Raw genomic sequence first — 140,446 nt, 5'->3', positions numbered from 1 at the left:
TTTCACCTAGAAGGCTTCCCGATGCTTCCTGCTTACCTGCGCTTCCGGTCCCCGCCCCTCCGCCACCCCTGCCCCTTGCCACCACTGGCCCATCCCCTCCCGGGCTCTCAGGGCTGCCTGTGCTGATCACCGCTGTTCAGACGTCTCGCTTGTCCATTTTCCCCACGAGCCCTTGGAGACGGAATTACATCCTGTTCATTGGTGTGTCCGTGGTGCGCCTGGAAGGTTTTCAAATACTTCTTAAAATAATGGCACACGCTACATCTAGAAGGAAAAAGTCAGAGGCGTTGGACAGGTTTATTGAAACTGAGCAGTTTTCCCACAATCCGAGTAAATGGCTTCGGGGACAGGTGGTGAGGCGTCTCCCTGACCACAAGTTCCCGTCGCCAAACCCGGACAGAGTAACATCTGTTCATTTGGGAAGAGGAGTCACCATTAAGGCTGCTGTCACACGTGGGCTCTGGGGACGGAGACAGCTCAGGCTCTCTGGAAAGTCTGTTTGCACACTTGGCCTTCACAGAACATTTCCTAGGGAAAGGGGAAGGGGAGAAGAAAGATGAGTTGGCATGTGGGCTATTGATTATTATTACTCACAGCACTTCTGACAGCAGGGCTGGGGTGTCTCTTCCGACCCTGCTCCTCCAGCTCGGTGACACCAACCGGGTGTCCAACAATTCAACTCAATTCTGACACCGACGACCCAGAGCTAGTGCAGACCCCACAGGTTAAGGGCTCGGCCTCCCAAAACTGCCCCAACTTTAGACATCAAACACCCAGTCCCCGGCCACCCAAACCTCTGACTGAGCAGCTATTAAATGGGGATTCCCACGCCCCTTTCCTCAGGGTCAGGAATTTGCTAGAACGGCTCACAGAAATGGCTTGGGATTCTGTCTCCCTCTCTCTCTGCCCCTCTCCCGCTTGTTCTCTATCTCTCTCTATGGAGAGCTTTATTATAAAGGATACAACTCAAGAACAGCCAAGTAGAGAGGTGCATAGGACACAGGATGGGGGGTGTGTGTGCGGAACTTCCACGGGCCCTTCAGGGGGCCCACTCTCCCAGTGCGTCGATGTTCTCAACAACTAGGAAGCTCTCCAACCTTTCTCATTTAGGGGTGTTGGTGGGGGTTTCCTTATGTAGGCATGACTGATAAATCTTCGGCCATCTGGGAGACCCCGGCCCCCAGTCATCTCATTAGCCTACAGAGGACACTCATTACTCTGGAGATCCCAGGGGTTTTAGGAACCAGACACCAAGACCAAACATTGATTCTGTGTTCTATCACAGCATGTAAGAATTGTCCTGTGAGTGTCCTTAGAGCAAGGACCCTTCTCTCCTCTGCTTGGGCAGAGTTATGTCAAGGACGGATGCATGCAATTTGCACATTACCTCTTACAGTCAACTAACCTATATCCTCAAACGTATTTGTCTTTCTTCGTAGTTCCATATTACATTTTTGTGATGGCAAGTGTCTTAATTTTGATTTTATCGTCAGAAGAATGTCAGATTTGTCGATCTAGAATCAAAATATCTTTTTTTTTTTTTTTTTTAAGTAAGCTCTACACCCAATGTGGTGCATGAACTCACAACCCCGAGATCAAGAGTCACCTGCTCCTACCTACTTAGCCAGCCAGGTGCCCCAAGAATCAAAATATCTTCAGTGTCTGTGCGATCAAAGACTATCGAGACCTTCAAAGACACGCCTAACTTTAACGTAAGTGCTCTAACTTTGTTTCCACGGTTCTGGCCAAGATCTCACATACATTAAGGCAAAAAGGCATAGAGTTGAAAGCATACATTTTTGTCAGCCCTGGATTTGACTCGCTACTCACCAGCCATGGAGAGTTTCTAAATCTGAATCTCTTCATTTGTAAATGGGAAAAATAGAGTCCCTTTCACAGGACTGTCTTAAAGACCAAGTGAGATAAGACACGCAAGGATTTAGCACCGTAGTTGAGCACAAAGTCGACTCAAGAAATATCAGCGATTATAATATATATAGCAGGAAGCAATTCTCATTTACAAAGCCATGATCAATCCTTGATGTACAATTTTATGCCTTCTAAATTATATTTAGAAATTATTGAATAGCTTGAGCTAGAACTTGCCCGTTCATGGAGTGCTGGGGGCATTGGCGATTGACACACTCTTCTGGAAGTAAGGCAATGAGGTAGCAAGAGGCAACGATGTGTGTGCCTCTGACCAGGATCCTCTCTGTGAATTCTTCCGAAGGAAATAAACACATGGATGCAAAAAAGCTCTATTTACATGAATTTAAGCAATAGCAGGGGCGCCTGGGCGGCCCAGTCCATTAAGCATCTGACTCTTGACTTTGGCTCAGGTCGTGATCTCACAGTTTGTGAGTTTGAGCCTCGCATCAGGCTCTGAGCTGACGGCGGGGAACCTGCTTGGGATTCTGTCTCCCTCTCTCTCTCTGCCCCTCTCCCACTTGTTCTCTCTCTCTCTCTCTAAATAAAAATAAACTTAAAAAAAAAAAAAGCAGTAGCAGAAAACATCCTGAAACAATACCCTGGACACTGAAATTAAGGAAATGTTTTTCAAAAATGATATTCACCGACCTGATGGAATATTAAGCAGCCTGTAGCTCCCTTATTGTATACGTATATATGTATATGTATGTATATATGCTCAGGTCATGATCCCAGGGTTGTGGGATCAAGCCCCGCATTGGGCTCTGCGATGAGCATAGAACTTGCTCGGGATTCTCTCCCTCTCCCTCTCTGTGCCCCTCCCCCACCAAAATAAACAAACATTCAAAAAAAAAAAACAAACCCAAATGGTGGATTAGAATGGTGGGGTTGCTGTCGTGTTTTAATATTGTATCATAAGAATGAAAGGTGGCAATCACCAGGTGGAGTTTGTCCCCTTCGATCCAATGGGTCCAGCCTCTGTTCTTCTTTTCCCCCTTCTGGACGCAGGTGAGTCTGTCACTGTCCCAGGTGACCAGGCTCTGCGTGAGAGAGGGGAGAAAATGCTGGCTTGTGCTGGCAGTGTCCTCAAAGTGATCCCAAGCAGGACGCGGAGTTAATCTCGCCAAATCAAGGGCCTAGGTTATCACTTGAATTCTTTTACCTTGCATTTTCTGTTATCCAGGCCTTTATTCTCTTCCTCGAATTCTTCTCCAACTGTAAACGTAACAAGGTAGTTCCTCAGGCTGCTGTATGTGTGGATGGTGAAAGAATTCCCATTTTGCTCAATCACTTTCTGTGGCTTCAGCAACTTGGCTATCTTACGAGTGGCAAAGTCAATACCTTAAAAATAATTTTTAAAAAAGAAAAAAAAAATCTCAACATTCACTCGAGATGCAAAAGCGAAGGGTTTGGCAGCTGCCCTCCAAACCACTGTATTTCATAGCTAATGTTTCTTTTACGATTTCAATGCCGCTTGTTGTCAAAATTGGATCTGTAGGGAGTTATCCTGGCAAAGCTCCATCTAGAGGCTTGATTAAAAAGCTTGACCAAGGGGCACCTGGGTGGCTCCATTGGTTGAGCGTGGGATTCTTGGTTCCGGCTCGGGTCATGATCTCCTGGTTCCTGGGTTAGAGCCCCGCATCGGGCTCTGTGCTGACAGTGTGGAGTCTGCTTGGGATTCTCTCTCCCTCTCTCTCTCTCTCTGCCTCTCCTCTGTTCATGAGTTCAAGCCCCATGTCAGCCTCTGCACTGGCGGTGTGGGGCCTGTTTAGGATTCTCTGTCTTTCTGCCTCTCTCTCTCTCTCTCTCAAAAATACATGAAAAAAAAAAAAAAAAAAAAGCTTGACCAGCCTTCAGGGAAGAGTCATTGGTGGGCTGTGCCTTGGGTTACGGATTTGCAGCTGGGCCCGGAAGAAGCCGTTCCAGGAGCTCCCCCAGGGGCTGGCAAGAGGACACAGAAGCCAAGGGGACAGGGCTCAGGTCCCAGCCCAAACTCAAACACAGCAACTCTGCCTTTGTCTGCTTTATGTATTTACACTTTTTGAAATTGCAGTTTATTTATTTATTTTGAAAGCATGAGCAGGGGAGGGGCAGAGAGAGGGAGAGAGAGAATCCTAAGCAGGCTCTGTGCAGTCAGCACGGAGTCTGACACGGGGCTCGAACTCACAAACTCTGAGATTGTGATCTGAGCTGAAACCAAGAATCAGATGCTTAAGTGACTGGGCCACCCAGGCGCCCCTGTATTTACACTTTTTTTTTAAGTTTATTTATTCATTTCTGAGAGAGAGAGAGAGAGAGAGAGAGAGAGAGAGAGAGAATCTGAAGCGGGCTCCAGGCTCTGAGCTGTCAGCACAAAGCCCGAGGTGGGGCTTGAACCCACAAACCATGAGATCATGACCTGACCCTAAGTGGGATGCTCAACTGAATGAGCCACCCAGGCGCCCCTGTATTTACACTTTAAGACAGCATTTGAACAGTGTCTGAATGACACACACAAAAGTCAAAAGCCATGCACTCATGCATACAGTATTGTACATTTGGAAATCTTTAATAAACCTTAAAACAGAGCCACACACAGAAACACGGAATGCTGAGGAGAGACAGGTTTTGATAGACGGTGGACTCGAACTCCGTTTTCCTGTTAACAGCTTTGAGCACATTATGTAGCTAGAAGTAACTGTTGCTATTTCATTTATTTATTTATTAAATAACCTGTGTCTGACACGGGGCTCGAATTCATGACCCTGTGACCAAGAGTCACAGGTTCTACTGACGGAGCCAGCCCGGCAACTGTTGCTATTTTAAGTAGAGTAGCCAGGGGGCGCCTGGGTGGCTCAGTTGGTTAAGCTTCTGACTTCAGCTCAGGTCAGGATCTCGTCAATGGTCCCGTGGCTTCCAGCCCCGTGTCAGGCTCTGTGCTGACAGCTCGGAGCCCGGAGCCCGCTTCGGATTCTGTGTCTCCCTCTCTCTCTGCCTCTCCCCCACTCATGCTCTGTCTCTCAAAAGTGAATAAATGTTAAATTTTTTTTTTTTTAAACTACGACAGCCAGGTGACACTTCAGCCAGGAGAGGTCCCAGGGAGCCCAGGGACACCCGCAAGGATGTGCAGATGGGTTCAGGAACCACCAGGAGTCTGGGGTGGCTGGAGCATAATGAGGGAGAATAAGGAGGGGGGAGGATCTTGAGACGAAATGTGGGGGTACCATAAGAACCACTGGGCTCTAACTCAGAGAAAATGAAGTCAGATGGGTGCCACTGGACTGTTAGGAGCAGGTGACATGGTCTCCCTGGCAGAGAGCCACCACTGGATGCCAGCTCATCACCTACCATTTCTATGAGACCTAGGACATGGTTCTCCCATGTCAGGATTGTCCTATTATGTAAAACAAATGTCCAGGAATCTTCATTTAAGAGAGTTACGTGCCTCATTGGAGGTAGTTTGGTTCTATCTTTTTTTTTTTTAAGTTTTTTTTTTTTTAATGTTTATTTATTTTTGAGACAGAGAGAGACAGAGCATGAACGGGGGAGGGTCAGAGAGAGGGAGACACAGAATCTGAAACAGGCTCCAGGCTCTGAGCTGTCAGCACAGAGCCCGACACGGGGCTCGAACTCACGGACTGTGAGATCATGACCTGAGCCGAAGTCGGCCGCTTAACCGACCGAGCCACCTAGGCGCCCCATTTGGTTCTATCTTTTAAAATTTTACAGTAACCTCTACATCCAACATGGGGCTCAAACTTAAAACCCAGAGATCAAGAGTTGCAGGCTCTATCGACCGCACCAGTCAGGTGCCCCCCGAGTTGACCCCTATTTGTTTTAAAGATTTTTTTAATGTTTACTTATTTTAAAGTTTATTTATTTTGAGAGCAGAGGGAGGAGAGAGAGAGAGAGAGAGAGAGAGAGAGAGAGAGAGAGAGAATATATCTCAAGCAGGCTCCATGCTGTCAGCACAGACCCCGATGCAGCACTTGAACCCATGAACCACGAGGCCATGACCTGAGCCAAAGTCGGACCCTTAACCACTGAGCCACCCAGGTACCCCAGAAACAGAGAGAGAGAGAGGGAGAGGCAGAGGGAGAAGGAGAAAGAGAATCTCAAGCAGGCTTCATGCCCAATGCAGAGCCCGACTTGGGGCTAGATGTCACGAGCGTGAGATGGTAACCTGAGCTGAAATCAAGAGTCGGACACCGAAGTGATGAGCCAAGCGCTCCATTAGGGATTTTAGGTTTTTTTGTTTTGTTTTGTTTTAATGTTCATTTATTTTTGACAGAGACAGAGATAGAATGCAAGTGGGTTGGGGCAGAGAGAGAGAGGGAGACACAGAATCCGAAGCAGGCTCCAGGCTGTCAGCACAGAGCCTGACGCGGGGCTCGAACTCCCAAGCCGTGAGATGATGACCTGAGCCGAAGTCGGATGCTCAACCGACTGAGCCACCCAGGCGCCCCTAAGGATTTTAGTTTTAAGTAATCCCTACACCCAACGTGGAGCTTGAACTCACCACTCCGAGATCAAGAGTCTCACGCTCCACTGACTAAGCCAGCAAGACACGAACCCCTGTTTTAATCTGTTTGCCTAACAGATTCATTTTTATCTGACATGAACTGCTACTGACATCATTTCCAGTCCAGGAAAATTGGCCAAGCAATGAGCAGGGCCCCTGCAGTATTTCTAAACTCCAAATATAAGATAAATGTCCTTATTTTGAGAAAACCTTTTTTTTGTTTGTTTTAATTTTTAAGTAATCTGTCCAATCAACATGGGGCTCGAACTCACAACCCTGAGATGAAGAGTTGTTTGTTCTACCAAGTGAGCCAGCCAGGTGCCCAAGAAACTTTTTTTTTCTTTTTTTTACATTTAAGTATTGAGGCTAAACCCTTAAATATTTATCCCATTATTAAAAAGACCAAGCCAAATTTAAAAGTTATTGCTGACTTTCCTTAAACACCACTGTGTAAGTCAAACAAAACCAACATAACCAACCAAATAAAAAACAAACTTTAGGTTATTACTTTAGATCAGTTATGGTTTTAAAACCTGTAAGCCCCAAGTTGGGTGTAGAGATTACTTAAAAATAAAATCTTTAGGGGCGCTTGGGTGGCTCAGTCAGTTAAGTGTCTGACTTCCGCTCAGGTCATGATCTTGCAGATCGAGAGTTCGAGCCCCACATCAGACTCACTGCTGTCAGCATGGACCTGCTTGGGATCCTCTGTCTCTCTCTCTGCCGCTCCACCTCTCACACACTCTCTGTCTCTCTCAAAAATAAGTAACCATTTTTCTGGGGCGCCTGGGTAGCTCAGTCGGTTGGGCGTCCGACTTCGGCTCAGGTCATGATCTCACAGTCTGTGAGTTCGAGCCCCGCGTCGGGCTCTGGGCTGACAGCTCAGAGCCTGGGGCCTGCTTCCGATTCTGTGTCTCCCTCTCTCTCTGCCCCTCCCCCGTTCATGCTCTGTCTCTCTCACTCTCAAAAATGAATAAATGTTAAAAAAAAAAAAAGTAAACATTTTTAAAAAATTAAAAAAGAGTAAGTTAAATAATATAAAATCTTTAATAGTAAGTTAAAATCTTCAAGGGATGCTTGCTGGGTCAGTTGGTAGAGCATGTGTCTCTTGATCTCAGGATCATGAGTTCAAGCCCCTCGTCAGGCTCTGTGCGGACAGCTCAGAGCCTGGAACCTGCTTCGGATTCTGTGTCTCCCTCTCTCTCTACCCCACCCCTGCTTGCATTCTGTTTCTCTGTCTCTCAAAAATGAATGAATGTTAAAAAAAAATTTTTTTTTAAATACTGGAGAAGATTCCTGGAGCTTGTTGAACAGTAGCTTTAAGAAGAGACACACTTTTTTTTTTCTTTTTTTTTTTTAAGAGAGAGAGAAAGAGTTCAAGCAGGGGAGAGAGGCAGAGGGAGACAGAGAATCCCAACCAGGCTCCACACTCAGGAGGGAGCCTGACACAGGGCTAGATCCCATGACCCCAGGATTATGATCTGAACTGAAATCGAGTCAGACATGCAACTGACTGAGCCACCCAGGTGCCCTGAGGGACACACTTTCTTAAAGCTGTGGCACCACCCTGCCCTCTCTCTAGGCCAAAGACATACTTATTTTTATTAATTATTTTTTTTTTAATTTTTTTTTCCACGTTTATTTATTTTTGGGACAGAGAGAGACAGAGCATGAACCGGGGAGGGGCAGAGAGAGAGGGAGACACAGAATTGGAAACAGGCTCCAGGCTCTGAGCCATCAGCCCAGAGCCCGACGCGGGGCTCGAACTCACGGACCGTGAGATCGTGACCTGGCTGAAGTCGGACGCTTAACCGACTGCGCCACCCAGGCGCCCCTATTAATTATTTTTTTTAATGTTTATTGAGAGAGAGAGAGAGAGAGAGAGTGTGTGTGTGTGTGCGCGCGCGCGCGCGCGCACGCGCGCGCGCGTGCGAGGGGGAGGGGCAGAGAGAGAGAAAGAGAGAGAAAGGGAGAGAGAGAATCCCAAGCAGGCTCTGCCCTATCAGGGCAGGGACCTACGCAGAGCTCGATCCCACCAACCATGAGATCATGACCTGAGCTGAAATCAAGCGACGGATGCTCAACCGACTGAGCCACCCAGGCACCCAGGGAAATGACATATTTAAATACACTTTACTGGGGGTGGGAGTAGGGGTAGAGAGATCAAAGTTCTAAATGCGCAGTCGCTGTACTTAGGAATTTATAACAAGGAAGGTGAAAACAGAATAATCAAAGTTTCCCTTTAAGAAGAGAATCTGCTCCAATGAAAGGAAAATTAAAAACAATCTTCTCGAACCCAAAAACACCTTGATTATTCCAGTTCTGTGTCATAAATCCCTTCCGTGTGCTATGTGCTTATTTTTTAAAAGAATCTAAATGTTAAGACATTGTGTAGTTTACTAAGCACTTTGTTAAGTTCATTATTCAGCCAGGACAGAGATCTCAAGCTGTTTTTTGTCAAAAGGGACAGATTTCCTGGGTGGATATTTCTCCCATCAAAAAAAAAAAAAAGGTAATAAGGGTCCTCTGGTTTTTATTATAGGAGCTATCTTTAGTTGCCTGACTATAAACCTCTGTCTTTAACAAACATGTTTTAATTCATTCTGTAAAGTCATAAGACATGGCTATGTTAGGAGAGAATGCTAATTCACAAAATGTACTTATTAATCAATTCAAACAACTGAATTTAAAATGAACCTTAGTTTTTAAAAATAATTTTTAATGTTTATTTCTTTTTGAGAGACAGAGAGAGACAGAGTGCAAGCTGGGGAGGGGCAGAGAGGGAGAGGGAGACACAGAATCCGAAGCAGGCTCCAGGCTCCGAGCTGTCAGCACAGAGCCTGATGCAGAGCTTGAACTCACGAACGGTGAGATCGTGACCTGAGCTGAAGTTGGACGCTTAACCCACTAAGCCACTCAGGCACCCCTGTAATTTTTTTAAAATGTAATGTAGGACTTATTGTGAGTTTTCTACTGAAGTCTCCTTGCAGTACAGCTTTTCTGTTGTGATAAAATATACATAACATAAAACGTATCATTTTACCTATTTTTAGGCATACAATTTCATGGTGTTAAATATATTCATAATGTTTTACAACCACCACCATTATCCAATTCCAGAACTTTTTCATTATCCCGAGCAGAAACTCTGTTCTTGATGGGGTTCAGGTCACGTTACCCCAAAATATGGTAGCTTGGCATACTGAATAGTTCAAGTTGAACGAATTTGAGGAATGGTTTGTGCTAGAAGAACTTTCTGATTTTTCCCTGAGGCCGGTCCTAAGACCCTCACATGAGAGGTGCCCTCTCTATAAGGGAGGATAGGAACATCCTGATCTCTGAAAACATGGGACATAGAAAGGAACTTGAAGAACAGGGTTTGCAAACCAAGTTTCTAAGTTCACTTGCTATTTTTCAACTCTAGAATTTCTATTTGTTTCTTTTTTCAACTCTGTTCTGTTACCTTCATATGGATTCTGGGTCCTTGCCAAAATTAAGCTCAGCGTAACTGCTTCATAGTCTATTTCTGATAATCCTGGCATCTGGAGACACCATTTCTATTGTTTGTTGTTTCTATTGATCCTTGCTATTGGGGTCTTTTTATCTCTTGGCAGCTTTGTTGAGGTACAAAGAACACATACATATGTTCTTTACATACATATAAACATATGTACAAAGAACAGTACATATCTAATATGTGCAATTTAACATGTTTGGACTCAAGCAAACATTCATGGTCCCATCACCTCGATCACCGCACACAGACATTATCCAACACCTCCCAGAGTTTTCCTGTCATGGGTTTTTATCTCCTTAGGTAGTTGTCTAACTGTGATTATTTACTGGGCATTGTTTCTGTACAAACAATTCAAGAACTTGCATGATGTTCTCTTCCTCCAAAAAGGGTTTTTTGGGGGCGCCTGGGTGGCTCAGTCGGTTAAGCGTCCGACTTCAGCCAGGTCACGATCTCGCGGTCCGTGAGTTCGAGCCCCGCGTCGGGCTCTGGGCTGATGGCTCGGAGCCTGGAGCCTGTTTCCGATTCTGTGTCTCCCTCTCTCTCTGCCCCTCCCCCGTTCATGCTCTGTCTCTCTCTGTCCCAAAAATAAATAAACGTTGAAAAAAAAAAAAAAGTAGTTCAAAAAGGGTTTTTTGTTTTTAAATTGCTTTTAAGGCCACTAGCTACCTGGAAGTACTTTTTTTCTAAGAGAGAGAGCACAAGTGGGGGAGGGGGGGAGGGAGGGGGGGAGGGAGAGAGAGAGAGAGAGAGAGAGAGAGAGAGAGATTGAGAATCTTAAGCAGGCTCCACTCTCAGCGTGGAGCCCAACGTGGGGCTCGATCCCCTGACCCTGGGATCCTGACCTGAGCCGAAATCAAGGGTTGGACTCACAACCAACTGAGCCACCCAGGTGCCCCTATCTGAAAGCACTTTATGTTGTTGTTTTTTTTTTTTTTTTTAACGTTTATTTATTTTTGAGACAGAGAGAGACAGAGCATGAACGGGGGAGGGTCAGAGAGAGGGAGACACAGAATCTGAAACAGGCTCCAGGCTCTGAGCTGTCAGCACAGAGCCCGACGCGGGGCTTGAACTCACGGACCGCAAGATCATGACCTGAGCCGAAGTCAGCGGCTTAACCAACTGAGCCACCCAGGCGCCCCTGAAAGCACTTTAATTCAAGTTCAGGTCTTGAGATTTTTCTCGACCACCAAGATGATTGAAAGTGAAACAACAGTCTATTCAAAAGCTATTTACCTCCAGGTCTCCCTTACTCCTCAGGTACGGAATTCTACCCAGAGGAGGGTGTTTACAGAGTGTCCACCCTTGACCAACTCAGGACTCCCACTCTTGCCCCCTCCACCGATCCCATGAAGCTCCCCAAACTGCAGCTGAATCTCCCAAAGAGCATGAGGTACGAACCGTCCTAAGTGCTGGGCTCGCCTCTCCGGATTCTTCTTTCCTAGACCTCAGCATGATAATTTGTCATTATTCTGGTAGCTCTCTGATGTTCCCTAAGAAGTTTTAAAATATACATATACATTTGGTCTAGCTTAATTTAGCTGTCTTCTTTGAGAGAGTTAGTATAAGTAAATTAGCTTGCCATTAGCAGAGGCAAAAGTCCTCAGGGAAGGTCTGAACACTTCCGCATAGGTTGGCATTAGAATATACATAAATAGGGACAATCGGTTTTACGGCACAGTTGAACAGCCCAGGGGCTGGGGTGTTCCTATCCCGGGACCTGAGCACTCAGTTGAAAAAGCCTCATCTAACTTTTGACTCCCCCAAGCCTTCACTACCGATAGTCTCCTGTTGACCGGAAGCCTTCCCGATAACATAAACAATTAATACACATTTTGTATGTTATATGTATTATATGCTGTATTCCTACAATAAAGTAAGCTAGAGAAAAGATGATGTTAGCAAGAAAATCATAAGGAAAAGAAATTAGATGAACAATTCTGTACTGTATTTATATATATATAAAAAAAATCCTCATATAAGGGGACCTGCACAGTTGTCCTACCCACCTACCTACCTTCTGCAGTTGTCCTAATGATGACTTGATGCATCAAAGAGCCCTACTTCTTAAATTTTAATTTGCATCTGAATCACCTGAGAATCCGGTTAAATGCAGATTCTGATTCCGTAGGTCTGGGATCCAGGGTGAGACACAGAATCTGCAGGCTAAGAAAATCCTGCTAGTTCTAGAGAAACAAAACCTACACCCATCTGGTCCTGAGCCCCTAATCTGCCCAGGGGGGAAACGGGTTGACCCTGGCTGGAGTCCATGTTCTTTACACACAGAAGGCAGAAGAGAGTGTTGACATACGAGTAGCAATGTGGCCAAATCATTTTCTTCTCAGCTCGTTAGGAACTGGCAATAAGTTTTAAGTCTGATTTCAGCTACTGTATGAAATGCTAAGAGATATCTCGGTTTGTAATTTAGATACCTAGAATATCAGATCTGGTCCAGCTACCTCGCTTAACAAATGAAGAAAGTAAAGGAACTCAGGGGTTATGTAACTTTTTAAAAAATGTTTATTTATTTTTGAGAGAGAGAGAGAGCATGAGCAGGGGAGGGGCAGAGAGAGAGGGAGACACGGAATCCGAAGCAGGCTCCAGCCTCCGAGCTGTCAGCACAGAGCCTGACTCGAGGCTGGAACTCACAGCCGGGCTGTGAGATCATGACCTGAGCTGAAGTCAGATGCTTAATGCTTAACCGACTGAGCCACCCAGGCGCCCCAGGGGTTATGGAACTGTGATTCTATTACCAACTATCGACGGCAAGGTTATCTGCGTTTCCGCTTAGCTGCTCTGTTACATCAAGTAGCCTCTCAATTCCAGAAATCCTTAGCACACTCACATTTCTTGTGGAAAAGAGATTGCAAGTAAGAGTTAAGTGTGTTGTCTGGATCCAGCATCTTTCTGGAACCTGAACCCGAAGGAAGAAAAGGGGTTGTGAGGCAGGATGCTGACTCAATCTCCATGGCTTGTGAGTTGGATGATAAATAAATGTAAGTCACGGAAATAAATAAACAGCCTCTGTTAGCCCCTAGGATCTAATACAGTGGCAGATAATTGTGAAGCCTGTATTGACATCATGGGAAAAACAAGTTAGACAAGCAAGACAGTGTGGGGACAGGTGAACGATGGACTAACACACATTTGAAAAACACTAATTGCAACACTGAAAAGGCTGCTTTGTGGGGCGCCTGGCTCAGTCAGTTAAGCGTCTGACTTCAGCCCAGGGCATGATCTCACGGTTCGTGGGTTTGAGCTCCACATCAGGCTCTGTCCTGGTGGTGTGGAGTCTGCTTGGGATTCTCTCTCTCTCCTTCTCTCTCACTCTCCTCTTGCTCTCCGCCCCTTCCCCACTTGGTCTCTCTCTCAAAATAAATAAATAAACTTTAAAAAAGAAAAAAAAGGGGCGCCTGGGTGGCTCAGTCGGTTAAGCGTCCGACTTCGGCTCAGGTCATGATCTCACGGTCCATGAGTTCGAGCCCCGCGTCGGGCTCTGTGCTGCCAGCTCAGAGCCTGGAGCCTGCTTCGGATTCTGTGTCTCCCTCTCTCTCTGCCCCTCCCCTGCTCATGCTCTGTCTCTCTCTGTCTCAAAGATAAATAAAAACATTAAAAAAAAGGAGCCTGCTTTGTGATACCAGATGGATTAGCTCAAGATGTCTTCCCACACTTGCATGGATGGCCGACTCCGTTCCGTTTGGTCTCAGAGGTTTGCTCCAAAAGCCATGGAAATTGCCAGAAACAAAGTATACAGCAAGGCAAAGTTCAAAGCCATCACCTGATATTTAACACTTTATCCTCCACACGAGTAAACCAGATACCAGCCAGATAGATCAGGGAAGAAAGTGCTTATGGTCACATGCCTCCCCTAATTTGGCAGGTGGAGAGACAAGGAAACCATCAGGACCTACCGCCTTTGGGAAGAATAAGCGTTAATTCCTTCTTGGAAGTTGGAAACAGAAAGGCAATGAGATTCAGGTTGAAGTAAGCAGAACGTACCACCCCCAAATACACCACTTCGGCACATTGATTATTATATTGAACTGCAGACGGCTGGGAAGAAGCTGACGGAAGAAAAGCTCTCTGCCCTCCCCCGCCCCCACTGGCCCCAAAGCAGGACCTACTTTCGTAAAGTTGTCCCCCGTCCCTCACCGTTCCCGACAGACGCAAGTCAGGGAGGCGACTCTAGACTCTAGCCAACCTGGAGAGGGCACCAGAAGAATCATAATAAAAAACCTTCCCAACCAGCCCTTATTTTGTTAGTTCTCGCCCGGCTAAGATGCTCTATAGATGGGCTCAAGTTCCAGCCACTCCGCACTGAGTGCCGGCATCGGCATCGTGTCTTCACCAGGCAGGTGTTAACTAACTTCTGCTTGTTAATCTGTCTTCTGTTAGCCTAATTCAGGGGCCCCAGGCAATGGACCTAAAATGGGATGAGGACAAAAGACTTCTTCCCTTCAGGACAGCATTTTGTGTCCTTCTGAATCAGACTTAGCTTGAGAAGCTCCAGACGTCCCTACTCAAGGTGGGAAGGGAGGAGAGAAACCCACCGAAGGCACAGAAATCTTAAAAACACACTGGAGCCACAGAACCGTACATTTCTAAATGGTTAAAATGCCCAATTTTATGTTTTGTATATTTTACCACCATTTTTTAAAGGAAAAAAACCAAAACTGGACTCCTCTCTTTCAATTTACAGATGGAAAAAACGAAGACCCAGTGTCAAATAATGAGAAGAAGCCAGAGGAAACACCAGGTCCCCATACTTCCAGCAGCTGGAGACCGTCTGTCAAAAGTGCCACTGATTGGTGTCATTCAGGAGAAAGCGCTGGGCACGCGGGGCTCCACCCACCAAATCTGAAGAATGAGACTCAGGGCAGGACAAACTGGGACTGGGTAAGGAAGGGAGGCCTTCTAACCACCAAGGGTGGGGAACATTCTTCAAACGCTCTGGGAAGCAAGGACATGGGTCAGACCCCCGCCACCCCCCTGGTGGCCACAGAGTCCCCCTTCCTCTGTGCAGACCAGGCTGTCCTTTAAGCGCTGGGAAGCCGGGCAGGGGGCAAAGAAGCGACCCCTCCGGGCACCCACGATAGTCCTCGGGGCTGGCACTGTGTCCTAGGGGCCGAGAGGAGTGGCTTCTAAGGGGTGTGGGTTTCTGGTCCTCACTCAAGCCCTGGCGGGGAGAAGGGAGTCAGGAAGCTAAAGATTCCCAAGGCGATTCCCCAACTCGAGAGGGCGCCAGAGTCACCGGGCGGGGGCACCTCCTGCACCTGAGCGCGCCCGGAGCTGCCCCCACCCGGAGGGTGGCGACCTCCCTGGCAGAGCCACCGGGCTCCAGGAAGCGCAGAGACGGCTGCCCAGAGCCCCGCGGCAGAGGGGTCGGGGCGCCCCCTCACCGGCAGGACCCCATCGTGCCCCAAGTCCCCTTGCGAGGTGCCCGGCGACCCAGGTGTCCCCCGGTGGGGCAGGAGCCTTGACCGCAGGGCCGGTAGCGACTGACGGATGGATAGGGGGGAGGGACGGGCGACGGGGAGAAGGAAGGACCAGGGGACGAGGGGGGACAGAAGTGGGACGTGGGGACCGATGATGGAAAGGGTGGGGGGGGGACGGGGTGGGGAGACAGGGAGATGTCAGGACCAGGGGATGGGGGTGGGGACAAAGGATGGTCCGAGGTAGTGACACGGGATGGGGAGACGCGAATACAAGGGGGGCGGCGGGAAAGGGGGTGGGGGGCGTGGTACCAGGGGACAGAGGACGAAAAGATGGGGGACAGGGGGACGGGGGATGGAGGACGGGGGCTACGGGGACCAGAGGACCCAGAGACGGAGAGACGGGGGCGGAGCGGGGGTACAGGGGGGCAGGGGGACGGGGGGCTACGGGGACCAGAGGATCGGGAGACGGAGAGACGCGGGCGGGGTGGGGGTACGGAGGCCCGAGGACGGGGTGGGGGCGGCAGGGCGGGGGTCAGGGGGACGGGGGACGGCGAGGCCAGGCGGGGCCGCCTCAGCCTCAAGCCGGGACGGCCGCCCCTCCCGTCCTACCTAAGGCCAGCATGTAGCCGTCGAAGTTGTCGCTGCTGAGCAGGTTCCAGGTGCCGCTGAGGTCGGCGGGCATGGCGGGGCAGGGCGACAGTGGCCGGCGGGCGGCGGGGCCTCGGCCTATCTGCGGGGCCGGGGCGGGGGGGGGGGGGGGGGCGTGCCCGGGCGGGACCGCGGTGGGGACAGCAGCGCGGGGAGGCGGAGCCCTGCGGAGCGGAGCGGGGGACGCACCTCTTGGTCCCCAGCCCGTTCCGCCGCGCTTTTCTGTGCTCGCGGACACTCCTGCATCCCCGGGCCTCCCCGCTCCTGCTCCTCTTCCTCTTGAACCCTAAACCCAGGCGCGCCCCAGACAGTGTTCCCAACCACACTTCTTTCTCTGCTACGTGGTCATGACCAAGGGCATCTCCTTCAAACTCATGGCATTAATTAGTGTTTGGGCTGCAAATGGCAGGTCAATAAACCCAGCTCCAGCGGTCTCCGTAAACAGAGAGGCTTATCTTCTTTACCTTATCAAGCCGACCTGGGGTGACAAGTTGCTGGTGATGACCTGGCAACTCCAGGCCAGGGAAGTGGCACCTGGCCTCTTAAGCCTACCGTCAAGAGTTGGCTGCTGGGTTTCCAGCCAGGACATCCACATGCAAGCTGACAAAGAAAGTGCACCTGCCATTATCCCTTCATCAGATTTGTTTACACTCATTGGCCAAATCTGTGTCACATTCCACTTCTTTTCCTTTTCTTTTTTTAATGTTTATTTTGAGGTGGGGGGTGGGGAGAGAGAGAGAGAGACAGAATGAGTGGGAGAGGGGCAGAGAAAGAGGGAGAGAGAAAATTCCAAGCAAGTTCTGAGCTATCAGCACAGAGGCCCATGTGGGGCTCGAACCCACAAACCATGAAATCTTGACCTGAGCCAAAATCAAGAGTCGGAGATGGGCTGAGCCACCCAGGCGCCCCATGTCACATGCCACTTCTAATTGCAAGGGAGTCTAAGGAATCTCACATCTCTTCAGTCTTGACAGTAGAGAAAGGCAAAAGAGAAGGAGGGTGGGAATGTAGGCTAACCTACAATATTAGCCACAAACACCATCTATATAGACTGGCTCGAAGATTTAGAAATCCATTTATGACCTCACCCATGTATTTTTTTTTCTAAGATTTTATTTATTTTTTTTTAATTTTTTTTTTCAACGTTTATTTATTTTTGGGACAGAGAGAGACAGAGCATGAACGGGGGAGGGGCAGAGAGAGAGGGAGACACAGAATCGGAAACAGGCTCCAGGCTCCGAGCCATCAGCCCAGAGCCCGACGCGGGGCTCGAACTCACGGACCGCGAGATCGTGACCTGGCTGAAGTCGGACGCTTAACCGACTGCGCCACCCAGGCGCCCCTCTAAGATTTTATTTTTAAGTAATCTCTCTACCCAATGTAGGGCTCAAACTTATAACCCCAGGATCAAGAGTCGCCATGTTCTACTGACTGAGCCACCCAGGTGCCCCGCACTCAAATATATCAATAGTTAATATTTATTGAGTGCTTACTATGTATATCACCATTTGTCACAAAATCCTACTTCTCCAGTAGTTACTTTATTATGTCCATTTGATGGAGACAAAAACTGAGACAAAGAGAAATTGCCCGAGGTCATTCAATTAGCACAACAGTCCTTTCTAACCATGCTCTCCACTAAGAGGAATTTCTCCTAAACACCTGGCCTCTTTCCAAACCTACTTCATTCTCATGGAAGTGGAACAGTTCTCTGCTTGGGGGCAACTAGGGTGACCACCCATCCCGGCTTCCCCAGGACTGAAGGAATGCCCAACACCTGGGATTTTCACTGCTAGAAGTGGAAAAATTCCTGGAAAACGAGAATGTGTGGCTTCCCTTAGGAACAACAGTCACTGAACCATTCTTTCTCTACTAAGGTAGAGTTCATCTATCAAACACTTTAAACACAGGGTATCTCAATTTTTTTTCTTCTCCCTGGTAGACCGGTCCAAAGTCTAGACTGGGGGAGTTAGTGTATAGGTTATTTTTGCCCCCACCCAAACTTAATGGCTTAAAAAATAACAAAAAATAATTAATTTCCTCATCAATCTGCAATTTGGGCATAGCTCACAGAGGATGGCTGATCCGGGCTCCACGAAGCATCAGCTGGGGTAACGACTCCAGTTGGCAGAGTGGGAGAGGACACTTCCAAAACGGCTCACTCTCACGGCTGGCAAATGAGTGCTGGCTATCTGTGTGGCTGGGAGCCAGGTTCCTTTCCGTGGGGGTCTGTCCATGGGCTGCTTTGGCTCCCCCACAGCATGGGTGGGTGGGCTCTAAGAGAGAGCATCCCAAAAGAACCGGTAAGATGCTGTCCTGTCTTATGACCTAGTCTCAAAAGTTATATAACATCATTTCCACCAGGGTCACAGGCTTACCCAAATCCAAAGGGAACAAACGTGGACCTCATTTCTCACAGTCACATTTTAAGAGGAGCAGGTGGGATGGGAGATCTTGTAACACGCATCTTGGACAACACATAATTCGTCACAGTTACCTATTCTGCTCTGACCTTCACACCAAGCTTCAACTCCGAACCTTTTTTAAAAATTTTTTAAAATGCTTATTTCTTTTTGAGACAGAGAGACAGAACACGAGCAGAGGAGGGGCAGACACAGAATCCGAAGGGAGACACAGATTCCGAAGCAGGCTCCAGTCTCTGAGCTGTCAGCACAGAGTCTAACGCAGGGCTTAACCCATGAACCGTGAGATCATGACCTGAGCCGAAAGTCGGATGCTTAACCAAACAAGCCACCCAGAAGCCCCCAACCCCGAACTTTTACCAGACTTTCTCAGTCATTAAGATGCTATTTTCAGGGTGCCCACTCGGCTCAGTTGGTGGAAGATGTGGCTCTTGATGTTGGGGTGATGAGTTCAAGCCCATGTTGGGCACACAGGGTACTTAACAACAACAAACAAAATTTTTTTTTTTTCAACGTTTATTTATTTTTGGGACAGAGAGAGACAGAGCATGAACGGGGGAGGGGCAGAGAGAGAGGGAGACACAGAATCGGAAACAGGCTCCAGGCTCCGAGCCATCAGCCCAGAGCCTGACGCGGGGCTCGAACTCACGGACCGCGAGATCGTGACCTGGCTGAAGTCGGACGTTTAACCGACTGCGCCACCCAGGCGCCCCAAAATTTTTTTTTTAAAGAGAGGCACCTGGGTGGCTCTGTTGGTTGAGTGTCTGACTCTTTTTTTTTTTTTTCAACGTTTTTTATTTATTTTTGGGACAGAGAGAGACAGAGCATGAACGGGGGAGGGGCAGAGAGAGAGGGAGACACAGAATCGGAAACAGGCTCCAGGCTCCGAGCCATCAGCCCAGAGCCTGACGCGGGGCTCGAACTCACGGACCGCGAGATCGTGACCTGGCTGAAGTCGGACGCTTAACCGACTGCGCCACCCAGGCGCCCCGAGTGTCTGACTCTTGAGATCAAGTCCTACTTCAGGCTCTCCACTGCTAGCTTGGGATTCTCTCTCTCCCTCTCTCTCTCTCAAAATAAATAAAGTAAAAAAAAATTTTTTTTTGAATTTTTAAAAAAGATGCTATTTTCATTCATCTGTTGCTTTTTTCATCTTATTTTTCAGTTGGTTTAGAACTTGGACAAAAAAATACTTGACTCTCTTCAAAAATTCCTAAGAGTTGGGGGCACCTGGGTGGTTCAGTCAGCCAAGCATCTGACTTCGGCTCACGTCATGATCTCACAGTTCGTGGGTTTGAGCTCCACATCCGGCTCTGTGCTGACAGCTCAGAGCCTGGAGCCTGCTTCAGATTCTGTGACTCCCCCTCTCTCTGCCCCACTTGCGCTCTGTCTCCCTTTCAAAAATAAATAAGCATTAAAAAAAATTTTTTTTTTAATCTCTAAGAGTCATCTTTCCAGAACAGCCTTCTGATATACTTCTGCTATCATTTACTCTGCATCACATCTCTTCTACTTCCTTCATAATTATCATAACCCACAGTTATCTTTTCTTGGTTTGTTAATTGACTTTTTCATTCAAATGCCAAGGGCAGAGACCATGTTCATCTCATTTGCCTCTACAGCATCCATAGGGCGAGTGCTCCATAAATGTTGGCTGAATGACTACGACCTTTTCCGAAAGAGAAACGTCATTTTTACTGAGAAGCCAGAGTGGCACTGCCTTGCCCAGAATAAGACTGTTGATTCTCCTACTGTAAGACATTGATTCCCTCGGTGGAATGTGGCAGGCTGATTCCAAAGCCTGGGATTAGCTATATCTTGCCATTTAAAGGGCACAGCACTATGAACTCTGACCAGATTTCTGGAGCATGAAGCCTGTTTAAATTCCAGAAAACTAAGGGCACAGGACACGAAGAAGTCATAACTTACTTCCTACCCTAAAAATTTTATTGTTCTAAATGTTGGCCTGAAAATGAAAGTCACAGAAATAACTACTAATAATTTTAGCATTTGTGCTGGTTGGTATGGCTTTTGGCCAACTTGAGCAAGGGCCATCTAGCATGGATAGAGTTGAACTTCAGTTGAAGTGGACATAGGCTTGGCCATGGGATAGAGAGTAATTTTCTCCTCCACAATCCTTTTTTTTTTTTTTTTTTTTTTTAAAGTTTATTTACTTTTGAGAGAGAGAGCGAGCATCGGAGAGACAGGGGGACAGAGGATCCAAAGCAGGCTCTGCACTGACAGCAGAGAACCCGATGTGGGGCTCAAACTCATCAACTGTGAGATCATGACCTAAGCCGATGTCAATGCTTAACCACCCAGGCACCCCACTCCTCCATAATTCTAAGATCTTTCTTCTGGATGAGGACCAAAAGTTATCTCTGGAAAGAGAGGTGGAATTTATTTAGCCAATTTGAGCCCTTTCTTTCCTCCATTTGATATTGTCAAAGTAAATCATAAAATTATAGCCAAGACGGGGTCCTCAACCTGTGTACCAACACTGCTCCTCCTTGACAGAAACAGATGGTGGGGGGGCGGGGGTGCTTGGGTGGCTCAGTCGGTTAAGAGTCCTACTGTTTTGGGTCAGGATATGATCTCTCGGCTTCATGGGTTCCAGCCCCGCATCGGGCTCTGAGCTGGCAGCACAGAGGCTACTTGAGACACTCTCTCTCTCTCTCTCTCTCTCTCTCTCTCTCTCTCTCTCTCTCTGCTCCTCCCCCACTTATGCTGTGTCTGTCTCTCTCAAAATAAATAAATAAACATAAAAAAAACCCAAATGGATGGGAATCAATGATGGGCACCTGCAGTGTATCTACTCACGTCCCCTGATGGAGTCTGGTACTGGTTCAACAAAGAGTGGCGTGGACACTGTGGACACTTCATGCCATCCGTATTTCCACTCCCTAGGGCAGGGAAGCACTGCCATCAGGGAGCGTGGCCCGGGCCCAGCATAAGATCTGGCTGAGTTTAAGGTTAAGGCAATCACAGAAACCCTAGCTGCTTTGACAGTGATTGGTTTTAAGGACAAGCAGGTTTCAATGAATTTGATTCAGCCAAGGATATATACTGATAAGTTTGATAGGCCTGTTGGGAAAGCTGTTTCTTTGGTTTTACAAAGCCCTGGGGAGCCCGCCTTTCTCCAGTTTTGAACGTGGACAAGGAAGTCTTGTTCTACAACTCGAGGAACACCAGACTTAGGACACTGTGCCCTACAGAGTAGAGGAATGGAAAGACCCTGGGTCCCTGATGACACCACTGGGTCACTGCATCCGTGCACCCCGGATCCTGCCCTCTCTGTCTGTACTTCTGGGTGTAAGTATCCTTATTGTTCAGACTACCTGGAGCTGAGCTTCAGTGGAAAATACCCTGACATAGAAAATAAATAAAATTAAGTTACTCTTATCTCCCTAAGTAACTTATTTGCCTTTTTAAACCTGTTTGAGGACAGAAGAGCTAATGATAGTTCAATTCTGAGTGTGTTTAACTTGCTGAGGCTACTTAGCAAACGTTAAATAAAATACTACTTCAGGAGTGCTTTTTTTTTTTTTTTTTCCTTGAAGGAGAGAGAAACAGAGCGTGAGCAGGGGAGGGGCAGAGAGAGAGAGACACACACACAGAATCTGGAGCAGGCTCCAGGCTCTGAGCTGTCGGCACAGAGCCCAACTCGGGGCTCGGACTCACAAACTGCAAGATCATGACCTGAGCCAAAGTCGGACGCCTAATGGACTGAGCCACCCAGGTGCCCCAGGAGTGCTCCTCTTTCAATAAGAACTGTGTGGCCAGAATCTCAGGTCTTCAGCTTTGGTGACACTGATGCTTTTAGCTGCCCTATTTTAAAGCCTATTAATCAAGAGAAACTTTGGATGCCAAGAATCTACCTTGAAGAAGGTACCTGGGGCTTTGCCTCCACGAGCTGAGACAAACAAATCCCAGTGGGCCCCCCTCTTCTGTGCTGTGCTGCAGAGTGAATGCTGCCAGCGAGGCCATCAAAATCTGGGGCTCTCACTCATTCTCACTGATTTTCCATTCAGCCGTTGTTCCCGAGACCCTGGGGAAGACTGAACAGAACAAATGATATTTTATTTTTTATTCTTAGAAAATTTTAATTATTTTTTTTATGTTTATTTATTTGGAGAGAGACAGAGTGGGTGCCAGTGGGGGAAAAGCAGAGAGAGAACCCCAAGCAGGCTCCCCGCTGTGAGCATGAAAGCCCCACGTGGGGCTCGATCTAACAAACCACGTGATCATGACCTGAGCCAAGATCAAGAGTCAGACGCTTAACAGACTGAGCCACTCATGCAACCCTGACTTATTTATTAAAAAAATTTTGTTTAATGTTTATTTATTTTTGAAAGAGAGAGACAGAGTGTAAGTGGGGAGGAGCAGAGAGAGAGAGGGAGACACAAAATCCGAAGCAGGCTCCAAGCTCTGAACTGTCAGCACAGAGCCCGACGTGGGGCTCAAACTCACAGACCGTGAGATCATGACCTGAGCTGAAGTCAGACACTTAACAGACTGAACCACCCAGGTGTCCCTATTTATTTTTTAAAGTTTTATTTAATTAATCTCTATACGCAGAGGGGGCGCAAACCCATGACTCCAGGGTCAAGAGTCACATGCTCCTCCAACTGAGCCAGCCTAGTGCCCTGGGCAAATGATTTTTTAAAAAAAAATCCCTCCTTTCTTCCTTGACCTTCCTCTGCTTCTCTGGTCCTCCCGCAAGCCCTTAGTATAATTGTTATACCAATGTCATGCCTATTCTCTGTACCTCCTCATAGGTTGTTCCTCCCAAGGTTGGAAAAACAAAAGCCCAAAAAGCAGAACAGAAATAGGACTCCTTGGACTTCAGATAAATAACAAATAATTTATAGTATAAGGAGCTCCCTCGGGAACGTCTTCCATCCTGGTTTCCTGTCCTGCAGGGCCCTAGTGTGCTCGTTTTGAGGAAACCATCAGGAGGGATTCTGGATGCTTGCTGATGCTCAAAACGTAGTCTTGTGTTTCTCACCTCCCAACTGTAGGCAACCTGGTGGCAGAGATGGTCCTGAACTTGTGTGCTCCCCTTGGCACTTCACGTCTTAACAGTGTTCCCAGAAATGCTTCCTGCTCACGCACAAGAGAAGGGACAGGTGGCAGCTCTCCACTGGGTCAATCGCATTTCAGAGCTGGAAGGTCCCCAGCGATCACTGCATTATTTTACAGAAAGAGATTCTGAGAGTCAACGGCCCCACCCTGCCCCAGTCAACTGACTGGTGCGAAACCCGCTTCTGAAACAGAAGCTTCTGCTCTGTCTTGCAATAGCGCTACAGGGTGGCACTATGGTGCTGGAATGGGCATCTGGGCGGTTTCTTTCTTTCTTTTTCTTTTGCTGATTAAAAGCAAACTACACTAAAATGAACAACTCTGAAACAACAGATGTTGTCGAGGATATGGAGAAAGGGGAACACTTTTGCACTGCTGGTGGGAATGCAAACTGGTGCAGCCACTCTGGAAAACAGTATGGAGGCTCTTCAGAGAATTAAAAATAGAGCTACCCTACGACCCAACAATTGCACTACTAGGAATTTATCCAAAGGATACAAAGACGCTGATTCAAAGGGGCACATGCACCCCAATATTTATAGCAGCACTATCAACAATAGCCAAAGTATGGAAAGAGCCCAAATGTCCATCAACTGAGAAGTTGTGGCATATATACACAATGGAATATGACTCGGCGATAAAGAAGAATGAAATCTTGCCATTTGCAACAACATGGATGGAACTGGAGGGTAGTATGCTAAGTGAAATAAGTCAGTCAGAGAAAGACAAATATCGGATGATTTCACTCCTATGTGGAATTTAAGAAACACAACAGATGAATACAGGAGAAGGGAAGAAAAGTAGGATAAAAACAGAGAGGGAGGCAAACCATGAAACTCTTAAACACAGAGAACAATCTGAGGGCTGCTGGAGGGGAGGTGGGTAGGGCGATGGGCATTAAGGAGGGCACTTGCTGGGATGAGCATTGGGTGTCGTACGCAAGTGATGAATCACTAAATTCTACTCCTGAAACCATTATTATACTATATGTTAATCAACTTGGATTTAAAAACAATTCTGAAAAGAAAGTGAACTGTGACTATCACCTCCTCCCTCTGGGTATTCACTGCCCCTATTCCAAGCACTTGGCTAACATTGGGCGGGTTCCACTTAGGCCTTCCGTGTAGACAGAACACAGCACACATCACCATCAGATTATCCTATGGTTAAAGTTTTATTTATTTGTACTCCTCCACTTAGGAGGGGTGAAAATGTCAGGATCTGGCTAAAAGGGGTGTCTGGGAGGCTCAGGTGGTTAAGTGTCCAACTTCAGCTCATGATGTCACGGTTCAGAGCCCACATTGGGCTCTGTGCTGACAGCTTGGAGCCTAAAGCCTGCTTCAGATTCTGTGTCTCCCTCTCTCTCTCTGCCCTCCCCTTCTTGCACTCTGTCTCTCACTCAAAAATAAACATTAATTAAAAGAAAAAAAAAAAAAGGATTTGGCTACAACTTTATTCTTTGAGGAGTAGTATGTTACCGGGTGCCTCAGGGTGTCTCAGTCAGTTGAGTGCCCATCTCTTGATTTGGGCTCAGATGATGATCTCACGGTTCATGGGTTCGAGCCCTAAGTCAGGTTTTGCAGTGACTGTGCGGAGCCTGAATGGGATTTTCTCTCTCAAAATAGACTTTGAAAAATTAAAAAAAAAAAAAAAAAAAAGCAGTGTGCTACATAAGACACAAAGACGTGAGAGGCACAGGCTTTGATCAGGCCTTGGGTTTATCATTTACACAGCACCCAACTGTGCCTCGTTTCTTTAGGACTCACACAGACCCAGCACACAGGAAGCATTGGCAGTATGAAGCTCAAATGGCACGAGTTTACCTGGTAAACTAGATACAGATTTCAGAGGCAGACACTGGACATCCTCACAGCTGCGTGGAAGCCGTGGAGGATGTTTCAGATCATGAGGCCTGTGGGAGCGGGCAGGAGCACGGCGGTGGAGGGGACGTCCTGTGACACCCAGAAGTAAATGTTAAAGGAGCCCGTTTCACAATACAGTGGCCTCTGGGCTCGGACGGAAGTGAAGCAGAGGTTGGGGTAAGAAAAACAGCAATCTTAAAAACAAGCAAACAAACAAACAAAACAAAACAAAAAAAGAAAATCAGCAATCCTACCACTACCATGCACGCTGACCCCGAGGAAACGCTTCCTTCCACCCTGTGCAGAGACCCTCAGGGTGGCGGAAAGAGAAAGCGCATCCTCTGATCAAGCAGATGACCGTAAATCATCCCTCTGGCTCAGTCTCTACCTTGGACATCAAGGAGAACCCACGCCTCTTATCACACTTGTCCCCTAAACAGGAAAACAAACAAAAATCCCTCCGTATGTTGTATATTCAGCCAGTAAGGGACTTTTATTCATTTGCTGCATTCAAATTATACAACGTAAGGAGTAAAGGAGCACGACACATCATAAACACCAGCGTCAAACACAAAAATACCAGCTTCACATATTTCCTAAACTCAAAATTCATGTTACAAAAGCAAATTAGGAAAAAGGGATGATAGGAAGTACAGTGGCATATTTTCTTCTTCCTCGATGGAAGTCACAACAATTAGTATTTATTCCCCTGTGAAGTGCATTGTTCTAATTTCCATTATCAAAACAGGAAATTCTCCCCTGGAGGCCACCCAAAACTATGTTATGAAGCTGTGGGGTTAGCGGCATTTTTGGTACTAGGACAAAAGGCGAAGCAGGTCGTTCTGTGTACAAAGGTATCGATTCATGAACAGCACAACAACACGCTTGTTTCACTATTACCAAGTCTCCTGGGAGGCTCCCAAACGCTTTATTTTTACCCAGTGGATCCTGAGGTCAGTATTCTCACAGCTGGGCAGGCTGGGCACTTCTAGGTAGGAAGGCACGTTACAAGAGAAGTTTCTACAAAATAAAAGAGAAGTTTCTGGCAATGGAACCTTTCTGCAGTTGGCACCCATACCAGATGGACTAAGTGTGGTTTTCCAGAAGAAATCTAAGTTTCATTTCGGTAGCTTCATCTATTCTAGGCGGTTATTTTTCAATATTGCTTCAACTCTCAACTCCAAAAAGTCAAGGAGAGGAAGAAATGACCTTCATCTCTGTGGTCTGAGATTCTAACCCACCACTCCTTCAGCAGAGAGAGACTGAACCCTACTGGTGCCAGGCTCTGCATCCCTCAAGGTCTTTGTGAAGTTGGCCTGTTGGCTTTAGTAAGAATAAGTCGGGGCGGCTGGATGACTTAGTCGGTTGAGTGTTCAGCTCTTGATTTTGGCGTGGGTTGTGATCCCAGGATTGTGGAACTGATCTCTGCGATGGGCTCCATGCTGAGCGAGGACCTTGGGATTCTCTTTCTCTCCCTCTGCTCCTCTCCTCCACCTTGCCCTCTCTCACTTAAAAAGAAAAGAAAGGAATAAGTAGCGGTAGGGTACGTTGGCCAGTTTTTTCTTTAAGGTTTTATTTTTGGGGGGTGCCTGAGTGGCTCAGTTAGTTAAGCAACCAACTCTTCATTTCAGCTCAGGTCACGATCTCATGGTTCATGAGATCAAGGCTTGCGTGGGGCTCTGTGCTGGCAGCGTGTATGTAGGCTGCTTGGGATTCTCTCTCAAAATAAATAAACATTAAAAAAAAAAGATGCTATTTTAAGTAATCTCTATACCCAACGTGGGGCTCGAACTCACAACCCTGAGATCAAGAGTCACACGCTCTACTGACTGCTGAGCCAGCCAGGGACTCCCCCCACCCTCTTTTTTTCTTTTAAAGATTTTATTTGTTTGCCAGCTTTAATATTTTCCCTTTTCGAACTGTGGATTCAGATTTGACTGTACAACCACACAGCTGTATTTTTCTTTGGCAGGGTTATTAATCCTTCATCTAGAATGGTGTAGGTATAAAATATAAATTGAAAAAAGGTAAATTATTGTATTTGCATCAGAAATTGAACTTTTTATCACAGGATAATTTTCATGCAACATGGAACTACTCTATAAAAGCTATTTCTAGTCTTTTTTGCTTTACCAATTGGTAAAATTTCCACAAAATCATAATGCATCAAACTATATATAACAAGCTTGCATTTGTAACATAGAAACTATGACTTCGATTATTATTTGGGAGTTCTACTTTGGTTAAAATCCAGACAAAAGGATGAGAAAAAGTGTAAGAAAGTAGACCCTTTTACTGCTTAAATTCACACATGGCAGGTTCACGGTGGGCCAGAGCAGGAACAGAGGGGCTCTTGAGAAACTCAACAGAGAATTTTAGAGTGAGATCACAGAGTGCCCTTCTGAGATTCTGAGCCAGAAGGACCGCTGAGCTGACTCAGTGAGGCATTTCTGTTCTTAGGACCTTCGTTCATCTTTTGATTATTAAGCTGTCAAGAAAGGCTAAGAGCACGGACACTTAATAAAACCCTTGAACAGGATCCCTCGTTCTCCGCGGTCCTCTCTGTTCCAGGTAGCATGATAACATCTCTGAAGTTGTTCCTGCAGAGACGGCAAAAGGGCAGACGGACAGAGCCACGAGAGGCCGTGCTAAGAGAACACACATAATGTACAACCTTTTAACTTACTACTGATTTTTTACCAAACTTGTAAGCTTTAGTTTATGAAACAGGATGCGATTCCCTTCCCCAGACTGTTTCTCTGCCTCTGGTGGGCATCAGAAACACCTGTGCACCTTTCTGACTCTCTGAGGGCCTGGACCTTTCTCCCAGCCTCCAAAGGTAAAGCTCCAGGGAGGTGCGTCTTGGCAGAGCTGAAGTGGCCAATTTCTGACGTGTGCCAGAGAGACTGAATCGTGAGCATGGTTTCTGCCAGGCATATTCACAACCTGTATCCTGCGTAGCTGAAGATGACCGATCAGCGGTGCATTTTACACGATCACTACTTTAAGAATTGTTTCCTTGGCCCCCCTCGGTGAAGAATGCCTAGAAATGGGCACGCATAAAATGTTAATTCCCTTTCTAACCGAAGTTAAGATTTTAAATGGACTCTTGCTTTCCCACTTTGCTCCGCTTATGTGGTAGACCAGAGAGGTCCTTTCTGACTTATTTGTAGTTAGTACAGTTGAATGTCTTCTGGTTTTAGTGCTGCTAATCCCTTGTTTTAAAGATTAAAGGATTTGTACATTCTTTCAAAAAAAAAAAAAAAAAAGACCATCTTGAAAACATCCATTTGGACAATTTCCAATAAAAAGATAGACGTGGGGGCGCCTGGGTGGCTCAGTCAGTTGAGCATCCAATTCCTAATTTGGCTCAGGTCATAATCTCACAGTTCAAAGAATCGAACCCTATGTTGGGCTCTGCACTGACAGTGAGGAGCCTGCTTGGGATTCTCTCTCTCCCTCTTTCTCTCTGACCTTCTCCCGCTCGCTCTCTCTCCAAATAAACATGTTTTGTTTTTTTTTTTTTAAAGCACTACATTAAAAAAAAAAAAAAAAGACAAACCATATTTTCATCTACTGGTGATTTTTACCAAACTTTTAAAAAGCTTTAGTTTATGAAACAGGATCACGATTCTTCTTCCCAGTCACTAACACCCAGACTCTTTCACATTCCCAACAGACAAGTCCAAAGTGCAGGAGTCACGAGTTAGCTTCTGCAGTGTTTTTCTGCAAGGGAGCCAGGATGACCCCAACATTCCTCTCCTCACTCTCAGGGCTGTACAGGTCATGCTTTTCGATATACTCTCGGACAAGGTCTGGCACCAAGTAGCGAATGCTCTGGCCCCTTCTGAGGGCTCGCCGGATCTTTGTGGAGGAGATGTCATTGGTGATCCATTCATTTACCAGGTGAATGTTGTTCCGGTGTTTCCACAGTGCGTCGGATTCGTAGATGAATTTCTCAGCATCGTTTCCAGCCCGAGTAATACAGATGAGCCCATAGTCTCCTACAATTCGGGTGATATCCTCACTCTTCCACAGATTGGGAACACCGAACGATTCCAATAAATCTGCCCCACACAGCAGCTTTACTTTTGGCACATCTGGGAAGAAGAAAACACAGCTTCAGGGTCTGCTTTGCTAATAACTCCCTGAGTCAAAATGAATGCATCTATGTGTTTTTCTGGCTAGAGGGTTCATAGTTTTGATCCGAATCAGATTCTCAAAAGAGATCTAGGAATTGCAAAAGTTAAGGACCGCTGCAGGAGAAGTAAGTTCAAGGTGCCTTTTCCTTCCTCTCCTTCCCTCCCTCCGGTCCCAAAACTAACAAGGGGCATTTTCCAGGCAGCCAAGCATCCTGAATATGAAATGAAAATACAAAGGGGGCTCGCTCAGCACTAGAATCTTATCCACTCCAGTCGGTAAGTCTTGATAAAACATACAGACCTTTTGTTTTTGGCTCTAGCAATTCCTTTTGACCAAAATCTTGTCTTTGTTCAGCCCACTTCCTTTTCCGTCCAGGCCTCTCCAGCCTAGGTGAGTCCTGCTGGTGATCACAGCTACTGGCCTCCAGTTTCTCCTGATGGTGTCTAGAAAACAACAAAGCAGTAGAACATCCTCTTCTCACAACATTCAACCAGAAAACTGTCTCTCTGGAGATGGCTTAGAGGCTCTGGCCCAAGGTCCAGGCTGTGTCATATTAAGAACATGCAAACCACAGGTACACCCAAGGCCTATCAGTCAGAATGGATGCTGACCAGCACCCAGTACTTCCGGGTCAGCGTGGAGGCTGGCCAGTAGTGCCCGGGGACTGGCTATCGGGCATAGAAAGTAAGGAGATCCTGGGAACACAACAGATGGTAGCGATTACTATTCTAAGCTTTATGTGTGTGTCACAATAATAAGAGTTAACATTAGTTATTTATTATGTGCTAAGCACTCCACTAAGTCCTTTGCATGGATCATTTGATGAAATCTTCCCAACATCCCATGCCATAAATATCATTATTGTTATTATTATTCCCATAATGGAGGGAAGTGAAAGCTTAGAGCTGTAACTCCAGCTCTCGGCAGACTCCCTGGGATGCAGGAGGCATTCAGTAACAACCTGACTGAGTGAATGCTCTGGCTTTTGTGAAGCAACTCTACTGGGGCACCTGGCTGGCTCAGTCGGAAAAGCGACTCTTGATCTTGGAGTTGTGGGTTTGAGCCCCACGCTGGGTGTAGAGATTACTTCAATAAATAAAACTTAAAAAAAAAAAAAAGTAAAGCAACTCTCTTATTGCCAGCATTATATCAGAACTGCTTATTATCCCCATTGAGAGAGAACTCTAATTTGCCCAAGGTCACTTAGCTTATAGGTAGCAGAGCCGGTGCTTGAACCCCAGCAGTCTGCTTCCAGAGCCCACACTCTTGACCACTGAAGAGTGTGGCTTCACCTAGTAGTGGAGAGCCACAACACCAAGGATAAGGTCCTAGAGAGGACAAGTGCCCGAAGCCTAGAAGGAAGGGACCACAGGCGGGACTCACGGGCAGCCTTGTTCTGGATCGGCAGCAGGATGCCCAGTGCTCTACAACCGTGCGGTTACCCAACGTGAGCTACACCTGGGGAGCCAAGTGTGTCCTGTGCCCCTAACTCCCTTCGCTCTTGAGCAGCTGCGTTAATATGTAACGGACAGCAAGGCTGTCGGGGAGCGGGCTGGGTAAGGTCGTGGATGCAGAAGGCTGGTATCTGACGGGAGAATTTCTGGCCAGTGAAGAGGGCTGACTTCTCCCTGCCAAGTCTGAAAAGCCGTTCCTCTTGATAAGCTGCTGTGCCAGACAGCCTCTGCTGGCCTGGTGTCCTACCTTCCCCCGGACACACCTCCCAGAGGTTCTCACGTGAGAGAGATTCCACCGATGGGGTTCACTCACAAGAGAGCTGGAAGGAAGACGGGAGGCACCGGCCATCTTTCTGGGCCGTGGAGCCTGAGAAGCAACCTCTTACGGAGTGAGCACAGTGGCCAGATCCTGTATTCCACTGTCCAGTCACCAACTTCAGGAGACTGGGACAGCTTAACAGCCGCATTTGTGGGAGCAGGGACAGGAACCGCTTTCTGAATGGCCACCGCAGCTAAAGGAGGTATGACCTTGAAACAAACCCGACTTCCCCTCCTCCAGCCCTCTGACACTTCTGCACGAGCACCTAAATCCCTTTCTGCTTAAAACAATCAGGGTGGTCTCTATTTCCTGTCCAAACCCTAACTGATGTGGTCAGAACCAGAAGGCTCAGAACTCTAAGAACTGACATTAGATGGAAAGGTTTTTCAGAAACAGAACATTAAGTAATAATTAATTAGCTGTTGCTCACTCTAGTTTCTGAATCCTTAACGGGAAATGTTTCTAAGGTATGAGCACAGCGATCTGGGACAAACCCAGTATGCCGTCATGGAAGCAACACCCAAAATCAGGACTGTCCACGACCAGGCACCATGGCTTCTCTTGTTTAAATTACCTGCCTCTCTCTTTTAAAAAAATTTTTTTAATGTTTATTTTTGAGAGAGAGAGAGAGAGAGAGAGAGAGGCAGAGAGAGAGGGAGACGCAGAGTCTGAAGCAGGCTCCAGGCTCTGAGCTGTCAGCACTGTCTGATGTGGGGCTCGAATCCATGAGCAGTGAGATCATAAAGTCAGACGCTTAACCAACTGAGCCACCCAGGAGCCCCTACCTGCCTCTCTCTTTTATACTTAAGAAGATTAACGACAACAATGTCTTCTTATGATTTTGCCTTTCTCATTCGGGGCACCGATAGGCCAGGCAGGCTTCTCCGTGGATGTTGTCTCCCACAGAGGTGCAATAGTAACGAGCACGCAAACATCTAACAACACGATGAAGGACATAAAGGCTAAGGAGCCGCCACACCCCACACCTGAGACGTAACCTTACGCAGGAACAGCACAGCCCACGAAAACGCCCTCCCCACCCTGGTCACGGTTTGCAAACGTGTTCTATTCACAGACACGGGCCACACTGACACAAGGCAAAAAGGCCCAGCCCATTCCCGCAGGACTGACAAAGCCGACCTCACCATGAATACCTTAGCACCTTCAAGGTCTCTACCCAGTCCTTCTGAAGACTTTCCCAGGTGTCAACTTCCACCCATTCTGAATTCTTGGTGGCTAGTTCTGCCATGATAACTCGGTGGTGGGCAGAGATGAGTCCTTTCTTCTTATACGCATCGCCCACGGGAGAGATGACGCCTTTGATGACTCTGTATTTTCCTGGATAAAGGGTCAGATTTGAAGCGAGGTGTAACAAGTCAGATTTTACACACAGGAAGGATTATCATCACTCTGGTTTTATAACAGAGTCCCGCCCCCTGGGGTTTCAGAAAAGGGATTTAGGTTCTCTTTCTTTCTTTCTCTTTCTCTTTCTTTCTTTCCATCCATCCATCCATCTATCCACTCATTTATAAACAAGGTGAAACAGGCATAACATAAAATTCGCCACGTTGACTGCCTTCATTGTACAGCTCAGGGACATCAGGCACATTCACATCTCTGCAGCCATCCAACCATCCGTCTCCAGAACTTTTGCACCTTCTCCAACTGAAACTCTGTCCCTATTCATCACTAATTCCCCACCCCCTACACAATCTAAATTCTGATATTGCCAAATTGCCTCGTAAAAAGCCTTAATCAATTGGTATTGTTCACCTACAGTGTATACGAGAGCCCATTTCTCCTCAACTTCTGATACTTGACGTTATCAAGTTTGAACATTTTTGTCCATGTGATGGGCAAACTAGACCTCATTTTTTATCTTCGTTCCCCAATTATTAGGATTATTGGTGAGTTTAAGCACCCAGGCGTCCATCTATCTATCAGCCTATAGCATGATCCTTTACATTACAAAATATATTATGTAGGGGAGAAAATCATTTTCCTTGACCCTCCTTGGGTCCCTGGCTGAGTCTAAAAATTAAACTCACAATGGGGCGCCTGGGTGGCTCAGTCGGTTGAGCGTCCGACTTCAGCTCAGGTCATGATCTCACAGTCCGTGAGCCTGAGCCCTGCGTCGGGCTCTATGCTGACAGCTCCGAGCCGGGAGCTTGCTTCGGATTCTGTGTCTCCCCCTCTCTCTGTCCCTCCCCTGCTCATGTTGTCTCTGTCTCAAAATAAATAAAAACATTACAAAATAATAAAAAATAAATAAAAATTAAACTGACAAAGAAAAACATAGAAATTTATTTAATAGAAGGCTTATGTTACGTGGTACCTTCGTAAGGAAATAACAGTTAAACCTGGGTATTTTTATGTCAGGTTTGGTGAAGAGTGGACAGTTGTAGAGAAAAATGGTAGGGCAAAGAGTTTGAGGTACGTTCACAAAATTCAGGGAAATTTAGCAAGGCCTGTTAGTTTAGATTCTTCTAGGCATCGATTTGCCTTTAGTAATAAGGATGCTCCTTTCCTCCCGGTATAGGGAGGGCACCTCCCACAGGAAGGTTTGTTTGGTTAGTTGGTTGGCGTTTTTTTTAAGTTTATTTATTTATTTCGAGAGATCGTGAGAATGAGCACAAGCGGGGAAGAGGCAGAGAGAGAGGGGGAGGGGGGGAGAGAGGGAGAGAGGGAGAGAGAGAGAGAGAGAATGAATCCCAAGCAGGCTCCACGCTGTCAGCACAGAGCCCAGAGCCCAACGCAGGGCTCGATCCCACAACCCTGAGATCATGACCTGAGCAGAAACCAAGAGTTGGATACTTAACTGAGTCACCCAGGCGCCCCCATGTGAAGGTTTTTTGAGCTGCTTCCGAGAAGGGTGGGGAGGAGGTCAGAGTGACCTTCCTGTTTCTGCCATTTTTTCAAACTGCTTCAGCTTAAAATGTCCATCGTGACAAAGGGCCATATTTTGGGGTAGTGGTCTGAACCCTATTATTGCTTTTAGCTACTGTTCCTACCTGTTCCGTTCATGTAGTCCTTGGCCAGCTCAAATAGCCTCAGGTGCATGTTGGTGATAGGATTAAAGGAGCCACAAGCAAGAAGAACCACTTCTGTCTTCTCTGAATTCTCCATGCTAAGAATTTGAAGTTGTTGATCTAAATGGAAAACTCGGACACCCTGCTCGTTGTCTGCAAAGGAAAAGAACATACGTTCAGCTACAGGTCTTTAGTGGCCTTTCACATTCCCATTCCAAGTGAATGGATAAAAATATTTGGCTTCGGGGCACCTGGGTGGCTCAGTCGGTTAGGCGGCCAACTTCGGCTCAGGTCATGATCTCACGGTCCGTGAGTTCGAGCCCCGCGTCGGGCTCTGTGCTGACCGCTCAGAGCCTGGAGCCTGCTTCAGATTCTGTGTCTCCCTCTCTCTCTGTCCCTCCCCTGTTCATGCTCTGTCTCTCTCCGTCTCAAAAATAAATAAATGTTAAAAAAAATTAAAAAAAAAATATTTGGCTTCGATGACAAGGACAGCCCCATTTCTCCACCCTTCCTTTTCACTGTGAATTTGCAGCTCCTGCCAGAAAGGGATGGAATCTCCTTCCCCCTCTTTGTGACTTGCTTCGGACAAGAGAATGTGGCAGTTAGGACAGTGTGCTAGTTCTGAGCCCAGGCCTTTGAGGTCTGCACACTTCTGCTCTCTTTTGGCCTCCCTCCTCTGCCATGAAAACAAGCCGAGGCCAACCTCCTGGACAGAGCACGCGGGAGACAGCTGGTGCCCCCGCTGACAGCCAACCACTGGCTGTGCGGCTGAGGCCATCCTGCACCAGCCAAACCGCAGACGACGTGCTCAGACACACAGCCCAGGTGAGATCAGCTGAGCCTGGCTTACATCAACAAACCCACAAGCTGACCCTAGACTCATAAGCAAAAATGAAATGTACATGCTGCTGAAGTTTTATGACTGCCCTACTGTAGCTCCAGTTAGCTGATACAATGATGTTATCAACTACCACATAAATGGAACTCCCTGACAACCTGCCCTTCAAGACAGTAGTCGGCCTCTTAGTCAACATGATCACATTATCACTTTCAGCTCAGGAACAGTTTACAATTTACAAACCTTTTTTCATATTATTCCATTTGATCCTTCTATAACCCTAATGAAGTAATACAAGACAACAGATTTAAACTTTTATTAAATGAACTCAGATAGATTCAGAAATTACGAGGCAGCAAAAGGCCCATAATGAAACCCAACAGTCTGGCCACATCCTGCTCACCAAACCCTCTATGCAACTCCCTTCAAAGCAAGCACTTTTAACTTTTTCAGCTATTTCTTCTGGTAGATTCTACCATATTTCTATACTATGTGCTTATAATGCTATTTCCAAATTTATCCAAAGTAAACAGTACCTGTTTACTATGATGATCCATGAGGATTAGCTCTCACACACCCTCACTGCCTGTTCCCAAACTTCTACATGTATATCTATCTATAGTTTCTAGTCTGTGTTGAAAGCCGTCTTCTCCTAGAGTTGTGAAGGCATCGCTTGTAGATTGCAGTGTTAACAGCGATAAATCCAAAGTCACTCCCAATTCTGGATCCTTTGAATGTGACTTACATTTTTCCTCCCCTGAAGCTTGTGAGATCTTCTCTTTGTCCCCAGCGTTCCGAAATTTTACAATGATGTCCTCTATGTGACTCTATTTTCATCTGTTGTGCGGGGCACCGGGCAGACCCTTTCAAACTTGAGGCTCATAAACTTCAGTTCTGGGAAAGGTCCTTGAATGATGACATTCTGCCTTCCGTTTTCTTTGTTCTCTTTGGAAATGGCTATTATTTGGAGCTGAGGCAGCTGGATTGGTCTTCTCATTTTCTTTTCTTTTCCCTCTTTCCTTTAAGCTCTAATTTCTAGATATTCTCAACTCCATCCTCCATCTGTTGAGCTGATTTTCAGTTCTGCCATTATAGCCTTCATTTTAAAGACCTTTGTCCTCTAGGGGCGTCAGGGTAGCTCAGTCGGTTAAGCGTCCGACTCCTGATTTCTGCTCAGGTCGTGATCTCACGGTTTGTGGGGTTGAGACCCGTGTCGGGCTCCGTGCTGACAATGTGGGGCCTGCTTGGGGTTCTCTTTCTCTCTCTGCCCCTCACCTGCTTGTGCTCTCTCTCTCTCAAAATAAATAAATAAACTTAGAGAAAAAAAAAGACCTTTGTCCTCTAAATGTTCCTTTTTATGGTGTTCTGTTCTTTCACCAATGCATTCTCTTATCTCTCTACCAACATGAATGATACATTTTCAGTTTCTTTCAACAAGAGCTGATAGGAAGTTCTGAGTGGGTGAGTAGGACCCATGTACAATGGGCTTCACTGTATGGTAACCTGGCAGTCAGTGTTGCAGGTCTCGCCCCTGGGACCGGCCGGATTCCACAGAACAGTATCCTCTAATCTCCTGTCTGTTATAGCACAACAGTTAAGAACCTGTGCTCTGTGGGGCACCTGGCTGGCTCAGTTGGTAGAGCATGCAACTCTTGATCTCCGGGTCACGAGTTCAAGCCCCACGTTGGGCAGAGACATTATTAGAGACATTATGGGGGGCGGGGGGGGGGCGGGAAGCAACCTATGCTCTGAAACCAGACTGCCTGCATAGAAATCACCTACATGGGCTGGATGACCCAGGACAACCTGACCTTAACCTAATCTTCCTTTGTCCCGGTTTTCTCAGTCTTAAAATAGAGAAAATAACAGTACCTACCTTGTGACCATCATGAGGATTAAGCGAGACAATACACGCAACTGCTTTTGACAAGAAATAAACACACTGTGAATGTAGCTACTATTAATGCTGCACATAATGTCGCTATAGTTCAACTCTTTTTAATCTACAAAAACATGAATTTCAAATGGTTCAACCAAACATTATTACTCTATTGACTCTGGTTTTTTTCCTGGAGGGTTTTTCTCCCGGAACTCATTCTCTAATGTGGACTGAAAGTCTCTAGTCCTTTGTACGGCTATCATTCTGAAACCTTTTTCATCTCTCTTCTGAGTCAGATCCCCTATTTCTGAGGACCGCATCATGTCTTTCTTGGTTTATGTCCTGATTTTTCTAGAATGTATCCTCAAGTAGCTTCATAATAAAAGGTACATGGGAAATAAGTTTGGTTATGTCTTTATCCTTCCTTCAGAGATGAATGGCTTAGTTGAGAAAAAAGTAAGTTGAAATTATTTTCTTTTTTTAATTTTTTTTTTTTCAACGTTTATTTATTTTTGGGACAGAGAGAGACAGAGCATGAACGGGCGAGGGGCAGAGAGAGAGGGAGACACAGAATCGGAAACAGGCTCCAGGCTCTGAGCCATCAGCCCAGAGCCCGACGCGGGGCTCGAACTCACGGACCGCGAGATCGTGACCTGGCTGAAGTCGGACGCTTAACCGACTGCGCCACCCAGGCGCCCCGAAATTATTTTCTTTTAAAATTATGAATGCATTTCTTCATTGTCTCCTAGCATACCACACTACTGCTGAAAGTCTAATGCCATTCTGATTCTTTTCCTTTTTTACATACCTTTTTTCTTTTTGGAAGATTTGTAGGATGTTTTCCTTATCCCCAATGCTCTGAATCTGAAATGCCACAATGTTGTGTCTTAGTGGGGGTCTTTTTCATTCATTGTGCTGGGAGTCAGCTGAAGAGGTTCAGAATGTGCCAGTTTGGCACGTGGATTATTTTGAGCAGAAGGTATTGAGAACCCTGTGGGCTCAAGAGAAACTTCTGCCCCTCCCTTAAGAACACAGAAGAATCTAAATTGGAGGTCTTTCTCAGAATAAGGGTTATTAGCGGAGATAAATTTTATCTAAGTGGCCCATCTGTATAGCAGGGCAAATGTCTAATTACCAAACATGTTTTTATCGCCCCACAAAGCGCATTACTCTCCTCTGAAAACACAGACCCCCACCCTTTCTGACTTCAGAGTGACATACAGACCTCATGTTGCCTGACTTTGGAATTCCCGTGTCCATGTGGATCCCCCATATGTACACCTGTTACAGTTGTTTTATTCCTCTCAACCCCTCTCATGTCACTCTGATTCTTAGTCCAGCTAGAAAGACTTCTGAGAACACAGGAGTTCTTGCTCCCCAACACAGTGAGCCTTCAAATCTCTTAAACTCAAATCACTCAGTTTTGGGTTTTTTGATAAACTGCTTAATAACTATCAAAAAATAGTTTTGTTATTGTAAAATTTAAAAAAATATTTTTTTAAGTTTATTCATTTATTTTGAGAGAGTGCATACGCACGAATGGGGAGGGACAGAGAGCAAGGGAGTGAAAGAGAATCCCAAGCAGGCTCTGCACTGTCAGCACGGAGCCCCAAGCAGAATTTGAACTCACGAACCGTGAGCTCATGACCCGAGCCGAAACCAAGAGCCGCACGCTTAACTGACGCCACCCAGGCGTCTCTAAAAAATATTCTTATACATCCAAATTATGTTTCAAAAGAATCATTCTGAGAGCTTATAAATATAATTCCAATGATGCCAAATTGCTAGAAGCATGTGGGGAACTTTGGGGGAATTACCTACACAGGCTGGAGTATTTTTCCAATTAATGTAGAAACACAATGAAAGATAACAAACACACAGCTAGCTGTATGATACTTTTCAATGGATAAAATGCGTTCACACACCTATCATTCAAGCCTCCCCACCAAAAACAAATTTGGCCAAAGTCATTTAGCTGGTTCCAAAAAATAAGCTATTGTTAGATATTTCGTTTTTCTAGTTAATCTTCCACCACTGGACATTTACGTTTTTCTAACTTTTCAGTATTACAAACATCTGAGATCAACAGTGGGTTGAAAATGAGCTGGAAATAGAGGCTGTCATATACCTCGCTGTGCACTTCCAAGACTTCCCAGTGCTCAAACAACCTGTGTCAGGACCACTGATTTATAGCTCAACAATGTCTAGACCCAAGTGCCAGGGTGACCAAGTCACTTTTGCTCAGATTCTATGCTCTCATTGGACAAAGCCAGTGAGTGGCAGACTCAGGGCCACTTGATTCCTGATTCCTAGGCTCACTCATCAAAAGAAAAATGGGAGACCTGGGTGGCTCAGTAGGTTGAACATCTGACTTTTAAAAAAAAATTTTTTTTTTTTACATTTATTTATTTTTGAGAGACAGAGAGAGACAGCGTGAGCAGAGGAGGGGCAGAGAGAGAGGGACACACAGAATCAGAAGCAGGCTCCAGGCTCCGAGCTGTCAGCACAGAGCCCAGTGCGGGGCTCAAACCCACGAACCATGAGATCGTGACCTGAGCCGAAGTCAAATGCTTAACCGACTGAGCCACCCAGGTGCCGCGTGACTTTCTTTTTTTTTAATGTTTATTCATTTTTGTAGGCTAGAGAGAGACAGAGTGTGAGCTGAGGAGGAACAGAGAGAAAGAGAGATACAGAATCCGAAGCAGACTCCAGGTTCCAAGCGGTCAGCACAGAGCCCAACGCGGGGCTCAAACTCACAAACCATGAAATCGTGACCTGAGCCGAAGTCAGACGCTTAACTGACTGAGCCACCGGGCGTCCCTCACTGACTCTTGATTTCAGCTCAGGTCATGATCTCATGGTTTGAGATCGAGCCCTGAGTTGGGCTCTGTGCTGATAGCATGGAGCCTGCTTGGGATTCTCTCTCTCCTCTCTTTCAAAAGAAATAAATAAAAAAAGGTGGTGGGGGGGGAGGCATTAAACCAGAGCTGTGTAGTTTGGAAATGAGCCCTCCTGGTTGAGGAGATGAGGAAAGTGCATGTTAACCCCTTAGGCAATGGGAACCTTTGAAGGTTTCTGAGCAACAGAGTTACAACACGGTTCTACACAAACAATGTTTTAGAAAGATAATAAGACATGGGGATTTACAACCTTAATTGATTTTATCAGCTTAACCAAATCACTTAATTACAAGTCTTTAAGTTTCCATATCTGTAAAACAGGGATAATGACAACCAATTTCAGTCACCGTGAGGATTAATTCTGAGACTAACACATGGCAACGTGCTTGCATATTCCCTAGAACAGTGCTAAAATAACCGGCAGCTGTTACTTGGGAGGGAAGTGACAACACTGATGATGGTGATGCTGTGGGATTAACTGGAAGGGGCAGAACAAGACCAGTTACAAGTCATGTGACTGGAAGGCCAGTTACAAAGTTATGAGTCCCTCAATTTAAATAGTCAGTGAGAATGGAAATAAACATTTATTCAATAAACATTTGAGGCTTTCTCCCAACAAAGCATAGTGGTAGGGGTCACAGGGACACTGCTAATTGTTGATAAGAAATAAAGAGAGAAGGGTCGGTAATGCTCCACACAGCATTTTAAAAAATGAGTTAATTTACAAGAATGATTTAAATGTCCTACCTTTCAATTATCAGCTCAAGGATGATACCAGGGTTCACTTCAGGCTTGTTCCCACCCCTCCCATCCCCACCCCCCAATTCCCATACAGAGTGCCTGTGGTTATTGGGGTGGTGGTGACTACGACATGCCCGACAGGGCCCACAGGGAAATCAGGGTATCCTGCCAGCTTCTGAGCATGATCAATGAGAGCCTGTCAGTTCCAGCCCCGCCCACCTCAAGTTTCAGACACCACTCCCCATGGGAGATTGAGCTGTGGGCGGGAAGAATAATAAAGCTCTAAGGGGAGGTTTGGGTCCCCAAGGAGCTGTCTGCTGTTCAGGGAAGGACAGAACAAAGAGCTTAGAGCTCCTCCCCAACCTTGGGGATGCACTCAGGTTTCCAGTCTCCCCACCCCCCTCGGGGGAAAGGCTGGGGAAGGGGCTGGAGCAAGCTGATCTCTTAGCTAAAGGAAGCTTTCTCTCTGGTCACATTCACAACCTATCTCAAATATCCAGCTCAGTTCTATTAATTCATCATGAACACAGACAACTTGAGCTCACACTAGACTCTAGACCTTTAAAACCACTGAAGAATTAAGTTACAGTCAGCCTCCACTATAGCCCAGGGTGTTTAAAAAAAACAAGGATCCGTCCCTCTCCAAGGAAAAGTACTTCCTCTGTATCGCTGCAAGGTACCAGAATATGTGGGTAGGGAAAGGGGACAAGCTGGTGACAAATGGGAGGAGTAGTTTGGAAGCTCTAACAGGGCCGTTCTGGATCCTCCTTGCTTTGCTCCAGGTGCTCAAGGACCAGCATCCCCATGATTCACTTCTGTCTGGCCCACACAGCCTACCACCTGCACTGCTGGCTGCCGAGATCATACCGGCTCAGGCTGTAAGTGTCCCTCCCCAGCTTGCTATAGCAAAAAACTCATTTCTTCCTGAGACAGTCTTGACATTGAACTAAAATTTACTTTCAATTTTCAAATCCCATTTTTCTTTAAAAAAACTGAAATATAGCTGATGTATAATACTTTCTTAAATTTTTTTAAAGTTTATTTATTTTGAGGGGCGCCTGGGTGGCGCAGTCGGTTAAGCGTCCGACTTCAGCCAGGTCACGATCTCGCGGTCCACGAGTTCGAGCCCCGCGTCGGGCTCTGGGCTGATGGCTCGGAGCCTGGAGCCTGTTTCCGATTCTGTGTCTCCCTCTCTCTCTGCCCCTCCTCCGTTCATGCTCTGTCTCTCTCTGTCCCAAAAATAAATAAACGTTGAAAAAAAAAAAAAATTTAAAAAAAAAAAAAAGTTTATTTATTTTGAAAGAGACAGACACAGTGTGAGAGGCGGAGGGGCAGAGAGGGAGAGAGAATCCCAAGCAGGCTCAGTGCTGCCAGCACAGAACCCTACAGGGGGCTCGACCCCATGAAACCATGAGACCACAACCTGAGCCAAAACCAAGAGTTGGATGCTTAACTGACTCAGCTACCCAGGCGCCCCGTGACTTTCTCAGGTTTGAAAAATACTGAGATGTAAACATTAATGAAACATTTTGTAAACATTAAGTCAGTTTTTTCAATGTTAACATTGAAAAAGTTAACCATCTTGTAACATTTCAGAATGCTCAATATAATTAAATCTATGTTGACTGAATGTTAATGCGTTGACTTGTCAACTGATTGGAATTTATATTCCTAAAAAGATGCTATTCCTTTCAAAAAGGTCCCATCAAGCCTCTAACTGTATTCTAGTTGTAACAATGTTTCACTGCTTTAAACAGTCTTGGGGTATATTTTGAGACTATTTTTTTTTAATACTTTCAACAGGGATAAATCTTTGTCTTTGGGTAGATTTAATTTCTACAGATACCCTAAGGTCCCTCAGTGCTAAACCTCATTAATAAAATAATCAAGGTAAATAATAGAGCTTATGATGAAGAAAGAGAACTATCAGTTACTGAGGAAGATCTTATATGCATGGATCTTGTATTATTATTTTCAGATTAAGATATTCTCATATGCATGGATTTTATATTATCTTACACTATCTTATGTTGCATGTAAGTACATGTAATTTCAAAAGAATTTCAAAAATGAGCAGAAACAGCAGACTTCATCTGGTTGTGGAAGCTGGGTGGGTCGGCTTACTCTGTTTATTGGTTACACCCCATGTGAACCGGGTGGCAGGAGGCAGCGGCTGGCACAGCACAGGGCCATGGTCAGGACTCTCAGACCCGGCTCCAAACTCTAGCTCTATCACTACTGGGTGTTTGTCCTTGGACAAGACACTTAGTCTTTCTGAGTCTGTTTCCTCATTTATAAAATGGGGAACCAGAGTCCCTATCTCATTGGATTTTGTGCATATTAAATGCGAAAGTGAATAAAAATGTTTGACACATTTGTCTACTCATGATGAATGTTAACTTTCACTATTATCTGTGAGTTGTCTTAAGGCATGACCTTACAAGTCACAGTAAAGGAACCAAGGTTCTCAAGATCCCTTGGGGACCAGTATCCACAGCGCCTGCTACATAGTAGGAGTTCAGGAAATGGCAGTGCTAATCTTCGTGAAGTTTTATTAGACATAATTGTGCTCAAATGGAATGGATCTCAAGTCATCTTTGTTATGTTTAAAACTTTCTCTCTGTGGTCTAATGTGACACTGTCATGAAACAGAACCTAAATTCGGTTTCTTGAAGCCATTTGATCACTAAAGAAGTAATGTAAAACGTAACTCGCTGTGTCTCATGCAGCCAAGTGACGGTGTTCTTGTTTGGGACCACCGCTCTAGTCCTCCAGCTGTATGTTCTGCTAAGGTAAGTGTTTTCACCCCCCACCCCCAGCACAGGGCAGCTCAGCATGTGGGCCTGACCTCTGGAGATGGTTCTGGTGCGCTCTGCCATTCCTGTGATGAGTTTAACTGCAGCCTGACCCATGTTTTTGCCCCTGTTATCAATGGTGGTCACCTGCTTCACCTCTTTGAAAAAGTCAAAAATCTCAATATGAACAGAACAGTTGGGATTTGGGCAGATCGAGTTTTAACACTTCCTTCTTTTAGTACAAGAAGCTGTTAGATGGGAGACAACAAGGGCACCAATGTTGCCACTTATGGATTCCCTAGAGCCCAGTCTCAACAGCCTAGCATGAGCTAACGTCTGCAGGGCCGAGGGCGACATAGATATACGTGACCAGATTATGACTTGATACCTTATTTCAGATTCTATGTTGGACATTAGTCTTGCGGAAAAGGTCAGTCAGCTAATAACTCTCACTGGACAAATGAAATAAATGCAACCCGATACATTCAGAATAAAAAACTGCAGCTCTAAACATGTGGAAAGTCTGAAATAATCTGAAGACTGAGAATCCACAAAAGGGACAAAACGGAAATGGGAACTGTGACACTCCCTGGAATTAGCCTAATTCAAATTTTCCAACTTAGGTCCTAGGAGTTTTGTGTGCAGTTAGACCAACTTCCTTACTCCAGAAGGCCAGAATTCCCACAAACTATCTTCTTGATATTTTCCACCGAAATATCAAGTTAACATGAATTAGAAAGATAGTAAACATTATTTGTCCACCGATCAGAAATATTAACAACTCTCAATATTACCAGTAGGCTATTTAGCAGCGTTAATTTGCAGTTAATAAAAGGGAGTTGCCTGGAACCAAATGAACCCAGGGCCAGAATTAAGATTAGAATTCAAGGGTTAGTGCCTTCTGGTATCGTGCTTACAGGGCGAAATTCTTCCAATAATTGATAAATTAACGTATGACCCTGTGTATTGATTTTAGACCCAGATCTTCCCGATACTGCGGGCAACCTCTCCTTACCAACCTGGTTGGTAATATCATCTTTACTTTCTTCACAATTGGTAAGTGTACATTCATCAAGCACTTATTACGTGCCTACTGTCTGTCAGACACCGCTGAGACAAAAATGGGGAAGATGGGACTTCCTGCTCTTCAGGAGCTCACAGACTGAAACTTAAGAAAAAAATTCACGTTTAAAATTCAGGTGAAGGAAATTTTTAAAGTTCCTTAGCAACCTTCTGGAGAAGGTTGTCCTTCTGGTGGTCCTAACCTTTGAGTATGAAACCGAATTAAGTTAAATGCAAACATTTTGTGTTGGTGTTATAAAATTCTTTAGCTATAAAAATTACTAGATTCATTTACTCATTTAATAAACGGTTACTGAACCGGAGACGATACCGTGTAGAAGAACACGGACCTCAACAACTTGAAATAAAAAAGTAATAGAGAAGCAGTGGACTCTGAAATGTGGAGTTTTAGGAATGTCTTAATTAATACATTTCGATTATCTTTGCCTGTGTGTGTGCTTAGAAGACTGATGTGTAATTTTTTTTTTTAACATTTATTTATTTTTGAGACAGAGAGAGAGAGCATGAACGGGGGAGGGTCAAAGAAAGAGGGAGACACAGAATCTGAAACAGGCTCCAGGCTCTGAGCAGTCAGCACAGAGCCCGATGTGGGGCTCGAACTCACGGACCGTGAGATCGTGACCTGAGCCGAAGTCGGACGCTTAACCGACTGAGCCACCCAGGCGCCCCGAGTGATGTGTAGTTTAAATAAAAACTATGCCTACATTTTTTTAAAGGTTTTTATCCATTTAAATAATCTCTAGATCCAATATGAATCTCGAACTCAAACCCTGAGATCAAGAGCTGCATTCTCCATTGACTGAGCCAGCCAGGCATTGTCCCTAAACTTTAATGAAAAAATCGTTACCGAAGGCCTCGGGCACTGCTCTAACTGCTCTAGAGTCTCCCACTGAATCGCAGCTCCACAAGAGGGGACGACGCAGGTAATGGTGGCAAGCACTGGCTTTGGAGACAGAAGGAGGCCAGTTGAAACATGCACTCCACAACAAGTTACTTAACCTCTCTGAGCTCCCCCCACCTCATTTGTAACCCGGAGATAAATTACCTGCTTCGTTTTGCTAAGGCTTAAATGAGATAACAGGAATCGTTAAACAAAACAGTCATAGTTCCTATTACCAACACCACCAATATTAAGAACACAACCCATATTAAAGGAAAACCTTAGCCTGGCTGGGTTTTGAGCATGAGTCCCACAGGAGGGAAGCGAGGAAACATACACTGTTTAGGCGTGCATTCAAGAATGCATTTCTGGGGGCCGCCTGGGTGGCTCAGTCAGTTTCGCGTCAGACTCCTGATTTCCACCCAGGTCATGACTCACGGTAAGGGAGTTCGAGCCCTGCAAAGGGCTCTGCACTGATAATGCGGAGCCTGCTGGTGATTCTCCCTCTTTCTCCGCCCTCCCCCACTCACAATTTCTCTGTCTCTCTCAAAATAAATAAACTTAAAAAAAAAATGTATTTCAGAGATAATTAAACCTAGTAAATCGATGCTGCTCTGATGTCCTTTTAGGTTTTACTGTGCTGTTTACGCAGACGGAGCCCGTCCCACAGGCACTCGAGAGGATGTTTGCTGTATTTGGTGTGGGATCCTTCAGTGAAGGAGTCTATACCATGGTGTTAACAGTTTTGGCAACTGACTGTGTATGTTTTTAAGTACTGAATTTCTAAAGGCTCATCTTAATCTGAAAGCTTGGCTGTACATAATACACCATTAGTCTTCAATATTTTCTACTCACAGTAAAAATAGAGGTATATAGAGACAGAATTCTTAATTAGACACGTGCCACAGTTAAAACAATTCACCAGGGAAAGTTTAAAAATTCCAGGAGAGGGGCGCCTGGGTGGTTCAGCTGGTTAAGCGCCTGACTTTGGCTCAGGTCATGATCTCATGGTTCCTGAGTTCAAGCCCCGCATCAGGCTCTGTGCTGACATCTCAAGAGCCTGGAGTCTGCATCAGATTCTGTCTCCATCTCTCTCTCTCTCTCTCTCTCTCTCTCCATCTCTCTCTCGGCCCCTCCCCTGCTTATGTTCTGTTTCTCTCTCAAAAATAAGCAAACGTTAAAAAATAAATAAAAAATTCCAGGAGAGATTTTTCTTTTTGCGGATAAATTCTACTGTATTAGACTAAAAAGAAAAAAAAAAAGTTGAGCTACCGCTGAAGAGTGGAGCTGTTGGACTGCATTTTGCAAAGTATGCAGCAAGCCTTCCATCTCCTGCTAAGCTGGGGCCATTGTTTAAATCCTTTTGGCAAAAACACTGAAAATAGGGGTTCCAGTTAAAAGACAAGTATTCCTCACAGTGCTTTTCTCCTCCCAAATACAGGAAAAAACGACCCCTGAACTTTACTACTTGTCTGTGCTGCTGTCGGTGGGCAGCTTGGTTTCCACAGGTGAGCAAAACTTCCCGAGCAACCTGTCCTTGTCAAAGGCTTAGCAGTCCTTCAAGGCAGTAAATGCTCAGGCAGGGCTGTCCTGTTGTAAGAGACGCCCGGTTCCTCCTAAAGCCAGAGCTCCAAGAAGCACAGTAATTAGAAAAGCAAAGTAAAGAGGAAGCACAGAGGGTTAGAAGGGAAATAAAATGCCATCCTTTTTCATGTGGTTTCCACTCCATTTAATTAGATCCCCTTCTTCATCCTGCAGTACTTTTCTCGGGCCTGGGGCTGACCTGGCTGGGCAGTGGGACCCGTGCACGACCAGGCGCTACATCAACGGTCTGATGTTGGCATTTGAGGCCCGCTGGTCTCCCGCCTCCCACAGAGGTGGTCGGCAGGCCAGGCCTGTCTCAGCAGCCCCACCAACTGACAGCTGCCCGGGAACAGGTCAGCTCCTACCCTGCTACTCCTGAGTGAAGTGGTCAGCTGACATCACAGCTAAGACAACAGGAAGCACACCAAAACCAGTCATCTGAAAGAAAGTTGTCTTTAAGTATTAATTAGTACGGACAATGGATAAAAAGGAACAGTTCAACCCAAATCACCAGATTGACACTACGACCAAATTCACCCCAAATAAGGACGTTCTTTCAAGATCATTACTCTCTCTGAATCTCCTTTTTTATTTCATGAAAATATTGTCATCAGCTGGATAGCTGCTATAGAAATAAGCACTGAAAAGGAAGAAGGAAAATGTGAACCTTAGCAATGAACAAAGGTTTAGTTTCAGGCACCTGGCTAGCTCAGTCCGTCAAGCATCTGACTTCGGCTCAGGTCATGATCTCACAGTGTGTCAGGTGGAGTCCCACATCGGGTGAGCTCGAGCCCCACTTCGGGTGAACATGAGCCCTGCTTCGGGTGAGCCCCGCTTCTCTCTCCCTCTAGCTCTCTCTCTCTCTCTCTCTCTCTGCCCCTCACTCACTTGCGAGCACTCTCAAAAAAAAAAAAAAAAAAAAAAAAAAAACCTAAAAACCTCACAAAGGTTTGGTTTCAAAAAAACAGTGATTCACATTGTGTATTTGAACAATTTATTGTTCTTTAAAAACGTAGTGGGAAATTTTAGAATAAAACTAACCACAATCTCCTCCCCACGGGTTACAAAAATCTTTTGCATCACAACAGTCGATTGTTGTCTAGAGAAAATAGCCAATTGACCTACATGATGGTTTTTGTCTTCTTGCTTTTTCTGTGTATTCATAGATTCTGAGGTTTCTTAGTAGGAGCTAGTTAATCACAGATGCTCTCCACATCTTTAGGAAGGAGACACAACTCTATTTCTTGAGGAAAAGAACTATCTATTGGTAGGAGGATCAAATTCAATATAAACATCTCCCAACACATCTATGACAGGCACAGACCTTCACAAGTGGGAATGACTGTTTCCACCTGTTTCTCTATTCAGGTGGCCCCTGCTGGAGGCGAAGTTACCTAACAAACACACTATCCATCCAACATGCTGACATTTCTGAGTGCTTTCCAAATTCCAAACCTAGTGTTGAAACTTAGGAATTAGAAGCTTGACGGGGGCGCCTGACTGGCTTAGTCTGTAGAGCATGCAACTCCCAATCTCCAGGTTGTGAATTTGAGCCCCACATTAAGCATAGAGATTACTTTAAAAAACAAAAAATACAAAAAAATTCTCCAAATTCTCAGGCACCTGGCTGGTTCAGTTGGTGTAGAGCATGTGACTCTGCATCTTGGGGTTGTGAGTTCAAGCCCAACATTGGGTGTAGAGCTTACTTAAAAAAATAAATAAATAAAACAAACTAACAAACATATATACCTCAGAAACAAACCAAATATGTATGTTTACTAGCTGGAATTTAAATAAAAACTTGGAGAAAAAAAAGAAACCTGAGTAACCCATACATTAACCATGAAAGCCCCTGAAATAATTCTTACTATGATTGACACAAACTTTTTAAAAGTAACACAACCTAGGAGCGCCTGGGTGACTCAGTTGGTTAAGCATCCGACTTCAGCTCAGGTCATGATCTCACAGTTCGAGCCCCTCATCAGGCTCTGCGCTGACAGCTGGGAGCCCAGAACCTGCTTCAGATTCTGTGTCTTCCTCGCTCTCTGTCCCTCTCCCATTCGAGCTCCCTTCCTCTCTCTCTCTCACAAAAATAGACATGAAAAAAATTTTTAAGTAACATAAACTTTTATGTTCTCCTGACTTCATTAACCAAATATTAACATATCAGATAAACATCAATATACCTCAAATAATATCTGTATTGGAATTTCCTTTTTTTTTTTTTGATCTGTCTTATCCCACCCCCCAAACCTGATCTACCTGAAAACTTCAGGTAATGACAACTCCATCCTTCCAGTTGCTAAGACCAAGTACTCTAAACTATCTTTAATGCCTTTTTGCCCCTCACACCCCATTGGGAAATCCTAATGGCTCCATCTTCAAAATATATTCAGAATCCAATTATTTTTCACTATTTGGAACATTTAAGTTTATTTATTTTGAGAGAAACAGAGAGAGCATGAGTGGGAGAGGGGCAGAGAGAGAGAGACAGAGAGGGAGAGTGAGAATCCCAAGCAGGCTCCTCATGATCAGTGCACAGAGCCCAACATGGGGCTCGAACTCACAAAACCATGAGATCATCACCTGAGCTGAAATCAAGAGGCAGACGCTTAACTGACTGAGCCACCCAGGTGCCCCACTGTTGGGAAAATTTTAACTGACTGTTTCTAAATACAAGAGGCTGCTTAAGACCAAGGCTGCTTTGTATTCTTTCTTTCCTTCCTTCCTTCCTTCCTTCCTTCCTTCAAGTTTTTATTAATTTCAGTAATCTCTACACCCAACATGGGGCTCGAACTCACAATTAAGAGCCATGTGCTCTTCTGACTGAGACAGCCAGGCGCCCCTATTTCTGTATCTTGAAGTTATGCAACATTCCTAACTTCAGAAAGTAAAATCACGTTTCTTTTTTTTTTTTTAAATGTTTATTTTTGAGAGACAGAGAACGGGTGGGGGAGGGGCAGAGAGAGGGAGTCACAGAATCTGAAGCAGGCTCCAGGCTCTGAGCTGTCAGCAGGCAGGGCTCAAACCCACAAATCGTGAGATCACAACCTGGGCTGAAGTCGGATGCCCAACCGAGCCACCCAGGAGCCCCAAAATCACATTTCTTAACTGATAAACATAACTTGAAGCATAATTTAAAACAGTGTTTTAACTAACCCATAACGTATAAAACTGAATTTTCATTTACTTTAATGGTTTTATTACCCCCAAAACCAAACCTGGTTTCATGAGAGTTAATTTCATTAAGAAACATTTATTTCATGCTACTAATACTGTATGAAATATAAATTATGCTCTTTCCGATATGAGTAAAATTTATGAAATATTCTGAAACTGTGCTACCTTTTAGCTGCTGCACAGTTTAGACAACCACCTCACAGACTAAGGAAATTCTCTATGACCTATGTTGGCTCAGAAGCGAAGTATCTTCTGTTGAGCACCTATTTTTATGGGGAATGCTTTGTTTTGGGGTTCTTATTCTGGAGCCTGGCTTCAGGAATATAACATCCCTGAATGTATAAGCAGAATGTAGGTTATGTGTACATATGAGCAGCTTCCTGGGAGGATGTCAAGGGAAGTTTGAGAAGCTAAAAATAAGTATTAGGGGCACCTGGCTGGGTCTGTCGGGGGAGCATGCAACTCTTGGTCTTGGGGTCATGAGTTTGAGCCCCATGTTGGATGTAAAGATTACTTAAATAAATAAACTTTAACAATAAATAAATAAATAAATAAATAAATAAATAAAACCAGTAAGCACTAAACTCATTAAATTTAGTATGTAAAAAAATACCAGGGGTGCCTGGCTGGTTCAGTCAGTAGAGTGTGCAACTTTAAAAAAAAAAAAATTTTTTTTAACGTTTATTTATTAATAACATTAATAAATTAATTAATGAGAGAGACAGAGCATGAGCAGGGGACAGGCAGAAAGAGAGGGAGACACAGAATCCAAAGCAGGCTCCAGGCTCTGAGCTGTCAGCACAGAGCCCAACACAGGGCTCGAACCCACAAACCGTGAGATCATGACCTGAGCCGAAGTCAGACCCTTAACTGACTGAGCCACCCAGGCCCCCCTAGAGTGTGCAACTCTTGATCCTAGGGTTATGGGTTTGAGCCCCACATTGGGTGTAGAGCTTGCATTGAAAAAAAAAAAGTAAAAAACCCCTTGACTTTGACATCTATCATTGCTCATTTAAAGTTAAAGAAAAAAACAAACAAACTGGGGCACCTAGGTGGCTGAGTTCGTTGAGCAGCCAACTTTGGCTCAGGTCATGATCTCATGGTTTGTGGGTTCAAGCCCTGCATCAGGCTCTGTGCTGACAGCTCAGAGCATGGAGTCTTCAGATTCCCTGTCTCCCTCTCTCTCTGCCCCTCCCCCACTCTGTCTGTCTCTTTCTCTAAAATTTAAAAAACAAAATTCATGCTCTTAACTATGTCACAAAATTGACCACAGTACAAGCTATCTACTGGTAGACGTTTAAAAGAGGTCCACATGTTCAGAGAGCCTTTGGCTCATGTACTTCTTGTTAAGCCACTCGAGTTTCACCTGCCCCAGCATTTTTCCTACCTAGTTGGAGCAAACCATCCTCTCTGGGCTCCCATCCCAAGTCCAAGTTAAAATGTCCTAAACTCCTGCAGTTGCCAAATAGTATTTCCCAGTTATGACTCCCAACTCTGAGGTGATTTCCCCCAATGCTCTCTCCGGTAACTACCAACCTAACATGTTTTCCTTTTTTTTTTTTTTTTTTTTTTTTTTTTTTTACAATTTCTTCTCTTCCCTCCCCCCCCCCCTCCAAAACCTGGATTCTATTTTTGTTTGACAACTGGGACCCAAACCAAATTCTCTTATGCTCTAGGAACGTTTTTCATTATCCATTCGCCCTAAACAAGAACCCAAAGAACACCGTCAGCACAGAAGTGCTAAGTCAAATCAAGTCACTGAGAAAGAGGAGCAGGTAAGCACAGTGCATGATCAGGGGAGGCCCTTCCTCCACAGCTACCGCCACCACTTATACTCAGACCAACACAAATGCCTGAACAGAACACCCTATCATCATCATCGTCATCATCAAAATTAGGGGAAGTACACAATGAGCAAATGTTTATTTAGCAAGTTCCTCAATCTGGGAAACAAAGAATATTTTTCAGTTTTGTTTTGTTTGGCACTGATCCTATTTGTCTCCGAGAGCTCCGCGTCACTAAATGCACGTATCGAAAATCAGAGATAATTGCATTAATGTAACAGCCACTTACTTTCACAAAGGAAATTCTGTGAACCTGAAGCGTTTTTGCAAGGTAGGTTATGGGAACCATTCCAACTGCGTCAACAGTCTTCAGTTGGGCTGGAACAGTGATTTCACATCCAAATTGTAACTCTGAAAAGCAATTTATGGTAATAAGTAGGAAATTCTACAATTAGAACTGGCAGAAGTAATTCATTCTGGTAGGATTCTATGGTAACCTCTGTTTGGTGTAGCTGGAATAGCTTTAAAGACAACACCCTTGGGGGAGGGGGGGACCTGGAGGGCTCAGTTGGTTAAGCCATCGTCTCTTGATTTAGTAGAGGTCATAATCCCACAGTTCCGTTCCTAAGATCGAGCCCCAAATCAGGCTCCGCGCTGACGGCATGGAGCCTGCTTGGGATTCTCTCGCACGCTCTCTCAAAAAAATAAGTTAATTTTTTAAAAACCCCAAAGTTTTAAAGGCAACACCTCTGCAACAATTTTGCCGTCAACCCTGATGTGGTCTTGGGGACCACGGACTCAAGGAGAAGGGCTGGGAACACCAGAAAATGGTTTCCGCCCAGTTTTATCAGTAACTTTTAACTTGTTGCCCAAGGGTGAGTAGTGTCCTCAAGGGACGTGTCAATCCGCTTCTGGGAAGATGGGTCTCGCCTTTACAGCGGAAAAGGGATTTCGGAGGAAACAGAAGTCCTCCAGAATGGAGAACTTTCTCCTCCGCCCTCCACCCACCTCCGCCAAACGCAAGAAGCCTCTAGAAAAGGACTGATTGATTGACTGACTGACTTTACTTACTTTACTCGCTTATTTATTTTTACCTGTTCAGAGGGGGCCAGAGGAACATTTAGCGAGTCTTTTGGTTCCACGTTAAGATGGAAAGAATGAAGGGGCAAGGCTCCTTGCCCCAAGCTTGAGTGTGACCTTGCCTCGAGGACCGTTATATCTGCCCCTCAAAGACCCCGCCATCTTGAACTCCCCTCGGCGTGCGACAAAAAGAGTCCCGGGCTGCCTCCCCTAAAGCCTGGTTTCTCAAGGGCTCCAGCCAGGGGGCTTACCACGCACGTCCTCAGGGTCGACCGGCCCGAATCCTCCCGGAGAGGACCCGCAGCCCGGACGCCAGAAAGGGAAACACCCGCGCCCGCATCCTCATTGGCTCCTGGGGGCCGGAAGTGTATGCGTCTGGCGGAAGTGCTCCTACTGCGAGCGTCCGCCCGGTCCGGACCCTCAGGTAGGCGGGGCCCCTGGCTCCCAGCTTTGGGACCGACGCGGTGGCGGAGGCGCCGAGGGGGCGCCGAGGGGACCCCGAGGGCCCCGGGAGGTTGTTCGGTTTCTGGTCTGGGGGGAGCCGGAAGAGTTTCGGGGGCGGGGGTTCCCGGCGACCCCTGCTGGCAGGTGGGGCCTAGTCGAGCCTGGCCGCCGCAGGACCCAAGTGCGGGAGCTTCAAGCTCCCCTGTGGGGACGGGACTTGGGGCTGTGGCCGGAGCTGCTCCCCGACGCGTCCGGATGGTTGAGGTCCCGACGCTGCTCACGTCCAGCGGGGAAAACGTGTGCCCTCCGCCCTTATCTTTTCCCTGCTTCTGGGTTTGACGGCTTCCCCCCAGGCGTGCGGGGGTGCCGGGCTTTCCTCAGTGACGCCCGCGACCTCTCTAGGGAACGTCTCAGAAAGGCCGCCCGAGGCACAGTGGAGGGAGAAAACGGGTTCCCTCCCTCCCTTGCCCCGCTCTCCTCCTCCCCATGGTGTCTTCCTGAAACGGGAAGGGTGTGTTTCGAGCGCAGGCTGCTCAAGTGGAAGTTACCTGGACTGCTTTAGGCCAAGTTTATGTCAAGTAAATGAAACTACTTGATGATGGTTTCCTATTCCTCAGCCGACTCCACCTCCAAGTGGTTTGAACTTTGAGCTTCTTGTAGCCCTGATGAACAATTTGGCTTTCGTCAAGTTTGTGGCACTTGGAACTTCAACAGTTGGAGGTTTATGCACTTTGGGACCGGGCCACACTGTGCGGAGTTCAAAGTGCTAGGAGGCCAGGTGAGCGTGAAACGAGCATCTTCCGCTCCAGATTGCGGTTTTTGAGCGCCCTTTTCGGCAGTTTTGTGAAAGGTGCACCGCCTTTAATGACTACTAGGTGGTGCCAGCGAGTTAATCTTTCCGGATAAATTTCAAATAATGAGCAGTGCCAGGATTCGGCTTTTGAAGTGCCCCATCTTCCCTGAAATTTACTTAAAATAGTTTTGCCTCTTTAAAACAGTTGGTGCCCTTATACACTTTATCCAGTTATTGAATATCTATTCTCTACTAAGTGCTGAAGGTGCTAAAAGAGGAATCAAATTCATTTTCTCCTGAGAGTTCATAGTCTGAAGAGAAAGGCCAATAATCAATGTGCTATAATGAAAGCACATATAACTTAAGGCAGAAATAAGTGCTAAGAAGAGAATAAGATGTGAGATGCAATGGAAGAAGCAATCATTATTCATTTACCAATTATGTATCCAGACCTTCTGTCTGCCCAACGTTATCGAAGCTGCTGATGTATAAAGAAGTAAAGGGGCGCCTGGGTGGTTCAGTTCGTTGACCTTCCGCTCAGGTCATGATCTCACATTTGGTGAGTTTAAGCCCCTGGTGAGAATTTGAGCTGGCAGTGCAGAGCCTGCTTTGAATTCTGCGTCTCTCTCTGTCCCTCCCCTGCTCATTCTTTATCTCTCTCTCTCTCTCTCTCTCTCTCTCTCTCTAAGATAAATATTAAAAAAAAAAAATCCCAAGTTACAAATAATTCACAATTTAGTGATTGGGAAGGAACCAAGACATTATGGAGAAGCTGAAACTTTAGCTAGACCCTGAAGAATGGATTACCTGGGCTTGATAGGTACAAAAAAAAAAAAAAAAAAAAAAGCATGCTCAAAGAAAAGAATGAAAGTGTGCATGGCATGTTTTGAAATAGCAAGTAATGCTCGCTTTGGCTGCACATATCCTAAAATTGAAACAGCAAGTAGTTCAGCATGGTTAGACTGTAGGAAACTGAGCCTGAAAAGACACTGTCAGTTTTAAGTTTGGCTTTACTTTCACTGGAAAATTCAACAGATATAAAATGTAAAATTTTTTTAACTTTTTTTTTTTTTTTTTTGAGAGAGAAAGCTTGCAAGCAGGGGAGAGGGGCAGAGGGGGAGAGAGAGAGAGAATGTCAAGCAGGCTCCAGGCTCAGTGTGGAGCCTAACTCAGGGCTCCAGTCCCACAACCCTGAGATTGTGACCTGAGCCACAATCACAGAGTCAGATGCTCAACCACCTGAGCCATCCAGGTGCCCCTGAAAGAAAATTTATTTATTTATTATTTGTTTATTTACTTATTTTAATATTTATTTGTTTTCGAGAGAGAGGGCACAAGCAGAGGAGGGGCAGAGAGAGAGGGAGACACAGAATCCGAAGCAGGCTTCAGGCTCCAAGCTGTCAGCACAGAACCCGACGCGGGACTCGAACCCATGAGCTGTGAGATCATGACCTGAGGCGAAGACCAACACTCAACTGACTGAGCTACCCAGATGCCCCTATTTACTTATTTATTTATTTACTTACTTAAATGTTTATTTTTGAGAGCCAGAGAGAGAGCGCTAGCGCACACATGCAAACAGGGGAGAGGCCAAGAGAAAAGGAAAGAGAGAATCAATCCCAAGCAGACTACACTGTCAGCACAGATTCCAGTGTGAGGCTCAATCCCATAAACCATGAGATCATGATGTGAGCAGAAACCCAAGTCAAACGCTTAGCCAACTGAGCCTAAAATAAAATTTAAATGTGTATTTCCCAGGGGACATTATACGTGAAGCATAGCTGTAATAAATTAGACTTTTGGCTAACCTATTATACATGACATACAGCTATAATAAGTTACACTTCTGGCTATAATGTAGCTCGTTTATATTTCTGTATCATTAATCACTGTAGATGACTTAAGCCAATTTTAACAGCTATGGCAGTAAGAATAGATTTTCACTGATTACATTCTATTTTGAAATATAACATAAGGAATTCTCTTCATTGAGGTTCACATACCAGATCATCTGGTAGTGATTATGTGTAGGAAAATTTTAAATGCCCTAATAAATTACCCTAGGATTTAGGTTTTGATGAATCATTATACCTGATATTAAGCAAAACATGTTTCCTGAAAGAAATGTGAGTTTAATTTTTATAAATGGAAAAACTTAAACACTATGTTGTTGTTGTTTTTAAGTTTACTTATTTATGTTGAATGAGAGAGTTCTGGGGAGAGACAGAGAAGGAGAAAGAATCCCAAACAGGCCAGTGCAGAGCCCAACTCAGGGCTCAAACCCATGAACTGTGAGATCATGACCTAAGCCAAAACCAAGAGTCAGACTCTTCACCAACTGAGCCACCCAAGCCCCCCTTAAAGACAATAAATGTTGAGATAAACGCATACAGTATCAACACACCAAAAGCAGCAGCTTTTCTCTACACTAGCAATAATCAGAAAAAAACATTTTTAAGTAATCTCTGTGCCCAACACCAGGCATGAACTCATAACCCGAAGATCAAAAGTTGCATGGTCTACCAACTGAGCCAACCAGGTGCCCCGCAATAATTAGAAATTGTAGGGGCGCCTGGGTGGCGCAGTCGGTTAAGCATCCGACTTCAGCCAGGTCACGATCTCGCGATCCGTGAGTTTGAGCCCCGCGTCAGGCTCTGGGCTGATGGCTCAGAGCCTGGAGCCTGTTTCTGATTCTGTGTCTCCCTTTCTCTCTGCTCCTGCCCCGTTCATACTCTGTCTCTCTCTGTCCCAAAAATAAATAAACGTTGAAAAAAAAAATTTTTTTTTAAAAAAGAAATTGTAATAATGGGTGCCTAGGTGGCTCATTTGTTGAGTGTCTGACTTCGGCTCAGGTCATGATTTCATGATTCATGAGTTCGAGCCCCAATTGGGCTCACTGCTCTCAGTGCAGAGCCAGCTTCAGATCCTCTGTCTCCCTCTCTCTTTGCCCCTCCCCCACTCACACTCTCTCAAAAATAAAGCATTAAAAAAAAAGAAATTGTAATAACAAGAAGTCTATTCCCAGTATTAACAAAAAATATATATAAAATGTCAAAGAATAGCCAGTGTTCAAGGCCTTTGTTAACAAAACAATACTTTTAAACTTAAAGATTGTGAAAGAAAGCCAAGATAAATGGAGTGATATATTGTTTGACAGGAAGATTCAAATTTCAGGGATACAGATCTGCATATTAGGCTCTAATTTTAATGTAATCCCTCTCAAAATTTCAGTTGCATTTTTTTTAAATGTTTATTTATTTTTGAGACAGAGCATGAGCAGGGGAGGGGCAGAGAGAGAGGGAGACACAGAATCTGAAGCAGGCTCCAGGCTCTGAGCTCTCCCCACAGAGCCCGATGTGAGGCTCGAACTCGTCAAATGCAAGATCATGACCTGAGCCGAAGTCAGACACTCAACTGACTGAGCCACCCAGGCACCCCTTCATTGCATTTTTAAGGGAACTTGACACTCTGATTCTTAAATTCATCCAGAAGAGAAAATGCATAGGAATAGCCAAGAATTACTGGGGAAAGAAAATTCCGCAATAATAAAGGCAACTCCCTATCAGTTATCACTGTACCAGCTTTATAGCTGACAAAATAACAAGGCAGTCTTACGACCAGAATGTTCTCAGTGAAACACACGTGAGTCTTTCTACTGAGTCTACATTAAAAGTGGCATAAATACTGACTAATAAACAGTGTTGGGGCAACTCGCTCCTCCTTTGAAAGAAAATAGAAGTTAGACTCGTATTTCATAGCATTAACAAAAAGAGTTGAAGTGGCTTAAAGAGCTGAATGTAGGGGTGCCTGGGTGGCCCAGTCGTTAAGCAACTGACTTTGGCTCAGGTCATGATCTCCGGTTTGTGAGTTCAAGTCCCACTTCGGGTGAGCATGAGGCCCTCTTCTCACTCTCTCCCTCTCTCTCTCTTTTCCTCTCTCCCTCTTTCCCTCTCTCTCTCCCTCCCTCCCTCCCGCCCGCCCTCTGCCCCTCCTGGGATTCTCTTTCTCTACCCCTCACTAACTTGCTCTCTCTCTGTCTCAAAAAAAAAAAAAAAAACTGAATGTAAAAAGAAAAATTTATGTAAGTCTTAGAATATAAAATCGTGTGTTTTTTAAAATCTTGAGATGGTTAGGGCCTGCCTTCATGGGACATAAAACTAATAAGACTTAAAGAAGACAGATTTGGCCATTAAAAATAATAATTTATCATTGGGGCACCTGGGTGGCTCAACTTAAGCGTCCAACTTCGGCTCAGGTCATGATCTCACAATTCATGAGTTCAAGCCCCTCATCAGGCTCTCTGCTGTCGGCGCAGAGCCTGCTTCAAATCCTCTGTCTCCCTCTCTCTCTGCCCCTCCCCTGCTCGCACACGTGTGCACGTACACACCCTCTCTCTCAAAAATAAACACTTATAATAATAATTTATTATGACAAAAAAAAACCAATAAGTAAAATTTAAAGTCAAGAGATGAGATAATATTTGCAACATAACTGCAAAGGCTTCATACTGCTGTAAATCAGTAAGAGAAAAATAATCCAGGGGCATATTTCCAAAGGAGAAATTCACAGCAAAAATTGTCAGTGCCCACAAGTTATTAGGTAAATGCACATAAAACCAACAAGACAATGCTAGGAGTGTTCTTTTTTTTTTTTTTTTTTTAAATTTTTTAATGTTTATTTATTTTGGAGACAGAGCATGAACGGGGGAGGGGCAGAGATAGAGGGAGACAGAATCTGAAGCAGGCTCCAGGCTCTGAGCTGGCAGCACAGAACCCGATGCCGGGCTCGAACCCACAAACTGCGAGATCACGACCTGAGCCGAAGTCAGACACTCAACTGACTAAGCCACCCAGGCGCCCCAGGAATGTTCTGAGTCCTAGAGAATACTTATTAAGAACGAAAAAGAATGTTACAATGAATCTTTTTGTAAAGCAAAAAGATCTATTTTTTTTTTAATGTTTTGATTTATTTATTTTGAGAGAGAGAGGGAATATGCAAGCAGGAGAGGGGCAGAGAAAGATAGAGAGAATCCCAACCGGGCTCCGCAGTGCAGAGCCCCATGCAGAGCTCAACCCCACCAACCATGAGATCATGACCTGAGCAAGGGTTGGATGCCCAACCAACTGAGCCACCCAGGTGTCCCAGCCCTAATCTATTTCTTTATAAAATTGTGTTTTCAGGGGTGCCTGGGTGGCCCAGTTGGTTGAACATCCAACTTCGGCTCGGGTCATGATCTCATGGTTCATGAGTTTGAGCCGTACACCCGGCTCACTGCTGTCATCCGCTTTGGATCCTCTGTCCCCCTCTCTCTGCCCCTCCCTGCTCACGCGTCTGCTCTCTCCCTCAAAAATAAATAAACATTTTTAAAAGATTGTGTTTTTAACTATCAAATCTGTGTAAAGTAAGATGGACCAATAGTGAAGACTTTTAATTAATTTGTCAAGTCAGGTAAGAAGACTGCCAGGCATTCTTGTGGGGTGTTACTAGTATAGGAGTTTAAACTTCTATACCTAAAATGCAATTCTCTTTGCACAACTCTCTTTCCCACACCTGTAGCTCAGAATGAACATAGCCCATTGTGAATTGCACTGGAACGTGGAATCATTTCAAATAACCAAATATATACTGTATGTGGGCTTATTTTTCTTCCTAGAGATCAAAATGGCTTCCAGAGGAAAGACAGAGACGAGCAAATTAAAGCAGAATTTAGAAGAACAGTTGGATAGACTAATGCAGCAATTACAAGATCTGGAGGAATGCAGGTGAGAGTAACTGAATGCTGCTATGCAGTCCAGTGGCTTTTTTCTGCAGCTAGATTACAAGCTCTGGGTGCAGACCCGTGTGTGATTTTGGTTTCCCCTGTAGTGTTCTTCACAGTGCTTTGTCTGTTGGAGAAATAAACTCAGGGCGAGCCTTGGAGTCATAAAGGTAACCCCCTTAAGTTTCCATTTCCCTGAGTGTGAAGTGAAAATAATAACTAACACCTACCTTCTCTTTGGTGTTTAAAATAGGCCTGCTTGGTATCAAGCTGAGAAGATACTACTTGAACTTCTAGTGTCTTTTCAACTTCAACTGTTCCAAGGACCAAAAGTGTTCATTGCCTTTTTTAACTACTTTGAAAGGTTGTTGTAAATATTTCAAGTCAAGGGGCCAAAACAATACTTGGCCCAGAGCCGATGCTCAATAAGTGGTAGCTGTCATTGAATTTGTAGTGAATGTTTAATAAATGGCTTGTTCAAGTAGTGAATAAAAATAGCCTCGTTCGCAGACGATAGGTGGTGCATTGCTATTGTATTTCAAGGTGCACAGAATTTTATCTACCATCAATGATGGTCATAAATGAAATGGCTGCTTTGTCAAGCCCTGTTGTTTGTCAAGCACTTTCTGTATTTCGTTTAATGCTCGTAGCAGCCCTGTAAGGTAGTACTATCATTATCTGTGGCTTATAGATCAAGAAAATGAGACTCAGCTGTGTTAAGTGTCTTGCCCAAGGTTACGCATTGATTCGTAGAGTGCTTAAAAGGAAGTTATTATGTGGTTTGTTAAGTGTGCCTCATTTTGGTAAAAGAAAAATGGTTAATTATCAAGGTAACCACATTGCAGGAAAGCGCCTGCATTAGACTAACATCTGAACACATCTGTTATTAGCATTTTGTTGTTTCCTTTCAGCCTTGTCCCTCAGTATATTTTTTGTAAATATATGTATCTGAAGTCTTAGAGTCCAAATATAAGGTTGCTTTTTTTTCACTTAGAACTCTGTTTTTCTATGTTTGCTGTACTTCAGAGAGGAACTTGATACAGATGAATATGAAGAAACCAAAAAGGAAACTCTGGAGCAACTAAGTGAATTTAATGATTCACTGAAGAAAATCATGTCTGGAAATATGACTTTGGTAGATGAGCTCAGTGGAATGCAACTGGTGAGCATAATTTACTTACACTAGTGACACAGTTGGTCTTTTTCCCCTTTTTTTATAAGTATATTTAAGATAGAAACCCTTTTTTGGGGTTTAACTTCCAGATGAGTGTGTGCTTATCAATACAACAGCATAGCAAACGGAAACTAAAATTATAACGGTGTTTGATGAACAAAGACGACCTGTTAGTAATTGAAAACTCATCAGTCAATTACTGTAATGTCTGATTCACTGGAATATTTGGCTTAGTTTTTACCTTCTTATATCCTAGGCTATCCAGGCAGCTATCAGCCAGGCCTTTAAAACCCCAGAGGTCATCAGATTATTTGCAAAGAAACAACCAGGTCAACTTCGGACAAGGTTAGCGGAGGTAAAATTTCTTTACATTGATTTAATTGCTGTGCGTATTTTTTTCTCAGCTCCAGAATTTGCTCATTATGTTAGTCTGAAGTTTAAAAATTGGTCAGTTGAGAATGTACACCACCACCAAGAGTGAATCCTAATGTATAGACTGTGGACTTGGGGGGATTGTGTGGTGTCAGTGAGCCACTCTGGTGGATGGTGAAAAATCATGGGGAGGCTGTGCATGAGTGGGGGGCAGGGAGGATACGGGAAATTTTTGTATGTTTACACAATTTGCTGTGAACCTGAAACTGCTCTAGAAAATAGTCAGCTACCAAAAAAAAAAAAAAAAAAAAAAATCAGTTGATTTGAGAGCCACAACCCACAGTTTTCTGACAAAATTAGTCTTTTGAGCAATTATTGAATATAGAGGTGTAAACAGCATATGGCAGTTTAAATTGCTACTGACTGCTTCTACTCGAACCCCAACTTTAAGGTTTTACCATTTATTTTTGAAGCCGAGTTGAAATCCCATCTAGAATTCATTAGCAGCATTGCTTTTTGTGCATGTAGCCTTTCTCATCTAAGAGTTTCAAACATCTCTATAAACCTGGATTTGAGAAAGTCTGTTTATAGACTTGAATATAATTAAGGCATTAACAAGTGATTTACAACCACTGATAATTCAGTAGCATAGCATGGACTTGGGTCAGACTGGCAGGATTTGTATCCCTGCTCTATGGTGGAGGTATGTGACCTTAGGGAAGTTACTTTTAATAGTTTTAACACAATTAATAATCTTTTGTTTGTTTATTTTTGAGAGAGAGAGCGCGAATGGGGGAGGGGCAGAGAGAGAGGGAGATACAGAATCAAAGCAGGCTCCAGGCTCAGCTATCAGCACAGAGCCCGACACAGGGCTCAAACTCACGAACTGTGAGGTCATGACCTGTGCCGAAGTTGAAAGTTTAACCAACTGAGCCACCCAGGTGCCCCAATAAACTTTTTAGTAAATATTACTACTATTATTATTGAAGTTAAATAAGTTATGTTATTCAACCTATTTGTGCCTCAGTTTCCCCGTCTATAAAAAGGTGATAATAGTAGTTCCTACCTCTTAAGGTTGTTATAAGGACTAAATGAAATAATATGCGTAAAGCACATACTATGTGTAACATGTAATGTGTGTAAAGCACATGGAATAGTACCCAGGCATACTACAGGCTATCAGTGTTTCTGGTGATAGAGGTGATATTTAACCAACATTCCTGGCGACCTGATACCAGTTATCTCATTCAAGCCTATAGACCACACTTCAGTTTAAGGGAATGAGTGCTTGGAGGATAGCTTCTCTCTAAAGGAAGGTGTTGACCTACCAGTTCCTCAGTAAAGTTTATAATCAAGGCAGTGGTTATGATTAGCATTAAGATTTATTAGAACTGAGGGGTGCCTGAGTGGCTCAGTCGGTGGAGCATGTGACTCTTGATCTTGGGGTTGTGAGTTCGAGCCCCATGTTGGATATAGAGATTACTTAAAAAATAAAATCTTAAAAGATTTATTAGAACCGTGTAACTGTATTTCTGACATGTTTGCCTTGAATTGATTCTATAGTTCTTTATAATAATCAGCTAGAGGATCTTTTCTCTTTAAGAAGAAGTAGATCTGGGGGCATCTGCTTAAGCAGCCTACTCTTGATTTTGGCTTGGGCTGTGATCTCGCAGTTAGTGGGTTCGAGCCCTGCATTGGGCTCTGCGCTCACAGTGCAGAGTCTGCTTGGGATTCTCTCTCCTCCTCTCTCTCCTCCCCTCCGCTGCTCACTCGCTCTCAAAAAAAGTAGATCTGAAAATCTGGATTTTATGGATAAAATGTTTTGTTTTGTTTTTTAATGTTTATTTATTTATTTTTGAGAGAGCGAGAACGAGCACGAGCAGGGGTAGAGGATCTGAAGTGGGCCCTGCACTGACAGTAAAGAGCCCCACATGGGGCTCAAACTCATGAACTATGAGATCATGACCTGAGCCAGAGTCAGATGCTTAACAGACTGAGCCGCCCAGGCGCCCTGGACACAATGTTTTTTAACTTAAGTACCATATTCTTTGCATTCATCCATTTCAGATGGACAGAGATCTCATGGTAGGAAAGCTGGAAAGAGGCCTGTACACTCAACAGAAAGTGGAGATACTAACAGCTCTCAGGAAACTTGGAGAGAAGGTACCTATATTTAATTTAATATATTAGGTATAAAGAAAAGGTACAAAGTATTTGGTACAGAACTTTGTGAGCTGTGATCTAGTTTGTGATCCTGAGACATTCTTAAAGGTGGTTCCTAGAACCTCTTGTTAATGTTCGAATCCACTCTCTCAGGCTTTGTTTTGTTTTGTTTTGTTTTGTTTAGCTGACCGCAGATGATGAGGCCTTCTTGTCAGCAAATGCAGGTGCTATACTCAGCCAGTTTGAGAAAGTGTCTACAGACCTCGGTGAGTCTCCTCATATTTCTGAAAGCTGTCCAGGCATTACTGCTCACATTGATGGATACCATGAGTGAGATAACAGGATGGCCTTATCTTGAGTTTAGAGGTAAAACCAGGGCCGCCTGGGTGGCTCACTCTGACTCTTGATCTCAGCTCAGGTTGTGGTCTCAGGGTCCTGATTTCAAGCCCTGCATCGGGCTTCGTGCTGGGCATGAAGCCTACTTAAGAAAAAAATAAAAATTGAGGTAAAACCAGAAGTGTTTTCTTTATAAATCCCTCGTATTAGGTTTATTTCCTAATATTTTTAAATTGGGGCGCCTGGGTGGCTCAGTCGGTTGAGTGTCCGACTTTGGCTTAGGTCATGATCTCACAGTCTGTGAGTTCGAGCCCCGTATCGGGCTCTGTGCTGATGGCTCAGAGCCTGGAGTCTGCTTCCGATTCTGTGTCTCCCTCTCTCTCTGCCCCTTCCCTGCTCATGCTCTGTCTCTCTGTGTCTCAAAAATAAATAAAAACATTAAGAAAAAAAAAATTTTTTTAATTAAAAATAAATATAGTCTAATATTTTAAAAATATTTGTCAGCTAAATATAAATATAAAGTAAACTAAAATTTTATATATTCTATCTCACATTTTTTTTTTAATTTTTTTTTTTTTTTTAATGTTTATTTTTGAGAGAGACGGAGACAATGCGAGTGGGTTAGGGGCAGAGAGAGAGGGAGACACAGAATCTGAAGCAGGCTCCAGGCTCCCAGCTGTCGGCACAGAGCCTGACACGGGGCTCGAACTCATGAGCTATGAGATCATGACCTGAGCCAAAATCGGATGCTCAACTGACTGAGCCAGCCAGGTGCCCCTCTATTTCACATTTAAAGTTACAGTAAGGGGGCACCTGGCTGGCTCAGTTAGTAAAGCATGTAACTCTTTTCTTTTTTTTTTTTTTTTAATTTAAAGTTTATTTATTTATTAATTTTGAGAGAAACAGAGGCAGAGTGAATAGGGGAGGGGCAGAGAGAGAGAGGAAGAGAGAGAATCCCAAGCAGGCTTTGTGCTGTCAGTGTAGAGCATACAACTTTTGATTTTGGGATCGTGAGTTTGAGCCCCACATTGCAGGTAGAGATTACTTAAAAATAAAGTAAGTGAAGTAAGTAAGTTGAAGTAAGGATTTGTAACCAATAAATCATCCTCTGTGTGTGAGATATTTGTGCAGGGGAAAGGAAGTTGGGAATTGGTACTGGGAAAGTTCAGGGGTAATGCTCTGATTATAGAAGCGAGTTTTATTTTCTGTTTCAATAGCTATGGAACTTTAAATGCATTTGAAATAACCTTTGTTTATTATGTTTATTTCTCCTTAGGCTCTGGAGACAAAGTTCTTGCATTGGCAAGTTTTGAGGTCGAAAAAACAAAAAAATGACATGGTGTGGAAGCTTGGGACATTGATCACATTCTTGCTGTAAATGGCATTTGTCTCATAGGGATTTTGAATCATTGCAAAGAAATCAAGAGATTCTTGAAATACATTGATAACCTGAGAAACGGTGACGGAAAACATACTTGTGGCTTCTGGTTATATACCCTTCCTCGTTGTGCTTCAGGGCTACTTGCCTGAGTGATCCTAGATGGTTGGGATGAGGAACCCATTGGGCCTTATTCATCATATCTTGTGTGTTTGACAGAAGGAACAGAAAACAGTCTCTCTGCCTGTTTTTATTAAGCCTCCTTGTTTTAAGTGCTGATAGTAAATGAAAAGATGTGAACTAATGATTCTTTTCTGCTCATAATTTATCCCCACTTGTTGGAGTGAATAGTGTACCAACATCGATAGACGTCCTGTGTGTTTATAGAATTTTAGAGTTCTAAGTGATCTTGGAAATCATTTTCATTTTATAATCAAGGAAACTGAGGCTCAGAAAGAACAAGTTGACTTGCTGAAAGTCACATCCGAGACAGAGCTGGTTTATAAGACTTGGGCATCCTGACTCTCAGTTTAGTGTCCATGGAGTTTTATTTCTTTATTTTGTGCTGTTTTTAAAAACTAATTAACACATTTGGGCAAGTCCGTGTTTATGAAAATTCCATGTCCCAACAAAAAGTTGTCACTAAGGGACCATTCCTCCAGCCTGTAGGGCCTCCATATGAAAGGGGCCCATTGTATCCCTCAGTTGTGAGCTTGGAACAATGGGAGCCCTGTTGAGAGTCTCCTGGAGTAACTTAACCTCCTGCTTTGTTTCACCAGGGAAGTAATTGAAAGTGGCAGCTAGAGCCCCCCACCCCAGCCCTCCCCACCATGTGTGACCTCTTTGCTGAAACCCAGTAGGTGGTGACTGTAACTATTATTTACTCTTCTGTTTTTGGAGAAACACAAAATAAGTTACGAGGAAAAACATACTCTCAAGTGTTTATATTTCTCTGCATGCTCAAATATATAGATTTCCCCATGCGTGTATATATGCTAGCTTATTTTCTAGGCTCAGGCCACTTTATATTTTTTTCATGTATGTCTCAGTTTTCTTTTCCTTTGCACTTTAGACAGATTAAAACACTTCTGAAGCTTCTCATATACTGTAAACTCTACTAGGTGCTCTGCCAACTGGACAAATTAGGGACCTCAGCTTCATTAATGCCTTATTTGGAACTCTTAATGGGTAACTTTTTATATATTGGTTTATAGCGGTCAAAAACTCATTGAAATTGTAACAAACCAAGAAAAAGCAAATTGCCTGCTACCCATGTAGGATTTTACGGTCAATCATCATTATTTCATTATTCTGCATTTTTGTTTGTTCAAGTGATCTCTACACCCAACGTGGGGCTTGAACTCAGGACCCCGAGATCAAATGTCACATGCTCTACCAACGGAACCAGCCGGGCACCCCTAGTCTGCATTGTTTTTAATTGAGGTGAAACTCATGTCCTATAAAAATCAGAAATGTACAATTCAGTGGTGTTTAGTACGTTCACAATGTTGTGCAGCCATCACCATCTAGTTCCAAAACATTTTCACCACCCCAAAGGAGACGCCACACCCATTAAGCAGTCACTCCCCGTGCCCTCCTCCACATCCCAGCCCTCCGGCAACAACTAATCTGCTTTCTGTCTCTGTATTTACCTATTCTGGAAAATTCCTGTCAATGGAAGCATACGGTATGCGACCTTTTGTGTCTGGCTTCTTTCACTTAACGTATTTTCAAGGTTAATCTAAGTTGTAGCCTGTATCAGTACTTCACTCCTTTTAATGGCTGAAAATATTTCCTTGCGTGGATACTACATTGCGCTTATGCATTTACCTCTTGAACGTTTGGACTTTTTCCACTTTCTGGCCATTGCAAATAGTACTGCTATGAACATTTGTATCTAAGCGTTTCAATACCTGTTTTCAGTTCCTTTGGTTTTATATCCAGGAATGGAATTGCTGTGTGTACGTGTGTTTTGGGTTTTTTTTGTTTTGCTGTTTAAGCCCTAACAAGATTCCCCTTTCCCCTCCAGTAGTAGGATAAGGAAAATTAGGAATATTTGGTATTTGAGAGGGGCCTACGTGAATCTGGAGTCCTTAATTTTGGTTTCCCTTTACACTTTCTGTAAGACTAACATCAGTGAAATATTTTGTCATTAATCACATTAGTGTATTCATTTTGTAAGTAATGACTAGTACTCAACTTAAAATTAATCTTCCTTTAAAAGTTACAAAGTATGCAATACCCAGCAAGATACTGTCATTCGTGACCGCGTGACCTTTGGTAGGTTACTTAATCTTTTTGAGGCTCATCTTCCTCTTCTGTTCAATAGGGATCGGTAGGTAGGACCTACCTACCGCATGGGTTTACTGTGGATCTCCCTCTTTAACGCAGACAGAAGTTTTGCATTGGAGCTAATCTACAATTTAACAATTCTTTCGAGGGCCATGTTATATATTTTGTTTCACAAATTTGGTCCTTAATTCAGAAAAAAAATGAATTGAAAAGGGACTAATTTGAAAATTCTATACAATTATAGTTATTAAATGATTTGCAAACTAGGTTTCCTGTTCATGTTTTGCTATATTTAATCTGGGTTTTTAAACTTCTCGGGAGGTCTCAGACTGCAATAACTAATGCTAAGGCAGCTAACTTTTTGATATCTTTGGGTCAAGCTAATATTTTAATGAGAAAAATTCCTGCATTTTTCAAAGAACTGGGGTTGAAGCAGAAGTAAATTCCAATGAGCGAGTGTACAACTGGGCAGTTTAATGAAAGGTAATAATTTAAAACCGTTTCTAGGGGCTCCTGGCTGGCTCAGTCTGTAGAATGTGCAACTCTTGATCTCGACCTTGTAAGTTTGAGTTCCATGTTGGATGTAGAGATTACTTAAAAATAAAATCTTAAAAAATAAATAAAACAATTGTTGTGTTTCAGTGCTTTGTTCTTCCTGTAAGTGGTAAGAAGGGTATGCTAGGTAGGCCTTTTTTTTTTTTTATGTTTATTTTTTTGAGGGGCAGACAGGCCAACTGAGGGTCTGAAGCAGGCTCTGTGCTGGCATCAAAGAGCCCGACGCGGAGCTCGAACTCACGAACTGTGAGATCAGGACCTGAGCCGAAGTCGGACACAACCAACTGAGCCACCCTGGCGTCCCTCTCGGGACTTTCTTTGAAGACGACTCAGCCAAAGAACTGCCATCTTGGGCAAAATAAACGACTACAAACCCACCGTTGGATGGCATCTTACTACAGTGAATAATGGATAGTTTGAAATTACGACAGGAAAAATAAACCCAGACCATTTGGCCTAGAGCTTTTCAGCTACTGCCCTGTCCGTTTTCCCCCCTTGCTGTATATTCGTTACTAAGGCCAAAAAAATGCGCTTGTTTGCCTCTCAAAATGTTTTCAGCATTAATACGTAGATTAAAACTGTCAGCAGTGCCACAGACCCCCATGAACGAGCACTAATTGCTTCCAGTCTGTTTGGCCCTGGAATTGCAAAGATTTAGAAACTGGGTTAACTGGTATTTAATATTTTCACTAAATTGCAAAAAGCAGGTTGAAAATACGGCTCTTCTGGGTATTCCTCTAGAGTACGGCCTTTTGACATCCCAACTCACTGTCTTTTTGAAGTCCCTCTCCCCGCCACAGTAACCACGAAGCGGGGCCACCAAGCTGCTGAAAAGGCTTCCAACACGGGGGCTCTCGCGGCGCTCTCAAGGGTGCGCGGCGAAGAGTCCGCCGTCCGAGAGTCTGGAAGCTGAGAGGCCTGTCGGCTGGAAGCTTCGTGGTGTTTGGTTGTCTTCCTCTGGGAAGAGCACGTTCCGTAGAGCCTCAGGCAACGGACAGCAATTAAAAATAACTAAACGAGGGGCGCCTGGGTGGCTCGGTCGGTCAAGTGTCCGACTTGGGCTCGGGTCATTCTCTTCCGGCTCGTGAGTTCGAGCCCTGAGTCGGGCTCCGTGCTGACAGCTTGGAGCCTGCAACCTGCTCTGGATGCCGCGTCTGCCCTCTGCTGCTCACATCCGGTCTCCCTCTCTCAAAAATGATTTAAAATAAACACCAAAGAAAACAAAACTGAACAAGCAGAACGTATTCCGTAAAGAAGGTCAAGGAGAGTCACCGGCTTCCTTTTGAATTAAGAAAGGAGAAGGGGCACCTGGCTGCCTCAGCCGGCAGAGCATGTGTTTCTCGATCTCGGGGTTGTGAGTTCAAGCACCACGTTGGGTGTAGAGATTACTTGAATAAATAAAATTTAAAAAAAAAAAAGAGGAAGATACTGTAGGCAAGGGTTCTTTCTAAGATTATGTATCAACCACAGATCTGCCCTAATTTCTGGCCACTGTGGGAACTTCGGAAACCTTCCCACAAGAACCTCTGACTTTGCGTTCAGTCACACTTTCAGTACATGACTTAAGGACTTAAGTCATCTTGATTATGTCTGTTGAAGACGTCTGAGGAGATCAGGTACAAGTCTTCATTACTGCTAAGTTGTCATATTACGTGGAACTGTTCTTTCCTATGAGAGGAGTTTAAGGAGTTTTGTTTTGTTTTGTTTTTTTGCACACTTGTGTGAAAACCTGGTTCCTTCAGGCTGGCATCACTCCTCCAATACTCAAGAACCAGAGCGGGTTGAAAACTGAGGCCTTTACCTACAACGGTAATCAAAGAGGTACGTAATTATGTAGAAGCGAGTATTTGGCCTAGATGAGATAAAAACTAATTGCCTGAACCCTGTGATCTGACCATGATCTTAGGAAACATGGCAGTTTGGGGGCACCATTTTTGGCTCAGTCGGTTAAGTGCCCAACTTCAGCTCAGGTCATGATATCACGCTTTGTGAGTTCGAGCCCCACATCAGGTTCTGTGCCAACTGCTCAGAGCCTGGAGCCCGCTTCGGATTCTGTGTCTCCCTCTCTCTCTGCCCCTCCCCCACTCGCCCTCTGTCTCTCTCCAGAATAAAATAAAAACATTAAAAAAAAGAAACAGAAAACATGGTGCTTTTACTACTTCGTGCGTTAAAAAAAAAAAAAAAAAAAAAGAAAGAAAGAAACTGTTGTCACAGGTTTTACATCAAGTTTAATCTAGGTCTTGGTAAATTATACCTTAGATTTGGTTTGTAAAGCTCTGAGCTTACGCTTTGACTTAAATATTTTGTTTCCTATTTACTCAGAAAAGGAGCATTTTCACTTTGGGAGCAAACAGGCAAAGCCTCAGTCCCTTGGCCTTAAGCTTGTGGCATTTCCTTTCAGCCTGTCTTCTAGAAGCAGGAGCGGCTTGTTCTCCTGCAAGGAAATACCGTGAGCAAGACTATATTAAGCAGTACATGTAGGCACACCAAACCCACTTTCCAGCCTCAGAAAGGAAAACTCGGGCTCTGTCTCTCACTTGTGAGCTGGAGGGAGAAGGGAGCGGTGAGCCCGTGTTCACCCCGGGGCGTGCCTTCCTGCTGGGAGTCTGATGGCCAGTGGCTCCCGCAGGGCCCTTCTGACCTCCCACGGTGCTGCTCTTGCCAGGGTGGGAGGTTGACGGTGCCAGTGTAATCCTGTTACAGTCAAAGCACTGAACAAATTGTATACTTTCGTCCCTTCGGGGCTTAAAGAACTCAAAGTGTGCTTTGGTGAGGATTAGGACTTGAAATTGGAGAGAAGAAAACATGTTTTGAAAAATCTTTTTTTTTTTTAATTTTTTTTTTAAGTTCATTTATTTATTTTGAGAGAGAGCACGAGCAGGACAGAGGCACAAGAGAGAGAGGGAGAGAGAGAATCCCAAGCGCCGAGCCCGTCGCAGGGCTCAAACTCATGAACCACAAGCTTAACGGACTGAGCCACCCAGGTGCCCTCAAATTGTGTTTTAAAACAGACCTAACAATTAAAGAAAAAGATACCTATTACTCTATCATAGTTAGCTGAGTCCTTAGAAACATTATTTCTTTTTAAATAAAAAAAATTTTTTTTTTTAACATTTATTTATTTTTGAGAGACAGGGAGAGACAGAGCAGGAGCAGGGGAGGGGCAGAGAGAGAGGGAGACACAGAATCCGAAACAGGCTCCAGGCTCCGAGCTGTCAGCACAGAGCCCGACGCGGGGCTCGAACTCACGGCCTGCGAGATTGTGACCTGAGCTGAGATCATGACCTGATGCTCAACCGATTGAGCCACCCAGATGCCCCATAAATGATCTATTTCATCTATAATTTTTTACTTCGTCCTTTGGTCAATCTTGTAAACTACAAATCATGAAAGTATTTATGTTGTTTTGGAGACTATTAAATGGAGAGAAAGTTGGAATACTCCTGTAGGGGAGGAAAAATATCGTTCCTCCACCCATTTTTTTTATGTTATTGACAGGGACCCCTATTACAAAGGACAGATTAAGAAGAGAAAAGCACACAAGTTCAAGTTTTACGTGACACAGGAGTCTTCATAAAGGAATGAAGACCCAGAGAAACAGTTAAACCTGAGTGTTTTGTCAGAGAGAGGGTCAGAGAGAGAGGGAGAAGGAATCCCCAGCAGGCTCCATGCTGAGCTCGGAGCCTAACACGGGGCTCCATCCCATGACCCTGGGACCATGACCTCCGCCAAAATCAAGAGTCAGACACTCAACCGACTGAGCCACCCAGGTGCCCCTGAACCTGAGTGTTTTTAGGCTAGGTTTGAAGAAGAGTGGAAAGTCACAGAAAGATACAGTAAGACGAATCTAAGTGTAGTAAACTGAGGGAAACTTAGCAAGATCTTTCTGTCGGGATTCCTCTCTGTCCCTTGTCTTCAGAGATAAGGCTGCTGCTTGCTTCCAGGTAATGGAGGGGCACCTCTCACACACACAGAGGTTCTACGACCCGCTTCAGGAGAAGGTTGAAGGGCTTTCCTGCACGTGCCTTTTCTCAAATTCCTTCAGCTTAAAGTATTTAGACGCACCCTGGGTGGCTCTTGGTTAAACATCTGACTTCGGCTCAGGTCATGATCTCACCGTTCATGGGTTCGAGGCCCACATTGGGCCCTGTGCTGACGGCTCAGAGCCTGGAGCCCACTTCAGATTCTGTGTCTCCCTCTCTCTCTGCCCCTCCCTTGCTTGCACTATGTCTCTCTCTCTCAAAAAGAAATGAACGTTAAAAATTTTTAAATAAATAAATAAGATATTTAACATGCCAAGGTACCCTATTTTGGGCAAGCGCGACCTGAGCCCATCCCTCCATTTCTAGTCGTAATCCCGCCACTCTGTTTTCCTTTTGTCCCACTTTGTCGAGTTGCCTTCCAAATGTCCGTGTAGCTGTTTTGTGAAGAGCGGCTATTAAATGTATAAATTGCTTTGAAACCCCGGTGTAAGGAACTGTATAAAAGCTAAATAATAACCACTCTCGTTAGAATACAATATTTTAAATCTCAAAACATGCATTTTAAGAACACTAAATAAAACGGAGGCATTGTGTCGGGTTTGACTAAGGGAAGCTTGTATTCATATTCTAGATATTTGAAGTAATGGGGAATTAAGAACATAAAGCAGCATTAACCGGGAGTACCTGACATGGGAAAAGCCTACATTTCTGTTACATTTGTTTTTTCCCTTCCCTGGAGGTGAGATAAATTACTTTTTCTGTTATATTTCCTTACTGATGATGTAAGTTCTGCTAAGGAGGCATATAATAAACAACCCAAGACACTCTACCGAAAGAATGTTTCTGAGTTGATGGGAATTTGCGTGCTGATATTACAGGCTGTCGCAGCAGGGTGTCATCAGCTGCAGAAATGGAAGGCATATTCAAACTAGTCCCTTTATCCTTTCCAGACACTGCAGCCCCTTTAGCATGCGGTTCCTGTGTGTCACTTACTCTGAAAAGACATTAGATGGAAACTGCCTGCTCAGAGTTGTTTTAAAGAGTCACAAGCGTCACCTGTATGCTGGAGGACTCCCGGCCTCCTGTGAGCCTGTCTTCGCTTTCCTAAGAAAGCTTTTCTACTTATTAGTGAAGTAAGTGTCCCTCTCTGTTCTGTCTGTACTTAGCCCCCAATTAGTAAGATGAGCAGAAACGCTCCCATGCTGAGCCTGTGCTAGGGGCATGGAGGAAGCCGATCGTACTGTGCGATGCCAGCTACATAAGCACCTTTTCATCTCCCAGGAGAGGTTCTCAATAGGTTCGGTCTACCCCCTGGAGCCTGGAGCTATTTCAGTCTAACTACTCATTAAAGTCAACCTAAGATACTGCAGACGCCTTTGGGCTCGTTCAGTGAATTGCCGCCACTTGAATTCAGCTAAGAATAGTTCACTTGTACTCCCCAGGGCTGCTTCCAACTTAACCTGAACTTTCCCCTCAGCTTTACAACCCCACCAAAAATGTTGATGCCCATAACAAGACTGGCTTCTTTAATTAAAGACCCAGGACGGTTGCTGTGAATATATGCCTAACCGTTAAAACTGAGCCCAAGAATGTGAGCTGAGAAACCGGGCTTTCAGGAAAACAAAACCAAACGAAACAAAACAGGTTTTCTTTTCCCCTCAAAAAAATAAAGTATTTAAGAAACAAAATTACATGTAAACGTGGGTGAGAGTACATAGCACTGTGGTAGATCCATCCCCCATAAATTAGGTACCTGCTAGGACTCTCCTTTCCGTTTGGAACCCACTGTAGAATTGGGAGCTTTGGAACAACTGGCAGAAAAGGGAGCGCTCCTGGGCCAGGCGGAGCCAGCCCCGACAGGAAGCAAGTCCTCTTGTGTTGACATAGAAGTAAGTGCAAAAAGGGATCGATTTGTTTCCGAAAACTTGTAAAATCATTCTCCATTGCATCCGTAGACTCCGTGAAAAAACGGAGGTCAGAGACCGACCTGTTTTGCGAATGATCAAAGTAGCTCCAGCTTTATGCCCTGTCCGTTAACGGCTTTGGGAAAATTAAAGCAGTTGTTCGGGGCTAGAGCCGGTGGCTGGAGATGAGGAGAGCACTAGCTTGGTTTCCATCAGAATGGAAAATGCCTTGACCGTACCCACTTTGTTACGCTGGACTATTACTCACCACCGCCTCTTTTGGGCTTGGCCATGAGACTGGATGTGGCCAATGGAACGTTTATGGAGAGGTCTTGGGTGTGCTTCCACAGTTTGGCTTGGCACTCTTGCTCTTTTGCCATTCATCATAAGAGGAATGGGCAGCCTCAGGTCGAAGGGGAAAGAGGAGACACGCGGAACAGACTTAATCCTAACCTGCAGCTAAGCCCCGCCGATCCCAGCCCAACCCAGCTGAGTCAGTCAACCCACGGTCTTAAGTAGACCCAGCCCAGGCAGTTTGCAGACCCCTGAGCAAAAAATAGAAGTGCTTGTTTCAGCTACTGAGTTTTCAGGTGGTTTGTTATGCAGCCACAGTTGACTGATACATCATTGCTTTTCCATTTTAATCCATTCTCTGTGTTAAAGCCATAGTTCTCTTTTACATCTATTTATTTTTGAGAGACAGAGAGAGAGACAGCATGAGCAGGGGAGGGGCAGAGAGAGAGGGAGACACAGAATCAGAAGTAGGCTCCAGGCTCCGAGCTGTCAGCACAGAGCCCATCACGGGGCTCGAACCCATGAACCGTGAGAACATGACCTGAGCCAAAGTTGGACACTCAACCGATTGAGCCACCCAGGCGCCCCATGATAGTATTTTTTTTTTTTTTAAGCAGGCTTCACGTCCAGCACAGAGCCCAACACAGGGCTTGAACTCACAACCCTGAGATCAAGATCTGAGTTGAGATCAGGACGCTTAACTGATTGAGCCATCCAGGTGCCCCATAGTTCTCTTTTTAAATACAAACCCACCATATCCCATCTTTGCTTAAACCTCTCAGTAGTTCTTTTTTTTTTTCCCTAAGTTTATCCATTTTGAGAGAGAGCAGGAGAGGAGAGAGAGAGAGAGAGAGAGAGAGAGCACTCTGCACCATCAGTGTGATACGAAGCCAGATGTGGGGCTCTCACTCACGAACCATGAGATCATGATCTGAAAAGAAATCAAGAGTCGGTCGCTCAACCCACTGAGCCATCCAGGTGCCCTCTCAGTAGTTTTTATTTTGGAATAAAGACCAAATGGTTAGCATGATCTATAAAGTCCTGTATCATCTGTGCCTGGCCTCTTTCCCGATCACTCTGCACTCAGCCTTCTCTCAGCTGTTTGATCTCACCATGCTTGCTTTTCTCCTCATGGCCTTTTTCTTTCTTTTCTTTTTTTTTAACTTTTTTTTTAAGTTTATTTATGTTGAGAGAGAGAGAAAGAGAGAGAGAGCATGCACAAGTGGGGGAGGGGCAAAGAGAGGGAGAGAGAGAGAGAATCCCAAGTGGACTCTGCACGAATAGTACAGAGCCTGATGTGGGGCTCGAACGCATGAACTTCGAGATCATGACCTGAGCCAAGGTCAGTCACTTAACCAACTGGGCCATCCAGGTGACCCCCCCCCCCTTTTTTTAAATGATTCTCTTTTATTTTAAAGTTTATTTATTTTGAGAGAGACAGAGAGAGAGAGAGAGAGAGCGCGTGCGCACATGCGAAAGAATGAGCAGGGGAGGGGCAGAGAGGAGAGATAGAGAAACCCAAGCAGGCTCCACACCGTCAGCACAGAGCCCGATATAGGGCTCGAACCCACAATCTGTGAGATCGTGACCTGAGACAAAATCAGAGTCTGACACCTACCCGCCTGAGCCACCCAGGTGCCCCTCTCCTCATGGGCTTTTTATGAACTGGTCCCCCTGGGGGCTAACCTCTCCTCCCCACTCTTTGCTTAGTTAACTCCTAGGTAAGTAGAAGCTTAAATGTTACATTCCCAAGGAAGTTCTCCTTGACCCCAATGCAAGGTTAGATTCTCAATAATATGCCCTCAAGCCTGTTGAATTTCGCTCTCAGCACTTAACTAGACTTGCAGTGAATTATTCAATGGTGTAACTCATTAGTGTCCTACCCATCATGAGGGCAAGGAAAATATTTGTCTGAGTTGCTGCTCTAGCCCCTGCTGAAGGCGATGATGTGCACCTGGGAAGCACTTAATAAACATTCCTTGAACGAGCAGTTGAGTGAAGAGACTAGGCTTGAATAAAAATCAGGGGATGCAGAACAGATCACGTGTGATGTTGAATATCTGAATCAGTTCGATCGAAAGGACTTCAGGACGCCTGGGTGTCTCAGTCATTTGAACACCCAACTCTTGATTTTGGCTCCGGTCGTGGTCCCAGGGTCCCGGAATTGAGCCCAGCATTGGGCTCCACGCTTGAGCCTGCTTGAGATTCCCTCCTTCTCTGTCTCTGTCTCTGTCTCTGTCTCTCTCTCTCTTCCCTTGCATGCCTCTCCCCCACTTGCATGCATGTGCATGCACGCTCTCTCTCCCAAAATAAAAACATAAAAAGAAAGAAAAGTCCTTTGAGAACTTAGTGTAAGAGAGTGTGACTATTGGAACAAAGTAAAAAAAAAAAAAAGACTCCTTCAAAGAAAACACAGTCTCTCGTTAGTCACAGAGCCAAGCTGGATTTCTAAATGTGACTGAATTAGAAATAAAAACTCTGGGGGTACCTGGGTAGATCAGTCGGTTGAGCATCTGACCCTCAATTTCAGCTCAGGTCCTGATCCCAGAGTCACGGGATCGAGCCCCGCATCGGGCTCCGTGCTGAGCATGGAACCTGCTTTGGATTCTCTCTTTCCTCCCCTCAGCCCCTCTCCCTGACTTGCACGTTCTCTCTCTCTCTCTCCCTCCCTCTCTCTGAAAGAAAGAAAGAAAGAAAGAAAGAAAGAAAGAAAGAAGAAAGAAGGAAGAAAGAAAACTCTGATTATTAGAGGAGACGTCATTAGCAGAGGGATTGACAATGTGGGAAGGTTGGATGGTAGTACAATTACTGTTGAGTTTCGAACAAGTGAGGATTGTCCAAGAATTTGAAAATAAAATCACACCTATGCCCTTTTGGGTTCTTGGCTTTAGAAATAGTGTCACAGCTTATCTAATAGAGAGACACTGTTCTAGGTATCATGATATAGACAGAGAAACGGTAGAACGTACCAGAAATGACACAAGCTTTGAAATTTGACGGGAAAATCTCATGAAGGCTTCAGTCCAGTGTACAAAGGAGAGAAAATCAGGGCAGATGGAGTTTCAGCTTTCGAGTCCCAATGTCCTTACCACGACTGAACACGAAAGCCACGTCTCTGGGGGAGCCTTGGGACTGACAGCCTTGGGATTCAGTAGAGCCTGCAAGGACCCCACTGAGCTTCTCGTCAGCCCCGTGCCACCCCCCCACCCCCTCCCCGTGCCATCGCTGGGGGAAGCCTCTGGAAGCCATTGCACTTTCATGTTCCGGTTTATCCGCAAATACACACAAATATAAGCTGTCTTGTCTTTTTTTCTCTTAAGGGAAACAAGTGGTAAAGAATTTTCAAAAATTCTTCAGCTATATTAAGTCTCTCGGTCAATTTCCCTTGGCTCTATAACTCGTGCTAATTAAAGTGGTCTCAACAGAGGATCCTAGAGTGCAGCTTCCTTTTTGTTTTCTTTCTTTTTTTTTTTTTCCTACTTGTGTTGGCTCTCATGTTCTTTGCTTAAATAATTAATAATCATTACTATCCGTTATGCAGCATGTGGGAGAAGAGCGAGTAATCTTGGATCCCAGGACATTTGCATCATGCCTGTCCCCTCTGCAGAAGCTTTCATCTGAGGCTCTTCATTAGCCGGCACCAGGGGGTACATTTGCCGCCCTCGGCCTTCGGTGTTTATTAACTATAAAAAAGAGCCCCATCTGATTCACCAGCTGGGGGCAAACTCTGCGGATGGGAAGTAACTTCCCGGAAGAACAGTAATGAAGAGGAGTGGGGGGCGGGGGTGTGTGGAGAAAACGTAAACCACAAAGTTCATTTAGATTCAGCAAATCTCTGCCAGAGCGAAATGCACCGGCTAAGTGTCGGTCACGTTACCGCCCAGCCAGACTTCCGTGTCACAAATAGCCAAGGATTTAAGGAGACCCCCGAGCTGGAAAGCAGGAGGGTTTCTAGGCTCGGATGGGTTTGAAATCGTCCACTCTTCAAACCAACCGCGAAGGGCAGGGGCAAAGCCACAGATATTTCACAGTGACAGGCCCGTCTACTTGTTGACATAAGCAAAACTCCTGGGCAGTCTAGACCTCAGGAGGGCGAGGAAGGAAGTGCCTGTCAGGAATGGTCTCCATTCTACCCCTGACACACTGGTAACATTGCATCATCTACAGACGGGGAACGTGTGGGTACGTGCCCGGGGTGGGGGTGAGGGGGGGGACGTGCTGTTTTATTGTTCATTCCCAGACGGTAGAAGTTATTTGCTTTTCGGAATGGTAATTTTTTTTACGCGTAACTGGATGATAACCAGCAGGAAAAAAGGTGATAAACAGACATATGCTTAGAGGCTAATAAACTGAGTATTTGGATCCAAACTGAAGTTTCACGTTGTTTTGTCTCTCCTAGGTGATCAGAATGTTTCTGCACCGACAAAGTACACTTACAAGACACGTTGGTCTACCGAAACCCTCAGCCAAAGAGATGAGTAATGATTTCTTTCTGTTGTTCCCAAGCGCAATACAAACGGGGTTCTGTGATTGGAGGGTCTACCCGTGCAGAAAGCAACACTCTGGGGACAGGCTGGCAGACAGCCAGATGTTCACAGCTGCACATAGCCCACTCGCGACACAAAATATGTATATTCACTGATCTACAAAACGCTTTCATCATTGTGTTTAATAATTCCTTATTATCTCTAAAGTAAAATCAGATGACAAGTTATTTGCCAATGTGAGACACAGGAGGAATGGTGTGTGACTGTGGCCCTCTTTGTCTGCTGTGCAGTTAGCGCCCTTACCACTTGCTGTGCTCAGAAAAGTCTGAGCTGTACCAAATGTAACCAAAGCAAACGACAAATTATTTTGGGGTGCCTGGGTGGCTCAGTCGGTTAAGCACCGGACTCCGGCTCAGGTCATGATCTCGTGGTTCGTGGGTTCAAGCCCCGCGTCAGGCTCCGGGCTGACAGCTCAGAGCCTGGAGCCTGCTTTCAGATTCTGTGTCTCCCCTTCTCTCTGTCCCTTCTCAGCTCACACTCTGTCTCTGTCTCCCTCTCACTCAAAAATAAATAAACGTTAAAAAAATTTTTTTAAGACAAATTATTTTACCTTCTATCTTATTGGAAATTATTAATTAAGATTTAAATTTGGGGGGAGGGGCATCTGCATGGCTCAGTCAGTTAAGCGTCTGACTCTTAGTTTCGGCTCAGGTCAAGATCTCAGGGTCTGTGAGTTTGAGCCCTGCATCGGGCTCTGTGCTGATAGTGTGGAACCTGCTTGCGATTCTCTCTCTCTCTCTCTCTCTCTCTCTCTCTCTCTCTCTTCCTCTCTCTCTCTGCTCCTTCTCTGCTCACACTCTCTCTCTCAAAATAAATAAACTTAATAAAATTTAAAGGTATATTTAAATTTTGGTTCTCAAAACACAAAAAGAATTGGTTCTCATTTTTCTTTACTACCAAACCTCATCTTTACTTAGCTCAAGGTCTCCTTCTTTCTCTCCCATTGTCATTCTGTACCTGCTAACCTCGTAGGCAGGAAGGCCCTCTTAGGGGTTAAAACTTGAGGACTACCTGGGGTGCCTGGGTGGCCCAGTCAGTTAATTATCCACCTTTGGTTCAGGTCAAGATCTCGTGGTTCATGAGTTCGAGCCCCACATCGGGCTCTCTGCTGACAGCATGGAGCTTGCCTCAGATCTTCTGTCCCCCTCTCTTTCTGCCCCTTCCCTGCTTGCACTGTCTCACTCTTCCTCTCTCAAAAAATGAATAACCATTAAAAAAAAAAACAACTTGAGGGCCACTCTTGTCATAACTACTTCGCAAAAGCTCTCTTCCCCTGCAGCCTGCTGGGGCTCCCCTGTTGTTTCATCCTTGGCCTACGATTTTTACTGTCACAGTTATCCCTTCGGGATAGAGAGGATAGGGATTTTTTTTTTTCTCCAGAAACAAGTATTTAAAGAGACACACATGTCTGGGAGCACAGAGGGGCCCTCCCCAAAGCCGAAAGGATAAAATATAGAATCGTAAACGTAAGGAGTGAACAGTGAGGAGGGGGTTGACGGCATTGGAAGCCAGGGGTGGAGATGGGCAAGGAGGGCCGAACAAAAAGGACAGTCCTGGGTGGGGGATCTACACACGTTTTAGTTACGTGTTCATGCGCTAATATCTGCATGCGCCAGGTACTGTGCTGGGGGCAGGGGGTGGGGTGGTCTGCCGAGACTTCTTACCCTCTTGGAATTTACGGCCATGCCATAAATTATGGCCCCATAACTGGGGCTGGCATAGGTTAAGCAAAGTCTCTTTAAGGAAGACCAAATGTTCAGTCAGGTGAAGGAGGGAGAAGCGGAGAAAGAGCCACTGAGTCAAAAAGAACTGCAGATTTAGAAGTCCTGAAGCACGAAGGAGCACCCTATGATCAAGGAACAGGGAGGAGGCCTGTGGGTGGCAGGAGCCCCTTCCGCAAAAGCGGTTCAAGATCAGGCTGGAGCCGGATCATGCAGGGCCTTGTAGCCACGCGAAAGATTCTGAATTTCGTCATGAAGATGAAGGGAAGTCCTTGAATGGCAGAGAACTGACTGACAAGAAGGGTACATTTTAAGAAGGACAGCGGATTGGGGTTGGTAGGGAAAGCCTGGATGTGAGAGCACTTGGAAGCTATTGTTGGAGTCAGGTTGAGAGCTGATGGTGGGTGAACCTGGGCCAAGGGAGTAGAGACGCTGGCAAGTGGGGAGATTCAAGATATGGTTTGGGGGTGCAAACAACACGGACTGGATCTGAGGGACAAAGGAGAGAGGTGGCAAGGATACTTTGGAGCTTCTGACGCAAGCAACTGGGTGAAGTGGCCAATTAGTGGCCATTACTCAAGGTGGGGGGGCACTGGAGGAGAGGCCGATTTGGAGACCGACTGAGTGTGAGATGCTGTGTGCAGAGCTCGTGCAAGGTCCACTGAAATCGTGGAACACTGTGTTAGAGATTTCCCTTCTTCTCTTCCCCGTTCCCCTTCCCTCCTTCCAAATATTGGTCCCTTTCTCTCTTGTAACATTGCCTCATTCTTTCAGAATGTTCCATGTGGTGTGTGAAAGATGCTACTAACATTGTTGAGGCCATATCCTTATAGCTCTTGATCCAATAGGAAAGAGCTTCCCTTCATTACCAATTCAGAAAGTTTCGGGGAAGGACTCCAATTGGCTCAGCTTGGGACACATCCCACTTCTTAGCCAGTAGTCAAGAGAATGTAGCACTTGACTGTTCCAGCTTGGATTCCCCTGTTTTGTTTTGTTTGTTTTTGGTTTTTGTGGAGAGGAGAGGGTAGAATACTGTAATTGATAGCCTCATCAGCACCTCAAGGGGGTACAGGGTAGGGAAGAGCAGTTCCCCAAGGGGAAGAGATAGTCCCAGGCTGTCAGAACCAATAGATGTTCCCCTACATCCTAAACTTTCAGTGTTTCATTCTAAGACACTACAGATGGGTGAAGCCTGCCCGAGTTAATCCTGAAGTAATACTCTTATCTAGAAAGGCAGGATTTTCTAACTCTCCGATGATAGAGTAGTTGAGGGACTGTGGTGATGAACTTATTGTAATTTTGAACCATAAAAACAATAGGTTTGGGGTGCCTAGGCAGCTCAGTCGGTTAGGAGTCTGGCTCTCCATCTCAGCTCAGGTCTTGATCATAGAGTCGTGAGTTCAAGCCCTGCAGTGGGCTCGGCACTGGGCAGGAAGCCTACTTAAAAACAAATAAACAAACAAAACCCAAAAAACACAATAGATTTATGAAAAATTTGAAAAAAGGGAAAAAGCGTCCATTATTTCACAGGGATACATTTTCATTTTATGCATTCCTTTCCACCTTCATCCTTAAGCATGTCTTTCTTTCTTTCTTTTTTTTTTTTTTAAGTTTTTTAATTTATCTTGAGAGAGAGAGGGAGGGGCAGAGAGAGGAGAGAGAATCCCAAGCAGGCTCTGCTCTGTCAGCTTGAAGCCTGATGCGGGGCTCGAACTCATGAGCTGTGAGATCACGACCTGACCCCAAATCAGGAGTCAGATGCTTAACCAACTGAGCCACCCAGGTGCCCCCTTAAGCATGTCTCTTAAAAAATGTAACATTTATACATTGTGTCTTGAATACCAAGCAGTTTGTTCAGTTTTAATTCATTTGTTGAAACATCAATATTTACAATAAAAATAATTTGAATGTGCACATTTTTCTGCATTGGTGTGCTCTGGGAAACGAAGGATCAGCTAGTACATCGTATTGGCAAATATTGGTTGAGCGCTTGCAACAGCATGGTAGCTGGGACACTAATAAGGATACAGACATGACTAAGACCTATTTCTGGCCTTTGAGTTCATAATCTCATGACTTTTGATAAAATTAAAATATTCCTCAACTGTAACTAAAATAGTTATTAAATCAAAAGAGTAATATGGACATCACAGAATATGAACAACAAAGTAAACAAAATATCATCTCATATCCCTCTTGCACAGGGAGGGGAAAGAAATGTATGGGGTGTGGAAGAAGATGGGATTCTGTTTTCTGACAGGCTAAAGGAAAGGCAGGGAAAGCAAGGCAGGAGGGCTTCTAAAGTGCTGTTAGTGCCACACTATGTAACCGTTAAAATGCTGAAAATGAGGGGCGCCTGGGTGGCTCAGTTGGTTAAGCACCTGACTTGGGCTCAGGAATTAATCTCAGGGTTTGTGAGTTGGAGCCCTGCCTCGGGCTCTGTGCTGACGGCACAGCTCAGAGCCAGGAGCCTGCTTCCGATTCTGTGTCCTCCTCTCTCTCTGCCCCCCCCAAAATAAAGTAAACCATAAAAAAAATTGAAACTGTTGAAAATTAGAACACTCTTAAAGACACACGTCCCTTTAAAAGGAAAGTGGGTGTTCAAAGCAATTTGCATTTTGCCTAAAATGGGCTGTTTTTCCCTGTACTCTTCTCCAGACAGAGCCATCTAGCAGCTAGAGTCAGACTTTCTAACAGAAACATTCTAATCATGGACCCTTTCTCCCCAGAAAAATGTACTCCCTACCAAGACACATGATATCTTAAGTTTAACGGACCCACGGAGGTCCATTCCTGGGCCTTCTAGGCTCCGTGGATCCCAGGTTAGACAGGCCTCCAATTCGAGAGTGGGCCTAGTTTCTTCAAAGGTAGCAACGTTCCCAGTTCCACCGCGCCGGAAGACCACGCCTCTGAATGTTTTGCAACCTCGTCCGTTTCAGATTTTTCAGGGGTCCTGGGGAAACCAGCCTCCCCGAGGATTCCGCCCCGTCCGACCGCTCCCATTTTTAAACACAGACTCGTGTGTGGGAGAGGCCATTATTTTTACGGGATCACTATGCTCCCGGAGCAGCCAGGGACAGACACTGTGGCTTTACCGCAGAGCCAGCTCCATCCTTAACCCGGGCTCCGCCCTCAGACCACCTCCTCCTCGGAGCCCCCGCCCCCCTATCCTTGCCCACCCTCCCCGCCCCCGCTCCGCTCCACCCCTTTGCTCTGAGCGGGGCTGGGCCACCACTCACGACCCAGTTCCACCCGCCCATTTCGTGGCCCCGCCCCAGAATCCCTGGCCCCACCCTCCTCCCGAGCAGCCCAATGAGCGTCCCCGCGCGCGCCCCAGCACCATCCCCGTACGCGGCAGGTCCCGCCCCACGGGCCGGTTTAACCACTGAGCGTGCCCGCACACGCCGGGGCCCCGCCCCGCCTCCAGGCCCCGCCCCCGGCGCCGGACCTCCTCCCCTCCCCCCCACCCCCGAGGCCTTGCGGTGGCCGCGCCTCCGCCGCCCGTGAGGAGCCAGATGCCGCCCCCTCCGCCGGTCCCTCCCCCGGCGGCCTGGCGCCTCCCTCCCTCCCCGCCGCGGTGACTCACGGAGCGGGAGGCGGAGGCTCTGGCGGCCGCTCCCGCTGCTGCTGCTGCTGCCGCTGCCGCTGCCGCTGCTGCTGCTGCTGCCGCCGCGGCTGCTCCGGCTGAGCGCGCCCCGGAACAGGCCGCCGCGCGCCGTGCACGGACCCGCAGCCCCCGCCGGCCCGGCCGGGTCGGGCGGCCCAGGTAAGCGCCGAGGCCGGCCCGCGCCCGCAGCGCCCGGGCCCGCGCCGCGCCGGGGCTCGGGGGAGCCTCCGGCCCTTTGTCTCCCGGGGAGGGGCCGCGGAGGGCGCCCCCGACCCCTCTCGGACCCCCCGGCTGGCCCCCGGCGCGGCGCCCTGGTCTGGGCCGGGCCTCCTCGCCCCGCCGGGTCGCCGCTGCCTCCCCGCCGCTCGCCGCCCGCGACCCCGCCGCAGACCACCCTCCAGCCGTCCTCACCTCCGCCCAGGGGTCGCCTCCACAGGTGTCCGAGCCACCCACTCTGTTGTTCACCCCACCGCGTCGGCGTGGTTGTCACCGGCTGTCAGCACTCGGGTCCCGCGCCCTCCTGACCCTCCCCTCACCTGCTCCCCACGCTCAGCATCCCGACCCCCTGTATAGAGCCCCTCCATATTTCCCCAAACTAAATGCTGCTGAGGTCTGGCCCCTGGACCGCCCTTCCTGTCTCTGTCTCTGTCTCTCTCGCGCGCGTGTGACTGGGCTGTTTCCTCGTTCCACCTCTCCCGGGGAGTGTTCCTGGACGGTGCACGGTGTAGGCACACGTTTCACCTGTCTGGCGGGTGTCTATACATACGTGAGCCTGCAAAATGAACCACTGGGAGCCCCAAACTGCACTTGTCACCTCCTTTTCATCACCCCCACCCAGCCACCTTCCTTATTCTTGACCTGGTAACCAAGGCACATAGATAGGTCTGGACACCCAACCTCGGTGAGGCCCCACACGCCTCCCTCTCTCTTGTGTGCTGACCTTGTCTGAGCAGGTACCTGCTGTGCAGTTAGCCCCTGGGAAGGCCGAGGAGGCTTGTGCTGGCAGCAAATGAAGAGTTTTATGAATAATGAGATCTGTGGCTTGCAGCACCTCCTATCTGAGAATCTAAGCATGCTCTGGCTGTTAATTATTTTGTCTCCTGTCACTCACACAACTCAGGGAAGTGTGCCTGGCCGACTGCTGGGTAAATTGAGGCACAGGGTGTGTCAGGAAGGGACCTGGAGGCAAGTCAGAGTTTGTCCTGAGGTTTTGTTCCCAAGTGCCTTGCGTCTTAGCTCCCTGGGACAAGTACTGAGCGCTTTCTTGTTCCTGACTTTAGACCCTGAGTGATACTCATCTTTGGGGCCATTAAAGTGTTTTCTCTGACTTCAAGCAGCACTTTGAATCATTAAAAAAAAAAAAAAAAAGGTGCAAGCTGTTGAATGTCAGTGTGAGTTTCATGGTTTCCTGATGGAGTTAGTGGGCCTTGTAAATGCAAGTTGCCTCTGTAGGATGGAGATTCGTCTGTTCAGCAGTGAGTGCTCCCTATGTGACAGGCACCATGACAAACGGTGGGGCTACAGGGGTGCACGTAGACATAGCCCCCGCCCTCCCATAGCTGACGTTCTAAAGAGGGAGGAGTAAACAAATAAGCAGACAAAATCATTTCAGTGGTGCTGAGTGCTATGAAGAACCAGTTTGGATTTTATTCCAAGCGCAGTTAGAAGCTATTAGAGGATTTTCAGCAGAGAGCTGATAAGATCTAAGTTTTCCAAGATTGCTCTGGCTGCTGTGTAGACATCGGATTGTGAGGTGCAAAGGCAGAAGCAGGGATACTGGTCAGGGGGTAGACTCCTGCAGCTTCCGGGCGAGAGATGATGGGGGCTTGGAGGACCAGGATGGTAGCAGTAAAAGTGAAGGGGTGAAATCAGTCTCCTCCCTCCCCCTCCCGCAGGAGAGCTGAGAGCTATAAAGCAAAACTTCAGGGAACGCCAGTTCAGATTCCCATGCCTAGCAGATAAGTTTTGGATTATACTCAGGTCTGGCTCAGCAAACCTTACTCAGCACCTGTCGTGAGCCAGGTACTGCGCTAAGACTCCAGGGATACAGACGTGAACCGGGTGGAGAGGGAGTGTTCTCCACATTACAGCGACATGCTCACAGAGGGATCACCCCCTTCTTGACGGAAGAGGATTTGTGGGTTTAAAAACCAGTTAGAGGGGCGCCTGGGGGGCTCAGTCGGTTGAGCGTCCGACATCGGCTCAGGTCATGATCTCGCGGTCCGTGAGTTCGAGCCCCGCATCGGGCCCTGTGCCGACAGCTCAGAGCCTGGAGCCTGCTTTGGATTCTGTGTCTCCCTCTTTCTCTGCCCCTCCCCTGCTCACACTCTGTCTCTTTCTCTCTCAAAAATAAACATGAAAAGAAAAAATTTTTTTAATTGAAAAATAAAACAACAGAGGTGGAGGGGGCTCCACCAGTGGGCTTCGTTCCCGTCTCGGGCTGCACTATTTAAATGGGAGCATTATTATTACCTTGCTGGTGCTGTAAAATGTTGCTCAGGGAGACTGGGACTGTTCTCAGTCTCAGTTGCGAGAACAACTCAGTGGCCATGCACTTGAACTGTTAACCAGAATAAAACTTGATCTCTTTGCCCATCCAAATCTGTGCTGTCAGAACATGTCCGAGCTAGAGGACCTTGGGAGTTGTGTAGGCCAGCGCACCCCCCCCCCCCGCCCCTTGCCCCCCCCCCCCCGCCTTTCCTGGTTGGGTATCTATGGCCCCTAGAGGCTAAGTAACTCTTGAAATCCCATAGCAGTTTGTACATTTTTTAATGGTACCCGTCACTTCCTACCTGTTTCGGTTCCAAGGGTACCTGCGTGACTCTAAGCTTTCTGAGGCCAGGATCTCCAGGGGATTCATCTTTGCATCCCTCACCACGTCAAGATCAGTGTCCTGCACAAAAAGTAAACTCATGCAGTATCGGTTGACTTGCCTGGGTGTCCCAGCACCTAAAACCGGGACCCGGGAACCCTGTCCCTGTCTTGACATCAGACCACACTTCCTTGCAGATCCCTCCTCATCCAGGGTGCAGGAAAGGGGTATGGCCAGCAGTGTCTATGTCACTGAGCTCACAGAACAGGGCAGCCCTTCCCTGATGGATCCGCTCTCTCTCCAGCCCTGCCTACAGAGAACAGCTGTGGAGGGTGCTGACTGAGTAGTTATTTGCCACCCAGCAGATATGAAGTGTAGCTCTTAATTAGACCATGGACTTTGTACCGAGACTATCTGGGTTTGGATCTTGGTTTCTTTCATCATGAGCTGCGTGATCTTCAGCAAGTAATGTAACCTCTCTGTGCCTCAGTTTCCCCATCTGTAAAATAATAATACTTCAGGGAGTTGTTGGGAGCATTAAATCAGGTAATACCTATTGTGGTTTTTTTTTTTTAATTTTTAATTTAATTTTATTAAAAACTTTCTTTTAATGTTTATTTTTTAGAGAGAGAGAGACAGAGTGCGAGCGGCGAGGGGCAGAGGGAGAGGGAGACACCGAATCTGAAGCAGGCTCCACGCTCTGAGCTGTCAGCGCAGGGCCCAAGGTCGGGTTTGAACTCACAAACTGTGAGATCATGACGTGAGCTGAAGTCAGACGCTTAATCGACCGAGCCACCCAAGTGCCCCTCCGCCCCCCCCCCCCACGCTGTGGGTTTTTTTAGAGTTTATTTATTTATTTTTTGAGAGAGAGAGCACGAGTGGGGGAGAGGCAGAGAGAGAGGATCCCAAGCAGGCTCCACACCGTTAGTGCAGGGCCAGATGTGGGACTCGAACCCACGAACCATGAGATTATGACCTGAGCTGAAATCAAGAGTCAGACACTTAACCAACTGAGCCACCCAGACGCCCCAGGGTGTAATACCTATAAGATGCTTAGAACAGCACTGAGCACTTGTATGCGCTTGAAGTAGTGGTTACTAGTTCACTGTTATTTATTTATCTGTTTCTTATCTGCCACCAGAATTTAAGCTCTTTTCGGGTAGAGATTTTGCCCCTTTTTTTTTTTTTTTTGATTTACTGTTGTAGTCCAGTGCCTAAACTTTGTAGGCACGCAGTAAACATTTGTTAAACTGAATGACTTATCGAACAGCTATTATGTGCCAGGCACTGTTGTGGGTGCTGGGGATACAGCCAAGAACAAGACGGCCAAGATGCGTGGTCCAACGGAGTTTGTATTCTGGCGGGAGAGACGGGCAGAGGTGGACCAGATCACGCGGGATGGTGAAAAGAGATACAGGGCGAATGAAACAGGGCACTAAGATGGAGATAACCGGGATAAGGGTCAGGGGCTCTAGCTAGCTCTCAGGAGGTGACTTTGAATGGGGACCCAGATGACGGGCAGAGAGGACAGCAGGAGTCACAAGCCCAGTGGGACTGGAATGTGGTGAGTGAGGAGTTGATAGGGGCCGGATCTGCGGCCACGGTGAGGAGTTTGGATTTTACTCCTCGATTCTGCACAGTGGGAATCCATCCGAGCTAGGAGACCAGTGAATCGGCTCTCCTCGTCCTGGGAAGGCTTTTGGAGGCCAGCAGGCTCGTAGTGTTGAGTTTCTTCCCATCAGGTTCCTCATGTCTCTGGCCTAGGTCCCCAGGGGACGTGGGAGCCATCGCCAAGATTAATGAAGGCCCAGATGTGTGTCTCTGTGTCCTGCACATTCCGGTGAGCCTTCTTTTCCCCCTGAGATCGAGGGTTCTCAGTTTCTTGAATTGAATGAATGAGCATCGCCAGCCCTTAGCATCTTGCCCTGTATAGCGCCATGGCCTGTGTCCTCTGCTCCTGTCTGCATGAGTTAGAGCTTCTTATGTTGGTAGTGTCACTAAAGTAACATTGGAGCTTTGCCACACACATATGTGTCACAGCGTCTTTGTTGGGGGTATACGGGGATTGACCGGGTAGCTTTCCTCCCCCGCCCCCCACCCCTCCACCCTTCTCTTCCAGTCCCCGCTGAGGATCACCAGGCCCTCTGTAGAGGGTCAGCCACACTGTCACCTCTGACGCCTCCTGTTTGATCACTTGATCGGGAACGCGGTGGTACCTAGAAAGCCTTGGCCGTCTTTGGTCTGGGCTGAGTGGAGTTGGGAAGCTTAGCAGGACACTCAGAAATGGCATTTAAAACCCAGGGGTCCAGCTCGCCAGGAATCCGGAGCTGGCCTCTTTAGCCTGGGTGCTGTGGCGGCTTTTCAGACCCTCACTCGGGCATCCCCCCCTTGTCAGGTGGTGTTCACAGTGCCACTTGCTCCGCTAACCTTGAGAGGTCAACACGAGTTAGTAGGGGGAATCCAAACTTGGTGTTGCAAGTCACTTTCAGGCTCCTGGGACATTTTATTGGCAGAATCCAAAATGCCTGTTAGTCATACGTCATCTGTAGCCTTGTAAAAACTAAACCCAGAGTGGGTACAACCCTTTTCCCAAGTCACTTTTTTTTTTTTTCAACGAGAGTGACACGTGCTCATTTAGGAAATGGATGGAAGTGCCGTCCTACGTCCACTGTCTCACTTAACCCTCAGCCTACTTTCTGAGATAACGCGCTTAGTACCATTTGACATACTCAGGAGCTGAGGCCCGGAAGCGTTAAGTAACTTGCTGGAGATCAAGCTAATCGGGAACAGAGTCGGGATTCAAACCCAGGCAGTGTGTCTTCTGAGCACAAGCTCAAAGCCCCATGTGAGATACTGCTTCTCAGCAGAAACAACAGAGAAGGAAAAAAAAAAAAAATCTCTTCAGCCCAGCGTGGGTGACTGTTAGGGTGGCCAGAGTTAGCTCACTGGCTGCTGCAAAGAGTTTGAATCCTACGCCCTTTCTCTGTCTCATCTGACCTTGGGCAAGCTAATTAACCTCCCTTTGCCTTACTTTCCCCAACTGTAAATGGGGATAATGATACTTATACCTTCATAGCTCCCAGGGGCATTGTGATGTTTGAGCCAAAGTGCTTTTGAACTTCTTTTATGAAAGGGCACCGAGCACCAATTGCTGTTACACTTGGTTATTAAAGACCTATTAGTTCCTGATCCTCCAGGAAGCCTCGTTAAAAGGGGAAGACAACAGTCCACAGAGGGAGAGGTGTCCTTCCAATGGTGGGCACGGCCAGACCAAAGCATCGGTCCTGGTTTCTTAGGGACTGAGGGTCATGAATGTTTCTCCATTTTTCCTGGTTGTGTTGTATCGTATAAGCTTCTATAAGCAGGTCTGTACACGGTGCATCGCGGCACAATCGAGGGCTGCTGATGGCAAGGCAGAGAAGGGGGTTAAAGGGCTTGGTTTCTAATCCTGGCTATGATGTCTTTATGAGATGAGCCAAGAACACAGAGATACCAAGAAGTGATGGCTGTCTTCCATTCGTCCTTCCTTCCTACCCTCTTTCCTTCTGATGATTCACTGATTCAATTAATAAATATTTATTGAGCTTTTATTATGATCTGGGTCCCATGGTAGGCACTGGGAATACTGTGGTAGGCAGGGTAAAAATAGTTCTTCCGCATCAAAGCTTATAGTGTAAGGCCAAGAGGCTTATTATCTAGTTGGAGTCCTGTGAATCAAGAAAGAACGTGTTGGGGGCGCCTGGGTAGCTCAGTCGGTTGAGCGTCTGACTTCAGCTCAGGTCATGATCCCACAGCTCATGGGTTTGAGCCTTGCGTCGGGCTCTGTGCTGACAGCTCAGAGCCTGGAGCCTGCTTCGGATTCTGTGTCTCCCTCTCTCTTCCCCTACCCTGCTCATGCTCTGTCTCTCTCTTTTTCAAATATAAATAAACGCTTAAAAAGAAGAAGAAGAAGAACGTGTTGGTGAGTGTTTTGAACGCTCGGGGGAAGAGTCAGGATATAATTTCCAGGTGTACGTGTTAGCTCCCATAGGCACCTGCCCTAGTGGGCATTAAGACAGAGGACTGTGTTTGTCTTCCCAGAAGAGCAAGAGAAGAATTAACAGGAAAAAAAAAAAAAAAAAGAGTTAATAGAATAGAGCCCTCCTGTGTCATACTTCACAAAAGCTGCACTTGATGTGGCAGTATGAACTCATTTCCACTTAAAGCCGTAACCCTTTGTTACTTGAGTTCAAGTCAGGGAGGAAGGATCGTAGGTTCCTCCCAAAGGTTTTGAATTTATGCCACCAATCTGGTGCGTTTCTTAAGAAAGACCACCAGACCTTGTCTCTCCAGAATTCTCTCCCTGCCTGTGGGTGTCCTTCTGCCAACTTTGGAAAGCAGGCTTCTGACGGCCGGTGGGCTACGGGGCCAGGGGTTTGGAGCTCTCCAGCAGGCCCGCAGGGCTCCTGAGGGAACTGATACCTGCGGTCACCTGTGTGGGGTCAGTATATGCAGAGTGGGGCCGGAGGCTTATTTCTTCCCTAAGTCTTGCCAGCTTCAGGCCTCAGGATCCCTTCAAAGAACGAGGTCAGGGAGGCCCCGCAGGTCATGGGAAAGCACACAGTGTTCTTCCTCTGTCCCTCCGGCAGGGCTGGGGTGGAGAGGGCAAAGGGCTGACAGAGGCATCTGCCCATATCCAGAGTGGGAGGAGGACCCAGGACAGCATACTCCCGGGTGATGTTACTTTCACCCAGACCCTGACCTGTCCCTGCCTTCCTGGAGCTAATCAGCTGCCCGTTCAGTCCGGGGCTCCTAATCACTCGCTGTCGGATCAGGAGGAAATGGCTGGCGAGGAGGCCTGGTCGCTCAAACCACCCCCCGGCCCCCTCCCCGACCTCTTTAAGCGTGCTTGGAGCCCACAGTGACACTGGTTCAGCTGGGGAATGTGACCCGCTTCCATGTCCCCTCCCACGTGGAGAGCTGGGTGGGAGGCTTTTGGAGACCAGCTCCAATTAAGGTTTTTTCAGGCCTGAGTATCTCCTGCGTGTCCCACCCACATGTTTCCTGCTGCTGGAACCCTGTGGTCCATGCCCCTGAGCTGAATAACAGCTCCAAGACAGATGAAGTCACCGCCTCGTCATCCCGCAGTCCTGGATTCTGCAGGCAGGGCTTCCTGTGGGGATCAGGATCCCCCTGGGTTCAGACACCTTTCGTGGTGGGGGCCCCACCCTGGTTCTTCCCACTAAATCATCAGGCAAACCAGAGACCCCATTCCCGAGGACGTGGGTTAGCCCTGACACCCGCCACCCCCGGCCCCTGCCCAGACCAGGGCCCCACGGCCCCCTGCCCCGGGCTGCCCCGGCTTCCCACAGACTCCTCCCCGCCATCATCCCCCACAGAGTGTTCTTCTGCTGCGGGAATACGAACTGAAACACGTTTTGGGCCTTCTAGGTTTCTTCTCTTTTCTTCAGGTAGAAAACATTTGAATGATTTTCACTTTGTAATTTTGTTTCTCAGGTGGGGGTAGGGATGGGGAGTGGAAGAAGGCTGATTTGTAGCCATGAAGATGTGAATACTACCAAGATGACTGGGGGATTTTAAGTCGGTAAAGTGGTAGTTCCGAGCCCCTGAATGATCCAATGTTTGTTTGTTTGTTTGTTTGTTTGTTTGTTTTTTAGTTTATTTATTTATTTTGAGAGAGAGAGAGAGAGAGAGAGCAGGGGAGGGGCAGAGAGAGGGGGACAGAGGATCCAAAGCAGGCTCTGCACCGACCGCAGAGAGCCCGGTGTGAGGCTTGAACTCACACATCGTGAGATCATGACCTGAGCCCAAGTTGGACGCTTAATCGACTGAGCCCCCCCCCCAGGCGCCTCTACAGTCTTATTTACAAAGGTCAGAGCAAAAGGTGGAAGGGAAACTGCCAAGGTCAGCTCGGGGAGGCAGTGGTCTCAGACCCATGTGAGTGCCATCGCTGAGCGTGCGTTCAGCTTCCTGACTGAGGCAGAGGGTGTGTCACCCCCTCCCCCCCCCCCTCCCCGGTCCGTCCCGCTGTGGGCACTGCCCGGTGGCCTCTTCAGGCACGTGGCATTCCTCTGGGCGACCACCGGCGTTGCAGGAAGATGGGGAGCAGTGGTTTTTAGGAGGACACGGTGGGGCCTCTAAGCCCGGAGGCCGGCTGTGGGGTGTCTCTCCAGGGGCCTGGCTCTGCTCTCCCGCACGGAGCAGCCTTCTGGAGCTTACGGTAGAGCAGAGTCTGGCAGAAGTCCTTTATCCCTCGTGCCCCTCGCCTCACGTTCGCGGAGGTGGTGGCCCCCGCCTTCGGTCTCCGAGGGAGAGAAGAGGTTTGTGAGGCCTGACAGCTGGGACAGGGGAGCTCGGATGCTCAACACCAGGTACTTCCCGGGCCAGCCGGACCACCCAGAGGAAGAGCTGTCTTTTATTGTCCTCTTTCGACCCCATTTCACTTCCTTTAACAGAATATCACTCACTTCTTTTGGACTGGGTAATCTAGACAGAGTACAGAATTCAGAAGCCTCTGTGGTGAAAGCCTAGTCCGCCTTCCCGCCTGGAGTCCCAGCCCCAGAAGAGACCAGTGTCAGCCAGTGTCCTGTGCATCTTAACCAGAGACACTCTACACGTGTACGAACGTACCACGTGCACGTGTGATCACACACATGCCTGACAGGCCCTGGTTTTTCCCACTGTGATGCACAGCATTCTGCACCTTACTCCACACTAAATCCTGCGACTGGGGCACCTGGCCGGCTCAGTCGGAAGAGCGTGCAAGTCTTGATCTCTTGGTCGTGAGTTCGAGCCCCGCACTGGGTGTAGAGATTACTTAAAGGAATAAATAAATAAAAACTTCATGGGGCGCCTGGGTGGCGCAGTCGGTTAAGCGTCCGACTTCAGCCAGGTCACGATCTCGCGGTCCGTGAGTTCGAGCCCCGCGTCGGGCTCTGGGCTGATGGCTCGGAGCCTGGAGCCTGTTTCCGATTCTGTGTCTCCCTCTCTCTCTGCCCCTCCCCCGTTCATGCTCTGTCTCTCTCTGTCCCAAAAATAAATAAACGTTGAAAAAAAATTAAAAAAAAATAAATAAATAAAAACTTCAAAAAAAAAGTACCGGAACTCATTCTATACCCACACCATCATCGTTACATCACGCTGCTACCTCTCAAGCACTACCTGTGTGCTGAATGTTGCTCTATCTATCTGCCCAAGCCTAAGATCAGGAGTCTCATGCTCGACCAGCCGAGCCAGCCAGGCGCCCCATGTGTGCTACATATTGTTAAAAGGGCCTTACTTATATTACTCATTCACTCCTCACAGAAATCCTGTGAACTAAGTACTGTTATTGTCCACAGTTTTGCAGACGAGTAAACTGAGGCACAGAGAAGTTAAATTACTTGTCTAAGGTCATTGAGAACTATCACCCATTTTAATGGTTCCGTGGCATTCTTCTGATTGGTCGTATTTTAATTTCTTAAAACCGGTCTCCTATTGGTGAGCATTTACGTTTTCTGTCTTTTGTTACTATTAACAAGGAATATCTTTTTTTTTTTTTAATATTTACTTATTTCTGGGAGAGTGCAAGTGGGGGAAGGGGCGAAGAGAGGAGGACAGAGGATCCAAAGCGGGCTCTGCATTGACAGACTGACAGCAGAGAGCCCAATGTGGGGCTCAAACTCACGAACTGCGAGATCATGACCTGAGCCAAAGTCATGTTCAACCGACTGAGCCACCCAGGTGCCCCAACAAGGAATATTCTTTTTTTTTTTTTAAGTTGTTTTTAAGCTTTGTTTATTTTCGAGAGAGAGAGAGCGCACTAGCAGCGGAGGGGCAGAGAGAGAGGGAGACACAGAATCTGAAGCAGGCTCTAGGCTCTGAGCTATCAGCACAGAGCCTGATGCGGGGCTCGAACCCATGAACCACAAGTTCATGACCTGAGCTGAAGTCAATGCTTAACTGACTGAGCCCCCCAGGCACCCCAGGGAATATTCTTATACACATATTTTTATGGGTTTGTCTAAGGGTGTCCAGAGGACAAGTTCTAGCTGAGTTGCTAGAGCAAAGGGTGCATCTGATCAGATTTTCAGTATTGACAGATGCCCTCCACGGAGACGGTAACATTTTATATGCCCATTAAAATTGTACAAGAATACCCATTTCCCCCATCCCGTGGCAGACGTTGTCAAACTTTTTTGATTGTTCCTAACCTGATAAGTTAGAGGTGGTATATCATTAAAAAAAAATTTTTTTTTAACATTTATTTATTATTGAGAGACAGAGAAAGACAGAGCATGAGCAGGGGAGGGGCAGAGAGAGAGGAGACACAGAATCCAAAGCAGGCTCCAGGCTCTGAGCTGTCAGCACAGAGCCCAACGTGGGGCTCGAACTCACGAACCGTGAGATCATGACCTGAGCCGAAGTCGGATGCTTAACCAACTGAGCCACCCAGGCGCCCCAAGAGGTGGTATATCATTATAATTTTAATTTGCGTTTTCCTTATGAGGAAAGAAAGGACTTTTTCATTTCATAGCTTTAAGGGCCATTTATGAACAACGTGTTATATTGTTTGCCCATTTCTTTCTTGAGTTGGCAGTCTTTTATTATTGGTCTACAGGTGTTCTTTATATATTAAAAAAGTTTGTCCTGTGGCTGGACTAAATAATCAAAAGAATAATTACACATATTTCAACAATTTGTCATTATTCTCTTGATTATATCTTTCTATGCAGAGTTTTGATTTTTGTATGATCGAATTTTCAAATCTTTTATAATGTTTAGGTTTCATTTAATATTATTTTCTTCTCTCACCGTTTTCTTTTCCCGTGTTTTCACACAATATGCCTACTCTCTATTTTAGATATTTAAAGCTTTGCTCCATGGCCAGTGGATCAAACCCAGAGGCACCAGAAACGGGGCAAGCCGGCATTGTGTGCCTCCAGTAGAGCACTGGCAACATCGGCTCTGATAGCTTCTTGCCAAACGGTTAGCTTTATTCTAATTCTAGGGAACAGTTGGGCAAATCCAGATTGTGGGATGTCCTAAAGACAACATTTCCTGGACTCTAAACAATGTTCATGGCATGACAGACAAGGAGAAGCTGGTGAACCATTTCAGGCGAAGGGAGTTGAAAGAGCAGGGCATCAGATGCACCTGTGATTCCTCCATTGGATCCTGGATGGAAAACCAGTGCCAGCCAGGGCACCTGGCCGGCTCAGTTGGTGGAGCGCACAGCTCTTGATCTTGAAGTTGTGAGTTTGATCCCCACACTGGGTGTAGAGATGACTTAAAAATAAAATCTTGAGGGCGTGGCTGGGTGGCTCAGTCGGTTGAGCGTCCAATTCTTGATTTCAGCTCAGGTCATGATCTTGCGGTTCGTGAGTTCGAGCCCCTCATTGGGCTCTGCACTGGCAGCGAGGAGCCTGCTTGGGATTCTCTCTCTCCCTCCCTCTCTCTCTCTCTTTCTCTCTGTCTCTCTCTGTCCCTCCCTTGCTCATGTTCTCTCTCTCTCTTTCTCAAAACAAATAAATTTATTTAAAATAAATAAATAATAAAATCTTGGAAGGAAAGAAGGAGGAAAGAAAGCGGGAAGGAAGGAAGAAAAACAGTGATGGCCAAAGTGAGGGTCAGGGGAGCCGAGGAAACTGGAACATGGGTGTGCATGAGAGAATACTACTGGGTCGATATTATGTTCCTTGGGGGTGCAAATAATGTTCCTTGGGGGTTCCTGGGTCCTGGTTATATGTAGGAGGATGGCCTTAGGAGACAGCCATGAGACATTTAGCAAAGTGTCGTGATATCTGCAACTTACTTTCAAATGGCTCAGGAAGACCATCCCTGTATACCCACAACACGGAGAAGCATGAAACAAACGTGGCGAATGGTAACGAGCGGTGTCTCTCGGGGCAGGTTTTGGGATGTTCCCTGTACTATTTCTTTCAGCTTTTTTGAAACTTTTCACCAGAAAAAGGTGAGGAGAAAAAACCCCCAACTTTGTTCCATCTGGAATCTATTTTGGTTCGGTTCCCTTGGCTTTGCCTGGCTCTCCTGGGTTATCGTCCTGGATTTCTGGCTTCTTTGCCCTTCTTTTCCAGGATGCACAGTTGTCTGTTTCTCTTTCTCTTAGGATCCTCCCTTTTAGGTGAGTTATTCTTTTCTGGACTTGGAAGTTTTTATGACCTAGGATCTTTCTGGCAGGCTTATGTGATTCTAGAAGCAGGTGGGCAGCAGCGTGCACGGGTGCCTGTATTCTTGTTTCGTTTCTACATTGCTCCAAGTAAATTTGCAAGGAAGTTTCGTTCTCTGAGACTGAAAGCCTTAATCCTCGGGGATACCGTCAAATGAGTACGTAGCATCATTAACCTTTCTCTCAGCGAAACTTGAGAGAAGCTTTTTCTTCTCAGCCGAGAGTTTTTCAAGAGGTCAGCTTCTGCTTGCGTTATGTGGCTGTGGGCTTGTAAAAGAGTCTTGTGTTTCATTTTACGAAACGTGACGGTCTTAGGTGAGTAAGCTGGCCTGTAAAACCAGGAGCCTTTTTGCCAGGGGAGTGGTAACGAGCCAGTTTTGCTGGGAGCTTCTGCTCCTCGTCCATGGCTTGGTGACTAATGGTTTTGTGGCTTTGGGAACGAAGGGTGTCATTACAAACGGATGATGGGGATTTGGCTGCTAAACCGGATTATCTGGGTGTGCCTGGTCTGGGCGTTGATGCCTACACCCGTTGGGAATGGGGACAGTTTCTTTTTCAGAAACGTGGACCCCAGCAGCCTCCGATCCATTTCGGTCCACTCTTCTGAGCTTCTCCATGGTGGCCTTGGCCCTGAGCAAACCCTCTAGGTGACTGTGGGTGGATTCCTGTTGCGTTAGGTGGTTTGTCTTCCCACCTCCTGGGAGCGCCTGTATTTTCCCTGGAAATGCCTTGCCTCTCCGTGGTTGCCCTCAGGCTGGAGTTTTGTGGCCCACTTGAAGTCCTTATCTTCATATTGCACCCCCCCACCCCCCCCACTCCCCCACCCCCCACCCCCACACACACTCCCCGGCGAGTTGATGGAATAAACGCATGTGGATTCTGGAGTTGTCTTTGTTTAAAATATTTTTGTTTTTTTGAGTATCAGCTTGTCCAGCATTTAGAGAGGGAGGAAACTGAGTCTCAGCAGCCTCTTGTGGGGAGGCTTCCTCCTTCCTTGGATTATTTTATTGTTCAGAGGTAGCCGGGGGGGGGGAAAGGAGAGGGAAGGTCACCGCCTGCGGAATAGAGCAGCAGTTATCCAAACAAACAGAGTGGCTCCCGGGATGTGTGGGTATCATGAACCCTTGCAATTTGTAGCAATGGTATGTGCATGGTTTTGAGGCAAACAAACATACCTATACTTTATGCAAATGAGCACACACCTATGTGGAAAACCTACAGGAAAGAGGAGGCAGTGATCCTCAACCTTATTTTCGGGAGAGTTTATAGGAAGAATTTCCACCCAGGAGGCCATGCCCGGAGCCTGCCAGCTAGATCCCGAGGATAGTCATCTCCAGAGCTGGGCGGTGAGGAGGGGGCCGGCTCTGGAAGCCAGGAGGCTGCCAGCCTGCCGCCTCTGGGGGCACAACTAGGGGGACTGAGCCCTCGTCCTGCAGGCCAACCCCATTGATTTAATGACCTAATTCTCCCAACAGGAAGTTGGAGGCCTTCCTGGCCCTGGGATTCAGAGGGGATGCAGTGAACTCATTCAGGAAGCTGATTTATTTGAACCAATTATAAGAGACTTTAATGGAGGGAAGGGATGGAGAGCGGAGGCAAAGGGAGCAGAGTGGGAGAGGGCGGCGCCCCGGGGAGGGAGAGGGCAGCCGGGGCCATGCTCGGGCCTGCCTCTTAGAACAAGGCTTGTCCCTACCCTAACGAGGGGGGCATAAACGTGCCCATACGTTTCTGCGCAAGGGGACCCTATGAAGCTCTTGATAAATAAACAGCACTGTCAGTTTTTCGCTTTCTATTTAAAAAAATTTGGGGGGGGGGGGCGCCTGGGTGGCTCAGTCGGTTGAGCATCTGACTTTGGCTCAGGTCATGATCTCACGGTCTGTGAGTTCGAGCCCCGCGCCGGGCTCTGCGCTGGCAGCTCGGAGCCTGGAGCCTGCTTTGGATTCTGTGTCTCCCTCTCTCTCTGCCCCTCCCCCGCTCATGCTCGCTCTCTCTCTCTCTCTCTCTCTCTCTCTCTCTCTCTCTCTCTGTGTGTGTCAAAAATAAACTATTTTTTTTTTTTAATTTTAAAGTTGAAAATTTCCCAACTTAATTAAATATTTAAAATGGTGACTCTGCAAAAATCGACATAGCTGTGGGCCGCGAGGTTGACGGGGCTTCCATGGGTTGAAATCCTGGCCTCCTTCTCTGGCGGTTGACACGAGGGCCGTGAAGCCTCCCTGCCAGGCCCCAGCTCTGTCCCTCAGAAGACTGACCGGCCATGCAAAGTGAGCTTTCCCCGGGTGAAGGGGGGCAGCGTGGTCAGCAAGCGGGGGCGGGGGGGCACCTGAGATGTTGATCAAGGTCACAGGAGAGAAGAAGGGTCCTGCCTTCCGTCGGCAGCTTGCAGGGGGCGGCTTCCAACACTGCCAGGTGCTCGGCCCGCAGTGAGGGTCATCCGGCCTGGGAGACCTGGTGCCCAGGAGCGGGGCGAGTGTGCCCGCACCCGTGTGAGAACTGAAGCTTCCAGCTCCTACGTTCACTTATAAATAGACATTACCCACCCCCTGGAACCTGCCGGAGGCCGAGGGTCACGAATCTGACTGAATCAGAGGAAGATCCGGAGCGAGGTTTTGTAGGCGCTCTGGTTCCTGACTTCAGGTCTCCGGCTCCGGCTTGGCCAGGTTTCAGGGCTCCAGCTGTTCTCTGGGAAGAAAAAAGAATCTTTTAAAATTAGGTCAAAAGATGCCTTTTCCCTTCTGTCCTCATTCCCCTATTGTGCGAAGAGAAAACCACCACCACCACCTGCATATCCCTGGGTCAGAACCACAGCCTAGTGACTGAGGAGTGTCCCCCCTGCAGCTGCAGAAACTTCCTGGGGTTGTGGCCCCGCATTCCCTTCCTGTTTGCATTGTTCTCAGCTGAACCTCGAGAGGCTGTCAGAGCAGGCCTGCCAGGTACTCTTTCTTAGCCATAAAAAGGGGGGTTTCACTGGGCGCAGGACTTGAAGAGACCGCAGTCTCTGAGTAACTTTTTTTTTTTTTTTAATCAATCAGGCCGAAACATAGGAGACATTTTTAAGCCAGAATTTCTAAACGGATGCCTTATATCAGTGCAGTCACACCAACATTCTATGGCATATACACACAGGCCCCTTCCATCCCTCCATGTCTCAGATTCCCCGAGGTGAGGGCCTTGAGGCTGGGGCCTCCTTTGCGGTTCCCAAGTGAATCCCGGGCGGCACCATTGAATCCGTCCAGACTCTTCAGCACACAGCCCTCAGCCTGCAGGCTCTTCGAGGGTCCACGGAAATACTGGAGACTGAAGAAAAAGCATCAGCCCCTTCTGTGAGTTGCAAAAGAATTATGTGTGGTGAGACGTGTGGGTTCATTGTAATGTCTCTGTAGAAGGCCGCTTCCAGTCTGGAGGTGGGGACAGCGGGGGGGCTGTGCTGGGGGCGGCGACAGGCGGCGCTGTGAGCTGAGAAACCTGGGCAGGTGTGCAAACACAGGCCTCAGGGCAGCCCAGAGCAGAGAACAGCACTCTTCCGGAAAGGGCATTCCGGGCCAAGGGACCGGCGGCTGCTGAGGCCCAGAGGTGTCGAAGGGGCCCGGTGAGGCTGATAACTCCTGGGTGGCCCTGAGTGGACGTGGGGGCTCGAGAGTGCCTTGTGGGGGGCTGCCACGGGCATCCTAGGGTGTTCGGCATCATCCCTGGCCCCTACCCACCAGGATCCTCCCAGTTATGACATGACGATCAGAACCATCTCCAGACATGGCCAGATGCCCCCGACCGAGGACCCCCGCTGCCCCCCCCCCCCATCAACCACCTGCCGCGGCCCAAGGGCAGAGTGGAGGGGGCCCTTGCTTCTCACCTCCTGTCCAGCATGCAGGTCTCCGGGGAGCTCTCTTGGGACAGGTCTGGGCCTGTCCCAAAGTCCTTTTGGTTTATACGACATGCCCGCAGGTGCCACGTGTGAGTGGCCCGCAGGCGGAGCTCTGAGGGGGAGTCATCATGGAGGGAGGAAGCACCCCCACACCCCCCGAGGCCCTCCTGGTGCTTCCGAGGCCCTCCTGGGCTGCCTTCCCAGCCTAACTGTGCTTTGATGCAGTTTGATGCCTTCACCATGGTCCTCAGGACAGCTGGGCGGGGTGTCTGCGCTCTGTTTGTTGTTGGGTTGTTTTGAATCGAGTTACGTGGATTCGATTTTAATGCCGCAGGAACCTTCACCGAAGGGTCTTCATCAGAGCGGTCTGCATCTGGTACAGGATGCGGCAGCCGCGTTGGCTGAAGGGCGGGTGTTTGGAGGTGTTTGGAGGGTGAACTTCAAGAATTCAGAATCATTCCTGCTCCCATGGGCCTGCGGCCAGATAGGAGCAGGCTCATCTGTACTGGGGCCTCAGAGCCGTTCCCCACAGCAGCGGGTGGGGCCACACGCAGCTCTGGGCACATCAGGGGGCCTTCCCAGGGCACTGGGGGGGGCCCTCCGACCGCCTTGCCTTACCATTTCCTCGTGGCTTTCCAGCGTTTTCCCAACCTTGTAATCTTGATTTCCAATCTGCAGAGAAGTTGAAATAGTAGTGAACTATGCCCTTTACCTAGTTTCACCAGTGTTAACTTTTAGCCATATTTGCTCACGCACTGTCTCTGTGCACACTCACTCACACGCACACACACACATCTTTCTCCTGAACCATTTCGGAGTAAGCGGTAAGCATTGAGACATCTCATCCTTAAACACCTCAGCCTGTATCGCTTAAGGACCAGGATATTTTCCAGCGTAACCGAGATAAAATCACATTCAACACACACACCATTGATGCAATACCGTTATCTAATCAATACCCCCTAGTAAATTTTCCCTAATTGCTCAATAATGGCCTTGATGAATCCATTCCCCCCTCTCTCAGGATCCCATCGAGGACTATTCACTGTGTTTAGTTGTTATGCTGCATTATCTTATTTTCCGATCAGCAGGAGTTGGGGGAGGGGTGGTGACTGCCTTTCTTCTTCTCTGCAAAGTGGATTTTCATTTTCATTTCAGTTAAAAGGGCTGATGTTTCTCCCAACTCCTGAGCCAGAAGGGGCTGATAGGATGGAAGGAACTCATGCATTCAAATCCAGGCCCTGTCACTTACTAGCTTGGTGGCCTTGAGCAGGGTACTTACCATCCCTGAGTCACAGTTGTCTTATCTATGAAATGGGAATAATTCTTACCTCACAGCCTTGTTGCAAGGACTAAAATTGAACAAGACAATGTGATGAATGTGACTGACATTGTGCCTGGCCCTTAGAGAATGTTCCAGCAACAGCAATAGGTACCATTATTGTTCTGCCACATAGCCTGGCTTCACAGAGCAGGAAGGAGCTTTGGGTCAGGTTTGAACTTGGGTTGGCGACCTCAGGACGAATTCCTCATCCCAAGATCATCCCCTAAGAAGGATGCCGCGTCCCACAAACTCCCTGACTCGCCAGAGCTGCCATTAGACCTGTTTTGCTCAGGCTGGTGGAACAGGGTTCAAGAACGCCGAGGCTGGCTCTGGATGGAGGAAGCTGAAATGTGGAATTTATTAATTAAGGCAGTTGCTAATGAGGCCCCAGAGTCCGGGAGGTTGCAGTTTAATTACTGAGAGCAGAGCTTGTGGAAATCCTCTCTGGTGCCCCAGTTTTGATGTCGCTGAGGGTCTGAGCCGCCGCCCGGTGTGGAGACCAGGCCCAGTGCTCCCTCCCTCTCCTTGGCCCTGAGTGCTTTTTACCCACTCACTTGTATCCTGCATAGCAACGGAGCATAGTGGTTCAGAGCTCGGGCGATCTGGGTTCGAATCCTGTCCCAGTACCGAGTAGGACTGGCTGAGTGATCACTGGGTGATCCCTGCAGCCCCGTGTCCTCATTTGTAAAACCTTATAGGGATGTCTGTTGTGAAGACTGAAGGTCTCGTGTACAGGATGGGGTGAACACAGCACTTGGCCCATAGTTGAAATGTGCGTCAACTATTTCTTTAAAGGAACTCTCAACCAGGGGTGTGTTTTGCCTCCCAAGGAACACATGGCAGTGTCTGGACACATTTTTGGTTGTCACAGCCAAGGGGGAGGTGTGGCCGGCATCTGGTGGATAGGGCCCAGGGATGCTGCTAGGTATCCCACGATGCACCGGACAGCCCTCACAACAAAGAATTCCAGAATCTCGATACGCCAAGGTTGGGAGGCTCTGCTCTAAAGCATCCCTGGTGATTCAGGGCAGCATGTGGGACACGGAGGTGGGGTCTTGCACCACCACCCCCCCACCCCGTAGCTCTTTGCACCGTCATTCCTTTGAGCCCTCTGGAGGCCGATGGGTGAACTGGGAGGGAAGGGGGAGGAAAGGAAGCCGGGTATTTTAAACTTTTGAATTCTTGCTGTTTAGTCTTCTTCCCCCCCCCCCCCCCCCCCCCCACCCCCGTTCTCTAACAAAGATATCACTCACTAGGATGCCCAGTGGCTCAGTTGGTTGAGGGTGTGACTCTGGATTTTGGCTCAGGTCATGATCTCACGGGTCAGGGGATCGAGCCCCTTCTCTCTCTCTCCCTCTCCGCCGCTCCCTCGCTCCCTCTCTTTTTCTCTGTCTCTCAAAATAAATAAATAGGCTTAACAAAAATCACTTACGTCGTGTATATCACCTTACGTGTTTATTGAGTATCTGCCGTGCACCGGGTATGGTGCCTTGCGCTCTATGTGTCCTCTCATTTTCACAGCCAGCCTGTGAGGCAGGTACCACTATCATCCCCATTCTACAGATAAAGAAACTGAGGCTTATTGATGGGAAGGCTCTAAACTGTCTGAAATTCAGCCCCTGGTCCTTTCCCAAAACTCCTCCACCTGTGTCTCCCCATTTTACTGGACAGGGGCCCCCAGGCCTGGGAGTCCCCACCCGGTGCCTGCCCCCACTGCGTGCCTCACCCGCCGGCCCTCCTGATGTCCTGCCCACTCCTGTTGCCTGGATCCCCGCCACGCCTCGCCCTGCTTCCACCATCACAGCCTCTTCTGCGTGTCTGAGTCGGACCCAAGTCAGATGGGGCCATGCCTCCAACTCACTGCCTTTACTTACAGGTCAAGGGCAGGTTTTCCAGAGGCCTCCTCTGTCCTACTAATGCGCTGAGCTGCGCCCCTTGCGTGCGTTCCTTTCCCGCGGCTCTCCTTGCTGTTCCTGCAGCACATCCTACCCCGGGGCCTCCGTCCAGCTCTGCTCTGGGCTCCCACGGCTCACTCGGTCACCTTGTCCAGGCTCTGCTCAGGAAGGCCCACCTGGCCACCCCACGCTCCTGGTCCCCTCCCCCAGCTCCGTTTTGTTTTTTTTTTTTAATCTATTTTAGCACCTGTAGGTCACCTTCTTCTGTTCGCACTGTATTATTTCCCATTGATTTGATTTTTATTTTGTTTTGCCTGCTCTCCTCTCTCACCAGACTACGTAGGGATTTTTGACTGTATTTTCACTGATCTATCCCAATGCATACTAGGTGCTCCATACACTTGTTGATTGAATGACTCCCCCCCCCCCCCCCCCCCCCCGGCCACTCGGCAGGAAGCTCAGTCGGCAGGATGCTAATTCTTCACCTTCGGGCACGATGCCCCTCCGTCCAGGGCACAGTGTCTCCCAGAGCAGTCGGTCACCACGTTGTGGCCGTTTCTCCAGAACACTGCAGATGGTCACTTTGGTAGCAGCTTTATCTACAGGATGGCCTGCTCTACTCCGCAGCACCCGGGGGCTTCTCCGCGGCCCGGCCCCTGGAGGCCAGGCTCGCCTCCCACACCCCTTCCTGCAGCCACAGGGGCGTCCGCGCTCTCGCACGGCTCCCATCCTGCAGTTCCGCCTGTGCCCACGCCGCCCATCCTCGCTGTCCCTTCTGTCACCCCCCCACAACCCCCCGGCCCAAGCCCCCGCTCTCTCCTGGTCCAGCTCGGCCCCGGCCTCTCTTCCCGTGGCAGCCACACCCTCTCATGAAGCTCAGACTCTTACCTGAGCCCCCCCTGCTTGACCGCCTCTCCTCACCCCTCACGGGACCCACCCACGTGGTCCAGTCCCAGCCCACCTTGACACCTCTCACCCGACACCTTCTCTCTCCGGGTTTTTTAAAGACCAAATCTTTTCCTGCTTCGGGACCTTTACGTGTGCGTGGCCCCCCACCCACCTCCTCGCCGTTCAGGTGCCAGCTCAGGGGTCACTTCCTCGGCTGCCTCCCCTCCCGCCTAGGTCAGGCTCCTAGATGCACATCCTCGAGGCACCTTGCCGTTTACCTGGGTATGGCTTAAGACCCGCCTCCTCCTCACTCACTTGCCACAAGCAGATCACAGCTCTTGTGCTCACCTGTGTGTCTTCAGCGCCTAGCACAGGGCCTGGCATATAGTAGATGCTCAATAATTGCTCAGAGGCCATCCCGGTGCCTTCAGTGCCCTTCTCCTTCCTCTCCACCAGCAAACTCCTGTTCATCCTCTCCCTGGTTCTCTTGGCAGCCGGTCCCCCCTCACAGAGCTTTGCACCTCCCTTACTCTGCACTTACTACCCCGGGTCAGAGCCCTGGGTCTTTTCCTGGCGCTCCTGAGCTGCGCGGGGGCAGTGCTGGGCACGGTATATCACCGGCAGTTGGCAGTCTGGACGTGTTTGGGTCTTGGCCTGACGCACCTCTTTGGCTCGTTGTTGCTTACTGTTTGTGTCGTTTTCCGTCTGCTTTGTGTAGTGTGAGTTCCTTAGCCACTCGGTCACTTCCTGGAAGGCAGGCTCAGTGTCACGGCCCCACTTTTTGCATCTCCTATTCCAGGAGCCTGACACGGGGCTGTGCACATCTAGAAGGGTTTTAGTAAACCCTCCTTTTTATTTAATTTAATTATCTTATTTATTGAAAAATTTTTTTAATATTTATTTTTGAGAAAGAGAGAGAGAGACAGAATGCAAGCCGGGGAGAGAGGGAGGGAGACACAGAATCTGAAGCAGGCTCCAGGCTCTGAGCTGTCAGCACAGACCCTGACGTGGGGCTCGAACCCACGAACCGCGAGATCATGACCTGAGCCGAAGTCGGAAGCTTAACCGACTGAGCCACCCAGGTGCCCCTTATTTTTTATTTTAGAGAGAGAAAGCAGGGTAGGGGGCAGAGGGAGAGGGAGAGAGAATCTTAGGCAGAGCATGGAGCCCACCCGACACGGGGCTCAATCCCACGACCCTGGGATCGCGACCTGAACCAAAATCAAGAGTTGGACTCTCGACAGACTGAGCTACCCAGGCACCCCAGTGAATCCTTCTTGAGTCTATGTCATATCTACATTTATTTATTTACTATTATTTTTAAATGTCGTGTCTACTTAAGTTAGTAGGGGCCTTGGCAGTTTTGGGAGGCACCTTGACATCTTTTTTCTCATTCTGGAACATCTTTATAATTTGTGGGACCCAGTGCAGGGCCCCTTGTTCAACGTTTATTTATTTTTGGGACAGAGAGAGACAGAGCATGAACGGGGGAGGGGCAGAGAGAGAGGGAGACACAGAATCGGAAACAGGCCCCAGGCTCTGAGCCATCAGCCCAGAGCCCGACGCGGGGCTCGAACTCACGGACCGCAAGATCGTGACCTGGCTGAAGTCGGACGCTTAACCGACTGCGCCACCCAGGCGCCCCAGGGCCCCTTGTTCAAAAAGTAGTGAGCATTTCAAGACTGTGATAGCAGAGGTTTAGACCAAGGGTGGGGCTTCTAGGCCTCAGCTCATGAAGCCGGCCCTGATCTCATTGTACCCAACGAGGGAAGATACGGTAGATAGAGCCCATGATTTCCTTTTTACAGATGGCAAAATGAAGGGCCCAAAGGGCAGTGACCAACCTCAGCTGTGCAGCTGATCGGAAACAGTTCTGCTCCTGGAGCACGCTGACTGTCTTATCCTGGCTCAGGGGCCCCCACAACCTTGAGCCTCAGTTTCCTCCTCTGTAAAATGGGGGCATCGACCTGATCATAAAACGACAGCTAGAACAGCTGGAGGTGAATCCCTGGACGGTCCCATCGGGAACATCACCTCAGCTTGTGGATGCCTTCCCCCTAAAGTCACAGATACAAAGTTCTTCTCTGCTTCTGGGAAGGGCCCGAGTCCTACAGACAGTAGGAGGCTAATTGGCTTTTGTGGTAGTTGAAGAAATTAAAGCCCTCAGGAGTGGAAGAAGGCTGTCTTCTCATCTCTTTTTGAAGGAATGTGGGCACTTGGGTGGAAGTTTCCCCAGGGAGCCTTGGTATTTCGATGCTTTGATATCTAGAGGAACGAAAGAGAATTAATCGCTATAGATGCCCTTTCCCGCAGGGGTAGTCTGAGGGTGGAGGGAGTGGCAGGAGTGGGTGACGGGTCCTCCATCCGAGGGCCATTGCTGGTTGAAGAGAGACCCAGACTAGAGGCCAGAGGTTTGAGCAGCATCTACCTGTAGGGGAGGCTTTGGAAATCTCACTTTCTCTGGAAAACGCGTTTTCTTCAGCCCCTTGGGCTAGTGAGCATCTCTCTTTGCTGAAAGACAGTGGAAGAGGGGTCTCGCTGCTCCCCGAGGTCCTGCACCTCCCTTACAACAGGTTGCTCCAAGTGTTGGCCTCAGATCTCTGTCCTCACAGCGGGGCTGAAAGCTGGGGGTCCGCCTGTAACCAGGGACTCCGAGGTCAGTGCGCACAGCACAGGAGGTGACCGGGCCGGAGCGGCCGGGCACCACTCCCCAGTGCCCCCGCCTGCCTCTGGCCGTGCTCCTGCCAGGGGAACCTGCAAAGGGCCCGAACGGTGAGGTTGTGTGTCAGGGGGCAAAAGAGGAGAAGGAGAAGGCAGCGTTCTTTGATTCCTGCAAGAGGTGTGTTTGGGGCCAGTAGACCTGTGGCCAGGCGCTAGGTTGTAAATGACCCGCAACTGTGTTTTATGTTGTGTGGGGGGTGAGTTTATGTTCACACATGCAGCTACAGGTGCTCGCCGAGCACAGGACAGACGTAAATGCGTGTCCGAGCACAGAGCAGGTGGAGCCCAGGCTGTTTGGTGGGTGGGACGCCTTCTCGTGCAGGTTCAGGACTTGCCCATCAGCTGCCCTGGAGTGACTCACCCCGGTGACAACGTCTCTGAGCACAGCTCTCAGTTGGACTTGGTGACTAACCCAAGGAAGGAGGGTGCGCGGTGACCTGCTTCAGCCGGAAATGACAGGCGGGCATTAGCTGCGCTCAGCACCTTATCCCAGAGCCGTTGGTGCGGGTTCCCTGGGCCGGCCAGACACACAGGTATTTCTGGACTGCGACAGAACCCGTTGCCATGTGCTTCCTGCCAGTGCCGGGTCCCCATCAGCGTGGGGCGTGGGCGCCCGCTTCGGGCCCTCCCGGCTCCTCCCGTGACCCGTGTTCTGTGTTTCCACAGGGCCGCACCTGCCTATTTCTCCCCGGCCACAGCCCGCCCTGTGCAGTTGAGCAGCTGTTTGCCTGAAGTTAATTTCCAGAGGCAGGTAAGGACCCCAGGGGAGGGGCTTCTGGTAACGGGCCCTAGAGCAGTGCTGGCTGGGGAGCAGGTCTCGGGGCCGGGCTTGGGAGCTCATCTCGCTTCCTTCCCCGCAGTGCCTGATTCTGGCTCATTTCTGCAGCCCGTGTGGGTTCTTCCCGTCAGGGCTGTGCTACCGCTCTGTCGCTTAGGCTAAGATGTGTACAGTCTCTGAATTAATATCGTGTGTTAAGTTCTGGGAATCACGCAATGATACATTGTAATTTTATGCAAGGTGAACATTGTATAAATGTAAATGTACATTTTTTAAATGCAAGCACTTAAAATATATCGCAACTTTTTTTTAAAGTTTATTTATTTTGAGAGAGACAGAGGGAGCACGAGTCGGGGAGGGGCGGAGAGAGGGAGACAGAGACTCTCAAGCAGGTTCCGCCCTGTCAGCGCAGAGCCGATGCGGGGCTCGAACTCACGATATGGTGAGATCGTGACCTGAGCTGAAACCAAGAGTCGGGTGCTTAACCGACTGAGCCACCCAGGCGCCCCAAAATGTACCACAACCTAAAAAAAAAAATGGGTTGAACGAAAGGCAAGTGCTGGAACCCATGGAGCAGAGGTGGCTTGTGTGGGTCAGGGACGCTCTTGCTGGCTGGCCCAGCCTGAGGTTACCCACTATTCTCCAGGCAGGTGTAAGACCACCCCAGGTATAAATGTATATTCCAGTTTTATAAATGTGGGTGTTCAAACAGCACGAGCTGCAAGTTTATAAATAAAAATGAGTGCAGGTGGCTGTGTTTGTATCGAGGGCCACACATGCCTGTCAAAGGGAGGCCCGCTCTCAAAGCTGTTTATCAGAACGGGTCTGACTACTGCACAGAACCCTCAGCCCTCCTGCTCTGGGACTCCTCCTGCACCACGACCCATCTCAAGTGCCGGCAGCCGCTTCACAGCTGGAGACCGTGTGCAGCCAGAGGTCAGGTCCTTGCAGAGCAGGGCAGGAACGTGCTGTCTGACGTGTGACCTCCATGTCTCCCACGGAACGCAGTGTTGCCTAAGCCACGGGCCACATTTGTCACTTTGTGTGGATCCCTCCCAGTGGCTGGGAGCCCCTGCCCCACTGTCCTCTCCCTGTCAGACTCCTTTCAACCGAGATGCGGGCTCCGCACCAACAGGAACGTGCAGGGTGTGGTGGGGAATGTGTCTGTGCGTCTGCACCTTGGTGTCTGAATTGCATTTGTGCCCATCAGCTGTGATCTTCTGGAATCGTACCCACTTTTTACATAACCGTGGATACCTGCAGCATAATCTATGGCCACAGGCCTGCACCCTCACCATTCATTTGAGGAGTTGATGGTTTCCTGTTTCTTTCCATTTTCCATTTTCTGGCCCCTCTATGCTTCTCCCTAGTCAGCTTCCATAATGGTAGTGTCTTAGGGGAGGGAGCAGGTCTGTCTCTGACTTGGGCGGTTGACACTGAGACATTTTCTGAGGATTTAGAGTGGAAGTATCAGCACTGTAGACGATGGGACGCCTACAGAGCTAGTTGGGAGGCCATTAGTGAGAAGCATCATTACTTTTGCCTCTCACCGCTGAGGACTGAATAACTACTGTGTCTAAATTAGTTGCGGTTTAGACTCACGTGATTCAAACACATTTTAACGGAGACCAGTTCTTCATCCCTACAGGGGAGCATAAGAATTTTCAAATGAAATTAATCTGATACTTGTCAGATTTGTGATGAAAATTTAAGAGCGTGTTTGCTTGGATAGGCACCAGACCCAAACATGCTTTAATATACTTGTAGCATATCAGTGACTGAAATGGATGTGTTTTGGGACTGATTATGATTTACTCTCTTCTTTTTTTTTTTAATTTTTTAAAAATGTTTATTTTCGAGAGAGAGAGAGAGAGAGAGAGACAGAGCATGAGTGGGGGAGGGGCAGAGTGAGAAGGAGACACAGAATCCGAAGCAGGCTCCAGGCTCCGAGCCGCCAGCACAGAGCCCGACGCAGGGCTCGAACTCACAAACTGCGAGATCACGACCTGAGCCGAAGCCGGACGCTTAACTGACTGAGCCCCCCAGGCGCCCCTGATTTTCTGTCTTCAATTATTAATTTTCTTCACATTGGCACCTCTGATGCAGTTTCTGTTTAGGACGGAACCACGTGAACCAGTCGTGATGTTCTAGTCTGTTAGGATTGCAGGGTGCTCGTGGCTACATTCCGCCCTAGATCCAGCCCTGGGCGCATTCCGCTTGTGCAGCGGCCCGGCAGAATCAGCTCAACAGTAGAGCTCAAAGAATACCAGAAAACCAGAATTTGGGGAAATGACAACGGTCTTCCCCAAAGCAAGAAGAGGCTTTGCCAGGGAAGCGTGCTGAATTGGGAGTAGCCTGGCCCCAGAGACCCATTCAGGCCCCACCGACACCCCGGGCCCACGACTGGGTGGTGTAACCCCCCCCCCTCCGCAGTAATCATAATATGAATGTGGGAGGTCCCCCAGACAGCGGGGCTACCATGGCAGAAGACCGCGGAATGGGATTGATCTGTACAAGATGCAAGGGGTAGGGTTGTTGGACAGAGCAAAATTCTGTAAAAACAGACGGTGTAAATTGATTCACTCAAGCTCATGGTCACGCTCACACTGATACACTCCTGTGGGTTCTGAGGCTGCATCTCTGTTGGTGGAAGCTTGGCCCGTCAGGAAAGGACAGTGAGGAAGGGGTTCCCAGTCACTGGGCAGCCAGGACCCCTACGTCCTGGGATGCTCAGCAAAACCAGATACATATCCTTGCCTCGGCAGAGCTGGCCCCGGAGTGATGGATAGATCTTGCTCTGGGACCTGGGACCGGGGTGTGGTTTGTGACCTAGGATCACACACAGTAAGAGCTGGAACCAAATGGGCCTGTTGGGGAGCCGGGGAGGGGGTAGGCGCGGAAACTCACTGGAATTCTGGTTCTTTTGTACACGGTGACACCTAGTGGCTGGTCCCTGTACTTCAATGCTGTCTTTCACAAGGAGAGAGCAAACTGACCACTAGTCCTTGGACACGGGACGGAGGTGGGAGACTTTCACTCCCCGAAGCCCTGACTCCCCGTTTGAAAGCTCTGTGGAGTGTTTCAGAAGTCCTCTGGGGAGCACCGTGGCCCAAGGCACTCCACTTGCTCGAATGGAAGTCCTTTGTCAAGGCTCAGTGTGGTTGTGCAGACTGGATTGGGTACTTTGGTCTGTTTCAACACGGTGACATTTGGCCCTAAATCAGCGTGGGTATTAGAGAGAGAGGGAAACTTGCACACCACGGGCTGTCTCGATTTTTCCATTCAGCCAACTGGGTGGTGTCTATTAAGTGCATGCTAGGCACGGTGCTGGGCTGTGGAGGACGGGGTGAGCTAGGCGGGCCCTGGCCTTCAAGTCTGGCTGGGGAGAGACAGTAAGCAAGTACTCCAGCAGGGCACTTCCAGAAAATGGGAACGAGCCCGGGCTATGTGACCGAGTGGGTGTAGGGGGTGTGGGACACAGAACCTGCTTCAGCTATGCTGTCAGGGAAGGTTCCCGGGGAAGGCGTCTTTAAGCAAGTTGAAGGGTGAAAATAAGCCAGTCCAGGCTCAGGGGACACCCAGTGCAAAGCCTGCTGGGGAAAGAGCTTCTTGGCATGTTCTAGAAATAGCCTGGGGTCAGGAAGGCAGAGTGTGAGGGGAGGCATGAGGAGAAGCAGGCCTCATGATCACTCTGGGGTAGTGCAGTGGGAGGAAGTGAAAAGGGGTCAGTGTGAAAAGCAGTGATGTCCCAGACCCGGGCTCCCATCAGAGACCCACTTGACATGGCTTACCCCTCTTTCCTGGTTACCAGCGCTCACTGGGCTCTTTTCTGAGCCCAGAGGGGGCGGCAGGTGGGTAGACAGTACAGCGGGTTGTCTGGGGCTTCAGTGGGGAGAGGAAGGCCCCAGAAGGAGACCTGCTACCTCAAGTATACAGCCGCTCCTTTAGCCCCAGCCTGCCAGCTTTTGGGCCTGTTGTGTGGACTTTTAGGACCAGAGCCCCTGGTAGCTTATGGGGACTGGACACTTGGCAGGGACCTCCAGGGAGGCTGCTGCCCAGGACTCTGGCACATTTCTGAGTCTGCCCTTTGCCCGGAGAGCAGGACTGCCTGGGAGAGCCTGCTGGTCCAGGGCTTGCTGGCCCCCGAGGATGGGCGGCGTGAGGAGTGTCCTTGGCTCGCGAGCCAGGCTCCCTGGGTCCCCCGAGAGCAGCTCCTTGGCAGCGGGGCTGCTGAGGCTCCACCCCCACCAGCTGCTGCGTTATTTCTGACTCATCCAGGAGTTACAAGCCTGTAACCCAAACCCCTCCACGCCCGGCTTCCTCTCTGCCGGCTCCTCCTAGAGTGAGGAGACCCTGGGACGGCTCTCCTGGGACCTCTCTGCAGGTTGGGTCCCTGCTGTACCCAGACGCAGCTGCTGCCCTCAGGAGCTGCCCTCTGACAGGTGGGGTGGGCGTGCGCGCGTGACGGCAGTGAGCTCAGGTGGGCGTCTGTGCCCCACAGCCCGGGCCTGCCTGTCCCCATCGAGGGACTCCTTGGAGCCCGGCCCAGGAGCTGGCCTCTTGAATTCGTCAGGGGCTTCTGCTGAGGGGGCTGCCCAGGCCTTGGGGCTCAGTACTGATCTCATGGTTTCTCCAGCCAGAGGCGCCAGCTGGCTGCTTCTGGTCGTGTCACTTTTGCTCCTTCTGGAAGTTGCATGCTTGGAAAACCTGGGACACTTAGGGCTCCATTCAGCACATCCCCTGTGGCTGATAGCAGGGCTCTTGCTGGGGCGGGGGGGGGGGGGCGGCTGGAAGGTCGAGCTGGCCAGAAGTCTGGGTCAGCTTAGACTCCCTGGGCCTGACAGCTCCTCGCAGAGGGTGCTGGCCGCCAGCGCCTGCTCCGGGATCTAGCTGCTCAGTGTGGCTGCCTGGGGCCGGTGGGGGTGAGGGAGGAACAGGCAACTCGCCACCTGCTCTGGGCTCTCAGAAGCGAGACCCTGCAGCACTGTGGGCTGCCTGACCACTCCTGCCCAGCACCCAGTCTGTGTCTGGTGGGTCTCGTCCCGAAGCCCGCTTCAGTGCCTCTCCTCGCTCCGCAGGAGTCCCCAGGGCTGGCCAGGGAATGAACCGCGAGGGGGCTCCCGGGAAGAGTCCGGAGGACGTGTACATTCAGCAGAAGGTCCGAGTGCTGCTCATGCTGAGGAAGATGGGATCAAATGTGAGTGCCTTTGGGGTGCCAAGCAACGGGTCCTGCAGGGAGGGTGCTGCCGTGGGCAGAGCAGAGGGCCTATAACCGTGTCCTGTGGCAGCTGTGGTCTGCGGAGGGGGATGCTGGGCTTGTGGTTTGGCTCTGTGGCTGATTCATGCCACGGAGAGCCCTTCCTGTCCAGCTCCAGGGGTACCGCTGGGACAGTCTTCCCATCCCCGTGCTGAGCCTGGGCCAGGCGGGTGTGAGCCCTAAAGGCCCTGACCTTCCCGCCCTCCCGTCTCCCTGGGAGGTGTCCAAGGGGCGCTGGGCAGGACGGGCACTGAGAGGGCAGCACTGTTCAGAAAGAAAGGGATGGGCTCCCCGGGCAGGGCCTGGGCTTCCTCCTGGCCCCGTGCTGCGCTGGAACCCAGTCTCAGATCTGATCCGAATGGCAAGGCCTGTGGGCCCATGGACCAAGTTTGGGGTGGGGTCAGAGGGTGCTCGCTCTGGAACTGAAGGGTCAAGAGTCAGGAACAGGGGCCCAGGGATTACAGGAGCAGGTACCTTCTGGGAGCCGGCGTGCGCTGCCCCTCACAGTGGCTGTCTCACCCTTGCAGCTGACGGCCAGCGAGGAGGAGTTTCTGCGCACCTACGCGGGGGTGGTCAACAGCCAGCTCAGCCAGCTGCCCCAGCACTCCATCGACCAGGGTGAGTCCCGGCCAGGGCGCCCCGCCATGCCCTTCCCAGAGGCGCCTAGTTGGGTTTTCTGGAGAAAACTTAGCTCCTGGGGCAGACAAGGGAGGGCGGCTGCCTCCCGTCCCCAGAGCTGAGGTCCAGGCCTGGGCCCATCTCTTTCCCGGGGTGGGAGCCGAGGACCCAGTCGGGTAATGGTGGGAGCCCCTTCTAGGCCCCGGGGGAGGCAAGAAATGGAGATGTCCGGGGCCTCTGGTTTTTGCATTTCCTCAGCCTTTGGCTTGACCCCTGCCCACCCAGCACCCTGTCCAGGGAGAGCGTGAAACCAGCCTCACCTGCTAGGACCTGCCCTAGGCACCGGTTATGCGGGGAGCTGGTGTGTTCCTGGCTGCACCCAGGCGGGAGGCCCCGATGGCTCTGAGTGCCCGAGGTGTCCATCTGCCTGAGGGAGCTCTTTCTTTTCTGGGTGCCCTCACCCGATCGTAATAATGGGAGTGGGAAACATTTAAGTATTTATTGTCCGGCAGGCACATGGTGAATGCTGGATACACATAGTTTCATTTTATCGTGGGCAGCTACTGGTTGTATTACTTGCACTTAACGGGCAAGGAAATGGGTTCGGAAGCCCATAAGTGGTCGCCCTGGTCTTACAGCCAGTCGCCACAGGGCTCAGGATGCAAACTTGTCACTGCCCGTCCTGGAGCGGCAGGGGGCTGCCGAGTGCTTGTGGGCTCTGTCATCTGAAAGGCTTGCCCGACCCCGTAGCCCACGGCATCCTGACCAGCACTTCCATCTCGTCCTTTCCTTTTAGTTTTTCGCTTAGTTGGAAATGTTTGCCATAAAATTGTGTGGCCTGTGGGGTGTCAGATGTGAGCTGGCTCCCGGCAGCAGGGCGACGAGGGGCGTGTGCTGACCCGTGGGGCCGAGGAGGAGAGCAGGTGTAGCACGCAAGGCCGCCTGTCTCGAAGCAGTCCCTGCTCTCCTGGATATCATAGGCCTCAGCTCTGGCGCAGGGCCCAGTTCTCCAGCTCTGACGCCGGGTGTCACCTGGCCTGTGCACCCAACTCAGCAGAAACGTACAGGGCGTCCCAGTAGCTCGGGCAGCAAATTGGGACAGCCACTCGCTGAGCACAACCTGCCTGGGCCACATTCGTGCCACAGCCTGCTGTATACCGACGGTTAGGGGCGGGGTCTGCCCTTCGGGGCTTGGCTTCTGGGAGGGATCCTTTCTTTTTTTTCTTTTCTTTTATCATATAAATATACAAATATATATATATATATATATATATATATATATATATATATATATATATAATTTAAGTAATCTGTAATCTCTACACCCGTCATGGGGCTCGAACTCATGACACTGGGGTCGAGAGTCACACGTTCTTCCGACTAGGCCAGAAGAGAGACATCCTTTGTTATCCACAGCCGATCTGGGTTTCTAGCACGGTTCCCCCTTCCCCCCCAGGCTCTTGAACCATATCTCCCTGAAACCCTCAGGCTTCTGGGTTCCTAGGACGTCACATTTTCTCCTACCCCAGTTTTAGGTCACTGAATCAACCAGAATTTGGGCTGGTGATAAGAATGCCTCTAGTAAAATGCTGTTAATGGAAAAAATCATAATAAGTTATAGAACTGTATGTCAATGTAGAAAACAACCCCCCGACACACATACACTCACACGTGTACGTGTGTAGGAAAAAAAGCTGAAAGAACATATACCAGGCTGTTAATAGAGAATTTTGATGTGGGTAGAACTGTCTATATAAAGGACTTTAACTTTCCAAGTCACACATTTTCGTAAGACTAATTTTTTAACGTTGCACATACGTTTCTTCTGTAAAATGGGGAAGTTTTTTTTTTTTTTTTTTTAAATGTTTTTATTTTTATTTTTGAAGGAGAGAGAGACAGAGCATGAGCGGGGGAGGAGCAGAGAGAGGGGGAGACAGAGAATTCGAAGCAGGCTCCAGGCTGTAAGCTGTCAGCACAGAGCCCAACATGGGGCTCGAACTCATGAACTGTGAGATCATGACCTGAGCCGAAGTCGGACGCTTCACCGACTGAGCCACCCAGGCGCCCCAAAACGGGGAAGTTTCTAAAAAGCATTAAGAGAACCCTCCATCTTGCCTAGCTAAGCCAGCAGTTGAGAATAAAAATGAACTCTGTGGAGTTAAGCCCATGGTGACCTCACATGCCCTAAAGCATCTGGGCCATCAGGAGCGAACTGTGGCCTGTGAGGGTGACCCCAGAATCTGGGCCCTCCTCGGTGAGGGGTGTCCACGGGACAGCCAGGCAGGCCTCAGATACATCTCCCAGGGAACAGGCTGCTGAAGCTGCAACGGGACCCAGAGGAGGGTCTCTGGGGATGCTGGTGGCTGGGGTGGCTCTCTGCTGTTGGGGTTCCCCGCATACTGCCCCGGGTCCCCGCGGTTACCTCCGAGCTGAACCAAACAGGAAAACACACGCTGCAGAAAGTCCTGAGGATTCCCGTGGCCTGTGTAAGAGGAGGGCGGGCAGCAGTGCCGGAAGAGCATCATGTATTTTGTGCCCTTAAGGACCCCGCACACAAATGCAACAAAACAGTTCTCGGCACAGTCTCTCCCGCTGTGGGGGCACAACCCTGAGAGCAGAACCCTGCATGTCTGCCCACACCGTGGGGCCAAACGGGTCTTGGCTAAAATTCTAGCCTGCCCACCTCGTCTGTTGGCAGGGCCAACCTCAGCTGGTGCCGCAGGGATGCCGCTGTCAGGGGCCCAGGTGCTGTCCAAGTGGTAAAAGCCCTGGATCACTGCTTCCAGTGCCTGGGATCCCAGCATAAAAGACCCCTCAAAGGCCTGGGAGCAGTCAGGGTGGTGGGGGAGACAGTCGGACAGAAATCTGGTGTGAGCCCCTCCTGCCACGAGGTGGCGCTGTGTCTCAGCAAATGCCCAGCGCTCTCCTCCGCAGAGAGCAAAGTCTCCTTCAGCTCCCCTCTGGGGGCCTCGGACCAAAGGGACAGAGCTCTGCATCGGTCTACTGTCGTTAGACTCGCACACGCTTCCCCTCTGGGGCTGGAGGGGTCTGGTACTGGGGGCACTGCTTGCCCTCCCTGGCCCCAGAGACAAGAGTGGGCTGGGCATCCCTAGCCCCACGCCCGGGCCTCCCGCCTCCCTGGTCTTCCCCTGGTGAACATGTGTGCAGGATGTGCCGGGCCCTCGCTGGTGCCAGAGACCGTGCTGTGTGGGCCTGGCTGGCCTCTGCTGGTCTGAGACCACTCACGACAGCCTCCTCCTGGAAGCCCTCCTTCCCTTCCCCCGTCCTCTGTGATACACCTGTCTGTCCTTCTGTCTCTCTGTCCCCCCAGGCCCTACTTCTGCCCCCTCTGCTCACCGCCCCTGAGCGCTCCTTTTCTCACACCACCCTGGTGCCCTCGACATTCTGCCCTCCTCTCTGTCACACCTCCCCCTGGGGGTCTCACATGCTCTGGTCAACGCCCTCCAAACACACACCCTCAGCCCAGACCCTCTCCTGACCCCCCAGAACTTTACGTGCAACTCCCTACTGACCGTCTGGCCACAGACAACCCACGCTCAGATCCAGATTCACACTCGACCCACCGAATCTATTCTTCTACCTGTATTCTAGGTCGTGATGGATGTATCACCAAAACTCCATGGCCCTGGGGATTCCTCTTCGAAGACCCAAGTATCTAGCAAATTATCAAGTCCTTGTGATTCTCTTGCCTTAAGGCTCCTCAAATCTGCTCTGTCTTCTCCGTCTTGGTTTGAACCCTCGTTTTGTTCAGAGCACATATTCATTTTTGTCTTGATCGCTGCAAACAGTTCCTGGCATCTTGACTCCTCACCTTGTCCCTCCAGTGCACTTCCCACCCCTGGCTCAGCAGGTCTTGTCCCGACTTAAAATGCTGCCTTGTGGATGACGTCCAGCCCGCTAGCATGATGAGTGGGACTCCCTGACACTTGACCTCACGCACCGGAAACAGCCAGAGCCAATGGCTTTCAGCTTCTGTCTCAGGCTGGCCTTGGCGCCTCCGCATTTGCCTCCAGGCTTCCAGGAGCCCAGCGCTGACCCCCAGCCTTCCTCTGCCTGTTGCCAGCCGGGCCAGGCCCTCTTGTCATTCCCATCCTGCACATGCACCCTGGCTGAGCTACTCCCACGGTCTCCTGGTCGTCTCTTGAGCAATCCCGAGACCCTTGAGCTTGGGACTATGGCTTCCCACCTTGTATTTCTGGGGCTGCGTCCCCCCCCCCCCCCCAACCGAGGCCCAGTGCACACTTGGACAAATGAATGGGCCAGGCTCTCTTTGGGTCGGAGAGCCCACCATCCCCCAGAAAGGCAAGAACGTGGAGCCAATCTGAGTGTTGTCTCCTGCTCCCCGAGGGTGACCGAGCAGACCCTACAGCCAGGCAGGACTGACTTTGAGCCAGAGATCAATACCCCTCGGGAAAGGTCACCTTGCTGAGGAAGCCCAGCTGTAGGTGTGGGGGTTGAGAGCTGTAGCTTCCGAAGAGCGAAGAGCGGGCTGGGCAGAATGCTGAGCTCATTCCCTTCTTATCACCGGTGCTACTGTCTCCATAACACGTACCGATCCCTTTTCCTGGTTATGGAATGATGCATAGTCATTGAGGAAAACTGGGGAAAGGCAGGAGCAGCAGAGAAACCTGAACAATTGAATCCTACCGCAAGCTGTGATCACTGTCACCTTCTGCTCAGTTCCCCATCAACCTTTTAAAACTATGTTTGTTGGGTTGCCTGGGTGGCTCAGTCAGTTAAGCATTCGACTCTTGATTTCGGCTCAGGTCATGATCTCATGGTTCATAAGTTCAAGCCCTGCATCGGGCTCTGTGCTGACTACAGGGAGCCTGCTTGGGATTCTCTCTCTCCTTCTATCTCTGCCCTGCCCCCACTCCGTCTCTCTCTCTCTCTCTCTCTCTCTCTCTCTCTCTCAAATAAATAAACATTAAAAAAAATTAAAATGTACTTGTATTCACAATCACAAATTGGGGACTGAATGGTATATATAAACATCTTAATATCCATTTTAACATCCATGTTTTACTTACGGTAATTTTTTAAAGTTTATTTATTTTGAAAGAGAGTGAGAGTGCATTCGCGCGTTTGTGCAAGTGGGGGAGGGGCACAGAGCGAGGGAGAGAGAGAATCCCAAGCAGGCTCTGGGATGTCAGCGCAGAGCCTGACGTGGGGCTTAAACCCACAGACCGTGAGATCTTGACCTGGGCCACCAAGGCACCCCAACTTATGGTAATTTTAAAGTATTTTCCAACAATTTGCAAGAAAAGATTTTAGCGATTGCATAATAAGCAGCCACGTGGTGGCCCAGAATTCACTGCCCAGACCTTCCCCGTGGGACATCTGTTTCTCATTTTTGCTATTAATTACAATAGCAGCAAACATTTATTGAGCCCTTCCTGTATGCCAGCTTCCGCGTCAAGAAGCACACAAGGGGTTATCCCGGTGAATCCCCGCCACAGTCCTGCAAGGCAGGTGCTTTCCCTTTCGAGAGGAGAAACCGGCCTGGGGAGGTTTAGTAAGCTGCTCAAGGCCTTAGGGAGCCACCAGTGTGGGCGTGGCAGGTGTCAAACGTCCATCCTTGCCTGTAAATCTTCATCTTCATCAGTGACTTTAAGATAAATTCTAGGAGTGGCTTTAAGGCCATGTGCATTCTTCAGCAGGACTGCGTCTTATCTGAGGAATGGGTGTGATTTAGGCAATCAACATATTTCAGGAAGGTGCGGGGTGTGGGGGGAGCATTGGACTTTTCTGCTGCCTCTTTATTCTGGGCCCTTCGCCCGAAGGTGCCTATGAATGTGCAGGTTCTCTGAGAGCTCCTGGTCTCTTCCTGCCTCGGCGCTGCCTAGGGGATGGGGCACCCAGCGAGCGCCAATCCCAGGCCCCCACTGGCACTTTGCAAAGCCTGCTTGTGATAAGCTGACTGTAAGAACTCTCATCCTCACGTGGTGCCTTGGACAGGCTCTCATCCGGGAGTCCCGGGGCACTGGTCTGGAAATGGCCCACTTTGTTAAGGAAGCTTTTGTCCCTTCTCCTCCCAGGGGCCTGCCAGGACATCCCCTGGTCTGCCACTGCCCCTCTTGTGGGCCCTGGGAGCTACAGGGCTGGCACAGTCACTGCTCAGGCCCGTTCCAGCCTCCGTCTGATGGCACTGTTTCTCCAAGAGACTTTCCAGGGAAGGTTCCTAGCCTGCAGCCAGCTGGGCTGTCCCAGGGCTCTTCTGACTTTCCCCCTTGGAAGCCAAGGCTGCTGCTCAGGGCACACTGCCAGAGAGCCTAAAATAGGTCATTTGGTCTAAGGGTTGCACTGGGAACCTTGTTAAAATAGTTGTGGTCACAGGCAGACCAGCAGGGAGCCAGTGGCCCCAGGGGAGGGCCCACCCCTCACAAGGGCCTCACGGTGGGCCAAGCGAGTGCCCTCCCTCCGCTCATTCCCCTACTTGGCACTCTCCACGCCCCGGCAAGGTGCCGGCACGATCGGCCCCATTCTACAGCCAGCCTTCTTCCTGGAGTCCTCTCCCACCGCCTCCGGCTTCTGCTCTTTCGCTTCCTCCATACAGCCCTCTCTGACTCCTTCCAGGGTCCGTCTGAGCCCCTCTTCTCCCTCCGGAGCTCCCTGTGACCTTTCCTGCTGTGTAGCTGCTGTCAAATTGGCAGGAGCCCTTTGGGACCGGGATCTGCGCTATGTTCCCAGTCACACGTTCAGCCCCTGGTCCAGCTTCTGGCACAGAGCTGGGGTTTGCTGGATCCTTATGTAGACCGAGCCTCTGGGAGGCGACTCCTGCAAGAGTGTGGACTGTCTGCGGGGGGTTCTGTGTTCTTTCCTTTCCCACGTGGGGCTCCAAGGCTTCTCCCAGAGGCTCTCGGTGATAACAAGGTGTGGACTGAAATTATAGTCAGGCCCCGGGAGAATTCCAGCCTATGGGATGGGAAGCTAATTCTTTTTTTTTTTTTTTTTTTTTAACTTTAATCAACACTTACATGAGAATTGTCTGTAACCTGGTAATAATGAAATTGAACAAAGAAGATCCCATATGCATAGAATCAAACTGAAAAATCAATCAGAAGGATTTTGCATGTGATAATCCGTGTCGCAGAAAAAAGAAAAAAGCATCCCAAGAAAGGGTAAGGAATGTGCTGAAGTGCAGGACCAGCTGCTCCATTCAGCGTTCTAGTCCTGGCCTGTGAAGGGCTGCTTTGACCCTTCTTTCACCAGCCTAATGGGTTCTATTGTTTAGAACCAGGACAGGGGGGCTCCTGGGTGGCTCAGTTGGTTGAGCGTCCGACTCGAGCTCAGGTCATGATCTCACGGTTCATGCAGAGCCCATTTTGGATCCTCTGTCTCCCTCTGTCTCCCTCTCTCTCCCTGCCCCTTCCCCACTTGTGCACGCGTACGCTGTCTCTCTCTCTCTCTGTCTCTCTCAAAAATAAATAAGTATGACTAATCCCGAGGGAAGGGAAACCCACCCAGAAAGCCACAGAGAAAAGGTGCTATTTGCCTGGGCCCTGATGGATGTGTGGGAATGTGTGTAGGGCGTGGAAATTGGAGGAAGCCTCTGGAGCCTGCCCAGCGTGAATATTGGGTGACTTCGTGTCCCCCTAAGAGACTGGTGAGCCACTTACGGTGAGCCCTGGGGAGACGTCACAGGACAAAGGGTAAGGCAGGGAGATGGCTGGAAGGTCACAGTGACACCCACCTGTGAGATGCAGATGTTTTTCAGAGGCGGAACATTGAGGACCGAGAACCTGCAGGCAGGCTGAACAGGTGGGGGTGGGGTTTGAGCCCCAGGGCCAAGTTCGGGACACACAGCTGCTGGGAGAGCTCTGAGTAGGAGGTGCCTGGGGGGTGGGGGTCCCGGAAGGGTGGGAGCCAGGTCTGAGCTCAGGTGCAAAGTGAGATCAGGTACAGGACTGAGAGTGGACCAGGGTGAGGCGTGGGATCAGGGGAGGTTGCGCAGGGAGGGCAGGCAGAGTGAGGGGAGGAGGGAGCCCGGTGAGCACAGCACTGAGGACAGCGGGAGGGGGATACCGGCCAGCTCTGAAAGGAGGGGGCTGTCAGCAGGGTCACTGTCAGGGTCCCTGGGGCTTATAATTGAGAAGTCAGTGCGACTTTCCCCTGAACAGTTTCTGTGGAGCCCTGGCTGGAAGCTAGACTGCCGCAGGCCTGGGCTCCGTGAGGAAACGGAAGTGGGGGCGCAGAGGTCTCTTTCAGATGCTGGCGGAGCAGGGATGTCAGCTTGGGGTTGGGTGGGGCTCCAGGGACAGTCTGTAGCAATGAGTTCTTGGAGTGCCGGCCGGGACCACCACACCTGGAGCGCCGAGGGTGCTTATTAAAAATGCAGGCTCCTGGGCCCCACCCAAGCCCTCCTGAATCAGAATGCCTGCCAGGGAGCCTGGGAGTCTGCCTTTGAAATAAGCCCCCAAGGTGATTGCGATGCCCGCTAGGATTTGAGAATATACCAGGGCTTTGGACGAAGACCTGGTCGGTCCTGACCCCTCGCACCCACTCCTCCCAGATTTTGTCCCTTCTGCGCATAGCCAAGCTCTCCGGTCCGGGAGAGCTTACATTCTGGGAGACCAAAGAATTTGACCAACAAGTACCTCACCTGGAAAACAGCCCCAGAGGTAGGGCGTGTGTGTGTGTGTGTGTGTGTGTGTGTGTGTGTGTGTGTGTGTGTGTGTTGGGCTCAGCGGGGGGTGTGGAAGGGCGGGAGGGGCAGAGGTGGGTTTGAGGGAGCTAGAACTCCAAGTAGTGACCCCACAAGATGCTGTTGATGATGCTATCTGACGCAGACATTATCCTGGCCGGTCAGATGGGTGGGATGGGTGCAGTTTATCACAATTCGCAGATGAGAAAACCAAGGTAGATGTGCAGATACGTTGCCCAGGTGGGCAGGGTCAGACCCAGGCCCAGGTCCCAGGCTGCTGGGGTCCACTGAGGGAGCCCAAGCCCCGAGAGGCCCTCCCTGGCTGGGTGGGAGGCCCAGCGCCTCTGCTAGGAGCCAGTCCCACGTCTGGTGCCGTGTGCTCACTTTCTGGCAGCCTGGATGCCTGGTGCCGTGGTTGTCAGCCGGGAGCCCAGTAGGTGCCACCAAGCCCGGAGCCTGCTTTGGCTGCTGAGACCTTAGTGGATCTGTGGCCGCTGTCCCCATGGCAACCAGTATCATGCTGCCTCTAGGTAAAAGCCATCCCCTGGGAACTTGAGGCATCAGAGCTGAGATGTATAGAACCCCCGGGGTTCCTAGGCTGCCGCTGCTAAAAACAGCGCCTGCCACCCAGCGGGTTTGTCTGGGAGGAGAGGAGGTGGTGTGGGAGCCTCATCGTGTGGAAACGCTCCCTCTTGGAGGAGGCTCTGGGACCTGTTTCCCCAGGAACTTTGCTGCCTGGCTCGCAGCTGGTAGCTGAGCCGCTGCAGTTTCGGGTAGCTCGGTAGCAGCTAGTTAGCTAATTAGTTAGCTAGCTAGTTAGCAGGTAGTTAGTGCTGATGGCAGGCTCACACCCTAAGGAGGAAGTACCCCGGCCCCAACCCCAGAGGCAGACAGGGGAGGTGGGAGTTGCCCCGACACTCCGGAGCGTGCGCTCGTGTTTCCTCTCTAGCCCGTCAGCCGTGTGGCCGGGGCTTGGCAGGTCGGACTCCCCGGACTGTCGTGAAGCCCTCAGCCCAAGTGAGTTTCCTGCGCTGTCTCTCGCTTCCGGGAGCCACGGCAGTCGGGAGCCTCCGGGGTTTCAGGGTTGCGTTTCTGAGTTTTTCAGTCCCTAGTTGTTCAGTCTTATTAGGAAGGTGTTTGGGCCCCTCAGGAGGTCAGGAGCTCCCTGACCCCAGAACATCTGAACCCGAGTAGTCCTAGGAAGCTCTGCCCAGAGAGGGGTGCAGGGGAGCCCCGCCCCATGACAGGGGGAGGCTGGGCTTGCGAGAGCTCATGGCTCTGAGTTGGGCGATGCGGATGCCCCTGCCAGGGACTGATGCTGCTTCTGGGAGTCCCCCGTTTTATCCGGTGACGTCTGTGCAGGGCTGTGCCTGCACTGTAGGGCCCAGGGCCGGCCGCCTTTGGGAGCTGGGCGAGGCTTTTCACGCCATGTGCCGGTTTCTAGGCCGGGTCTGCCCTAAGAGCGGTTTTTCCTCCCCGTCCACCTTTGAGTACTGGTTCTGAGGTGGACTTTGCAGGATCCAGAGCTAGGAGAGCTCTGGCCCCCTGCAGCCGGGTGCTCTGGCGGAATCCAGGCAGGGACTACACGGTCAGCGCATCGCAGCGGCCGAGGCCCGTCCCTTCCTTCCCCAGTGCCTGTCTCTCTGGGCAAGGTCCCTCCTGGAGAGGGCGGGTGGTTTCCAGAGCAGTCCTCGTCCGTCCCAAAGCTTGAGCCCCAGGGTCTGTGCCTTTCCAAGACTGAGCTCCCCCTTCCCTGGAAAAGAGTGAGGGGCACGAGCAGGAGAACCCCAGGCGTGTTTGTGGAACAGTCCACATCCACTCTGCACCTCAGGGCCGTGGCCGCCTGTTTCCTGTTCTTTGTCACCTGTTATCACCCACCAGGCTGGAAACACACGGCTGATGGGAGTGTGTGCCGGCAATTCAGGAAGCAGGCGGAGGTGCTTAGGTATTGCTGAAAAGACCTTTCGAGAGACTCGATGTGAGAGCCTCAATTAGCAAGAATGATTCTCCAGCCACTGGGGGTTGTCTGTGTGCCCCTGGGGCTTTCTCCATACACCCTGCCCCCTGCCTCCTGTCCCCTGTCTTGATGGCAAGGTGCAGATGCCTTCAGTGAGCCGGCACATGGCTGAGGCCGGTGCTGGTGCTGGTGTGGAGCCTGTTCTGGGCTTTTGACTCTGCTGGTGCGAATTCATCCTGAGTTTGCAAACAGACTAGTGAGCCCATTGTCTGTCTCCCGCCCCCAGCGAGGGGCCAGCTTCCCTTTTCTAAGCTCCTGCATAGTTGTCATTTTTCTCTGCCCAGTCACTTGACTAGACTCTGTTAAAGGGGCAAAGCTGGCATTGGACGTGGGTTGGGTGCCCTGCCCTGGTTCAGGGAGCTGTGTTCTCACCAGCGCCTTGGCCCTGCTTTCCTTAGCAGGTGAGCCATGGGACCGGGGAGACATCAGGGCCAAGCTGTAGGCCAGGGTGGGGCAATGGGGGGGCGGGAGGCACGGGTCTGGGCTCGGGCCTCCTCCCGAGTTGGCGTTTTTGGTTCCATGTTGAATCCTGTCCCACTGTGCCAGAGTTCTTTTGGTGGTGTTTTTTAATCCCGGGTCTTGGTTCCATTCTGATGGACGGAAGCCTGTCTCTGCCGGGAAGCCTGGACAGTCACAGTGCTCTGGGTGACTAGAGCGAGTCAGTTATTCCTTTCCCCAGAGAGGCAATGGCAGTGTGTCCTGGTGAGGAAGCATGGACTTCAGGGTCTAGGTCTGGGTCATCCCTGTGCTTCTGATTCCCTGAGTTGCTATAGGGGTTCTCTCCTCATCTGTACAATAAGGATTCATCCTGTCCCACGAGCTCTCCCAGGTGCTGTGCATCTGTGAGTGAACAAGATAAAGTCCCTGATTACATGGAATGTGCCTCCCACTGGGGAATCAAAGATCACATGAATATATAACGCTGTGGTTGGTGCTGAGGGTCCTGAAGCAGGCTGCGCCACCCTGAGGGACTGACACAGGGCACTATTTTATTTTTTATTTTTTAATGTTTATTTATTTTTGAGGGAGACAGAGACAGAATGCGAGTGGGTTAGGGGCAGAGAGAGAGGGAGACACAGAATTGGAAGCAGGCTCCAGGCTCTGGGCTGTCAGCACAGAGCCCGACGCGGGGCTCGAACTCACGAGCCGTGAGATCACGACCCGAGCCAAAGTCGGACACTCAGCTGACTGAGCCACCCAGGCACCCCTCACAGGGCACTGTTTTAGAAGCTGTGGTCAGGAAGGGTCTGGGGAGACGATTTTGCCCAGACACTGGCATGAAGTGCAAGAGCGGTGTGTGACATGAACTTGGGGAAGAGCACTGAGGCAAAGGAAACAGCAGCAAGTGCAAAGGTCCTGAGGTACAAGTTACCCGTTCCTGAAGGACAGCCCAGAAGGCCCACAGGGCTGGAGTGGAGTGAGGAGATGTGTGTGTATAAAAGGAGGTGAAGAGACAGCCAGAGGCCAGACGTGTTGGCTCTTGCAGGCCGTGTGGAATTTGGAGTTTACTTTTGAGTATGATGAGAAATCTTGCAATAAGAAGCCTTTGGAGAGTTTTGAGCAAAGGAGTGGCAGGGTCTGACTTACGTTTTTAAGAACTTCCTCCTCGCTGCTGTGTGACAATGGGCAATTTGGGGGCCAGAGTGCCGAGATCCAGGAAAACGGGCCCAGGAGGCTTGATGGGCAGTGGTAGCCTGGACTGGGTGGTGGTTGGGGAAACGGTGACGTAGCCAGGATGTAGTTTAAAAGTAGAGCCGACATGAGGCACCTCGCTGGCTTGGTTGGAAGAGCGTGTGACTCTTTTTTTCTTTTTTTAAATAAATGTTTATTCATTTTTAAGAGAGAGAGAGAGAGAGCAGGAGGAGGGGCAGAGAGAAGGGGAGAGAGAGAGAGAATCCCAAGCAGGCTCCTCACTGCCAGTACAGAGCCTGGTGCGGGGCTTGAACTCACAAACCATGAGATCGTGACCTGAGCTGAAGTCAGATGATGCTCAACCAACTAAGCCACCCAGGTGCCCCCAGACTGTGACTCTTCATCTTGGGGTTGTGAGTTTGAGCCCCACGTCGGGTGTAGAGGTTCCTTTAAAAAAAAGCAAAAACCGGGGCGCCTGGGGGGCTCAGTCAGTTGAGCCTCCGACTTCGGCTCAGGTCATGATCTCGCAGTTCGTGAGTTCGAGCCCCGCGTCGGGCCCTGCGCCGACAGCTCGGAGCCTGGAGCCTGCTTTGGATTCTGTGTCTCCCTTTGTCTGCCCCTTCCCCGTTCATTCTCTGTCTCTCTCTGTCTGTCAAAAATGAATAAACGTTAAAGAAATAAAATTAAATTAAAAAAAAACAAACTAAAGGATAATAAAAGTAGAGACAATCAGATTTGCTGGTGTGCCGGACATGGAATGTGTATGTGTGTGTGTGTGTGTGTGTGTGTGTGTGCGCGCGCTTGCATGGGATGGGAGTGGGGGGATCGGGAGGATCCCTTGCAGGATTTTTGAGCGACCAGAGGATGGCCGGGCCCTTGCTAAGGGGGGCGGCTGAGGGTGGAGTGGGCCGGAGAGCCCGTTTGACGTTCCGCCAGCTGTGAGGGTTCCAATGTCTCCACCTCCTTGCTAACTCCTATGGTCACTTTTTGATTCTGGCCCTCCTAGTGGCTGTGAAGTGGTGTCTCATTGTATCTTTGATTTGCGTTTCCATGGTGACTAATGATGTTGAATTGAGCATCTTTTGACGTGGTTGTTGACCATTCTTCTATCTTCTTTGGGAAAAATCTCTAAATCTCTACTCGAGATCTTTGCCCATTTTAAAAATTGAGTGGACTTTTAATTATTATCGAATTGTGTTTATTTATATATTCCAGGTACCGGTCCCTTACCAGATATGTGACTCGCAAATATACTGTCCCATTCAGTTGGTTGCCTTTCCACTTTTTTTTTTTTAAATGTTTATTTATGTATTTTGAGAGAGTGAGACAGAGTGCACACATGCATGCGTGTGGGCGGGAGTGGAGGGAGGGGCAGAGAGAGAGAGAGAATTCCAAGCAGGCTCCCTGCTGTCAGCGCAGAGCCCAATGTGGGGCTCGATCCCACCCATGAGATCATGACCTGAATTGAAACCAAGAGCTGGACACTTAACTGACTGAGCCACCCAGATGCCCCTCCACTTTTTTTTTTTTAATTTTTTTTTTTTAATGTTTATTTTTGAGAGAGAGAGAGAGACAGAGTGTGAGCCAGGGAGGGGCAGAGAGAGAGGGAGACACAGAATCTGAAGCAGGCTCCAGGCTTTGAGCTGTCAGCGCAGAGCCCTTCGTGGGGCTCGAACCCATGAACCGTGAGATCATGACCTGAGCCGAAGTCGGACGCTTAACCGACTGAGCCACCCAGGCGCCCCCTCCACTTTTTTTTTTAATGTAAATCTTCTCATTGTCATTTTCTTTAAAGCTTCTCTCTCTCTCTCTCTCTCTCTCTCTCTTTAAGTTTTTCTTTTCTTTTCTTTTCTTTTTTTTTAAGTAATCTCTACACCAAACACGGGGCTTGAACTCACGACTTGAAAATCAAGGGTCACATGCTCTCCCAACTGAGCCAGCCAGGCGCCCCAGCAGTTCACTTTTTTGGTAGCATCCTTTGAAACATAAACATTTTTAAGTTCAATAAAGCCCAATTTATCTATCTTTTCTTTTCTTTGGGTGTGCTTTGGTTGTCCTATCTCAGAAATCAGTTCCTAACCCAAGGCCATGAAGATTTACTCCGGTGTTTTCTTCTAAGAGTTTTATAGTCTTATAATTTTATAATTTTGGCAGTTATATTTAGGTCGTTGGTCCATTTTGGGTTAATTTCTGTACATGGTGCAGGGTAAGGGTCCAAGTTCATCCCTGGCATATGAACATCCAGTTCCCTTCTCTCCAACTGAGTTGTCTTGACACCCTTGTCGAAACCTAACTGACCCTAAGTGGGGGGATTTATTTTTGAACTTTCAGGTCGGTTCTATTGATCAGTCTGTCTACCCTTAACACCAGTACCACCCTGTCTTGTCTATTGTGGCCTTGGAGTAAATGATACAATCCCAAAGCGTGAGTCCAACTTTGTTCTTCTTTCTCAAGACAATTTTGGCCGTTCTGGATCCTCTGCATTTTCCATGTGAATTTTAGGAGCAGCTTGTCAATTTCTGCAAAAAAGGCCAGCTGGGATTTTGATAGGAGTTGTGTTGACTGCCTTTCCAGGATGTTGTCAACAATGATGTTTTGTACTTTTCTCAGTACAAGTTCTACAGTCCATTTGTCCAATTTATTCCTAAGTATTTTATTATTTTTGATGCTATTGTAAATGAAATTTTCTTTTTTAAAAAAATTTTTAGGGGCGCCTGGGTGGCTCGGTCGGTTGGGCGGCCGACTTCGGCTCAGGTCATGATCTCGTGGTCCGTGAGTTCGAGCCCTGCGTCGGGCTCTGTGCGGACAGCTCAGAGCCTGGAGCCTGTTTCGGATTCTGTGTCTCCCTTTCTCTGACCCTCCCCCATTCATGCTCTGTCTCTCTCTATCTCAAAAATAAATAAACGTTAAAAAAAAATTAAAAAAAAATTTTTTTAATGTTTATTTATTTTTGAGAGAGAGAAAGAGATAGAACATGAGCAAGGGAGGGTAGAGAGGAGACACAGAATTTGAAACAGGCTCCAGGCTCTGAGCTGTCCACACAGAGCCCGACATGGGGCTCGAACTTACCAACCATGAGATCATGACCTGAGCCGAAGTCGGATGCTTAACCAACTGAGTGACCCAGGTACCCCATAAATGAAATTTTCTTAATTTCATCTTCAGATTCTTCATTGCTAGTGTATAGAAATACAAACAATGAGGGGCGCCTGGGTGGCTTAGTCGGTTAGGCGTCCGACTTGACTCAGGTCATGATCTCATAGTTTGTGAGTTCAAGTCCTGCGTCAGGGTCTGTGCTGACAGCTCAGAGCCTGGAGCCTGCTTTGAATTCTGTGTCCCCCTCGCTCTCTGCTCCTCCCCCACTCGCTCTCTGTCTCTCTCTCTCTCAAAAAATTAACATTAAAATAAAAAAGAAGAAATACAAACAGTGTTTATATATTGATTTTGTATCCTGCAACTTCAAACTATTTATTAGTCCTAATAGTTTTCAGTGAATTCCTTAGGATTTTCTATATACAAGAACCATGTCATCTACAAATATGGTTTTACTTCTTCCTTTCCAATTTGGATATCTTTTGTTTCCTTGCCTAGTTGCCCTGGATAGAACCTTCAACTCAACACTGAATAGAAGTGATAGGAATTTGGGGCGCCTGGGTGGCTCAGTTGGTTAAGCGTCCGACTTCAGCTCTGGTCATGATCTCGCGGTTCGTGAGTTTGAGCCCCGCATCGGGCTCTGTGCTAACAGCCTGGAGCCTGCTTCGGATTCTATGTCTCCCTCTCTCTCTGCCCCTGCCCCGCTCACACTCTGCATCTCTCTCTCTCTCTCCCTCTCTCTCAAAAGTAAATAAACATTAAAAAAAAATTAAAAAAAAAAAAGCCACAGGAGCAAACATCCTTGAAATGGGGGGGAGCTTCCAGTTTTTCACCATTAAGGGTGATCACAGCTGTGGGATTTTAATAAATGCCCTTTATCAGATTGAGAAAGCTCCCTTCTCGGGGCGCCTGGGTGGCGCAGTCGGTTAAGCGTCCGACTTCAGCCAGGTCACTATCTCGCGGTCCGTGAGTTCGAGCCCCGCGTCGGGCTCTGGGCTGACGGCTCGGAGCCTGGAGCCTGTTTCCGACACAGAATCCGAAACAGGCTCCAGGCTCTGAGCCGTCAGCCCAGAGCCCAACGTGGGGCTCGAACTCACGGACCCCGAGATCATGACCCGAGCCGAAGTCGGCCACTCAACCGACTGAGCCACACAGGAGAAAGCTCCCTTCTATACCAGATGTGTTGAGGGAGGGTCTTCCCATGAAGGGGTGTTGAATTTTGTCAGGTGTGTTTTTCTGTGCTATTCAGACCATTGTATGGTTTTCGTCCCTGTTTTTGTATTGGTAGGCTGTAATACATGAGTTGATTTTCAGGGGTTAGAACACTCTTGCATATCTTGGGATAAATCTCACTTGTTCAGAGTATATAATCCTTTTTATATATTGCTGTATGGTTTGCTAGTACTCTGTTGAGTGTTTTTGCATAACACAGGTATAATGAATATCTATATTCATAAGAGATACTGGTGTGGTTCTCTTTTCCCATGATGCTTTCATCTGGTTTTGGCCATCTTTTTTTTTTTTTTTTTTTAATGTTTATTTATTTATTTTGAGAGAGAGAGAGAGTGTGAGCCGGGGAGGGGGGGGGGGAGAGAGAGAGAGAGAGAGAGTCCCAAGCAGGCTCCACCCTGTCAGCACAGAGCCCAGTGTGGGGCTCGATCCCATGAACCGTGAGATCGTGACAGTGACCCGGGCCGAAATCAAGAGTCGGACGCTTAACCGACTGAGCCGCCCAGACACCCCTGGTTTTGGCCATCTGTATCTTTCAGTGTGTCCGAGAGTGTGAGCAGGAGGCTCGCCAGCTTCTCCCCTCCTGTGCTCACCTGCATCCAGCAGAAAGGGGTGCACAAAAGCTCGGGCCCGAGTCCAGACAGCGTCAGCAGAGGTAACAATGGGGTGGACACAGCCTCATCTGTAAAATGGCATAGGAAACCTAGCGGACAGCCTGGAGGCGGCAGGATGGGCCTTCCCGTTCTGAGCCTCGTGATTGCCGGCGACGGTTGCACCCAAGGGAGCTGCCACATACTGAACCTCAAAGGAGGAAGGACGGCAGGGGCCCACCTGAGGCCCTTCCTGGCTCTGAAGCTCTAAGAGCTCCCTCTGCCAGCTAAGCGAGCGGCGCGCCCTCCCTGGTAGCTGGCTGGCCCAGATTCCCGGAGAAGAGGAGGGAGGGGAGCAGCATCCCTGCCCGGAGGCCTGTGTGCTTCCTGGCCAGGCCCTCGTAGTGCAGGCCAGCCACTGATGAGGAGAGGTCGGACGACGCTCTGGAAGGGCCTGCCCCGCTTGGCGAGGCCCGGAAGACAGCCGGCCCTTTGGGAACAGAACAGGGCACGGGCTGGGCGGCCGCTCCGCGGGCCCTCCGCACACCCAGCTCCCGCAGCAGAGTGGGAGGCTCTAAAAATGCAAGCTGCTGATTTCCCCACCCCAGCCAGGGACGGGCGACCAGCTGGCACTGTGGCACCAGCGGGACTCTGGCAGATCCTCTTCCGCCTTCAGGTGTCATGCTAAATAGTCACCGGGGTCCCTGTGTGACCTTGAGGAGCTCACTTCCTTCCCCAACTCGGAGCCTGGCCCAGGTGCGCACACCAGGCGGCCTGCGGGGTCGGGAGCCCGTGGTCGTTCCCTCCGCAGACTCACCGTCCCCTCCCGGGGTGGCCAGGGCTATTTTTGTGCCTGCGGCTCAGTCCAGAGGCTTAAGGTCCCCGTGAGAAAGCCCGCGAGGCAGGCAAGGAAAGAAGCAAGTGGCGGCCCCTCCTTGCCGCAGCCCAGGCAGCTCTCTCCTCCCCTCTCTCAGCCCCCACCTGCCCCTCCCCATCGCCCGGGGAAGAGCCGGCGTCTGCTAGGTGACCAGCTCAGCTGCCGTGCAGGGTATGATGTCATCTTGGATTCTGTGGTTGCTAGGAAAATTCTGCCGGCAGTGATATTTCGTGGTCCTAGGACTGAGGCGAGAACAGAATGTTCCCGAGAAGACAGGGGAAGGATTCGTAGGGCTTCCCAAGCAAAGGAGCCCCCCATCCCAAGAAGTCAGAGGATTTGAGCTTCTTCCCAGGAGCTTGTTCCCCTTCTCAGGAAGAGAAGTTGTGCGGGTCACGGCAGAAACGCGTCAAGGCAGGTTGGGGTGCGAGCGGCAGGGTTGGCTCCCCTGACAGCGCCGTGGCGACCTGGTGGCCAAAGGCGCACGTCCGCGATGTTGCCTCCTTGTGTGAGGACCCTCCTCCTGCAGCACCACAGCTGGGGGGCTCCCCCACCCCTCGGTTTCCAGGGGCAGCAAGAAGGAGGAGGCGGTGTGGAGGAAGACGGCCAGCGCCACGCGGGGGGTGGGGGGCAAGGCGGACACCGTTTCACAGGCCGGAAGCTCAGCCACGAACCACCCGCACCCGCCCCCTCTTCCGTGGCCTTTCCTGTGTCTGTTCTTCTCATCCTCCCCTCCTGGGGAGATCCCCTCCGGCAGGACAGAAGAGAAGTCTGTCAGAAAGGCCACGGCAGCTGATTATTGTTCAGGGCCTGACCACGAATTGCCCTTTAGAAAAAGGGGAGGGGGGCCTGGCTGGTTCAGTCGGTAAACGTACTGACTCCTGATCTTGGGGTCGTAAGTTCGAGCCCCAAGTTGAGTGTAGAGATTTTTTTTTTTTTTTTAATCTTAAGGGGCGCCTGGGTGGCTCAGTCGGTTAAGCGTCCAACTTTGGCTCAGGTCATGATCTCGAGGTTCGTGGGTTCGAACCCCACGTCAGGCTCTGCACAGAGCCTGCTTGGGATTCTCTCCCCCCCCCCCGCCTCCCCGCCCCCAAAAATAAATAAATAAGCTTTAATAAAACTAAAAACAGATACAAGGAAGGAAGGAAGGAAGCAAGGAAGGAAGAAAAAGGGGAGAAAGCCGTAGGCCCCAGGGAGGGCCAGGTCCAGCAGGGGTCAGGACCTGTTGGTCAGCTCACTTACCCTTTGGCCTCCTCCTTCTGCCTGAGCAGCTCTGGGTAGCCACGGCAGGTCAGTGTTTTGAACTCTTTCCCTCCTCCCTCTTGCCTTTTCTGGCTGCATGTCAGAGCCTGTCTTATGGAAAACAAGACAAAGGAAGTGATTTCATGAGTGCCTGGACCAGAATCTCAAATCCATGTTTAAAAATAACAGTAATAAAGATTATGTCTATTATCTATCTCTGTAGGAGCCAGGCCGACTGCAGGCCAGAAATGGGCCTGGCTGTGCTCTTTTGAGCAGGTGCTAGGTGTGGGCAAAGAGGGATGGCTATTAGAAATCCTAATGAGCCTCCAAAGGATCAAGACCCGAGTCTTCAGAAGAAAAAGGAAGGTTCCCGAAGGCCTCTGGCTTTGGTGACCTGGGAGGAAGCGATGTGAGCAGAGCCCTACTCTGGGACCTGCAGCCCTGGGTGCGTGTCACACAGGCTTCTCAGTGGCATAGCCTTGAGCAAGCCTCTGAGGCTCGCCCCCGCAGCCCTGCCACCCTTTGGTGGCGTGTCCCCTGGCCAGGCCATAGGAAAGGCCCAGAGAGGAGGCGGTTGGCTGCTTTGGAAGCAGTTGGCACTGTGCTGGACTAACGCTGTCACGGGCGCCCGAGCCGCCTTGCCCCGCCCCGATTGCAGCCTGACGCCCGAGGCCCAACCAACAGCTCTTTCCCCCTGATGTGCAGGTGCGGAGGACGTGGTGATGGCATTTTCCAGGTCGGAGACGGAGGACCGGAGGCAGTAGCTGTGAACCCCTTGGAACACCCTGGAAGCTGGCAAGGGCCAAGAGATCTGTGTGGACCTCGGCCAGCCGAGTGGCAGCAGATCACCTTCCCGATTCCCCCTGCCCCTACACCCTACCCTACCCCACTCCAGGGTCACTCAGCAGGGCTGGCACCGAAGGAGGCACCGGTGGTGCAGTTACAATTGGCTTAAAGGGACGGACTCATGATTGGCTGCAGGAAGAAACCCTTTTATTTTTAAATCTTGACCAACAGAAACCTTTTATTTTTATTTCTGACTTTTTTTTTTTTTTTTTTTTAATTTGCTCCTCGGTATATGGCTTCCCAGGAAGCTCTCCGAGATCTGGTGCTTTATTTAGGTCACTTTTTAGGAATGTGAAGAGGCCCGATTGGCTGCTTAAACTGGAAAAGGATTCTGATTGGCCAGCTAGTGGGAAACGGTGTTTTTTTTTTTTTTTCTTTGATTGGCTGCAGGTGTTCTGCTGATAGCAACAGCTTCTCTCTTTTCAATGCTGAAAACAGGGTTTGGGACATTGGTTGTTATATTTGACTTGAAAAGAAAAAAAAAAAGAAACCAAGTGCGCTTTGCAATATTTATTACACAAAGAGCTTGCTGCTGCTTTCACGTGTTTTGTTTGTGTTTGCATTTGATTTGATTTTGATATGTGTGTTTGGTTTCTCATTGGCTCATCCGCGACTCCCGTTTCCAGGGGCGCCCCCGGCTCGGCCGCACGGGCGGTGTCTCTCCAGTCCGGGGGTCCACCTGGAGAGTGCATTTGCTCTAATGCCCACACCAGGCTCCACTGGCAAGGGGACCTCCGAGGCCCCATGCAGGGTCTACAGCTGGAAAAGAGGGCCCCCGAGGAGGTTTGTGCTGTCCTGTAGGAGCAACCAGAGCTTAGAGGTGACCATTAGCCAGGATTTATGTTCATCACTTCCATGCGTTGGCACCCGGCCAGGCCCCCTTCCGGGGGGAGCTGTGGGGCTCCCCTCCGCATGGGGCTGGGCCTCTCTGGCCTGTCCCTGCTGAGTAGAGCAGCGGGTGGCTCTGACCTTTCGGCCGATCCCTCCATATCTACTTCCTGAAGCCCCATCTGGGGCTCCTCCTGTAAAGGGCAGGAGCTGCTCCTGGCTGTGAGACCCCACAGTGGAGCAGAGGTCTCTGCCCGGGAGCCCGGAACCCCCACAAAGGCCCCAGCTTGGCTCACGAGGCCCGGGAGGCCTTTAGGTCTCCACACCCGGCCCTGACCTGCGCCAGCCAGGCTCCCAGGGTACCTGCCGCCGGGCAGTAGGCCCTGGCCCGGGCTTGGAGTCCTCATATCCGACGGAAGGGTCCCTCTCCATGTCAGCCTGGAACAGACATTGTTTGCTTCTGAAGTGCCGACTGAGACAGCTGGCCGGGCCTTCGCTGAGCAGGTTCCACCAGGCCGGCCCTCGGCCCGGGTCCCCAGAGACACACGGCAGAGCCAGCCGGATTTGAGGGGGCGGTGAGGGCCCCAGGTCTTCCCACCTGCCCTCCTCCTTCCCTCGGGGGGAGCCTGGCCTTCTCCCTGTGTCTCTCACCAGAGTGGAGTCTGGGTGGGGAGGTGGAGGAAGATGGGGACCTCAGGGACCGGGAGCCTGGACCCTCCCCCGAGACGGTAGATGGCTGAGGCCCCCGTTTTGCCCCAGGTACCCAGAGCCAGGAGAAGATTCTCAGAGCCAGACTCCCCCTTCTCAGGGCTGGGGCCGTACGGATCACAGGAGCTGCCCTGGGGCCACGTGGACGTCTCGTGCTGTGCTGTGAGCCTTGCCCCAGAAGGACTCGCGTGTCACAGCTTAGATGGCCCTGACCTCCTCCGCACGTGGGCCTGGTTAGCTGACCTGGTTAGGTTAACCTTCAAAGAGCGTCGATCCCCAGGGGGCGGGGACTATGGAGGCACCAACAGGGGCCCCAGAGCATCCTCCTCCAGGAGAGGCAGTTGGCGCACGTGTGAGCACACACACACTTTCACTCGCAGTATCCTGCCTCCAGCTGAGCCCCTGGGGAGAGGTCAGCTTTTGCGAGCCCCCTCCCCCCAGGTTATGACATCTGTCACCAGGTGCCAGTACCAGGTTGCCATTTTCCCCCTCTCTGTGTACCTGCAGCTCCCATAAAGGGTCCGTGTCCAGGCCAGTGGTGCGTCTGTGCCCCAGCCTGTCCTTGTCAAGGTCACAGGGCCTCCCTCTCGTAACAGCAATGGCCCCGGTCTGTCTTGCCATCTGAACACGAAAAGTGAAGGTGTTTCTGTGGCTCCATATTTCAACTGAAAATATATCTGTTGGAGAAAAAAAAACTAACAATAAAGATTTTTAATAGCTTGGTGTGTGAGCTGAGTTACCTCCCTCGGAGTTGGGTGCGTTCGCTGATTGCCCCATGTCGCATGGGCTCCGCTGCTGGGCCCTCTCTCCCCAAGGAGGCACCACGGGGAGGGTCGAAAACACCATGTTTGCTAGTTTGATTGTCTGTGACCTGGAGGGTGACTCGGGGCTTGGAAGAATTCCGAGATCTGCCCAGCTGACAGGTCCCTGGAAGGCTGAGCCCCCTTTTTGACCTGGAGATTCTGATACCGTCTTCGATCGGACTGAGGTCAGCCTTCAGACGTGACCTTGCCCCTCTGTGCTCTCGAGCAGACACTGGGCACCTGCAAGAGTGCGGGGGCCCTTCCATCCTAGACACCCCAGCCTCCTGTGTGATGGCAGTGGTCTTGGGCTACTTGTAACAAAAGTCCAAACAGAATATCCGGCCCCTCCGTCATCCCAGAAATGGGAGATTTATTGCTGTTCAGCTGTATATTCAAGTTTAGAAGCTGAAATCATTTCTGCTTTAGGAATTTTTGCTTTGGAAGCATTTTCTAGAATGTTTCATTTCCACCCTTCATCATCCCATTTTAGGTCTTCTTTTTTTTTTTTTTTTTTTTTTTCCGCTTACATGGACTCCCTGCTTCTATTTCCTTTTCAAAGAGTTTCACTGGGAGCTAAACGCTGTGGGGTTTATAGACTCTGAGGATGGACGGCCCAATCGACATCATTCACTCTTAGCGTTGGGAGAGATGTTGAAGGCCGCCTAACAGGCCACACGGTGACCAGATGTGCGTCACCTCTGAAACATCTCTAAAAAGGGCTTGTCTAGGCTTTGCTTGGATACCCTCCAGGGTATTTTACATGGAGTTGGCCTGCCTTTCTCTGTAGGTTTTTATTTATTTGAATGTTTATTTTTGAGAGAGAGAGAGAGAGACAGACAGAGGATGAGGGGGGGAGGGGCAGAGAGAGAGGGCGACACAATCCAAAGCAGGCTCCAGGCTCCGAGCTGTCAGCACAGAGCCCGATGTGGGGCTCAAACTCACGAACCGCAAGATCATGACCCGAGCCGAAGTCAGACGCTTAACCGACTGAGCCACCCAGGTGCCCCGAGGAAAAAATTTTTAAAAAGACAGCTGTGTTAGCCAGACATTACAGAGACACAATCTCCAAGGGCTCACGTTAGGTAAATTACTTGTGTTCTGATTTGCACTGTCGGGAGTTAACCTTGGTGTTAATCTGCTCTTCTAAACTGAGCAGTTGAGCAGGGGGAGGCGCTGACTGGCCCTGGTGCCACTGCCCAGCCCCCAGCAGAGACCCTGGGAGCGGACCCGGGAGGGAGGCGCCCTCCCAGAGTTGTCTAACTCGGTTGTGTCTCTTGTGGGAATTAGGCCAGCAAGAAAGAGGAGTTGGGACGCCACAGCAGGCCCAGGAAACACACTGGGGGCCGCGCGGCGTCTTTCAGGGTCCCTCGGCCCACACAGCAGGCGGCCTTCTGGGTTCACCTTCCTGGGTACAGGTGCACGCAGCCAGAAATGACAACCACTGGGATCGGGTCTGCTGAGGCCTGAGGCAGCCGGAGGCCAGGCTGAGTCTGGGGGAGGCTGGGTGGGCTGAGAAGGGGGGGGGCAGGGTACCCTGCCTTTTGTTGGTGTTTCCCAGCCCTGGGGGGGAGGGCGGTTGAGTTATGAAGTGCTTTTCTCTGTCCCTGCAGGTGACTGGCAGCTTCGAGAATCCAGGCTGTTCCAGCCTTTGAACAGGGCCCTTTGTAGCAGGGAAACCGATCCTTCTGGGGCACCTGGTTCAGTGGTGGGGGCAGGAGCCAGCTCCCAGTACCCACCTACCACACCCGCACGGGCCAGTCATCACTCTCTCAACGTCCCTGTTGCCCTCCGCACCCACCCCTTTCCCGGAAATAGACTGACCTGAGGCCGCGTTTAGAAAACACGCTTCTCTCTCTCTCTACTGAAGGAACTCCCTTTCCTTGGGCAATAACCGGGTGTTGAGGAGATTTGGGAGGCTTGTGGGGACGACAACTGCTAGCCCTAATTTAAACAAAGGCCTCCTTAAAGGATAAAGGCAGTGAGATGCTTTTTGAATATCAGCAGGTGCCCGGCCTTCACTTCTCTCCTTGACGTTGGAGACCGGTTTCCCAGAGGGACCGGGCGGTCCTGCCCGGCAAGGAGGTCAGGAGAGCCGCTGCCAGGGCCTAAGCCCCATCCTGCCCTGCCTGGGCTGCCTTGTTTGCACACCTGTGGGGGAGGCTGGCCCCACATACACAGTCCCAGGAGGCGACTTCAGACCCTGAACTTGTGAGAGTTTCCCCCTCCTGGCCTTTGGCCTCGGCCCTTGAGGGAGGTAGGTTTTCCACACCCATCTTTTATGCAGGTAACTCCCTCGTCCTGGTCTCAACAACGCAGGGAACGTGTGTCGGGTGCTGCCCGTGTGCGGGTGCACAGCCCTGTACTTCCGCCATCTTCAGTCGTGTGTGAGGCAAGGATGGTATTGTCCCCATTTTACAGATGAGGAAATAACATAATTTGCTTCAAAGTCAGCGCTTCTCCCTTCTCCGCAGCCCCTGGCCAGCGTCTGGCAGCCTAGCCTCGAAGACGCCTGTCCCCACGTGAGGTCAGCGACAGAGCTCAGAGATGAGGGACTGCAGGCTCGGATGGGAGCCCTGCCTCCCTACTGTGACCTCTGTGCTCTGGCACCGGCCTCGGCCTTCACTTGCTCGTCGGTAAAATGGGAATAATAATAAAAACAATTGCACCTTCGACAGATTCTACGCAAGAATGCTTTGAATCCAACCCCTGCCAGACAGAATCCTCTTTTGACCCGGGTTTGTACTGTTTACCGCCACAGTACAAACCTTTATGTCTCCGTAGCCGGGAGCTGGGAAGACAGTGAGGGCCCTGGAGGCCGGCTGGTGGGATTGAGAACGAGATCTGCCAAAAAATGGGAAAAAAAACACCAAAAAACAAGAGCATCTATCCCTCATGGGGATGAGGCTGTTGCTGAGAATTATGAGCTGATGCAAATGACTAGTTTAGCAGAGACCTGCCCACAGTGGGTGGTCACTGGCTCACACCCCCATCGCCTCTGCTTAGAAGTCATTCGGCACGAGGCCTGTGTGCAGCTCCTGGAGGGGAGCAGTGTGGCCCCAGGTCCAGTCAGTGCTTGTTAAATGCTTTTTTGATGAGGAGAAAAAGGCTAAGACGATCCCTTCATAGGGACAGAGCTGCCTCCTTCTCCCTGACCCACCCCAGGCCTCTTCCTCCGCTAAGCAGCTTTGCAGGGC

General features: G+C 48.7%; 4 protein-coding genes across 9 annotated transcripts; 2 read left to right on the top strand and 2 right to left on the bottom strand.

Moving 5' to 3' along the window:
• Positions 1–278: 278 nt before the first annotated feature.
• Positions 279–16,078, bottom strand: RBP7 (retinol binding protein 7). The gene is made up of 4 exons (XM_030324525.1): positions 15,986–16,078; positions 3,092–3,270; positions 2,868–2,969; positions 279–528 (listed from the first exon to the last, which is right to left on the bottom strand). Exons 1-4 carry the CDS (start codon positions 16,056–16,058, stop codon positions 478–480), a joined length of 405 nt encoding a protein of 134 aa, XP_030180385.1. The 5' UTR covers positions 16,059–16,078; the 3' UTR covers positions 279–477.
• Positions 16,079–25,858: 9,780 nt separating this feature from the next.
• NMNAT1 (nicotinamide nucleotide adenylyltransferase 1) lies at positions 25,859–53,425 on the bottom strand. Of its 2 annotated transcripts, none has more exons than XM_030324522.2 (6): positions 53,332–53,425; positions 52,290–52,411; positions 34,319–34,489; positions 32,462–32,645; positions 29,835–29,977; positions 25,859–29,491 (listed from the first exon to the last, which is right to left on the bottom strand). In XM_030324522.2, exons 3-6 carry the CDS (start codon positions 34,431–34,433, stop codon positions 29,091–29,093), a joined length of 843 nt encoding a protein of 280 aa, XP_030180382.1. In that variant the 5' UTR covers positions 34,434–34,489; positions 52,290–52,411; positions 53,332–53,425; the 3' UTR covers positions 25,859–29,090. The 2 variants fall into 2 exon arrangements, with proteins under 2 accessions (XP_030180382.1, XP_030180383.1); XM_030324523.1 differs by lacking the exon at positions 53,332–53,425 and adding an exon at positions 53,095–53,297 and having other exon boundaries at positions 28,894–29,491.
• Positions 53,426–53,474: 49 nt separating this feature from the next.
• On the top strand, positions 53,475–65,802 carry LZIC (leucine zipper and CTNNBIP1 domain containing). Of its 3 annotated transcripts, none has more exons than XM_032594191.1 (7): positions 53,475–53,504; positions 59,971–60,079; positions 61,102–61,237; positions 61,506–61,604; positions 63,689–63,784; positions 63,969–64,050; positions 65,397–65,802. In XM_032594191.1, the coding sequence occupies exons 2-7, from the start codon at positions 59,979–59,981 to the stop codon at positions 65,453–65,455; spliced, it is 573 nt and encodes a 190-aa protein (XP_032450082.1). In that variant the 5' UTR covers positions 53,475–53,504; positions 59,971–59,978; the 3' UTR covers positions 65,456–65,802. The 3 variants fall into 3 exon arrangements, with proteins under 3 accessions (XP_032450082.1, XP_032450083.1, XP_032450084.1); XM_032594193.1 differs by lacking the exon at positions 53,475–53,504 and adding an exon at positions 53,565–54,244; XM_032594192.1 differs by lacking the exons at positions 63,689–63,784; positions 63,969–64,050 and having other exon boundaries at positions 53,485–53,504.
• Positions 65,803–84,387: 18,585 nt separating this feature from the next.
• CTNNBIP1 (catenin beta interacting protein 1) lies at positions 84,388–137,169 on the top strand. Of its 3 annotated transcripts, none has more exons than XM_030325547.1 (5): positions 84,388–84,560; positions 108,738–108,822; positions 113,928–114,046; positions 114,634–114,724; positions 118,337–119,508. In XM_030325547.1, exons 3-5 carry the CDS (start codon positions 113,951–113,953, stop codon positions 118,402–118,404), a joined length of 255 nt encoding a protein of 84 aa, XP_030181407.1. In that variant the 5' UTR covers positions 84,388–84,560; positions 108,738–108,822; positions 113,928–113,950; the 3' UTR covers positions 118,405–119,508. The 3 variants fall into 3 exon arrangements, with proteins under 3 accessions (XP_030181407.1, XP_030181408.1, XP_030181406.1); XM_030325548.2 differs by lacking the exons at positions 84,388–84,560; positions 118,337–119,508 and adding exons at positions 106,997–108,604; positions 134,773–137,169; XM_030325546.2 differs by lacking the exon at positions 84,388–84,560 and adding an exon at positions 106,997–108,604.
• The last annotated feature ends 3,277 nt before the right edge of the window (positions 137,170–140,446 follow it).

This window comes from Lynx canadensis, chromosome C1, assembly GCF_007474595.2.
Source record: "Lynx canadensis isolate LIC74 chromosome C1, mLynCan4.pri.v2, whole genome shotgun sequence".
Classification (NCBI taxonomy): Eukaryota; Metazoa; Chordata; class Mammalia; order Carnivora; family Felidae; genus Lynx; species Lynx canadensis.
Note: the sequence above shows the minus strand (reverse complement) of the source record. Positions and strands in the feature narration are given on the sequence as shown.

Bases quoted from the DNA above. Each gene is read 5' to 3' on its own strand.
- RBP7 (XM_030324525.1), bottom strand. From the start codon at position 16,058: ATGCCCGCCGACCTCAGCGGCACCTGGAACCTGCTCAGCAGCGACAAC. The intron at 2,970-3,091 runs GTAAAAGAATTC...TCTCTCACGCAG, and splicing joins TGGATAACAGAAAATGCAAG to AGCCTGGTCACCTGGGACAG. The intron at 529-2,867 runs GTGATTGCCACC...CCCTTTCCCTAG, and splicing joins AAGGGGACAAACTCCACCTG to GAAATGTTCTGTGAAGGCCA.
- NMNAT1 (XM_030324522.2), bottom strand. From the start codon at position 34,433: ATGGAGAATTCAGAGAAGACAGAAGTGGTTCTTCTTGCTTGTGGCTCC. The intron at 29,978-32,461 runs GTATTCATGGTG...GTTGTTTTCTAG, and splicing joins GAGACCTTGAAGGTGCTAAG to ACACCATCAGGAGAAACTGG. The intron at 29,492-29,834 runs GTCTGTATGTTT...TCTTCTTCCCAG, and splicing joins GCTAGAGCCAAAAACAAAAG to ATGTGCCAAAAGTAAAGCTG.
- LZIC (XM_032594193.1), top strand. From the start codon at position 54,190: ATGAACAATTTGGCTTTCGTCAAGTTTGTGGCACTTGGAACTTCAACA. The intron at 60,080-61,101 runs GTGAGAGTAACT...GCTGTACTTCAG, and splicing joins CAAGATCTGGAGGAATGCAG to AGAGGAACTTGATACAGATG. The intron at 64,051-65,396 runs GTGAGTCTCCTC...ATTTCTCCTTAG, and splicing joins GAAAGTGTCTACAGACCTCG to GCTCTGGAGACAAAGTTCTT.
- CTNNBIP1 (XM_030325547.1), top strand. From the start codon at position 113,951: ATGAACCGCGAGGGGGCTCCCGGGAAGAGTCCGGAGGACGTGTACATT. The intron at 114,047-114,633 runs GTGAGTGCCTTT...TCACCCTTGCAG, and splicing joins TGAGGAAGATGGGATCAAAT to CTGACGGCCAGCGAGGAGGA. The intron at 114,725-118,336 runs GTGAGTCCCGGC...CCTGTATTCTAG, and splicing joins CCAGCACTCCATCGACCAGG to GTCGTGATGGATGTATCACC.